The 120,885-nt window shown below is 40.8% G+C and overlaps 3 protein-coding genes across 7 annotated transcripts; 2 read left to right on the top strand and 1 right to left on the bottom strand.

Moving 5' to 3' along the window:
* Positions 1 to 1,659: 1,659 nt before the first annotated feature.
* Positions 1,660 to 39,713, top strand: lhfpl2a (LHFPL tetraspan subfamily member 2a). 3 transcript variants are annotated; one of them, XM_063480570.1, is made up of 4 exons: positions 1,660 to 1,871; positions 14,872 to 14,960; positions 31,818 to 32,654; positions 38,623 to 39,713. In XM_063480570.1, exons 3-4 carry the CDS (start codon positions 32,234 to 32,236, stop codon positions 38,877 to 38,879), a joined length of 678 nt encoding a protein of 225 aa, XP_063336640.1. In that variant the 5' UTR covers positions 1,660 to 1,871; positions 14,872 to 14,960; positions 31,818 to 32,233; the 3' UTR covers positions 38,880 to 39,713. The 3 variants fall into 3 exon arrangements, with proteins under 3 accessions (XP_063336640.1, XP_063336641.1, XP_063336642.1); XM_063480571.1 differs by having other exon boundaries at positions 14,872 to 14,984; XM_063480572.1 differs by lacking the exons at positions 1,660 to 1,871; positions 14,872 to 14,960 and adding an exon at positions 27,055 to 27,108.
* Positions 39,714 to 44,188: 4,475 nt separating this feature from the next.
* LOC134630622 (secretory carrier-associated membrane protein 1-like) lies at positions 44,189 to 56,413 on the bottom strand. The gene is made up of 9 exons (XM_063478059.1): positions 56,200 to 56,413; positions 52,690 to 52,767; positions 50,830 to 50,937; positions 50,047 to 50,158; positions 49,622 to 49,750; positions 48,100 to 48,259; positions 47,896 to 47,997; positions 47,024 to 47,141; positions 44,189 to 46,923 (listed from the first exon to the last, which is right to left on the bottom strand). The coding sequence occupies exons 1-9, from the start codon at positions 56,254 to 56,256 to the stop codon at positions 46,774 to 46,776; spliced, it is 1,014 nt and encodes a 337-aa protein (XP_063334129.1). The 5' UTR covers positions 56,257 to 56,413; the 3' UTR covers positions 44,189 to 46,773.
* A 729-nt stretch (positions 56,414 to 57,142) lies between these two features.
* On the top strand, positions 57,143 to 114,737 carry ap3b1a (adaptor related protein complex 3 subunit beta 1a). 3 transcript variants are annotated; one of them, XM_063478056.1, is made up of 27 exons: positions 57,143 to 57,433; positions 65,538 to 65,613; positions 65,721 to 65,795; positions 67,898 to 67,993; positions 68,146 to 68,306; positions 69,678 to 69,744; positions 75,355 to 75,537; positions 76,466 to 76,615; positions 78,282 to 78,379; positions 78,497 to 78,551; positions 78,634 to 78,705; positions 78,898 to 78,960; positions 79,054 to 79,186; positions 79,296 to 79,405; positions 79,517 to 79,693; positions 80,571 to 80,757; positions 81,442 to 81,572; positions 82,778 to 82,928; positions 83,988 to 84,162; positions 86,482 to 86,632; positions 88,108 to 88,156; positions 89,930 to 90,033; positions 100,366 to 100,594; positions 103,169 to 103,253; positions 103,935 to 104,032; positions 105,427 to 105,565; positions 113,850 to 114,737. In XM_063478056.1, exons 1-27 carry the CDS (start codon positions 57,306 to 57,308, stop codon positions 114,001 to 114,003), a joined length of 3,297 nt encoding a protein of 1,098 aa, XP_063334126.1. In that variant the 5' UTR covers positions 57,143 to 57,305; the 3' UTR covers positions 114,004 to 114,737. The 3 variants fall into 3 exon arrangements, with proteins under 3 accessions (XP_063334126.1, XP_063334125.1, XP_063334128.1); XM_063478055.1 differs by lacking the exon at positions 57,143 to 57,433 and adding an exon at positions 62,721 to 63,337; XM_063478058.1 differs by lacking the exon at positions 57,143 to 57,433 and adding an exon at positions 62,721 to 63,359.
* The last annotated feature ends 6,148 nt before the right edge of the window (positions 114,738 to 120,885 follow it).

Genomic DNA, 120,885 nt, shown 5'->3' with positions numbered 1-120,885 from the left:
CCATTCCAATAGTTTCCGAAATCTCCCTCCAGGAATTTTTTGACATATGTGAGTCTTTATATTGAGGTTATAATTATGAGCTGTTATGACATAACTAAGGCATAGGTTTAACGCAAAGGGGTAAATCTCCTTTCAGACTCCATGAGTCTCCTCCTATTGGTTATTCAATAGAATGCAGCTTTAAGGTATTCCCATATTAGCTACGTTTTTTATATACAGTTGAGGGAAGTAACTAGATATAAAAACCTTTATGGAATAACAGGTCCAAACTAAAAAAAGAAAATATCCCAAAAAGATTATCATCCTTAGAACTGAACAATCATGCACATTAGTGGGGGATTAATTACAGCCCCCCACCACCAGCGCGCGCACGCACACACACACACACACACACACACACACACACACACACACACACACACACACACACACACACACACACACACACACATGTGTGTATTTATATCCTTGTGGGGACATCTCATTGACACAATGCTTTCCCTAGCCCCTTACCCTAACCCTAACCATCAAAAATGAATGCCTAACCCTGACCCTTACCCTAAACCTAACCATAACCTAATTGTAACCCTGACACTAAAACCACATTTTGAGGCTCAAAAATGCCTTCAAACTCGTGGGGACCGGGATTTTGGTCCCCACAAGGGCTGTTTGTCCCCACAAGTATAGTAAACTACCAATTTTTGGTCCCCATGAAGATGTTAATACCCGTCCACACACACACACACACACACACACACACACACACACACATCCAGTTGCCCCTTTGAACAGCAGGTGGGTAGGCCTTATTAGAAATGACCATATTAGAAATATCCCCTCTGTGTGACATCATAAAGGTCCAAATTTAGAAAAGTTTAGAGTTCAGAAGAGTTTGCTGCCTGAGGTTTGGCCTCACAGGGATTACTGGTACATACTCTGACCTCATTATTTCAAACTTCAGCAATGTTTAATTTTAGCACCCACCTCTGAAATAATTTATTTATAACAGAAAATTAAGGAAACACATATCAGGACTGCTTTAAATTACTTTAAATCATAATGGTTAGATAACTTCTTTACTCAAAAACAAGATTGTTCACTCTCAGTAAACATGAAGCAATAATTTTGACTAAAATGCAACTGAAACATATAAAACTCAAAGGTTTATTTATTCAAATACTTTATCTTTTAGGGAAATGTACTCGGTATAAACTAAATGGATACCAATCACGTACATTTCATTTGACCAAATTTCATTCAATGAAACATTTTACATTGTACATATGTAACAACATGGAACATTTACATATAATTAAATTAGCTAAAATCAGCATTTTGGGCAGAAATGTTTTGTGAGTGTGCCTGGTGCTTACAGGCTGATATACTACCCCTGAGTGGAGAAAAAGTCTATTTTTTCTGATATTAATACTTATTAATTAATACAGTGTTTTGTCCAGTTTTTCAATTAGTTGGTGAAAAAAATGAAAATACACCAAATTCAGAAATATACTGGTGACACATTAGACTACATTTAATACAATTAAAAATTATCATCAGTTTTCAAGAGTCCGCTGAGAGTTGCAGAGAGGCAGTAACTGGTGGGTTTGGGGCGGGCTCTAGCGGAGCAGTCACTCCCATCCATCCTAACAGCAGTCCTGTCTGGGTAGAGGGTCGGACGCAGGGAGCCATTCATTCTTCTGCGGTGAAAACGTGGAGGAGGATGAATAGTCTGTGAGGGAGAAAATCAAACTCGAATCGAAATAGATAGTCAAGGCAAAACCTGCACAAACTTCAGAGAAGGCACAAAAAAGAGATCATCCCACTGTGAGGATTTCACAGCTCCAGATCCGCGCAGACTGCAGCTTTTACACGTAAGTACGTGCGCAAAGGGGGAATGTTTTAAAAAGTACTGTTCTTCCCTTAACAATGGAGTGGTTATTCTTTTCTGAAACAAGCCTGAAAGTGGAGAATCTCTGCCAGACGTTAGTGACTTTCACGGGACTTTGGCTGGTTTTTGTATTTCTCTCGGAGCACTGAGGGGGAAACTCGTGGCAGAAAAGCCGAGTAGTCGGTTTCTTTGCCATGTAATGAAGCGCACTGGGACCCCAAAATGATGTCACTGTGACACCCGTCTGTTGGGTTTAGTCCTTTTATTAAAAGTCTCACCCGCTGATGACGCAGGCGATACAATAAAATGCGTAAATTTGAGTTTGTTTTTTTTAAGGTTAGATAAAACGATCATCAGTAGTTGTACCCATTTATGCAAATTCCAGCTTTAAAAATTTTAAATCCCTTCTTTTCTTGGTGTTTTGTTACACCTTGTTTGCCAGTTGTTAAGAACCATGAAACCTTAAAACTCGCATTTGGTCTTTAAAATGTCATGTGGTGGTGGTGGTGGTGGTGGTGATGATGAGAAATGTCACACAGGTCTTGTTTGCTCAATAGTCACAAGTCAGTTTACTGTCAAAGAGGACGATATGCAACAAATCACATTTGAGAAGCTTTGATAACTGATTCATCTTTGTGTGATCTAGCTCTAAAGCAACACAGCATGATTTTTATGAATATTTTTTCAATGAAAACATCCCAACAAAAGGTGCCATTAACCCCAAACACCTGATCCCTGCCCGGATTTCCTGTGTCAGTGGGCATATTGAAAGTTTAAAGTTGCTACGCTATTGAAACTCTAAGAGAAAGTCTGTCAGCGGTCTTGACAAAGTGCTACACAGATTGTTGGCTTGTGTTTCAGCAGTAAACCTGAGAACCGGTTGAAACTTCTGAACCAGAGTCTGAGAGAGACAAAGAGCAGCGACAACTGGCTTTTGAGCTCTCTGCTAACACAATAGATTTCAAAAATGTTGTTTTTTGCTCTAATTCATAGTATTGTTGTCACTTTATAGCCGGGAAGGTCTTGTTTATATTCTGTAACTAGCTTGAGCCGTTTCATTCTAATTTTCTTTAAAAAAAAAAAAAGAAAAAGCATGCAACTGAGCTTCAGATGTTTAATGATGCTTAGTGAATGAATGACTGCAGCATTAAAGACAGTGGTTGCTTGAGGTCCGCTGTCAGGGCTTGCCAGTGGTTTGAGTTTATGTGCCAGCACACGTGGTCCCTCAGGGCTCTGTGTTTGGCCCATTAAAAAAAAGGAAAGAAAAGCACGAGCTTCATTCGTTACAACCCGGCAGAACTCTCCTTTTCCCCCCATTCAGGCCACAAGAAAAGCAAAATTCTACCAATTTTTTTTCTTTCCTTTGGCAGCACAGATACTTTGGAAAAGTTCTTTCATTTTTTTCCCTCTCCTTTCCTAGACTAAATGGTAAACTTTCAAAGCATGGGAAAAAAAAGACAGTGCCTGCCTCCTTTCTCCCACCGATGCAGATGATGCAGTTGGTGATGCTTTTTAATGCACGATACGAAAACATAAAACAAGAGTTTTAACTGCTAAGCCATTTACGCAGACCACATCATCTGCCTTTCGTGCCTCTCTGAGCTTTGATGGTAGTGCCTTTGTCATTAATCCAGGATTCTGGCTGCAGTTTATGGGATTGGTCAGTATATTCCTCCTGGAATGAGGGCTATTTTCAGTAGAGGATTTTGATCTACATCTTCTCTGTGCATTTGGATCCTAAATAAATACTGTGAGAGTAAATGTTGCCGAGTGGTCTGCTGATGGAAATCAGACCTGGGCTCTATCAGTGTTCGCTTGAAACCAAAGCCAGGACCATAGTGTCACCATGACCAGAGTGTGAAATCCACTAATTGAACGGCTGCTCCCGTGTCAAAGGTTAAACCAGATGACTCCAGCAGGCTGGGATTAACATCTGGAATACAGTTTGTTCCAGCAGAGGCCTGCTGTGGATATCCTCCAGTGTAGATGGCCGAGATAACGAGGCCGGTTTATTTGCATGGCACTTCCTCGGACTACTGTAACTGCTGCACGTGTACGTTAGATCATTCGCTCACACATCTGTTTTTCCACAATCTGTGCTCTCTTTTATTCTTTTTTTGTCCCCCCACCTCACCACCACCAATTGTATTCTTTTGTGTCTGCAAGTGTGGCCAGTAAAACTTTCAACAGGAGCATCCAGGAGGAAGTGCTCTATGAAACCAAACATCACAGGTTTTATTTAATATGCCTCTTGTTACCCTAAAGTTTGTTTATTTGCTTATAAAGTTGACGTAATGTGAGGAAGACAGTCTTAAAATCTTGACAAACCCAAAGTGGGTCACATTACGTTATACCGTTTCCATTCCAAGCTTCTAAAAAGAGTATTGAATTGAAAGCAGCCGTGAGTCTGACTTTTGTTGATTTTTTTTCATAGCATGGCCTCGGAGACAGGCTGCTTGATCAGTGCTAGGAGAACTGTCTTTTACAGTCTGACACAAAAGCAACTGAGATCTTTTGTCATGTGATCACATATTTTCCCCCGTTCTCCATCTTAGTGCTTTCACTTTTTAATTGATTAATGAACTTCAGTACCAGCTACTTCCTAAACTACCATCATTAATGGTGTAATCTGGTCTGATACTGACGGCTAAAACAGTGTTTTTGGCTAAAAGATGGCTGTAGCTTAAGTGAAGTCCTGTTTGGAAACCTTGAGATGACCGCTTTTCCCTGCCACCTTCTCGGTGAAACCTGATTTTGTGAGCAAAATTTGCTCATATGGTAGCTTGTAAAGCTAAAGTTGTTAGCTAATGAGTTTATGCCCTGGTGGCCACTGGAAAGAATGCATATTTAAGGCACTTTCTTGTTGGCTTTACTTTTCATGCTTGGAAGCCATCTTTAATGCTGTTTTCATGTGTGCATTGCAGCCCTTAACTTTTAGACAACCCTTATTTAACAACTAATGAACGGTGGTTCCTTGTCCTGTCTTCTGATTTGTAAACACAACTTCAGAAGGGCACTGTGGTAATCTACAAGACTGACCTTTCCTAATGTGTCTTTAATGTTGTCAGAGCTTTTAAACCTAACTATGACTTTCCTAACTGACATTCCCAAACCTGACCAAAGTAAGAAAACAGCGAGGGAAAGTGACATTGACAAACGGTCCTCTTTATGAGTCAAACTCCAGTCTCATGGTTGAAAGTCACCTGTGTTTGTGCCCTCTCCACCCCACCTACCTCCTCAGATTCCTTAAGTGGGGTGTGCAAAAACTAAGGCTGGTGGTTGTTCCTCTTATACTTCTTTGAAGTCCATGAGAAGGCCGCCTAAAAGGAAGCATGCGCAGTTTGTGCATTATAGTTCACTAGCATGGTCATAAGAAACAGTCACTCGCATGGATGTCTGCATCAAGCCTGGTGCTCGCCATCTGATGATCCAAGTTCTGTCACTAAAACCTAAGCACACCCATGAAGATTCACATAAATGTGAATTCTTTTTTCCTCTGACTCTCTCCGCCCTTCATACCCCCACATTGTTCCTGTAGATGAGTCACTCCTGGGGGTACCTATGCTTCCAGCAGCTCTCCTGTTTACTGGGAAATCAGCATGGTGGGGTCACAATAAGAAATCCCTCATCCTACACTGGAAATAAAGACCTGTCCAAAGAAATGACTAGTAGAGGAAGGAGGAGTTGGTGGGGGTTGAGGCGGAGGGGTGTTGGGTAAAATGAGGAGAAAGAATCTGCAGTGGGTTTTGTCCCTTTGTAACGAGCTGGGGGTCAGTCTCAGGGGAATGGACGGCAGACAGGCGGAGGGTTTTGCAGCTGCTCGGCCTGCAGCACTTCATCTAGTCCCTGAGCAACTGCAGGCTCATTAAATTGCACTGTTTCTACTCAACATTAACTTCAGTTTATGTCTCCTGTTTTCATCCATGCCATCCATCGTTGCTCTTTACTGGCAAATGTTGTATGAGACATGCTTAAATATTGATTAGGCTGGAACTGGAGTCACCCTGGGACTTGGTCTGACAGCTGTATGCTAATGATAAAAGGGTATAACCTCCCACAATAGGCAGTCTGTGTGCGATGTGCGATAAGATGGTTTGTGTTCAGCTTGGCTGTGGACATGGAACACGTTTTGTGTGAACAAGATTAGTCTACATTGTGTATTGCGTATGTGTGTGTGTGTGTTTGTATTTCTAATTCACACAGTATAACAGAAGATCAGCAATGACGGCAAAGTCATTGTAACTGAAAAACAAATTATTGTCAGTCTGTTTCAGTTTTGGGAGGAATTTTCATCCACATTACTGTAGTTCTTTCACTTGTTTAATGTTGATAAATATTGGGGAATACTGCTAGTAAATTTCCCCGCTTTTTCTTTCACTACTAGTCTGCTCAAGAATCCTTTCATTTTCACTCACATTCATTGCTAAATCCCAGAACAGCTGAAGGATCCTCCAGCTGGTCTAAGCCAATTTTTCTCAAAACCACACATCTGATTTTCTCTGTTTGAGTCAAGGTTCCAGCAGCACTATGGAAACCTTACTTTGGTTTGGACTGGCAGGCTGTCACTGGTCATTATCGCCACTGTACGCTGGTCCAGAGCAAAGCGAGTCCAATGGCTGTAACACCCTCTGGCTGCATTCTGCCTTGGCACACCCACTTTGAATAGAGATGAGTCATTCTAAAAGTAAGGCAGGTCACTGGTTTGAGCTAATCCTGTTCATGTTACTGACTGTATTAACAGTAAATTGCTGTTTGCCCCCTTTGGAACTGTTGCTATGCAAGTCAAGCTTTATGTCAGTTTACAGCAAGTTACTTGAATTTCTGAGTAATATTTTTTTTAAACAGTGAGTCTTTGATTAAACAAATGCTTTGTACTTGTCCCCAACAAGTAAAAAGCTCAAATGGCAACTGTTACTAATTACAGCTTATGAAGCAGATGAACACTGAACAGTCATTATTTTGCTGTAGTGTTTTTTTTGCTTTTGGGGCGGCTAACAAGTTGGTGTCTCAGGGGAAAAATATTTAAAAGATTGTATATAATATGTATTTTATCTCTTAAGTGTATAATTTAAGCATATACATTTCTTATAAACCCATTGAAACTGGTTACTACACAAACATCTATCTAAAAGAGTTGTTGCTTCCGTGCATACAAAAATGCTAGGGCCCACTTGGTCCAACTGTATGCGTATGAATTTTTGTGATGCAGAAACACTTAACTGCACTACTTGAGCTCTGCATATGTCCTTCAGGCAGAGTAAGTGGACTTTAGAGAAGCATAACTGGAAGGACTATTTGTCCATGGTGTTTGCAGCTGTTTATGTTTGCAACCAAGTATAATCCCTTCTTAATGGTATTGCAAAAACATATTCTCCTTAAATAAAAACAAACAAACATCTATTACTGTTTCTTTTCGTAGGGCTTATCTATTTGAGAAAAATACTGTCAAGGCTATAGCTTAAATAAGGACATAAATAAAGACCAAACCTCCGGCATATATAATGAGCTGACGTGACTAGGCTAAACTGATTTGGAGATAGGACAGATTTCCAAGTTGCAGGCTCATTATTAGATGGATTTTGTTTAATATGATCACATATATAATTAGCAGTGACATACTGTATGTCTAGTTAAATCAAGACCAACACAGTTTTGGCTGAAGTTGGTGTCATCTCTCTCTCTCTATCTTAAGTCATAAGTAAACATTTATGCAGTTGCAGGACTTTGGTAAATTTGACTTTATTTAATTTACCTTTGCTTTTATTCCAACACCTTTATGAAATGTGCATATTTGCTTTGGAGAAAGCAAAAAGAATGCAGAGAATGAGGCATTTCTTTGTTTGCTCTTGTCATTTGGGGCGGTCCCGCACAGCTAAGTGGTATTTGCCAGCTTAAGACGGCAGGGATTGTGTCTTGGCTTTCTGTGTGGAGAGGGTAAACAAAGGCATGACAAAGTGGATAACAGAAGACTTTAATAATAGGAGTTGGAAGCACAGACAAGTCATAAAGGACATATGTTTCAGAGCGCACCATGGCTCAGAGAAAACAAAGATATTAAACAAAAGAGTGCAAAGAGTAAGCATAAAGATAGTAAGAAAAAGAATAAGGCTTTTTTTTGCACAATTAACAGGAATATTCTTGTTATACCCACTGATGAAACCACCAGTTGCCCCACAGATCACTTACTCAGAGGGGTATCACTTTTTGAAAAGCTGCCTCTGACCTCTGACCATTCATCTGTCTATCTACAGCTTGGCTAAAAAAATGCCCATAGAGAGGTGATCATTTACAAACCAAGCTGAATTTAAAAACAGCTTGTATACTTTTGAACATTTAGGGCTTCCCAGGGCTCATGTGGTGTAAGAAAGCATTCAGGTGACAATCTGCGGGAACTGATCAATAGACTGCTTGTGTGTACTGGCAAACCGAGCGTGCAGATTCAACTTCCTGACCTTAGCTCCAGTGGATTTACACAGTGAGGTCCTTTTTCAGAATCCATACACTTCTATAAACACAGTTTTGGCTCAATATAGCACCAGGGCAATGATGGGTTGACTTTACTCAATTCCAACAAGGAGTAACATTGCACTTGTGCAACATTGACACATAGCTGAACTGTCTTCATCGCACTACGTACCACTAGAGGTAAATAACAGTATAAATAACTGTGATCTGACCTTTTTAAAAGCCACCTGAAATGTAAATGAAGGCCCCTTAACAGCAATTTAAGATTGTTGTTGACAGTTTAAGGGCAGACATGCACTTAACCAGATCTTATCCTCTTCTCTGGATCATTAGGCATGTTGAAGAAACCGTTAAGCTTTTCTCACTGCAGAGCCATCAGATTCCTGGTGGTCGATGGCCTGTGGTGCTCAGTGGGAATCTTTATCACCTCAGGCTCAGGGATTCACCAGGGAGACAGAGAAGAGCTTGGTTTTCCAGACATGATAACAGAATCTGGCAAACATTAGCCAGGCTGCAGTGCATATACAGATGAGGGCAGGAGGGGAATGAGTGTGTGTGTGTGTGTGAACTCATGTGAAACTCTTTTGCCCATTATATCTGTCATCATGTCTGGGAGAGACTTGGCTCTCATCCAATCCAGAGAAATTACCCTCCTATCCACATTAGGAGAGCACTTAATACACCTGTCTTCTGTTATTAGGGAGAGGTCGATGACTTCATCGGATCTGAACAAAGGCGACACACACACACACACACACACACACACACACACACACACACACACACACACACACACACACACACACACACACACACACACACGCATAAACTTAAAGCATTTTGAAATCTCTTCTTTCTCTTTGATTCAATTTCTCTTGTTTTTATGAAACTGCTGCAGCTGTAGCCATCTGTTATGTTCCACGTTGCTCTAACACACTAATCACTGTTAGGTGACATCATCTGTGTGTGCTCTGTGCGGTCTGTGGTTTACAAGCAGGACACACATGCATACATGCATCCGCATAGACACACACACACACACACACACACACACACACACATGGACATGAGGAAATTGGATCGAGTATGGATAATCATTGCATTAGTGCAGAGTGTGTAATCAGTGTGTGCCTAAGGGAGTAAAACACACCTTGTGTTTTTACTTTACACACCGAGCCCTCTCATAGCGGTTCAGCTTGTGTTGCAGCGTTGAGGGTTTTTTTGTTGAATGGAAAGGGTGTATGCTTGCATCGAAAGGAAGTGGGGGCTAAAGGAGATACTAGCGTGATGTCACTGAAAAGGATCAATTTCCGTGTCCTTATAATTATTGTGAAGAATTCTGAGAGTAAATGTTCGGATTTTTAATTGTGTTTTTGAACGTTTCAGAAAAACACCATGGACAAAGTTACAGTTAGCATGCCTAACTAATTATCTGATTACCTCAGTGTGAATGCCTGGGTGCACATGACACGGCTCTGTTTTCAACAAGGCAAATGCTAACTTAATTAGTTAGCTATTAATAACTAACTGAATATATGATTAACAGATGTGGTCAAATCAATTGTGGAGTTAGTGCTTTTCTATCTCTGTCATACAATAAGTGATTAATCGGGTACTTAATGACCAGATTAATCAGACAAGGTTATCTCGTAGGCAACGTTCACGGAGGTGTGTAGGGCATACCTAATGGTCTCTGTTTCTGTCTTTCTGTTGCCATCAGTTGATCCCCTCATCCCCAAGCAGTCGCGGCAGATGGCTGCCCCTGCCCCCATTAGCCTGTTTCTCAAAGGGGTTTTTCCTTCCCACTGTCACCAAGTGCTTGATCATAGAGGGGTTGTCGAATTGTTGCAGTTTTCTCTGTATTATTGCAGGGTCTTTACCCTACAATTTAAAGCACATTTTTTTGCACTACATAAAACTGAATTGAAGTGAAACGAGTATGCACTCAATGTGGAAGCTCCACAGGCACCAGCAACTCAGTGTTTTTTTTGTGTTTTTTCTTGTCCCTGTTTGAAGATCTCCTGGTGAGGCTTTCAAAGCCCTTCTGTTTCAGCGCTACAGTAAATGTAACACAGCTGTACAGCTGAGCAGGAACAAGCAACACTCATTATTCTCCGCAACAGTAATGGCTTATTTTGTGTGTTTGTGTGTTACTTTTTTTTGCACATTTCATATATTTTGCATAACCAAATAAAGTCTCACTTTCAGCTGCCACTTGCATTTGATTTTAGCACTAGTGAATAAATCTGGGACTCTCCACCATTTAACCCTAGAACTGAAGAAGCTTCTCGGATGAGAGGTGAAATGTCTTCAAGCAACTTAAAGAAGTCCAGACGCTTTTCTTTCCGAGCTCCTTAGACTACGATGACCTGGATCACGGAGAACCTTCACAGACACTAGTGAATAACATTAGTGCCCTTGTCCCATAAGCACAATACTGAATGCACTGTGCTGCCACTGAGCGGTTTCTGTGGTGCTGATGCAGCAGCAGTTTGATAGTCATATAAAAATGTTCCAGTCTCACACACATACACACTGGCTGCTGGCTGCTATGATGAGGTCATAGTTGGTCAAGTCTGTTTTGTATTGTATGAACAGAGAGCAGCTGTAATGCCCATTCAGCTCTGGTCTTAAGATAGAGGGCTTATATAACCTAGTGTACACTGACAATATCTATTGTGTTTCTGTAAACTCTGCAAACACATGTTCCCGCTGGGTTTACAATAGCAAATATTTCCCACTGTTCATGCCTTTGAAGTTGACCTTTCAGACCACAAAGGTGAGTTGCAGCTTTGAGTTCCAGAGAAATCTGCTCTAGTGCCTGATCTTCAGCACTCTTTAAATATTTACTCACTGACGCGCTTCAGCGATTGCTCATAATCGCTTTGCCGTTTGCAGTGCATTACAGTGATTACTGTTCAGAGAGTGAATTGGGTTCGGGGTGCTGGCTGCTTCCTGACACCTGTGTTGTATGTGTGTGTTAGCCTGAGGGATGGGGCTACCGAGCTGCTTATTTTTAATGAGAATGGTCTCTGCTTAGCCTCACATGCCTCTCATTACTGCCCGCAGACCCAGAGAGTGAAGAAAAGACGAGGATGGGAGAAATAAATATAAAACAGATGGAAAATGGTAATGAAAGATCCTTCTGATTTTGATCCTCACTGCCAAATACAGTATCAGTGCTTGGTGTGTCACAGCCTTGATGGAGAGTAACGTATGATTTACATCAAACAGCATCCAACTTGGCTCCTGCATGTGCAGCTACAGAAACATTTAAAGTAATAATTACACAGGACCAGTAAAAGTGGTTCCATACCTGATGTGAAGCTATAGGTAACCGGATGTTAGCTTAGCATGCAGTGCACAGTTTTCACTGTTTTCAATCGTGATGTTAAGAGAATCTAACAAGCAGTTGGTTCTTTTTTTCTGATTTTGCAAATATGGGTGCACTGATCTTCTCATCAGAGTCTGTGCAAAAAGAAAAAATCATCTAAAAAAATCTATTCCATTGGAAAATGGCAAACCTCTTTTGTCCCTTCCATTCAGCTCCCCTGTTCCCAAAGCTCTTAAATGCTATAAGAAAGACCCTTTTGTGGCGGGCCTGGCTGCAGTGAAATTGCCTGTGGTTCCCACATAATAGTCTGCCATCTAGTCTGGAAGGATTCAACAGCTGAGCTCCAAACACCGACATCTAGCTCACCTCAACTAAGAGGTATTAGGTTAAATGTGTGTTGGGGCATTTGTTGGCAATGCTTTAGAGGGGTAAAAATAGTAGTTGGTCTGTAACACTTGGGGAAAATCCCCTCAGCTGTGCAATTTGGAAAATAATTCACACTGTTGAGTTTCCCCCAAGGACAAAACTGAACTCAGAACATCAATCTGAAGTCTTTTCCTTATCTGTTATTACGTATTTCAGGGCACTTTTCTGTAAAGTTGTTCTTCCTGTTTTCCAGCCACCATATTGATTCTAAATTCATCCAAAATCACAGCCAAAGGATCAGATTAAGTCATAGCAAGTGCGCTTTCAGTTTTGACTCTCTGTGAAAAATTGAACTTAGCTCGGGGGAAATATCATTGACTGAGAAGCCTACTGGCCTGTGGTTTATTAGTGTAAGTCCCAGTGATCCCAGAGAAGCTGCTGTGTGTGTCTTGTATTATTTCAAGCTTACGCCAAGTTTTTGTGGCAGGATACTGCTTGTTTTCCCACTGTTCATAAAGTCGATGCTAGTGTTGATTAGATCTTATTTGATCGTGTTTGTGTTGAAATCTCGAAATCTCTCTTTTAGCCACAGCTGTTGCTTTTAATGGCTAAAGGAGATGAAGGCATATTAGTTTATTAAAGATAATTTTTTGTGTACCTTGTAGCTTATCAAAATGTTGTAGAATTTTTACTAAATATTTCATCAGTGCTTTTTTGTCCCCATTGGTCAGGCTACAGAACATGAGATGGCTTATGGAGAGTTCTGGAAGTAAACTGATTGGATAGTATTGGATTTTACTGGTTTTACTGGAAAATCTGGTGTAACAGAGACGAAAGTTTAAGACATGATGAAGTGTACATAATTAAAGAAACAGCACCAACAGCACAAGCATGACGAGCTTGTCGAGTTCAGTAACTCCAGTTAGTGGAAAGAGGGCCTAGCAGCAACCAATTGGCCCTAGTTGCATATCTCAGCACACCTATCAATCAAAGTGCACACGCCCCTACAAGAACAATTGTATAAGAACAATTCTCTCACTTTATAGTTGTTATGAATTGTTATGAAGGGTGAATCTATCCATGGAGGTTAGAAATGTTTTTTAAAGTGTCCCTAGTGCCCCAGGAACCCTCACCTTTCAGCTTTGGAGTTTGCTGCTTGGTCAGTTTGGAAGCAAAAACATCATGAAAGAGAGATTGTGGATAAGTAATTTGAATTGAATTTGAATTGCTGACAGTGGATCCCAAAGAAACTGCATGTAATCATCTTGGAATTTGTGAAAATGTAGGTGGTCTCTGTCTCCACTGTTTGAATCTGTTATGGATTAAGAGCATTGTCAATCCAATGCTGGCAGAGAAAAGGTGTCCTTTACCGTCACAATCTTCTATCATTCTGCCATCTGCACACAAATAAACAAACAAACAAAAAACTACGGCTTCCTTTTGAGACAGTCTCTGTGTTTGGTGACCTGTTATCATCACCTAATCTGGTCCACTTATCCCGTGTTGGTGTTTCTGTGCAGTCTTGTTATGTCAGAGTACTGACCTGATCATTAACTTAGCTGAGTGCTGCTATCTCTGGACAGTAACCATTAAAAGGCCCCAACATCACTGAATAAAAGGGAAGAGAGACTGCCATTAGTCAATTATCTGCAGCCTGTAGAGTGTGTCTGCCGTCAGTATGAAGAGGGTAGAGAAAGCTGAATGTAATGGTGACAGCTGAAACATGTTTAATCACTGTCAGCGGTGCTATTGAGTTTTATTTTGTTAGCTCCAAAGTGATTACTTTCTTGCTCCTTGTATCGACTGATAACGTAATGATTTAGTATTATTTTTTATTAGTTATTCTTTTACTCATGAGTGTGTTTCTGCTGTGACTTTTAGATTATAGGGTCAGAATTTGACATTAACAACTTAAAACCATGGAGCCATCACGCCTTGTGTCAACAGCTCAGGCTGCTGCTGCTGGGACCACTATATTTTTTGGCACACTTTGGGCCCTGCAGTCCAAACTAAGCATTGTTTAAACACCACAGCATGCCTACCTGATTATTGGTGCTGACCACGTCCATCCCTTTATGATCCCTGTCATAAAGAGCTTATATATATAAAATATAGTCATTTGAACCAATATTGAGGGAACAATAAACACAACATTAGTGCAATGTTAACTTCTATAAGAAAAAAAATCTGACATAACATAATTATTCAAAGATTCAGTGACCAAATGTGACCATTGTAAGGACTCTGGATTGAGCTAGATGACAGAACAGACACACTGCGTGTAGCTAAAGTAAAAATGTTCTAAAAATACAGGTTTTTCAACTTTTGAATATGAATAGAAGTAATATGATAAAGCCGGCACGATCAGGTTGGAAACACGAAGAAAACAAGCAGAGCAGTCAAACACTGGGTTGAAGTTGGTTTAAAGTTTTCCTGAACTGAGGTAGTGATTCAATAGTTGGAGTTTGTACTGCAAACCTAACATTTGGACAGAAGATATTGTAATTTCTTTGATGCACACAGAGCTTAAGAGTTTGCGCTGTGGTTGTAAACATTATGCAACTTTGCTACTGAGACCCAAATGAGGCTGCAGACGTATGCACCTCTTCTCTTTTTTTATGAACATGTGAACCAGTTTAAGAGTTTCTCCAGGTGCAGTTGCTCCTTAGTCTCGGGTTTAAATGGAAAATACCAGTGAGCAATGAGAAAAGGATGCTCATTATTGTTGGGGAGCCAACAATGACTGAACTATAGCCCTCTGGAGATGGTGTGTTTTTGTGATTTGGACTCATCACTGCTTCGTTCTTGCTCTCTACAGGTTGTGACGATCTGAGAGAAGAGGCTTACGTCTGGATTTCATCGAAGAGATTTTGCCTCTTGCATCCACTGCCGGGTCCCACACTGGAGGTCGGTGTTGTCGTTTCTTGTCATGTGCGTTTTTCCTTTCATTTCATTCTTTGGTCAACTGTAAATATAAAGCCTTTCCTCTGGAGCAAAACAAAACAAACAGAAGCACGATTTCCTGCTTTTCTTGTCATTATATTATTGCAGTTCCTGGCACCTTTCTGTTTCTAGTGGAAACACAAACTGTTCCCATGGTCCTATTGTTCCAGGCAAGTGTTAGGTAAATCTTGTCCCAATTTTAATGGACGTTTAAAAGTTTCATTGCAACACCTAAGCTGATCATTTTGCTGGTGTTAAAAGTCAGCAATACACCTACTGGCATCTACTGTAAATTACATTAAAAAAAATATGTATTATCTTTGGTAACATTTCAGTAGCATATTTACATGAAAATGGCTTCAATTTATGGCTACAGTTACAGAGATCAACAGTGGCTGCTCACTTTTTTAAGGCCTTCAAATCTGGTAATGAATTTCCTATTGCACTGAACCGAGCCAACCAGCTACAACGTTAACTGGGACCATAAAAAGATTCGATTTGGATAAAAAAAATAATAAAGGAAACTGGAAAAAAAAAAGCCAAAAGGCAAAACTACATGACTGTATGCATAACTGCTTTTAATAGTGACGGATCCCAGATTCCACAGCCAACAACTTCAAACCTTCTCGAGTTTAATCCTCTTCATTATTGTAGTGTTGTATAATAATAGCCTCAAGCATTAGTATAGTCTACTTATTGATATGGCACGGCAGCGCTTTGTTCCTGACTGCAATCACTGCTTTTATAGTTTCTGAAGTTTCTTGCTCAACAAGCAACCAGATATGTGGGTTTAAGACTTTCCATGGTAACACAGCGACCTCCACCAATCAGAAATGTTGCTGTTCCAATTTGTTTAGATTGTTGGTCGAGGAGGGCTTTTTGTGACACTGCAAATAAAACAAGGTTGATTTGGTTTCTACTGGAGTGCTTACCACCACTTCACAATGTCGTAGCTCACAGTAAGTCTGCTTTGAACAACAATATGAATCACTGTTCATATTGGGCTTTTTACTGGTCCTCATTGAATCTGCTCTGAGGTAGCATAGGTAGTTGGCGCACTTGTATTGTTGTGTCTGTGCTGCAACAGGGCATGCAGATAGGTATCTGCACGGAAACTGCGTGTTCCCACACTGACAACAAAACTCATGGACGTGGAAACTGTTGTGCCGGTACCAGTAGAATCCTCGTCTCTGTGCAGCCAGAGACCCACGCAAATCAACACCAATGCAAGGCTGTTAATCCAACTGCAAATTCAACAAATGTGATTCAGTGTATGACTTTCTTTTTTCTTCTTCTTTGCTTCACCGCGAATTATCTTGTGACCCCAGAGATTTATGAACCATGAATTTTGATTTAACTGAGGGCAGAACAGCATCTTCAGCAGCTACACTCAGTCTTTTCATTGTCTGCCATGCTGACTCTTAAAATCTGTTTGATATATGTTTTTCTGGATGAAGTAAGGAAGTTGGGGGGTGTCAGGATGGAGAAGCGTGTTTTTCCAATATGGAGGAAAACAATGGAGTCGGAGATATTGTGCAGGGGACCACCTGTGAAGGTCATTTCAAAGTGGAAAGCCCCAACTAACACAATAAACAAAAAAAGTGTTTGTCACTTTGCTCTTAAAATAGGGAGACTTGTGTCAAGCACTCACTTCCTGTTATCTCATACTTGTTTTGACTGAACCTCATTTGTCTTCATGCTCTGTTTTAAACACATCCAGTTTAACTGAATCTGAAGTGTTCAGTCATAATTCAATCTGAAAGCTTTTATTTCCACTCATATTTTTTCAGTTAAATTTCATTTTAAAGAAGGATGTCTGAGGTTGTTATTCTTCAAGTATGAAGCATGATGGTTTTTATCCTCACATGTCAGCTCTAATTTAGACCGATTTTTATCTATTGTGTCTGCGGGATACAACAGTGGTACAATCTGACAAGAACAGGGTTTTTACTTGGTCTTCATAAGAAAAGCATGACTTTTCAACACTCATCTCTTTGTCCGCAAGTGAAAGCACCTACACATCTCGCTTTCCTCCCCCGAAACCAGTCTGACAATAGCAACACGCTTCTTCATTTCCCACCTCTTCTTTTTGTTCTCAGCATCTCCTCATTTGTCTCCGTCCCTCATCTACTCACCTCCTACACATGCTGTGTTTTCCCAAGGGCCTGAAAGTGGGGGATGATATCACTTGACACTTTTATTATCCCAAACTCAAGTGAGAGAGAGTCTGGTGCCAGCATTCCTTGGTAGTGCTTACTTTTGATTTTGAGCAGAGTATCAGGTTAAGTGCCCTCAACAGCCATGGCTCTGTCCCCCAGGGGTGTTCGGATAAAGCAGGTAGAGCAGTCTCAGTTTGCAGGGGGAGTTTTTGTTACTCTGTGCTATAGTGGGAAACTCAGCTGGGAGTAGCGGGTCAGCGCCACAGGGAAGTTAGGATTAAACTGCACTCATCCCGAGCACAAAACACAGTGAGAACAATGCTTTTGGCCCTTTCTAGAAGGAGGGACAAATGGCGTCGACCCAGCTTAGCACAGTGACTGATTTCCTGAGTCTGGGGGAGAAAATAGGATTTGAAGTGGAAGGACTTTTTCCCCCACCACGATCCCCTGCGGTTTTGGACCCCAGGGCAGTTTGCAGAGCTAAGGTGGGGCTAGAAATGGTTAAGCACAATGGAGACAGTGTTAGGCCTGAGGGGCCCAAACGCTGCAGCTCTCTTAACAGTGAGGAAACAGGAGTGCTGGTGACTCCTCAGGGCTCTCAAGTCCATCAGCAGCCAGAGGAAATAGGTGTGAAGAATGTGGCCCCTAATTTCTTAAAGTGGTATTTTCTCTTAGTGGAATATTTTCATTTTTTACCGCACCAACACTGAATGGCTAGAGTCTGGCCAGAACTCTTAAGTCAAGATCATGCTTTATTAATTTCAAATAGTACATCTAAGGTGTCTGTTTTTCTTCATTTCCTTCAATTTTCCAAAACATAACATAAAAAGTGTAATTAGTTTGCTTTGATTTCAATATCAACTTGCAAAATCTAAATAGTCACAGTGAAAAATTCAACAGCTTAACAGTTTTAACATTACATATAAGTTTTAAGCAGATACAGCACTATAAAGGTTTGTTTAAGGACCCACTGAAATACAAGACTGAGTTGGTTACCATATAGCTATCAGTAAAGGATAACTTACAATTATGGATATTTCCTCCAGATTTGCTATGTAACAGTTTTGAATCGAATCTAGCTGATTCTCAGCTGTATTACAGTTCATCTCCACAGGTTATAGCAACACTGTTGAAGCCAAAAAAGGACTAATACAAGTACTAAACGTATTAGACATTACTCATTACTTGACAGAGAAATACTTTCTCATTACTCTGTAAAATGAGTTGATTGTATGATTTGTTTTTCTATTTTTCTGTCTATCTGCACAGATAATTAAGCTTTGTCAAGTAACAACATAACTTGAACTGAATTTAGTATAATAACGCATTACATTACTGATTTAGTGAATGTGATTACAGTAGCACTCCTGAGTAATGCTAGTAGCACAACAAAACATATGAGATGGCTAAGCTGGAAACCCTGGAGATGAAAAAGTGCTGCTGTTGTGGAAGTGCCAAAAACCACAGTTCATAGCCATTTGTGGCTGACTCCAAAACTGAGTGAAACACTGTAGAAAACTGTGTTTAAAAAATGCTGGACTATTAATAAGCCAGTTTACAACCTGGTGCAAAAACAGATTTGGTCTCTATGGATAGTTTCCACCTTTTTAAAAAAAATATATCAGTGTGGGTACTGGAGTTAGGGGCATAGCTGCTTGACAGGTGCCTTGGTAGGAGCAGCTGTAGCCAGCTGTTGTTACGTAGGCCTTAACTCCACTAACTGGAGTCACCAAACTGGAGCTTTTGACTCTGAAATTACCTGATAAATCATTTTTCATACTGTGTGCTATAGAGAGTTTTGGTGAGAAACTTGCAGCCATACCACACTTAGGACGCCACATCTTGTCTGATCTCTGAAGCTAAGGAGGGTCGTGCCTGGTTAGTATTTGGATAGGAGACTCCTCAGCCACTTATTCTCAGCTTCTTAACTGCTAAGATATAGCAATCTGGAGTCAGAGCAGAGCCAAGAAGAAAAAAAACTGTCTTCTGTGGCAGGCAGAGAGAATAATCTCTTACCCCTCCTTTTCTGTGGCGATCCGGTTGGCCACCCACTTTGACGCCAAGCTGTGATATGTCAGATGGTCGTTGTTTTCCTTCACCCTCTTAACCCTCATGGCGCGGGCTAACCGTACGCCGCTTGTGATATGGTCAATATGAGAAGATGAGGGATTGTTGACCTCTGGCTTCCTCCACAGAGGCGCAGCTGAAGGATGACTTTGTCCTAAACTGGATGTGGATCACAGTGTAAGTCCTGCAGATGACCTAGGTCTACCAGAATCACTCCTGCTCCACCTCAGCAGTGACACACAATCTGTCAAGATTACATAAACAGATGTTTCTGGGGCGAAATGGTGACCGCATGCACAGAGATCAAACAGAGGTGTGCATGTTTAGATCCAAACGTGAATGTGTGAACCGTTGGTATTTTATGATGTTCTTTGTGTTAAAAACAAATACTGCTGTTCTGTTCTGTGGTGGACGTGTTACAGCGCCACACCTCTCACAGGTGTGCTCCCTGCTGACCACTAGCTGTGGCTTCTGTAAACCGTACCACCATTATTCTTTTTCCCTCCTTGTTTCTTTCCCACACTCCCGTCTTACCTCCTCTCGAGCTCAGTGTTGTGATTTCCTCACCTCCAACACACATGTGTGTTTTTGCTCCGGCGGTACTCCCGAGAAAGTTGATAAAATAGCAAATATGCTGCAGAGATAACACTCCCACGCTAAGATGCGGGGAAGTAAAAGCACCGCTGACGAGAGCGGAATGGATAAAAACGAGTGGTGTGATCTCGCTGGGGAGATTTATCTGTCTCCTGACCTCAGCTGTCGCATTAGATAAATGGATCGCTGTCAAATGTGTGAATAAGACGTTGAGGTTGTGAGTGACGATGTGCTTTAAAAACATGGAGCCAGTGTCAGTGAAAACACACTCCTTTCATTGCTTCCATCATGTTTGGCATTGCTTAACATGAAATGAGATGGCACAGGCTACATTTACCCAAATATTGCGATCAAAGTGTATCTATAGCATAGAATAAAGTAGTACTAAGATCCTAATTTTAGAAAAAAATTGTGATGAACTCAGTCAGTCTGCTGCTTGATATTTGCTGACCTGTTAAGAAAGTTAATGCCTCCTTGTTTTTTTAGCTAAAGAATCAATATTCTTCAGCTGACACCGTACAGCCCTGCCCAGAATGTTATTTCAGTAGATGTGGACCTCGTCCCCTGTGTGTGCGCGTCGAACATCTGTCTCCATGTGCCTGCTGATGGGCCTCAAGCAGCCGTGGCCTTGAAGTGGCAGATGGTCATAGTGGCTCCCTCTGTGGGATTCAAACTCAGCTCAGGCTTCTCCGATTGCGTAGAAGCAAATGTACATCACTGCAGTCTCCCTACATACATTTGTCACCCCTGAGCTGCTTTTAGACTGCACTGATGATCCCGAGGTGCTTTTTTTGGATAACTAAGGAAGGTTATAAAAACAGGAAGGGGATAACATTTTCTTCCATGTGCTACCATCATGTGCAAGATGCTCTGTTTTTGTCTGGGTGTTTGTTTGGTGCTCTAGAGATTTTTGTCTAGCAAACTGCATCTGATTTCAGCACTCAGTAAGCTGCTTTTTTCCCCCCAACTGGAAACTCCATAGGCTCTCATCAGAGCCAAATATTCCATCTGTCCATCCGTTGCCTCCAACTCTTTCCATATTTCTCTCCTAATGCCATCTCTTTCCACCGCAGTTCCTAAAAGCGAACTCGGGGCAGCCTCTTAAGGGTGGCTGGACGCTGGAGTGACATAACATGTGCAGGCAGAGCTCAGATTGAAAACATGTGGAGATAAAACCTCAATGAGATATCTGAGGCATGTCCGGGAAGCATGCATTGACACAAGCCCAAATAAAGCATTTGGTTTCTCTACTATGAAATCAGTTCCTTCCTGACTCAAACTGGGTCTTGGGCACACCTGAGTATTCAGGTCACAAGTGCATGCACAGTCATGTTAATAAGTTGTTTGTTTGTTTTTTATCATTATTAAAGTAAGTGTATAAAATCAGAACATGCTTCAGGTGGATAAACAATAGAGTTCTCCATAAGTACACTAGGCACCTTTACAGTGGCGCCTGCCATAGTTGCTCTTTCAGGGACCACATTATGCCATAACTCGCAAGATAGAAGAAACACCATTCAATCTGTCACAGTCAGCTGGGATATATAAAGCACTCCCAAACTTCCAAAAGCTTGCAGATTTTTACTCATTTATTTTGTTTATTGGGCTACTTGGGGTCAGCAGAAGAAGCACTGACACGTTACAACACTACACAGCTGCTTCATGTTCAGTGTTGTGTTTCTGTCACTGAATGGATGTAAGAAGAGTGTATATTTCTTTTTGCTCTTTGTTCACTTTCCACCAGCTCTAGAAGGAAACGTGTGGCTCTAAACGCTTCATTATCTACTATTATTCACTTTGTGAGTCCAAGCAGACAGAACACATTTAGATTTGAGACTTTTCTCATAGTGAGTGTGAGTTAAAACTGTAAAGTGATGAGATGTCCCAGCCCATCAGATTTTAGTTATTTTCTTGTATACCTTATCTTCCATGTATCAGAGTTAGTTTTTTTGTCTTTTGGCTACTTCGTTACTTTGAAGTTCACTTTTCCCATGTATCCTGTGATTTTCCCTGTTTGCTTGTTTCCTCCTGTGTCACATTTGCTCCCATGTCTAATTGCCAGTCATCTGTGGATGTATTCCTGTCTCATTATTAACTCACTGAACTTTACATTTCTTGGATGAGCCCAACAAAGACTTGACATTTGTTGTTCCATCCTGCATTGATATTCTTCAGTTGGAGAACCAAAACAATAACCTGCAAGCCTGAAAAAGGCTGTCAACCTCATTTTAAAAGGAATAAGGGCTCAGGTGATAGCTTTTTGTGGATTTGTAACTATATACATCATGAATCCATATATGTTTAGACACATACATTTCTAATTTTAATGATTGTGACACTTTAAATATATGTCATTTTTTTTCTGTTGATCAAAACAAATGTATTTAAATACTTTTTACATTTATTGTGGAAGGCTAATGAGAGTATTTTTTGTAATTGGGGGGGAAAAACATTCTTGTTTAGGTTTTCCCAAAAAACAGACACTCAATCTAGCTGCACTGCCAGTTGGATTTCTTTTATCAGTCGCCACCCCACTTTGGATTCTCTTCCTTTAAGTCTTCATGATTCCACAGACCAAAGTCTGTCAAGGAAAGATGAATGACTAGCGGCTCAAAGGAAGACACCTTATGTTCTGTTTGGATCTGTATGAATGATGTTTTAGCCTGGCAGGCGTCTGGTGTGTACATGTAGATGGTTACTCCCTGCTGATCCACTGGTCTTTGATGTGAGCGTCTGTGCTTTGTCTGAGCTCCTGAGGCTGCCAGGAGAAATCTCTCGGAGATGTTGGTAGCTTTCTCTTTGTCTGTGAGAATCAATTGAAGTCTCTGGGTGTTCTGAGTTTGTATCTCTGCATAACAAATATCATATCTGAGAACTAGGCCCACTCACAGTCAGGATAATGAGTAAAAATATTAACTGAAAGTGGAACTGATTGGTGTCTTTTAGGAGGACTTTTCGCCCCAACATCTTGAAACAGCGATTATCTGGATAAAAGCTTAAGCAACAGCCAGTGTGCAGTGACTTTTGTTTTCTCTGTGTGCAGTACATGGAGGTCTGATAACAAAACCAAACCACAGGAGTATAAAAGAAATAAATTGAACAGTGTGTCTTTTCTGATGTAAACCGCCAACCCAAGTGTATCCAGCTACTTCTACTACATTAGTATTCGAAGCAGTAAATGGCAAGAAGCACATAACCGATTAATATTAGTTAAAAGAATTAAAGATTATAAAAATAATATAATAATAAATAGCACATATAATGATTATTATTTCTTGACTTTTTTCCCCTTAAGTAATTTCTGCTTAGGATTCTTGAACCATCTATGTTGTGATTACACTGTCCCTTAAATTTGTTTTTCATTTATGTACCTGTGCATATTTTGTGACATAAAACACCTAAGTATTGAGTAAAATGAGGAATAGCATAGTATTTGACCTTTGACCTGGGGGTGGAGCAATCCTTTCTAGTGGCAAATCTGGATGTGGCACAGTGCTAGCTACTGCTAAGACTACTAACATTTTTTATGTATGTTTGAATTGAAATGAGTACATTTAAGAAAATATGTGCATGTGCAAGAATATCTGAAGAATTACTTTTAGTTGATTAGATATAGACTCTGATTTATGAATCAGAATCTGTTTTATGTTTTTAGGGGTTTCTCCACTCCAAAACACCTGGTTCAAATAATCAGTCAGGCAGTTGCAGCCCAGCAGGACATTTGAAGGAGGTGTGTTGGAGCAGGGATTGAGATCACTTTTTGAGAGCATTGATTGATGGGATGTGTAAGCAATCAAATCATGCACTAAAATGATAATGTACAAAGCTGCAGGAAATGAGCACAAGCAGCTTTCATAGGAGGATAAAATTTGATTGGACAGTTAGGGTCATAAGTACACTCCCTCGGTGAGGACAGCGAACTGGATGAGAGTGACAGCGAGTACAAGAGGGTCCCAGAATCAGGTCTGAGGTACAGTTAGGAGATCAGGAGTCATATTGATTCCTATATAAACAAGGAGCCCCAAACTCCCAAAAGAAAAGGGTGATTTTTTTTTTTCTCTGAAAAACAAAAATGCACGCTGTGTAGTTTTCATTTCTTCATTGTTGTAGTTTTTTGTATTATTTTTATTCATTTATAGATTCTAACAATTACTGCTTACTATAGTAGTAGCTAGTAGTTAGTTAGCTAGTAGTTAGTTAGCTAGTAGTTACAGTGTTACATTTAATTTTAGTCTCGTCTTTACTTTTGTCTTGTAATCCTAAAAATAAAGAAAACTGTAAATTACTTTTTAATATAAAGAGTAATGAAAGCTTATATTAAACAAACAAGGTTAACCTGTTAATTAGCTAGCTACAGCTTTTCACTTCTGCTGGATGCCGCGATCACACTGTTGGACAGATTGTTGGTTTCTAAAATCATTTGACATAAAGCGCCACTGTATCAAGAAATAATAAGAATTTTGAATTGTTTCACTGCTATTACAGAAAACTGTATGTGCACAGTATAAAAAAATAAAAAGCCTGGAGCCTTCGTAGCTGTTTTGTTGAGGGAGACTGGGTTGAATTAAAATGGCTCATTAACCTCTTCCCATACAACTCTACCGTAGGAGGAGGATGAGTCACCAGGGTTTATTAGAAAATAGGTTAAAGCTGAAGTTTTATTAGGTCTAGCATGTATACATCTGCATTCACAGGCTGTGTTTTTGAACTGTTCTGGCCTAACTTTAATTGAAAGTGATAAGAAAGGCCTCTTCCTCATGCTTTGCAGGTTGCATTCAAGTGCCTAACTGACCTATTGGCTTCGCTTCCTGTTTGACTCTGCCCCCCCTATTTTTTTTATTTTTTTTTGTCTTCATATGGAACTCATTTGCGAGTGAACACAAAAGTCAGAGAAACACTGTGGCTGAGTGCACTGTTGGCGAATGCACACAGTGCTGCTGTAAGCAATCCCAGGGCACTTTTCTCCCATCAGCCAGAAAGGTTAATCCATTAGTCAGACATCAAACCATCTGCTCAATCAGTCAGTTAACAAGCATCGAGGCAGCTATCTTTTACAGCAGTCTGATGTAACAGGATCTGTGTGTGTCATCGTTCATGGACCCCTTTTTAACAGAAACAAGCCTGATTGCAAATTTAGAGTTTTACAAACTAAATAGCAAAACCTATTCATATTCAGTGTGCCATTTTATACATTAGTGAACAAATCCTGCACTTCAAAGGTTACGTGTATATATAAGCTATATAAGTAATTGTTTTCTTTAGGTATACTTGCATACATACTTATTCCGTCTCTCTCACCCAGCATATGCTTCAGTCTCCCAGCTGTTCTAGGGGGGATACTGAAACATTCCGAAATCAGCCAATAGACGTAATCTCTTCCTGGGCCTGCTGTGGGATATCTTCTCCGTTGGATGTACCCCAAGCACCTCACCTGTGACTAGGGATGGGTATCGTTTAGGTTTTATCCGATACCGGTGCCAAACCGGTACTTTTGAAACGGTGCCGGTGCTTAAACGGTGCTCAAACCGGTGCTTAAAGAATGGAGAACACAAAATTGGTCCAAAAACCTCTCATGTTTAGCTGTTTTTTTGTAAAAAGATAACAATGTAAGCCTTTTCTTCAGCTATAGGGCATATATGGTATCACTCTTGGCTGGAAGCAGTGCTTAAACAATGGAAAAAAACACAAAATTGGTCCAAAAACCTCTCATGTTTAACTGTTTTCCACTTTTTCTTTGGTCATTTTAGCCTTTTTGGCCAGGGTGAAGGGAGTATCTGCCATCAAACAAGAAGACAGCCGCATGTAACTACGACGGTGTTTGCTAGTTCACCTTACATGCATTAATGTAATAACGTGGTTAGCCTACTCAACGTAAATTACACACGAACAACATTAAACTACTCACGCAGAGAAGAACGGCTGCTGCTGCCATCATCATCCTCATCATTTCTGCTACACTGGCGGGGCTAGGGGCCAGGACTCTCCTCTTCGGGATTTTTGGGGGATGTTGCTAACTCCGGGTCCGATAACAGGCACCACACCCGCAGTAGATGTGCTCGGTGTGAGGTCTCGCAGCAAGCTATCAAACACAGCGCATTTCTCGGCTTTAAAAAAACGCTGTGCGTCGCCTTTTGACCGCTTCGCCTTGGGCATTTTTAATCTGTAGCTCTGCTCTAAAAGAACGTACGTACCTGGGCCCGCCTACTATCCTTGGAAATGTAAAATGATTGGCTAGAATTGGCTCAGGGAAAAAAAAAAGCACCGAAATAAAGCACCGAAATGTGCGCTGCTTTTCGGTCTGGTTACTACCGTTTATGTCAGAACCGGTGCCATCATGGCACCGGACACCGGTACCCATCCCTACCTGTGACAGACACCCAAACCATTCCAGCTGTGTTCCCACCAAATAATCAAGCTCCATATCTGTAAGACTGAGCTCAGCTGTCAGTTCCTTGCTCAATTCATCCTCGACTCATATATAATGAGCTTCTCCACCTGAGGCAGCCACTCGTCCCCACACAGGAGCAGGCAATCCACCCTTTTCCTGCTGAGAACCATCATTTCAGACTTGGAGATGCTTATTTGCATCCCAGCTGCTTTGCACTTTGTGGCAAGTGGTCAATCAGGTCAGCATGACCACCCACATTCAGTCCCAAGCCCAGCGAGCTTGGCACTGCAGCTAACTCCACCTAGAATTTCTATCCATAAATGTTCCCAACACATCCAGTAAAAATGGATGCAACCAAAATATGTAATTTACAAACAAAATTATAGAAATGCCATATTGTAGTTTATTATTAACATGGATAAATAAGTGTTAAACCAGTCTATTTTGAAGTGATGCTCACACAGCTGTATGTTAACCAAATGCTTAAAGTTATATATTTCAGATTTAAGAAAGTGAAAATGCAAATCTTATTGAGGCTGATAGTGAAATGTTGGGCTTGGATGATTGAGAAGGTGCAGTGAGCCATGAAAACAGAGCGAGAAGGTGAGAGAAACTGAAACCAAGAGAGAAAGAGGAGAGAAACCCTGGGCAGCTCCAGATCTTGTTATTTTAACCCAGATTCAGCACTGAAATATGGCCACCATGTGGACCCTTTCAGAAAGTTTGGATCTGCTGTCAGTCTAGCCAATCAGAGCAGATGCATTGGTCCAAGAGGAGGGACGGTGGGAGGGTCCTGGAGTCTCGAGCGTGAGGGAGGTTATTAAAGTGTGTGAGCAGAGGAGAGCAGGGGCACAGAGGCCACATTTACAGGAGAGCTGGACTATCCACAAGCCAATGGAGACAGGTTGGACTATTGTCTCATTTCTCTTAATTTTCCTGATTTCATTTCCTGTTTAAACAACTGGGTTGACTCCTGGGGTAAACTAAATCTAAAGAACTGCCTTGCTGATGCAGTAAAATAGGATACCTTGTATTTGGTCTTAATCACAGACTATTTATAGTGTTTCGGAGCTCCAGGATTCTGAGCAGATGTGCAGAAGTGGTGAGAAACAAACTCCTTTGTTAGTGACAGCAACTGTAATTTTCCTTAAATAAACAAAGGAAAGTCCTGAAACACAAAGAAAGACAGATGCAGTGCTTTCATTGCAACTTATTTACAGAGTTGACGTTGACCCAAATATTATATTTGTAAGACTGCTTGTCATCTTTTCACCATGTGGTTTATCTTGAATGGTTATTAGTTATTTAAGACCAATCAGAGCCTGCATTCCCCTTCCTTAGCTGCGGGGGCTTCTCATTCAAACAGATCCTCACAGATAATAAGCACACGAGAGGTGTGGCTGGGAATGCAGGGAACCCAAAAAATAAACAGGATTTGTGATTTGTCACTATGGTGGTATTACCAGAATGACACCAGAGGGTTAGAAGTGCTTTGTATTAATTTTATCTGATCTTTTTGGCTCTTTTGTAATTAATAAACTCTTCAAATTTCTTTAGGCAGGTTGAAGCAGTGGTGGGATGGGATTTTAGTTGCAACAAGTCCATACAGTAGATATGTAGATTGCTTCCTGTCAGGGGCAGTGTGGAAAGGCGTTTCCTTCTGTTTTGCTGTTGTGATAAGGGAAAAGCTGAATGGATGCTCTCAGCAGGAGCCGTAGTGTTAAGCTTTTCAGGCCTATAAACAGCTTAGTTTTTTGGTTTACAATGAAATGTCTCAACAACTACTGGGTAGATAGAGTTGTTTTCAGAGCCATTCATGACCCCATGACTTAGGTGAACATCTAAATTTTGCTTAAGTCCCATTATGAGTGGAATTATAATCTTGCCATGAAATTGGTGTCCACGAAATCCAGAGGATAAAAGTACTCCACAGAGTCAGCTAAACGTAATTGTAGTGGGAGACTGTTTCAAAGGGTTGGAAAGGAAGCCACACTGCTAAAGCTCAGTCCACCCCTAGTCTTCAGGCTTGTACGTAGAATGACCAGCAGATCCTGAGCTTCTCATAGAAGACTATGAGTAGCAGTGTGTTTGATATGAAGATGGACTAAATAGTTTAGTTCTTTGTAATGTGAACGTATTAATAGTCTGGCCGCAGCTTTCTGTATCGTTTGGATGCATGAAAGAGATCAATTGTTCAAGTTAGTAATCTTAATTGTGATGACAAATGTATGAATATGTTCCTCTAGTTCCACCAAAGATCAATTTAGAAATGTTCCTTAAATGAGAAAAACAGGAACAAGAAAGGTTTTTACATGAGAGTCAAACCCAGAGAGGAATCAGATATTTCTCCAAGTTTTCAAACAAAGGATTTACTGGTTAAACAAAATGAAGTTTTGTTGGTGTCTAAAACGAAGTAATTGATAGAGAGCCAATCATTAATCCTGGGTAAACGCTGGACTAGGGTGGACAATGTATCCAACTGGTGAGGCGTAAAAGACATACACAGCTGAATGTCATTAGCGTAGAAATGATAAGAAAAGACTGAATGATGCGGGCTGAAGGGAAGAAATGTAGAAATAAAATAGTATTGGTATTAATGGTTTCAAGAGGATGATGCTCAGTGACTTAAACAATCCATTAACCTTTTCCTCTAGCTACACCATGAGTTTTTTTGTGTTTTTTAGTGAAGTGTCTCCATAGCTTTGAGATTAAATACTATGGAATTTAGTAGACATAATCGAGTGTAGTTTGGTCTAAATGTCATATGTAAGTATGCTGATGTGATTGTGTGTAGATTTGAAGGGTATTGGCATTGGCATCAGGAGCATTTTAGCATTAGCTTAGGAGTGTACCCTAAGCTAATGCAGCTTAGGCGTGTTCCTCTTTATTTGTTAATTTGTTTCAACAAGCACAATATTTAATGGCAGCAGGACAACTGAGATGCAACTCTGGAGAAGTTCCTTTTCTTTCTAACAGCTGGTTACTTGCTCACACTTTATGGGAGCATGTGTCAGATACAGGGAGTCTTGTAGATGGGGATTAGTGTTAGGTGTCACTATCGTGGCGGGTGCAGTCTGAGGGCCGTTAACTCTTTTGTGTATGTAAACTGATCCTCAAATAATCCTCTATCTCCTGCCTGGTTACTCTGGGAGTATAAAAGACATCATAAATCCACCTCAAGCCTCACATTTATGGACTACCATGCTCCACTCTAGCTTGGGAAACCTGCGTTCTTCATACCTGCTCAAATCTGTCTGTCTGGGAACAGGAAGCAGACGTCTGGGTATATATTGTCACAAATACCAGGTGCATTAATTGAACCAGACTTGTTTAAGTACCCAAATTCAAAGAAACTTCACAGACATAGAAACCTGCTAGTTGCCTTTCTGCAACTGAGAGGCATGTGGTGCAGACACACTATGGCTGAGCAAGGTCAAAGTTTAAGGCTCAAGGTCTTCAAATACTTTCCAGCTGGTTTAGATTTCTTTTTTTTTTGTAGCTCCAGTGTGTTTTCAACAATATTTCTGTCAGAGAAGAAATAGTCTTTGCAACTAGCTAGGAAATGTTTGACTCTAAATACTTTAGAGTCAAACATTAAATCTTAAATCTTTACGTCAGACATTATTCAAAACACCCCTGAGACATCATCAGTTTAAGGCCTGGGAAGAGTTCTTCAAAAAAGTGAATTGTATGAGTGTGCATATGTTCTCGCAATTGTTCACGGTGAAGCAACGAAAATGCTTGTGATTCATAAAACTAACTCTGGTCCAACTCCACTGAAGCAGCTCTCTGTGCCTGTTCTTATGATCTCATCTGCTTTACACAGTCCAAACATATTGTACGTCAGCTCACACACATACACAAGGACCACAGATCTGGCTCATTTTCTCCACTGGAAAAGACAGGGGGGTGGAGGAAGGCGAACCACTGTTGATATCTCAACAGGGTGACAAAGATCAAAGTTTGTGATGTGCTCTTACACACACACACACACACACACACACACACACACTGAGTGTTACACAACGGGATGTAACCACAAGGGGACGAACGTCTGTCCCGACCCTCTCTGTAAGGGCACTCCAAGGGCTGGGCAATGGAAACCCCAGTGCGGGCGGCACACGTGTCAACAGTGGCCCCCGGCTCCCTTTGCTGCTCTGCCAAACATTGGTTGGAGAATGACTAACAGACTCCCCAGAGGCAGCAGGGAAACCATGGCACAAAAAACCCTCAAAGAAAAGAAACAACTCTCAGCTTTAACCTAGAGCTGTATTTATAACATGAGCACAAATACTTAAAAGCTCCTATATAAGCTCCTTTTAATCTTTTCTGGCGTTCCTGCTTACATTTGTTAGACAAAAACTCTCTGTAGGTTATCTACACGTTGACATTTTATCCATCTAGTCTTGAGACAGCCTTGGGTAGGGAAACCATTTTTTGTGTAGTAAAATGAATGATATCTCTCAGCTGAAAAGGGTTTTATTGCAGTGTAATTATGATATGTAAAAGGTTTGCAATATAATAACACTTGGCGATAGCAGGAAGGAAGAACTTCTTTTTAACAGGAAGAAAGTGTACAGCTCATCTAAAAACGCTTTTGGAAATTGATAAATGGGGAATTCAATAGGAAAATTCAACTATTATTGCTAGTGGAAGAACAATCAGATGAATCCACTTAGTAGTAAGACCACATTATAAAGAATGACTATGAGTCTTGAATTCAAAATTATGAAGTGTATATAAGTTTTTTCAAGAGAACTTATGCCATTTATAATAATCTATTAATGTGCATTAAACTTTAGGCTTTTATGTGCCAATTAGTTATAGCTTGTGATAAAGTATAGAGGATTTCAAATGGAAACACCCATGCATGAGGTTTGGAGCTTGAGTAGCAGTGTATATTTCATCCATGTGCTGTGCCAGATGTGCATTTGGGACCACCTGCTGCTTCCTGTTTGTATCATCTTTGACTCTGCAGAATTGCTGCCACTGAGGTTATCAGTGGTCATGTGACAGCCGGACGGCCGTTACGTTATCAGCCGTTGACTGACCCCAGGTCAGCTGTGTGGGCTGCTTGATGAGAGGCCTCGGGCTTGTTTTTCTCTTCGTCTGCATCCGCTCCTCATTCCTCTTTTTTCCAAGTCTATTTTAACCTTTCCCCCTCTTCCCCCACAGCACACACACATATGCACAAACGAGCACAGGCATAGATAGAAATGTTCTGTTTTTCAACACTGAAAAAATTTTTTTTACTGCCTCAATCACAAAGCTTTACAGGGAGTGCAGAGCCTGATCTGTGGCCTGATCACAAATCATTCAACATAAACACAGCGAATGAGGCCCACTTCAAACGAGCATGTCTCTTCACAACTCATTAGACCCCCTCTTAAAGATCTACACCAGGAGCCTCCCTTCCTCTTTTCTCTGTTCCTTCTGCACACTCTTTTCATCCTCCACACTCCTGCTTTTGTAAAATATGATGGGAAAACCGGGAGGCGTAACTCTGACCTGCACTTCCTCAAGCACAGCAGAAATGACTGATCATCTTCGAGCCTTTATATGTGCAATTAAAGCACTAACCCTGTTCTTGTCCCTCCCTGTTTTATCTTTTAGGTGTGTTTGATGTGACGCCAGCGGGCTGGCTCAGGGAACACAACTTCAATACAATGTAGACACCAAAAACCAAGCACAATAAGAGTCTGAAGACCGCACCGACAGGAGGGTGAGCTCAAGGAGGAGGAACCTGCTGTACTGAGACAACACCAGGTTAAGATAAGGAGTGAGAGAAGTGGAGAGAAAAACAGAGAAGGAGCAGGCTGTGAATCATTGACGTGAACCTTTTGTGTACAGCGGTGTCACCTTCTTCTTCCTCTGAAGGGTTTTCACTCGCTCTCACGTCTTCGCTGCAGAAGGATCACAACCTTAGCTCTCTGTCTTTTGAGGACTTTCTATCCACAATCCAGCTTTTCATCTCTCAGCAAGTAAAGGTCTTAAATCGCAACAGAGGGAGCCATCCAGCCACCGTCAGCATGTGCCATGTTATTGTCACCTGTCGCTCCATGCTGTGGACTCTGCTGAGTATTGTTGCCGCGTTCGGAGAGCTCATCGCCTTCATGAGCACCGACTGGCTCGTTGGATTCCCCCGTGCATCCGATGCAGTTTTCGGCCCCCATGGGGCCACCACAGCCGGAGAGGCTTACAGGCCCACTTTAGGCATCTATGGTCGCTGTATAAAACTGCCTCGCCTGCAGCAGGGAATACTGTGCGGACCATACGCAGTCCACTTTGGAGAGATTGCCAGCGGGTTCTGGCAGGCTACTTCTATCTTCCTGGCTGCAGGGATCCTGTTGCTGTGTGCCGTGGCATTCATTTCCGTCTTCACCATGTGCTTTCAAAGCATCATGAAGAAGAGCATCTTTAATGTGTGCGGACTGCTGCAGGGAATTGCAGGTGAGATTCTCACACAATTCATATAAAACAGTTTTGATATTTAACACTGCTTTGAAAGGTTTGGAGCCCATACTGGTTTTTGGTCAGATGCTCGAATTTGTCTGATGGATGGAGAGCTGTAGAAAAGCACACACCTTTATGGGCAGTAGCTTTCCGAAAGCAACAATTTGACATCCACACTTTGGCAATGATTGACCAGGTCTGGAGGTGAGAAAGTAAACAAGGTCTTAAACTGTCTTACTTTTCACATCAGTGATACAAAGAACATATAAGCCGTATTTAACAAATATTTGTCTGCTTTCTGTAATGCCTGGCTTTCAGTTTACCTTCAAAACACTGTGACTGAACGACTTTAATCTTCCCCGTGCTTGTTTTTCTCGTACCTAATGAGGAGTCAGTCATGGAGTTGAGAAATACGTGTTCAAGTTTTGTAATCTGAAAGAAAGTTTGTTCATCTGAACCGTATTGTTTCTGTTCATTCCTGCGGCGTCCACCGTTCATCAAGGTAAATGAAACGCTGTGCTCTCAGTTAAACACATTCATTATGAGCACCACAACTCCCACTGCTGGAATTATGTGTTTTATTCTTCTGGAGCCCTCGGTGAGCCTTAACCCAAGCAGAAGTTTAAAGGGCATGGTAACTCTTTGTCATCAACTGGAGCAACTACCGCCCAAATATTTATTCTTCACGCAGTCAGCTGGAGCTTTCTGACACTCCTCTGGTCTCCAAAGGGGTCGAGTACGCATGCGTATCTCTCTTTATGTGTGACGGCCGTGCATTCTGTGTCTGTGCCTGTGCACATGAGGTCAGATCCCGGGCCACTTTGACTCGCTGTGGTGAATTATGGAAGGGAGGAGGCCATGAGATCATGCTCGCTGAACCTCATCTTTTTTTCACAGAGTGTAGCCTTCAGCTCTCCGGTGATTATGGCTGTCCTCCCCCACAGTTGTTTATTTGTGGGAGGCCCAAACAGAAACGGTGGGTGTGTAGACAAGGATAAGCCAAGCTGTACCCTCAGATGTATGCAGGCCTGCTGACCTGAGAGAGGAAAATCCATTCAGCCAGTGGGTGGCTCCTTTGAATGCATTTCTTTTCATTAAGATTAAGTTGCTCAATGTTTATTTAGGACAAAACATTCATTTACCAATGCCTCTATTCAGTGGCATAACCTTCACCTATGATCAATGAGTTAATGTATAGGAGACAGATGACTCTTTGTCAGCTATCTTAAATTTATTATGCTGCTGATACTGAGGAACTAAACATTGATTTCTCTGGCTATTATAGGCCATATTGAACAAGCAGAAATCCTTTAAACCAGCACTGGGCTTTGTATTGTATTCCTATATTATTACATTTTGTTAAAAGTCCATTCATTCCATCTTCTTCTGCTTATTGCTTATCCAATTCAGGGTCACGGGGGACAGGAGCTTGTCCAAGCTGTCATAGGGTGAGACATTGGGTATTTCCCAAATAATCTCAAAACAGTTACTTTTTATTTGTATTGCCAGTCATTCTTTCTTTAGCTTTCTACATATGAGGAGGTGGCGGTGTGGCAGAACTACTTGATTTTATAATATACATAAAAGTCAGTCCTGTACTATTTTCAGCTTGAAAATAAATGAACATTTCAAAGTCATCTTGAAAGCCTACAGAAATTAAAAAACAAAACAGAACTCCCTACTCCCAAGTACCTATTTGACCCATCACTAAGTCCTACAGCGACTTGATCAGTTTAAATGAGTTTACCAATAAAATTTGTTGCAATTTGAAGTGATTGGGTGACAAGTAAGTTTGCTTCCCATTTTGGTAAAACAGCATTTGCTAGCAGGATTTAGGATTTAGCATTAAAGATTGTTTCCTGAGATCCTTGCATGCTGCTTTCCAGCTGATGTTCAGTTCAAACAGTTTTCAGTAACAGATTGAGGTTAGAGTAAATGCAAAATGAATGTCTGTTTCCATCTGCTGCCATTATGAGAAAGCCACATGTGTTTATAACTAGACTAGTTGTTGCAAGGAAACTCCAACTAAAGAGCCACTTTGGAAGTCTACAAGGAAGTGGTAATTAATAGACTCAAAAGAATTTTGGTGGGGTACACATTTAAGTAAGCAGTTGAACATTTGCTAAGCCGTACAGCCTCTCAGACTTCTTTTTTTGACATGTTCACATACACTTCAGAATAAGTTGGTCATATATCATTCGAAGTTAGTTGCAATTTTTTTGAAAAAGTAGATCTTTCATTTTGCACAGAGGTAAATAAATGTTTCCTAGCTTTTTCTAACAGATGCCTCAATCACACAGGACTAGAGATCAACTAGTTTCGTGCAAATTACTGTCAACTGTGGCAGCCTACTAGCCACCAAAGTAATGGCAAGAAGTTTTTGGGTGCAGCGCTGTAAACCTGTTTGTGGCCAATTTGTTCCCCATAACATACATTACTGACTAGCATGATAAACTACAGTTTACACTGAGAAGTATATTAATGATTGGATTGAATCCATTCATTTTACCTCTGTTTATGTTCCAAAGAGTGATGAAAAACAAACCAACCTCCACACTGAGCCCAGATTGACGGTCATATGTCAGGTGAGCTATAAAAGTGGATTCATGGCCCCACAAAGCACAGCGTTACATAACCGCAAAGTCCTCTATTTACATTTTAAGACCTTGGATTGCGGGAGACATGGTTGAGATAAAGAAAAGGGGAGAAATGCACCCCTGAGTTTCCTCTTTGTTGAGAGGATGAGGATGTGAAAGAGGAAAGGGGGCGAGGAAAGCATCAAACAGTTGAGGAGGCGGGAGAGTTTCTTTTGTGCTTCTGAAGCACTGTTTTCAGCCACAGGATGAGAAAGGAGATGGTCAACTGCCTGGTATCTTAACAGTGTCACTACTTCCTACATTAGTCAGCCATTGTGCTCTACAGCCTTCTACTCCACTTTTCACGAGGCCAGTGAATGATATCACAATCACTTGATATCCATCACCAAGGCTACCACACCAACTTTTCTACTATCATTATTTCCACAATACGTGCCGACCCTCCGGTAATGAGAAAGCTGGAGCCAGACGGCAGATGTTTGGGGAAATGATTGACCTCAGATAGGAAGATTGCGACTCTCTTGCCAGAGACGGTCACGTCATTGCACTGGAGTGACTCCCAAGCCTATTAACCTCGTCTTCACATTCGTTGATGTCACTTGGACTTTGTACTTCAGCCTCTACAGTCTTTTTTATACGACGCCTTTCTGATGGCCGCAGTGTCCCAGATGCAATTTAAACTGACAAATAGTTTAAGCTCAGATGGTTTTGAGATTTCGGGAGAAGTTCAAGTCATTCCTTTCACCTTATGCAATCAGATAGCTAAAACAGACAGACTTCTGTTGAAGGTCAGCCGGGTTAAACTTTGCATCCTGCAGGCACACATTTTAGGGGCCCTGAAGACTTGTTATACCCCAGTTAAACTTGCTGTACATTTACTAAAATGACTTTCTCACTCATCGTCACTCAAGCTGAAAGGGATTACAGATAGAACGGCAAACAGACAGGGCCATAAAACTCTCAAATTCTTGCACGTTCTGTGTCAAATACTTTTATTACCTTCCATAAACTTAAACAGGTTTAATCGGTGACTGTGACTAAGCTCCAGGCTGGAGGAGAAACAAAATAAAACAGCGTCTTGTGGGAATTTAAGCTGTGCTGTTGAGTAATGATGACTCTCACACAAGATATCACGTTACATAAAAGAGGGAAGCAGACTTGTCAGCCCTGAATGATAAGAGATGCGATTCGCATGCACTGATTAGCTTTTCCTGTGGTTACAGCGGACGTGTGTATGTTTCATAATGACGGTAAACAACTTTTAAACCCAAACTAACAACCTCTCTTACTGAAGACAGAACTGACAGTTTGGAAGTGAACAGAGACGCAAGCCAGTGCAGCGAGAATAGGGTGGAGCACACTGGGATATTAGGTTAGAAGGTCCAGCTTGAAGGTGGAATGGGAATGAGTGTGTGTGTGTGGAGTGGGGGTCTTTGGAGGGGTGGGGTTGTGAATTAAAACCATGCCTTCAATCCATCAGCAGAGCCGGTCTGGCCGTTAGGGCAAGGCAGCAACATGTGGAAAGAATTTATGACCTAGTTTTCATTTCCCTGTTTAATACGATATTGGGTGCTTTAGAGAATGGGAGGAGGAAGAAAGAGGAAGCGAGATTAGAAGAGAAAAGGCATGTTCTCCTCCAGACTTGAAGCAGGCTACACGTGAGGTTTTTATGGAGCAAAGCTAACAGGACCTGCTTGTTGAAAGAGAGCTAAATCCTCGTTCCCTGTCTGGCTGTTTTATTGTCAGTAATTGTATTACTGTAAATGCTTCCTCCTGAGCTTTGATTGAAGGCAGACTCCTTGTCCGGCCATCTGACCTCGTCCGCTGTCATGGCAGAGCAGAGCAGAAGAAACGCAAACGTCTTAGTGCTGCATTTAGAACGAAGGTTGCCTTTCCATCTATGAGACAAGCCGTGCGTGCCGAGGGGCTGAAGCCAAGCTGAAGAGGCAGTGGTAGAAGTGGGTCATGGTAACACAGGAAGCGACCCCCCTCCTTCCACTAAGACTCAGGACGCCGGAGGGTCGGCCAGTGACCGGGCCAGGCGGGAAAGTCCATCGGCTACTTTTATCCTGTTGATCTAGTCTCTGCTTTGTGCACAGGATTGAGAGGTCTTTCTGTCATACATCAGACAGGAAATCATTTCTGCCAGTTTAAACTTTTTCTTCTTCTTTGTGTCCTGATAGGATGCTTTAGCTGCCAGCACACTGCTGCGGCCGGAAATGTTTTTTATTTTCAAAAAAATAATCGGCCCGAGTCTCTTGCAACAGTGACACTTTACTTTCACCCTCACCTACTTAGCACCTATGTGGCAAGCACTACTTAATACATGTTTAGAACACAGGAGGTCTTCTCGATGCACTGTTGAATCCGCATTCAGTTTATGGAGTCACTGCTTTATCATGTCCTCTTTGATGGATTTTCTTGATGCCGTCCCCTAGATTTCATTTAAAAAGTCTTGACAAGAATGTGTCCAAACCTGCAGACGTCCCTCCTACCGTTGAAGCAACCCTGGCCGCTGCATAAACAGACGCAGTAAAACAAAGCTGTAATCATATTTAACCATATGTGATTAGAATCACGGACAAATGCTGACAATGTGTTTATATATGTGTACGGATTTATAAACATGCAGACGAGATGACGTGGCGCTCCTAGGTTAATTGTTCACATTGAAAACAACGTTTCACTCAAAAGCCACTCGGTAGATTTTCCATGTGCGTTCAGCTGCTTCTCGTGGATGAAGTTCAGCTGGCACAGAAGTATTTCTGATGCTTTTTTTCCTCTTTATTTATGTGTGTAGACATTTTTAAGATTGCAGCTGTTCTATATTGTAAACGTTATCTGAGCAAGAGGCCTGAATGTTGGCCAAGATAAGGAGCTGTGCTGACGCTGTGTTTTGGGTAATAAAAGCAGCCTTTCTTTGTAAAGAAAACTCATCTTTCTTGACACCACTGTCACAGAGTGTTGTGCAGGCTAACTGCTATTCCTTCTCTGTTGTGTTGCCTGCGTGCTTATTGATAAATAACTGCATCCTTGTGTGTGTTTCCTCAAAGAATCCTTGATACAAGCATGCCGTGAAAGCTAGTCTGCCTCTGAAATGAATCCACTCCTAAGCTGTTGATATGATGTGTTCGCTTACTGACGTACATCATGACGTTACTGCTTAGCTTAGGAAATTTGGGATTTCCATCTGTAGTATGCAGGATTAAAATTAAAAAGCTGGTGAAAGCCTGCTTTGAGTTAAAAGCTCTTCTGCTGTTGAAGCACACCGTATTTCAAGGTGTAATAAGCACAGGGCTGCTACGTATGCTGGATTTCATTACAAACACTTGAGTTATGATGTCTTTTATCTATTTCCCTTCTTGCAGGTCTGTTCCTGATCCTAGGTCTGATGCTGTACCCTGCTGGCTGGGGTTCAGACAAGGTCCAGCTGTACTGCGGACCAGACGCGGCGCCGTACCGCGCTGGTCTCTGCTCCATGGGCTGGGCCTTTTACACCGCCATGGGTGGCACTGTGCTCACCTTTGTCTGCGCTGTCTTCTCTGCTCAGGCTGAGATCGCCACCTCCAGCGATAAGGTTCAGGAGGAGATCGAGGAGGGCAAGAGCCTGATCTGCCTCCTGTGAAGCTCAGATAACACTTATTGTGCAGGTGGGGGGAGAGAAGAAGGATGAGGCAGAGCTGTGCCACTTATGATCTGGCCCTCTTCTGCCTATTCAAAAATAAAAAAGCTGGCCTGTGAAATTGAGGGCCCATTCATTGTTTACCACTAATACTGACTCTTATTTTGTCTCAGTTTTCTGTTTGAAGTGGGAGAAACTTATAAGTGCCAAGTTTGTTTGTTTTTTTCTAGGTGTCTGTCTTTGTCTTTCTGCCACTAGAGGTGCTGTGTCTGTTATTGTATTCATTTTAAGCATGTGGATGCCCTGCGAGGCATTGTCTGTTACCACATGTTCTGTAAATAAGCGTGATTATATATATTTTGTACATAGTTATGATCGCAGAATGATGGTCAGCTGGATCCAGGCTGGGCTGATGATGTCACTCTTGCCTTAAAAAAAAAATGAAAAAAAAAAAAACTTTAAAAAAATAAACCTGGATCTGTTAACTGTCAACAAGGGAACCACTAGTCAGTCAGAATAAACTGCTCATAAAAATAAATGGCCTTTAGCTCAGAGTGGATGTTCTTTAGAGCTTACAGAATGTACTATTTGATTAATTAATGTGTTTGTAGACGCTTGAAATGTATCGGTGGAAACGATTCTTCACATGGACTGCACAAAGACGAGCAAAGGAGGCTCTTCGGTGCATTTTGTTTGTCAAATCCTAACATGAAGTGAGCTTAATCCTAACCAGTTGGCCTGTGAAGTGTCTGGTCCTCCTCAGCAGACATCCTGTAATCTGTGCACATGGACTGAATGATGAGGACACATAAATAAATGAAGTATTGCTGTTGTTAAGTAACGTCTGGTTCAGGGAGTGTGTCGAGTCATACAAAGTGTCCTATCTATTCCCATTTGTTTCTGCCAAACAAATAAAAAGGAGGGGGGGGAAAAAAAAGAAGTTTGGTTTCAGTTCTTATCCAGGGAGAGCCTTGCTGTGGGGAAGGGGGGAGAAGGAGGCCCAGCAAGTGGAGCAGCCAGCTTGAGACCTCGGTTTGGCCCTTGAGGTGGGGGTGGGTGCATTTTCCAGCCAGTGGGTGATCAGTTTTTCCACTGATGCAGAACTCAGCTCTCCATGTGTGTACCTCATTTTCAGTGGTGTAATGTAACTAAGTATATTTAGTAAAGTATAGCTTTGAAATACATGTTCTTTAGAACTCTGAGCTACTAAACTGCAGAAGAAAACAATATATTTTATACAGTTAAATAATAAACCAGTTTGATTAGCGTCTAGCTAGGATTTATTATCATCTACAGATCTATCATCTAAATTAATATTGTTTTGGTAATATATGGTATATTGGGTATTTTGTTAACAACTTGATTTTGTAAAACTATAGATTGTATGTAAAGGATGAATGTTGCCACCTTTGCATTACTTAGCCTTTTGTGAACTCCAGTTTGGAAGCCTTTAAATTAAGCATCTCCAGAAGTGGATATATTAGGTCAAGAGAGCAGATAATGAAGTTAAAAGCTAATATTAGCCACCTTGTTTATCAACAAGATTTCTTGAACAAGTTTTTAGCGCATACTAATGCACAGCAAGCCATGTTATTTGTGAGACGAGTGCATTAAAATGCTCCTAAAGGTAAAACACACAAAAAAATGTTCAAAAGGCCCAATTCAATGACTGGATTTAGCAAAAGTGACTACTAGCATTCAGTTAGCGACCTAGTCTGTACTTACCGTGTGCTTAATGCAAAAACCTTCAACCTTAATACAATTTAACTGTTTTAAAATTTTGAAAAGAACTGTTCAAGAGGCCTGAACTGTTCCTATAATGTGACACTTACATAGGAAACAGTTTAAGTAAAATAATTGTACATTAGCAAAACTAGCTCTACTTTAAGCATCTTCAGTCGCAGAATGCTAAGTATCCAGTCCAACAAGCTAAGAAGTTGTTATACTTGGAGTCAGTAAAGTAAACTACATTTTCATAATTCTTTTATCTATTTTTTTGTTTTTATACTCGTTTAGCACTTCATTTTTTCATTTAACTAAAGGATTTCACTGCCTAAATGGACAACAACACATTTCTCACCTCTAGCATCTGTTTGGCCCTTTTCCTCCCCCAGCACTGAATGCCAATACTTGCACTCAACCTGAGTGTATTTGGAGTTCCTTCCACAGATGTCCCGGCCTCCATGTGGACTACAGAGAAGCTTCTAGTTCAACCCTGTGGCTCCCTTCCTCCACTTCAGACTTAGCTCAAACTAAACACAGTGCTTGATGACTTCCAGATTAGGCACATGACAAATAGTGCAATCTGAAGAGCGCAGCAGAAAGTCAGGCCTGCTTTGCTGCCACAGGCTTTTACTTTTTGCTTCTCATTTTCCTTTCGAGTCAGGAAAAAAAAAAAAAAAAAAAAAACTTAAAGAAAAGAGCCAGAACTTGTGAGCTTTGTTTCCTTACAAACCAGGAAGAGGAAAATTTCAGTCTCACATGTTGATAACTCATGTTAGAGAGGGACTTACACATGATTGTATGAGAATCTGGTTCAAATTTAAAACTGAAAAAGCCTGGACTGATGTCAGATTTTACCTTAACACACACAAAAAACTGTTTTTATATCGATAATTGTTCCTGTCCCTATATGTAATGTTAACAAGGGTGGTTTGTAATGAGAAACCTCCCTCACTGCTGCTTTACTCAGCTCCAAGAAGCTAATTAGTGACGTTCTGCTCATTGTTTTAATTTTTTGGAAGTAATAACACAACTGAAATCATCCAGGAGCAGCTGACAGTCAGAGGAAGCCCATGTGACCCTAACCCGGACAGAGCAGCCAACAGCACATTGGGTTTTCACACACTCCTAGAAAATGTTTCAAATGCATTAAAGAATGGCTGTTATTTCTCCTCTGTGCCCCTTCCTGTTGGCAGTGAGTCTGGTCTGCTAAAAGTTTCCTCCTTTGCGAGAGTGTCGCCCTGCTTTATTTGATCTGTTTCAGACTCAGCAACTTGTCGCTGATGTTGGAGGACATCTTCAACTTCATAAAAGCGTTCAAGGGAATCGATGGAGATGATTTCAGCTAGTTTTTCTTTGAAAATTGTTGTTTAAAAATATTATCTATAAGAATTAAAAGACTTACAGGTGGGTATATTTTTTAATTAAAGTGGTCAGCAACAATATTCAGGTAGGCTGTGGCATACAGCAGGTCATCTTAACCAGGTCTAAATGCCTATATGCACTGAGTTGTTGCCATGTGGTCTAATGAAGTGGCCACTTGAGCAGCTAGCTGTCAGTCAGACCTATGTCAGTGCGAATTAGCATCTCAGTCTTTAGTGAAGCTGAAGCAGAGGCGCAAATGTTACTTACATTTTTACAGTGAGCGAGGGGACTTATTTTGTCAATCACATAACAATGAACTGGTTTCCAGCAACCATTTAAGGACTCACAGATGAGCCATGTACACACAAAACCCAAACAATTATTCTGAATCACTTTCTGTTGGGTCCAATTCTTTTATAAAGGTCAGAATTGTTTCAAATGTCTTTGTTCAGGAGACATATTTCTGCCCGTCTTTCAGTATATGTTGTTCAATCTAGTAAACATTTGACATGATTTGTCTTCCCCATTGTTTCACTTTTGGTATACGAGTTTCCTTTTTATTTTCACAAAACATGTTATTAGATTTTCAGCATTTAAAAAGTTGAAACTCTGATCTCTGTCTGAAATGTTTTATTAATCCTAAATTGTTAAACAAAGTGAAACATTGTTCCTTTAGCCTCTTCATATTTAGTACTACACTGAGTGTTGTTATTTTATTGATAATCTTAAAGTCTTTCTCAGATGTGGCCCCTTTCTTCTGCCTACCTACAGTTTGAACCTCTTAAATGAACTCAGATTAATCTTCTTGTAAAACAAAATCTGATGCTGTTGGCTGGAAGTCACTCTAGCCATATTTACTGTGAGGTGACTCTGATCTTTACATCCTTTGATAAATACTGACCTCATCTGGTTTTCGGCAGATAGTGCAAGCTCATTTTTTCCCTGCTTTTTTCCAGCTTCAAGTCCTATTCTTGGACTCTGCTGAATAGTTTTGCTTGACTGAGGGTTAAAAATATCTAAACTTATACCGGGCTTTTGTGCAACTTTAATGCAGTGTTGTTTTTTTTATCCAAAAAACATTTAAAGCTGTTGTTAGCTGGAGTGGATTTCAGTGGGGATGAATCCATCACTTGTCTCTTTGTGAGACAGATTTTTTGTTTTTTCAAACAGCTGACAAAAACAGGAAAAAATATTGAATTTTTGGAAGGCTTTATTTATAATCCACAATCTGTGTACCTGTGGTTCACCATAAGCAGCAAGGTGGTGAAATGTTAACCTGTAGGATAAACCATTCACTAAAAGTCCCACTCAGGAAAACAAATAACCCACCACCTGGTCACCATACCTCCTCTCCTTTTATGGCATCATTCTCTTCTCTTTGGTTCCCTCTCAGTAACAAAAGCTTTGTTATCACAGCATTTCAAAGTGTCAAGAACTGAAGAGAGAAGTATCATCAAGAATCAAGAAAGAGTCGCACAGCACAGAACAAGTCTCGCAGAAGTAGGAAGCCAAAGATTTGAAAGACTTGGGAAAGAAAACTCATGAGAGATGAGTCTAAAGACCCCAGAACAACTGCTAAGACACGAGCGAATGACTTAGCCAAGTTGGGAATTACAGCCTCAAAAAAGATAGTCACTTAAACCCTGCACAGTAATGAACTGTGAGCTTACAGACCAAGAAACACTCCACTTCTGAAGAAGAAACAATGGAGAGGTGTAGAACCCAAAGATACCATCATCACAGGGGTGAGAGTGTCATGCTGTCAGGAAGGACTCATGAAGAAACAAAGGCATGTGAAGATTCTGAAAGAAAACCGATCTGCATCAAAACTTGATCTGGGCCATTGCTGTGTCTTCCAACACAATAACGACCCAAAACATACGTTGGTCCTTGTGAGGAACTACCTCCAGAAGACCATTAAATCTGGAGAAGCTTGAGAGAATTACCAAAGAATGGACTGGGATTGACAAGACAATATAAGAAGGCAATAAAAAAATCCAAAATAAATTTAGGATGTTTGGAAAGACTGTTTAAAAAAAAAAGAAAAGAATTCCTTGCTCTGTTTAACAGCATGGAAATACTTAAATTTTCATCTATATGCCTGTGTGTGACACAGAAGTATAATGGGTACCTTTTAACGTTTTTCTCTACAATGCAAATATGAGCATAATTTCATACAAAGAGAAGCCATGAAACACATATAGAAGAAGAATTTTATTCAGTGTTAATACAATAAATATACAAAACTCAAACTACTGGTCATGCGATTGTAGGTGAAACCTTAAAATTGCACAAACATTTAGAGCAGATAGTCTACCATTTGTAAACCGTACAAAACATACACACATCCCTTCAGATTTCATCTCAAAAACATCGATATATATTAATATATATAAAATTTAAGAGATGCGGATCAGCATTTTAATTTTCATTGTTTCTCTACCACAATTCATGACTCTAAAGCACAGCTTGAAGCCACAGTCGGTCTACAGTACAACGCACAGTTCACATTGCATTGCAGCTTCATGTTTATATTAAAACTAACAGCAAAAACTGGAAGTGTAAATCAGCCTGATGCTTCTTAACTGTACTGGCCCAAATTAAGCCAGTGTGTAGGGAGAAAAAAAACTTAAAGAAATACAGAAAAGGCAAGAAGGAACCCACAGCCAGACTGTCCTGCACACACATTAAAATTTAAAGGCCCAAATCCCTCCATCTACACACACACACACACACACACACACACACACACACACACACACACACACACACACACACTGCAAAATCAAGGAAAGTGCTTTGCAGTTTGAATAACACATAGAAAGACAGATTCAAAGACATTTTAGCAGGTGGAATTGTATTGTTAAATCTGATCGCAAAAATGAGAGTAAAAGAACAGATGTGGTTGTAGTTTTGCTGGACTTCCATAAAATTAAGAATACGCAAGTGTCACAACACAACATCAACGTACTGGCCCCTTTTGTCAAATTTAAGTCATTTTTATTGTGATTACAACATACTGATACTGATTTACAAGACATACTTAAAACCAGAGGCCTGTCAAATTTTATACAATCTTGTATAATATTTAACCTCGTCATGCAAGTGGAGAGCATCCTGAGTAAAGCTGAGGTAAATCTCCAGCACTGAAGGGAAGCTAGAGACGAGTTACACTTTCCTTGCTGATAAATCGTGCAGCTGTATGTATGGAGTAGTGGCTCTCGTTAGGAAAGGACACAAAATGGTAGGCTTCAGGTGAAAATCAAGCTGACTCAGCTAATGCAATAAAAAAAGCAAGTTAAGCATCTAGACTACTGAGCAGGAAGGCCTGAGGGCACTGTTAGAAGCATCTGTACCGACTGCCAACGTCAGAGAAAGAACCCCAAGTCCAGATTTAAAATGCGACTTGCTGAGATATGCAGATCAATAGAAGCAGAAGATTTCAGTCAAATAAATACTTGACAATTACCTTTAAAGTGATACTCTAATATCAGGCACTGCTTGTGGATTGTAGCTTTTGCAGAATGACAACTGTTGTCTGCTTAGATGGCAAAACAGTGCCATCAATCTGTGAGCACAATCGACTTCTGTCCATCCCTGTACTAACAACGCAGACTATAAACGATGGCGTAGCCACTGTGATGTTGCCCACTGCTTTGTGAACTCTGAGTTTTGAAACTTGATTGTTAGCACTTCCACAGCGCCAAAGCTGGATTTGGAGCCAGAAGTGACCATATTTGGATGAAAGGGTGGAGTGGCTGATGTTAGCAAGCAAGTAAAGTTGTCGAGGCTCAACCCATTTCTTGTTTAAAGCTACAAACACGTTAATCTAATGGCTACACTTGGAGATTTTACATTGGGAATCTATGGGGGCTGACTCGTGTTTGGAGCGTTTTTGGCACTTCGGTGTGTTTCGGCCCCGGAAGTTGCCGTTTGCCTAAAATTGAAGGGTTAATTTTTTTTTTTTTTTATTTCTTGCTTCATTCTAATTGTAATATTTCATTAATGACAGAAATATCTTCCTTCTGTTATTCTACAGTCTCCACCGGTAAGTGTTGATACTTGGGTAGGTAAGATTTCAGATGAGATATCACTTTAAGGAATTTCAGGCTACAAACTTTTTACATACCCAATTCTAAGTCGAGTGAAGAGAGTAGAAAGCAAAGCAGCGGAGTGGAATGCACAGCATTCATCTTCAGCAGTATAAAGTTACTCCATTGGGGGTCAGCAGTGTTAAACCATGCACTCATGAAAGAAGAAAGCACCGAAACAGATCAAATAATGCTGCTTTAACTCAAAGATAACTTCTTTTTGCCGGATAAATAAATAAATTCAGAAAGAGAAAGTGGTGATTAGGTTGATAAACACACAGAAAGCAAGCATCTGTTCATGGTGAGAAATGCCCAGGCAACTTCAGACAGTCGGTTCAGCTACATTAGAATCTGCCTGAAGACAAGCAGGCCTCGAGGACAGCAACAACATTTAAAAAAGGCACACAAACCTTCATTTAATTGGCCATACATCCACACAAACCCAGAAATCCACACAGAGACAATAAAGTTGAGCACTCTGGTTAAAGGACTCCTAGAGTGCACGATGTTGCAGGAGCAGGTAGACTGGGACAAGAGAGCCTGTTTGAAGGTTGAGAGGCTACAGATTGTAGATGAGTGGATGTTCAGCTGTAGCGCCCCCACAAAAACCCCTTCAGTAGTGTCAGAAAGATTGGGAGGGGGGCTGTAACTTGTTCAAACAAGGCAGTTATAAGTGGAAGCTGGATACAGAGGAGGGTCAGATGAGCGAGCTCTCTGCTTCAGACTTGCTCCTTGAAGGCTCCTTGTGCAGCCCTGGAAGCAGCATTAGCAGCGGCTGTTTGTACCGTTTTGTTAGACATGACGCCCGTGGCAAATTCCTGCTGTGCCTTCTCAAAGCTGGCACCGGTGGTACGGTACATCCCATGGACCTGAGGGGAGAAGGAAAGGGGGACAAGAGGGCAAAATTAGGGCCTGAAGAGTCTGTAACAGACATCACTCAGATATCTTATAGGCTGACTGTGCATTTACCTTTTTGAACATGATGAGAGACAGGACAGCCAGAGTGGTAAAGAGAGCAGCAACGAGGATCATTATAATACCCACTGGGATGCTTTTATTCAGGCCAGTCAAAGCTGAGATCCACCCGCTACGGATAAGAAAATCATTAACACACAACAACATCGTGACAACTAACCAGTCTCACTACCATCTCAATCCTCTGAGAGAACTACTTGTTTAAAATGAATGACTGATCCATAAAGTCGCACTGAACAGTGACATGAAATGAACATGACTGCTGTAGTTTACTTGGGTGAAGTCACACACCAGGAGCACTCAAACTACAGGGGGTAAAGCAAAGACCCGGCCTCCACACTACCTAGACCTAAAGGATGTGCACCATAGACACTTACAGTGGCACAACAGGGACCTAGACAGTATTATCCATGTGGCATGCTGTAGCTGTTCACTGTAAATACTCACTAGACTAAATGTGTATTCTAATAAAAAAAAAATTAAAATGGTTCTTAACTAATGCAGTATTTCCTCCTGCTTTCCTCCTAAAAGCAAAACAAAAACTGCACTGCTAGAAAAAAAAAAAAAAAAAGATCTGTTCACTTTATTTTTAAAAAAATGACAAGAAGTCAATATCTAATTAACACAAATATAGAAATATTTCAGACTTGGTCTTAATCATCGCATTAACTGATCAGTTCATGAGATCTACGATATAGAGTACAGATTTTTTTCTCAGTATAATACTAAGACCAAAATCTAGACTAAATGCAAAGCCAACCACCTCACTAAGTAACCCCAGATGTGTCTTTGTAACATCTGTCTTACCTAAAAATTTCATAAAAATACAGTGCTATGGAAATGTATTTTAAGTCGTGTTATCTTACCTGGCTCCCCAGCCAGCGATGCCAATAGACTGGATGACATAGATGCCAATCTGACAGACGTAAATGAAGAAGAAAATAAAGAACCTGAATGAGCTGTCGCTCCTGTAGAAAGATGAAAGTGGAGGATATGAAGAGCACAGTGGGCACAGGAGGGTCATCGTGATTGTTGTACTTGTGAACACAATTTTGGATCATGTTGTTTACCTGAATGCAGCATAAAGCGGTCTGTACCAACAGACAAAAGAACACGGTGTGAAAAGCAGAAGCCAGAGGATCGACAAGCCAAAGTCCACACCTCGGTTTCCATCCACGGCAAACCAGGAGAGGCAGGCGATCAGGTTTGCAAGCAGAGTCCCAGTGTGCACTGAAAGGTCAAGAGAGAGAGGAAAAAAAAAATACAGTAAATATGTGGAGGGAGACTTCGGCTTAAGTGTGACAGTGTGCCAGCCCTGTTGTTTAAGCGTACATGCCAAAACATGGAAAATAGGCTGAAGGAGAAGTGTCCAATCAAGTCAAGTCCTACCAAATCAAGCCTTGGATGGAAGAGGAGGAAACACTGAAACTTAATATTTAAACATGTAACACAGTGCAGGACTGGAAACAACATACGCACACACACAGTTAATAATTCATTACCATTTGCTCTCGAGGGCCTAACAGTGTCTGCAAAGTTAAAGGTATTACACATTCACTGAGTCAGTTTGACTGCAGGGATTTTACAGCACAGTGTGAAACATGACAATAGCCCGCTAGCTGACATACCAGTGGTACCGAGACCCTTCACCTGAGCTTGAAAAAGATACAGCCTGTTGATTTAAAAATCAAAGTCTTTGTACTTATTAGTAAAAACGACTGAATTCTGTAAACCAGCCTTATAGCAAATCATATGACCAAGCTGCTTCATCAGGTCGCAAGAATGCGGCACGTGCATTTGTCATGCGGCTACTGAATTCTACTTGAAGTCTTGATTCCACCCCCCACATACACCAACAGACAGTATTTTTCCACCATCAGGAGCTGTGAGGTTTTGACTCGGGGAGTTGGTGGATTAAACTACTCAGGACTGCTTTAAAGGAGTCATCTGAAACACCAGATTATCAGCTCATTAACAATTTCATTATTTCAGCAGATGTGGTTCTACGTGTTTGCATGTATGAACATAGTTTAGAATGCAATTTACTAAAAAAGCTTGCTAGTATTAGCTGATAATTTAGCACAAATGTTTAATGCAAACATGGCCACTTCATTGGCAAGTGCAGAATCAATGGGTGATCTCACAGTGGCTAAGTCCATCTTTTAGATACAGTCTGTGGGGAACATGCATAAAACTATGTATGCAAGCAGGAATAAAAATGCAGATGCAATCTTTTTGTCAGATTCGTACATTAGCAGGCTGCACTTTTATAAATCTCAGTTACTATGAAATTTTACATACATCTATGAGTCATTTCGACTCCTTTCTTTAGTTGTAAATGGATATACACACCCTCTCTTGTCATTTTGCACAAAAAAACAAAAAGGAACTAAAGAGCACGAGTAATCTGAGCTGCAGTGGCCGTCCCCGTAAGTACAAGTAGGCCACAGGTGATGCACTACTTATAGCCTAGCTCTGAAATCCAGAGGATGAAAAACTCCAGACTTGGTACAAGACAGCAAATTTCTTCTGTCAATTTTAAGCCAGACACCTTAAACTGAAGGGGTCAACATAAAGAAAAAGTTTACTTACACATCCACAGGTAGTACATGATTTTGACTGTCTTCTGAAACTCTACGGGAATGTCTACAGTAATATCGTGGTAGAAACACGGAGCCACAGGAAACCTCTCCGGGAGAGGAGGCCAGTTGTTTTTCCTGCCTACAATAGCAGAAAAAAACATCAAAGTCAAGCTTGTGAGTTACTTCAACATCTTTTAGAAAGTGTTGCTCAGGTTTTACGTGCTGCTCTTCTGTCAGATGACAGTTAGCAGTTACTGTGTGCAAATACTGATTCCCGCTTATTTTTTGTGTGCATGATAAGTAACATTTAAATTAACGTGTAGTCACTGCTTGGCATATAATGAGCCATTCTGTACATTTACAAGCGTCATCATTATCTGTAATGCTTTGCTATGACAGCACTGATCTGTGGCTGTGTTGTGATGACATACTAACCCCCAGATACGTTGACTGACTGCATCTCTCGCTCCCGGCGGTCCAGCTCTGCAGCCTTCTTTTCCAGCTCTTCCTGTCTCCTTAGCAGCTCAGCAGCTGCCTGCGACTGCTCCTGCAAACACACACAAACACGCACACAAAGAAATGTCAACACATTGGAAAAAGTACACAGACTTTTTGGCCAATTACTTTCCCCCTCCCTGCTCACTAGAAATGTTCTGTTTCTACTTTTGGAATAAATCCAATTCTCTGCAGAGACAGCACCAGCAGGAGAACAGACATCATAACAACACATTCCCCAGAGTCTGCTTCACAAACGAGATGCTCAATCTCAAGTTATTTCCTCCACCAACCATGATTTCCCTCTGACTCTGTGTCTACTTCTGCTACAACGGCCAGTCACAGATAGAGGCGGTCTCCCGCAGAGCCACTTTTCTGTCCACAAACTCAGTGTGAAATCAGCCGTGGTGTTAATACATTTTCTCTCAGTCTCTGCTGGTGTTGCTGGACTAAAACAATAGATGCAGCACAGTCTGCTTACGCATGGTGACACGTAACGCTCTCATCTCAGTTCCAATAGTTTTGGTAACTCAATCAGCATTTCTTTGTGTAAAAATAAGAATGCCTTTGTATAATCTGAAAAGAAAGTGTCAGAAACTACAGCAGCAGCTGTAAGCATAGCCAAAAGTTCTACATCTGATCTAGATGTCAGAATACACAGCTATATAATAAATCTACTGAAATAACTGCTGTTATTTGGCTGTATACCATCAACACATATACCTGTGGTTGAGCTTGTGAGTAGGCTGGGGGCTCCTCTGTGGGTTTCATGATGGCTGGCTGAGTGCTGACAGCAGGGCCCGTAGTCTTGGGGGCCGTACTTGCAGGTGTCTACAAAGTACACATGGTTAGAGCAAAACTACATAATCCCTATAACTGCTAATGATGTGACCTCACAGTTAATCAGAGGTTTGTATTGCAATACTCAAAACACAAGCCAAAAAAAATGTCAAATATGGTACAACTAAATCTCATATTTTATTAGAGCATTAATAAAGATGCACAGTAAAAAACAAACAAAAAAATGAAAGCAACAAACGGTGAAGAGCACATGTATGAAAAAAAAAAAGTACAATACAAATTTGTGAAATTGATGAGGTTGTACTGTAGAGAGAGAAGCCTGTGTAAGCTCTTAAGAGAAACAAAAATGTTTGAGCCAAGCTAAGCAGTGATACAATATCCATGCTCAAAGATCTAGTGCCCAACCTTTTGCAGCCCTATAACAACATCTTTTCAAGGCCATTTCTTCTCAAAGCTTCAAAAAGCTAAACTGACCACAATACTTCAGTCTCTTGGCTTCCAAACTTTTTATTGAAACAGTCTTCTTACAGCCCTTTGTCACTGATAAAGTTGCTTTTCAGATGGATTCATTCAAATAACATTTAGATGGCTAAAAATGATGACACTGACACAGTCACATATCTTGCGACTGCTGAAAGGGATCTTGAATTCCAAGGTGGGAACCACTGCTCAATGTTAGGATTTAGTCTTATGTAACTGCATGTGTGTATGCGCTAAGATATGTGCAGTTAGAAAGCACAAAACAACGGTGGCTCCTCCTGTAGGCAGTGAAGCTATCGAAGAATGGCTGAGCCTGTTGGGCTGCACGGGTAAAGGCTTAATAATCAGGGTCTTGCCAATGGACCCTAACCCAAGGTCTGAAGGATTCCTAGTATTCCTCTCCAGGGGAGGATAACAGAGGTCCCAACTTTCTTACCCATCGCCATCTTTTGAATACTTTGCTACTGGAGACACTACCAGGGGCAAGTCAAAACCCTCCACCTCAATAAGGTGGCAATTCTTAGAGTGGAAGCTTTCAGGACACGTCTTGGTGGCTTTAGGAGCTCAGCATGTGAACCATGTGATCACTTTATTTTCTAGCAGTTGCCTATATATACAGAATGTGGGCAGCGACTCATAACAAGATTACAGCTACAGACAAGAGAGAGAAAAAAAACTTCTTACGAAGGATTTCTGGACTCATCTCTAGAGACAGGGTGAGATTAGTCATTTGGAAGAGGCTCAGAGTCAAACCAATGCTGGGATGGATATTTCACAGCATTTAGATAAGGTGTTCTGGCCATGTCTAGCTGAAACAACAGGGCAGTGACATCAGCAACAAAGAGAGGTCCGGTTTGCCTGGTCTGTACCCACGACCAATAACATAGCTAAGTGCATAGAATACATGTCTGAACTATACAAAACTGTAATTGTATATTCCATTATTAGCTTGGCATCCATTAAAATGATGAAATATTTTATTAAAAAAAAAAAAAAAACAACCCCAAAACTAAACCATAAACTGAGACTGAATAATCATCAGCTGCTCTTCTCTGACTGAAGAGTGTGGCATTTTACAGATAAATCACAGCTCTTTGTTGTCACACTTGTCTGCCTTGGCGGACAAATGTGGGATTTATTAGTCTTTTAAATATAATTTTTAAGGAATGTGATTTTCACATGATGTATAACAAAGCTGGGAAAATAAGTAAAACTTTAGACTAAAATACCTACTGAGTAATTCTGGTGGACTTACCTGATCTTTAACCTCACTGCTACTAAATGAAATATCCAAGCACTCACCGATTTGGCATCTGCAAAGGGATTGTACTCCTCTAACCCTGGAGGAGACGTCTGTCTCACTTGTGTCACTGATGGATCCTAAAAAAAAGGAAGAAAAAAGGATTCAAAGGGAATGCTTTAAATGAGATAAATGTAATGGAGTAATACTATAAAGCAATACATTTTGTTTGATCTGTCTTGTCTTTGTGTTTCAACCAGGGATAGCAGTACAAATCCCTACAGAGTAAAACCCTCCATTATTCTGCTGAGATCCAGGCCAAAGCTCTCTGTATTCAAAATGCAACAGGCCTATAATTCAATACTGGCAAAGACAAGATGATTCCAATAATTTTAACGGGGACGTCGTTATAAATAGCCAAGACCACGAGTTTCTTGAGCTGCTTTGGCAGCCAAAGACCGAAATAAAAAGACATACTTTGGTTATGCTTCGTGCTCCTAAACTGCTAAAGCACTCCATGCTTCTTTTAACTACAGTCCTAATTTGCCAGACTGACATATCAAAACTACTTTCAAAATAAAGCAAGCCACTACTTTATATTCTACCTCCATTTGCATGCAAAACTCCTTTTTCCTGTCGGTGTCAGCTAAGCTACACTGTGATACATCTCTATTGATAATAAGCTCACCATCAGCTGCCGTCAGTCACGCACGAATTTCAAATTGTTGCTCAAGATTAACATCTAATCTGTATAGTCCGAAGTGCTGTCCTTATCCCGTCTCAGTGCAGTCCTCTCCGTCTCCCTGACTCTTAAATTTCTACGAAATTTCTACTGCGCCGCGCCACACACACACACACACACACACACACACACCTTGTCACCAGACCAGGAGCATAAATATTTCAGGGCCTGTCGTGTTTAAAATTTAACACTGCACTAGTGCGTGGCTGGACAAACACATACTGCAGATTCACCAAAGTCTTCATTTTGAAACCTCCAGCTCTGGAGATCCTGCTCCAGAACCTTTAAAAAAGCAAAAAAAACCAAAAAAAAAAACAACAACCCTCCCACCCCCACCCAAAAAACACAAGAAGAATCAGCAAACGTGTGTTCACCATGATCTTGATTAAAGTGCAGGATTCAAAAAAGGTGCACTGTTCAACCACCTGACGACGCCATATCTAAGACTTCAACTCTCTGTGGTTTCTACTCATTTCACATTTGATTAAGCTACAAACCTTACGAAGTGAGCTCTTAGCTGCCTTACAAAGTTTTTTTATTCGCTAACATAGAGCCTAATGTCTGAGCCCACATCCAGAGAAATAGGCCAAAACCGCCTCAACAATCTGACGCATGACTGCGAGTGATGAAGCTTAGTAGGAAAGGAGCCAATGAGTACCCTGGAACCACATGTCACCATATGATTTCATGAACTATTGAACATAGCTCAGAGAAGGGAAAAAGCTCCCATTATCCTGAGGCAAGGCAGCCAGAGCCAACGCATGACAGAGAAGTGGGAGGACAGCAGGGCTTCAGCACTCGTGTTAGTATGTTAATGAACCCAATTAATTATTCACTCTCCCTGCGTCTGTGTGGTCAGCCTGTACCAGCTTCCCATCAACGCTGGGTTCTTTTAAGTCTGTGCAATGAATTAAACCAACTAAAATAGATTTTTTTTTAATGTGGTATTCTCTGACAAAAAAACAACGAAAAAAAACAAACAAAAAAAACCCACACATGCTTTCCTTGTACTGTGTAGAACCGAGCAGCCACAGATATATCACAATTAAGAAGTACATTGTCTGAGGTTAAAGAACCACAGGTCTAATTCTGGATTAGTCTGATTCTGACTCAGAAAATTAGATCTGTTATTTATGACAAAAGACTGATCTATTTAGTTCAGCTGTATACCGTTCTGTTTTATACTGCTAAATATCAGCAGCAGTGTACTGGTGGCTACTAAGAGGAAGTTAACAGCAAACTACCAACAAATGAGATGACCCGTATAAAAAGCTTAGATAACTGTGGCTTTGGCTTCTCTTTTTGTTGTTATGTTTGTTGTAACACTTGCAGGGAAGTGTTTACTGCATTTACAGTAGAACAAGGTGTTGTCATCTATCAATTACTGCTATTTTACTTCCTGCTTCTTACCAGCAACATAACACATGTTTGTGTTTGTGTGTGTGGGGATGTGCACAATATTGACTCTTAGACTGAGCTTAAATTAAGCTTACTGTAAATAAATTACAGGATTACTACAAATACGTGGGTTCAATCACTAGTTTAACATCAAACAGAATACACCATAATGTGCATTTTGTAAATTATCCTCATTTAAAGAGCATAATTTATAATGTTCTTTGAACGAGCAATGATATTTGAGGGCTTCTAGTTCCCAAATATGAAGATTTACTCATGTTATTTGTTGTGTATGACAAAAAAAATATTGATTTTAAGCTTTTGATGGACATTACTGCTGATTTCAAGAAACTCTAAATGATGTCCAGATGAACAGAATCAACTTTTGGAGATCTAAATGACAGTCCATTTTTTTCCTCTTTTAAGCATTTCATAGAAAATACTAAAAACAGCATTAAATGTTTAGATTCTCAATCAACTGCTCAAGAAATAAAACCAGTTTGGCTGGTTGATGTCAAACAAACAAACAAACAAACAAACAAACAAACAAACAAACACTTCTTTAGCTTATTCTTGGCATGCTCCAATCAAACAATCAATGCGGTCACAATGAAACTGAGGGAAGCACCTCGTGATTATTTAATTTATTTATTTATTATCCATTAATGTTAGAAATGTCAGAAAATAGCAAAACTTGATTGTTTTGTTGAGTACACCTGATATGAGCGGAGGAGGATAGGCCTGGAAATACCAAGGAGCACATGATCACATGAATGCTTTCATTATGACACAACACTGTGTGAGCGTAAACACAAGACGTCTTCAGTCAGAAGCCTAAATAAAGACAACAGTACAATAAAGGCAAGGGAAAGGATGTTTGTCTCTCTTTTTATTCTCTGTTTTTACGTTTACGTACCTACATAGCATTACATGATCAGGTGATCAGTTTTAACATTATCGTCTCCAGGTTGGTAAATTAAGTCAATCACTCTAACATAATGTCAAACATAAAAGAAAACATACGCAACATCTGAGCATAAGTTGTTTAACCAGGTCGGAAATTTAAAGGGAAATATGTCGAACAGGTGGAAATTTAAAGGGATGGGGGGGATAATTATAACAGAACCCAGCGACCCAACCTGCTTCAGTTTGAATCAGAGCCAACACCTGGAAGCCTAGCCTCATATCTTTTAATGCTATGTCACTTCTGCCAGTCAGAGTGCGGCAACATTAAGTGACAGTTCAACTGAAACCGAGCAGCAGGAGAACGGGAGGGTTTTGGCAGCAGCTAATTTAAAGTCGTCTTATCAGAGCAGGTTTATTCAAACCAACCCCATGCCAGGCTTTCCTAGCCACGCAAAGCCACGCAGTCTTAATGTAAAATGATACAGCAGCTAAAGTTAAAGTGGCTAACGTAGCCTGTTAAGGTTACCTGAAACGGGTTGCTGAAGTCCGGGTCCGCGAAAGGGTTGCTGTCGAAATCTGACATTGTCCAAAGAGGACGACTTATTCCGCTAAATGTGTCTTAAGGCTAATATTTGTAACCAAAGTCGGCGCAGACAGTTAAAAAAGACCAACTGTTTCGAACAAATTGTAATAGAAAAGACAACAGCTGAAGTCAAATGTTGACTGTCCAGGTGGAGGATTGGTCACCAGCAGCGGAACACACGTGACATAACGAGACGTCAGGCGGAAGTAGGGAAACGTCAAAAAAGAAAAAAGAAAATAAATTCAAAAAGTTATTTTTTTAATATAATGTTTTTTTAGAAAGAATTTAACGCTTTACTCGCACTAATTTTTACATTTTGTCATAGAATTGTGACATTTTATCTCCGATTAAATGTCAGGTCGTACATCGACTTATCTAAGTAAAACGAAAGAATTAAAACTATCCCAAAGTTATTTTTAAAAATAATATTATTACTTGGAAAATATCTGATTTATTTTTTTTTATACTCGCACTCATTTAGGCTTGTCATATTTTATTACAAATATGACAACAATCGCACAAACTTCAGGAAAACTCACTTTTCCCGAAAATATCCTGGCCTTGACAAAAATGTTGCATTGACCTTGTGGACTTTATGGTGATGCTTTGGCTATTCAACATTGTGGCTACATCTATTTTTTGGCCGTCTTTTTAACTTACAATTATTGGCTTCCGCAGCATATGGCTTTTGTAATGATTTCTTTTTAAGAATTCGCAATAGTATAGTCCAGTCTACAAGTGACAAACGCGAGAACTACATTTTTAATACCTTTGAAATGGAGAAAAGACTCAATTTGAGGGTCTCTTCTAGTTGCGATAGATCTATGAGCTCTCTGCCTCTGAATCCCTGTCATGTGACGCTCACTTGTCCAACTCACACTTCCGCTACTGCGTGTAAAAAGTTGGGTGATACATTAAAGAAGTTTGCTTTTGCCGAAACTTTAGCGTCAACCTTAAGTTAGCATTATCACCAACTTTATGAACATTTCGTAGCTCGTAAGAAAAGGCGAGTAAGTTTTCTGTGTCGGCCGTTTGTCTTAAAGCTCAGCATGTCGACAGGAGCCTCATACAACGACCAAGGAGGAGCGGAGGCTGCGGTGGAAGCGGGTCAAGAGAGCACCCCGACCTCCTCGAGCACCGGAGCTGCCTTCGGACTGTTCAGCGCCGACTTTAAAAAGTAAGCTAGCTCCGCATGTGTTCCGCTTGTCGTCACGGTGGTTGGTTTATGGCACAGTTGGGTTGTTTTTGTTGAACTCCATATGGCTAACTTCCAGTGTCGTAGTCTTGAAAAGAGGCCAGTAGCATCCACAGGCACTGCAATGGTGGCAAATGACGGTTAGCGGTTTATAACTAATGGTAGTGCCCACTATCAGAGTTATAACTTTTTAGGACTTAATCAGATCCGTTGTAGTTTATTTTAATACAGGCACTTTTCCCAGGGAGGGGAATGGGTTCCTGGGTGCAGACATAGAAGCAGCCCCCTGTCTCTTCTGCAGTAAGCAAAGTTGAGCGATAAAATGGCAAGACGTGGCTTGGACGTGTTTTGTGTTTGGGATCACTGAGTTTTCCTTTTTCTGGTTGGTTTTTCCACTTGCTTTGCATCTCTCTGTGTGCTCAGGGTGTACTTGTATTGCCTGTTTTTTGCTGTTGTTTTTCCCCCCCTCCATCTCGTGGTTGTTTTTCATATTGTAGTGTACACTTTTTGTCACGTTTTGTCATTTTTGCGATCATCTCCACCTGATTACTTTGTATTTTACTGTGATTGTGAATTTTGGTGGCGCTTGTGTATTCATCTCTGTCCGCTTAATGCGTGTGGCTTTGTGATTGTTTGGGTTAGTTAGTTCAGTAAGGCTCCAGTCATTGTAATCACTGCACAGGGAGAGCTTGATAAAATATCAACTGCAGTGGTTTCATCCACAGAATCTTCAGATACCGTTATTCATTGTGAAACAGCAGAAAGTGCTTGCATGTTTTTAAGCGGATGCTACACACTTCACTATTAAAAGGGACGCAATCCTCCCCACTGTCGCCGAGTGGGTGGTTATAGTGGAACACCTGATCGTTGGAGTTCTCTTCCAAATCCAAAGCAAAGGTTTTTACCAGTTTAAAGCACTTCAAGATGACAGCTGCTGTGAATTTGCTGGTTATAAATGAGCAAGCGCTGGGACACACGTGTAGTCCTGTTCCTGCAGGTGGATTGCGCTGACCCTATTACACAGTGGTCAAAAGGCTTAAAGAAAATGTCGAAAACTTCATTTTTAAATTCTCATTAAAGCTGCTTTTATCCAGCTCTAAGCAAGTAAAGGAAACCTTGGAAAGATAAGTTTGCTGTATTTCTTGTCTGTACTTTATTCACCTCTTTCTGTCTCAACCTTTATAAAACTGTAGTGTATGAGAATCTTTCCATGTTTGATCTACAATTCAGTTTACTGCTGCATTAGCTACTCTTTTTTTTTTAAAAAAACCAATGTTTTCCAAATGTCAGTTATACTGGGCCTATTGACTCGTCAACAAATAAGATGGTCTTTTACTTATATCGTTGATCTTTAACTGTTGGATCAGTTTTGTGCTGCATAACGCTTAGTTTATACTTCTGCTGTAAATCTATCTAGAGCCTATGATGTAGCCCACATAAGTGCCCCATACATTTGCAAGCATTTATACCTGTGCTGAGAGTAAATTATCAAATATGGAATGATGATAAAATGAAAAGTTTCAAAATGTATTTTTATCATGAGAATTTCTTTGTTTTCTTGGCAGAAAAAAAGCGCAATAACTAGCAAAACATAATATACCACCAAAAAAAGGAAATAAATACTGGACCCAGAATTTGACAGTCAGTACATTTCTTTGTAAGACCAGCAAATGGAGAAATGAAGTTGCCTTCATAAGGTTGTAATAAAACTGAAAGTGGGTTGTTTGTTGTGTTGCTCATGTATTTTAAGTTCCATGTCTGCATTCTACCACTAGAGGGCAGCCAATAACCAGTTTAACCAGTAAGCAATAACCAGTTTAATCATCTTTTGACCAGATTCTCTGGTCTAGACTTGACAGCAGTACTTAAAATCTGAGGAGCTCAAACTTGATTTAGACTTATGCATTAAGCCTACGTCCCTGCAGCGTAACCGGAAACCCCTCTTAACCATACACTGCATCTACTATGCTTTAGTAAATTTCCTACTAAAGCATAATTCAGGCCTCAGTCTGTTAGTAAGTTTTATACATTCATAAAGGTTTTGGGTCACAGTTCAGCTTCTGATTTGATTTTAAGCTTTTCCTGCTGGAACCATCCTCATGGCTCCTTTTGCTTTTCATGACTGATGTAGATCTTGGTTTCCCAAAATGTTTCTTATTAAGTTGAAATAAACCTTAACACTGTCTCACATGATCATCTACCCAGTTGGGGGAGGTTTGGTCATGTGTTTGGCCACCTCAGGGCCAAGCTGAAGGACCAGAAGAATATGCAAGGGCTTGAATGATCCTTCTGTTTGTATGTCTGTCAGACACAATTCACAATGACCAAGTCTGTGAATCCAAAATGCATTTTGTGCTAGTGCAAATATCTGTGTCTCATATTCGTGCTGCACGCAAGGCTTGTCAACTTCACCATGTCCATGCTTGGAGAATACATTGCATATTTGTTCATTAATGTTTTAATAGCTGAGGATATATTTAGAGTCAGTTCTTTTAAAATTAGATCAAATTTGGAAGTTTAGTTAAAATTGCTGAATGTGTGTTGCACATGATGAGAGATGCAACTTTGCTCTAATATGTTCTAGTGTTTAAAGGGCGCTTCTTTCTGTTTGAGAGCTCTGTGCTAGGGTTCAACAAATCATTGAAACATAGGACTAATTTATTATGTGTGACCAAAAAGATGTCTCACTGTGGCCGAGCGGTTTGGTTGTATAGACTTATTATATTTCTCTGTGTTGAAAGCAGTCACAAAAAAATAAAAGGAATGATTAATTTAAATGGAATTATACTATTTTCACTTCCCTAAGCGTGGGAAGTGCTGGAAGATTGAATTTTGTATTTGAGGCTGGTTGTGCATGTTAAATGGTTATTTGGTATTTCCAGACTATTGGCATTAGTTAGGAGTCATGCAAATTTAGGATTGCTACTCTTTTTTTGTATTGCTGCTGCCAGTTTATCCCTGAATCAGCTGATAATTCCCACTTGCAAAATAATTTTTTTACACTTCTTCTTTTATTACTGCTGTTCCAGTATTGTAGACTAGTCTTGCTTTTCCCAACCTATTGATAATGTGGATCAAAATATTTTAACAACCTTGCATCGATCGTACATTTAACTTCAGGGTGATTCCACGTAAAACAACCAAATGTGAAAAAAGTTCACGTCTGATCTCCTCAGGGTCAGCTGTTTATTCTTCCCAGTAACTTCAGCACACAGTAGAAAACGGTACCGTCATATTATGAATATTTTCCGAGTTACAGGCACTTAAAGGACATAGAGGTGCAATGAAATTTAGTGCTTTTAAATTTTGCCCCTTTGGCCTAAACTATGTTATGTCACATGATATTGATGCTAAAGTTTGGTCATAGCAAAAACAAAACAAAATCATGATTTTGCCTTTAGATTGGGACTGCTGGTGTGGTGGTGTAATTGAATTGGTTACAACTGCTGACGACAGATTAAATGTGCTTTAAAGGTTTGAAAATTTCACCGGAAGAGCTCCTGTTCTTACGAAGTTATGATGGCTCAAAAATGCTGGAAATGCTGCAAAATTTGGCACCCATTTAATAACCATCTTTTTTTAGATCTGGCACTTCAGACTCTTTTCCGTGTTAGTTTAAATTGATGATGATTGAGTGCCAAGAAATGTTTTCACCATGAAAACATTTTTTTTTTCTAATTTTATACAAGTTATTTTACATACACATCATAAGGTCTGTGATCAGATTTCTGCAAAAAGGAGACTACATAATAAAATGTGTTTGCGTTCACATATTACAACACGGCATTAAATGAGATGGATACACATGTGGCCTGTTTGTGATAAATATTCATTAGGAGACTGCCATGGGGGTATTATATTCTAATCAATCTCAGCAGTGATGGGGAAAAAAGATTTGAAAGCTAATAATCAGCCACACGTGATGCAGCTCTTTTTCTTTTTCTTTTTTTAACCTATTTGAGTTGTTTAGGTTTTCAGTGTAAACAGAAAAAAAATTGGATGCTATGTTTTTTGGTTTTTTTTTTTTGGAAAGAAAATTGGATATTGCTGTCGCTACCAAACACAGATTTGTTCTGCTCATGTGCAAATATGTACTATTGTACTTCCTGTTAGTGCTCACTGAAGCCTGGATTAGATCCGGTGACCCGACGGGTAAGTAGTGATTGCTGTTTTATATTTTTCATGTCCACTTGGGTCCCTGTGTTGTGAATTTCGTCCGCAGAGAATTTATATTACAATGCACCAACCAAGCATGTGCCCAGGCGGCGGATTACAAAGAACTATAAAGGGAATAACTTCTTGGCCGTTAGGTCTCCTGCTGTCTGTGTTCTGCAACAGAGTATATTTCAGGTTTTAAATTGTTACTATAGATGGTGTAAAGGATCAATTTAGCTTAAAGTGTCACAAGCGCACACTTTAATTGTGCATTCTTTTTGTGACCATCGTGTGGTCGCGATACCTGTGTTTGCAAAAAGATGTCTGGTCCCATAAAAGTGTAGGAAGGTTGACTTTGTAAACATTTGTCTGATGGGCGCAGTTACTCATTGTAGTTTCTACTAAATTCAGCAGTAAGTTGACTGTGGAAATTATCCACATTATGCTCACTGGCTAACAACCTGTCAATCAGAAGTCCCCAGCCAATGAGAGTGTGATTTCAATCAGCTTCATCCATGGCTTGTTTCAAAACACAGAAGATGGCAACAGTGAAAATGCTCACCTTGAGACTTTAGAACAGGACCTCAACATGGTAGCTATGTCCTTGTCCTTTTTACTTTCTATCATGTTACTCAAGAAAATCTTTTGGAGGAGGGAGCTTTGGATATACCTGCCAAAATAATCCTCTGTCATATCGCGTGTGATGAATGTGATACTGTGTGGAGCAAAAACGTTTCCCAATTTGCGGCAATGTTACTTACAAAACATTTCAAAATCAAGTCATTACTCAGTCAGGCCCTCATGTTAGTCATCTACTCCGGAATAAAGTCCACATTTCTCTCTCTTCAAAACCCTTTTGTACCATTCACATCTTCAGGAGTATTTCCTGACATTCAGCTTGGTGCTGTTATCTTTGATGTCGGCCTGTCCTGTTGGCATTGTCAGTAAAACTTGGCAGACGCATGTGCTCTTAGTGGTGCCAATTTAAAGTAGATTATTGTGCAGTGGTGGTGATGAAAAGTAGCTCAGTGTTTACCCACCAGAGATAAGGCCCTCCCTTTTCCTCTAGAGGGAAGTGACCATAGTCACACAGAGGCAGAGTCACATACACAACCAGGAGCCAGGTGAGACAGCTTTCCATATGAAAGTCAGCATTTTTCAGAATAGAGGAGTAACAGTTTAATATAGTAATGGCTAATTAGCCAAGTAAGCGGTCATTACCCTCAGGCATAAGGATGACTTGCCATTAGTGAGCTGATGGGGCATCTTGTGACTTTTTTTTTTCCCCTTTGCACAACAGAAGAGGAAGGGAGTACTGGTGAATGACAGTGACAAAGCAGTGGAGCCTGTGCTGTTTTTCCACAGTTCCTAGCTTTGACAGTTATGAACTGGACAAGAAGACAGCTGTAAATAAAGCCAAGAGAACTTGGGAGTACACCCTGAAGGAAAGTAATTACCACAGCTCTCTTTGGTCCGTGGAAATTCAGTGAGCCGTGGTTTTGTGGACTCTGTTCTTTAGACAGCTAACACACACACGCACAGACACCACTGAATGGACTGCAGCAGTATGGACGCTGGTTTCTCTTCTTTGCGCTCGGAGGCAGCAGGAGCCATGAGGACAGTGTTGGTGTCTGCTGAGAACTTACAGCTTACTCTGAAGCCTGAGCTCAGTCAGGAAGAACAGTCACTCACACACACCAACAGTAGCCCTAAGGACTCACACAAAGCCGGGTACTGTAATAAGACAACACAGGTTATTGTTTTCTTGTAACATCTGACAGCTAAATATATGCGTTTTCCTTTAAATAACACTGAAATCTTTAGATGTAACTAATAGAGGTAACAAATTTTTAAAATGATGACTATTTGTGGATGGAAACTGAATTTTCAGATTAATATTGCAAATTATTCCTTTAGAATTAAGATTATCATATGAAAAAAGTATGAACAACAGTCAACAACAGTCATTGACTTGAGTGCAGTCTTTTTAACTTGGCAATGTTTAAAGTGGATTTAAATAAAGTATTGAAACCTTTAATGAATTAAAAGTAAAGCTGTTTTCACTCCTGAATGCTAAAAAATGTCACAGGATCAGGTCTAGTTGTGACCAAAGTTGTAGAAGTGTAGATGCTGTTTTCTTTCCCGTCACCTCTGAACTAGGCCGATGGCTTCCCCTCCCTGAGCTTGGTGCTGTCAGAGGTTTCTTTCTGTTAAAAGGGAGTTCTTCCTTCCCAAAGTTGCACATTCTCACCTTTAGACTGCTAGGCATTGGTGAGTTTGATGCCTTGGTGTTACACAGGCGAGTTCAGCATCTCATGGACTTTGTACAAGGGAGTAGTTAAAGACAGTTTAAAGTTTGATCTAAATGTCTGGACAAGTTCACATATCATGGTAGCAGATCTGACATGTCAGTGTTTTTAACGAAATGCTCGTTAACAGCGTAAATTGACAGTTTTTATATCATTTAACAGTGCCACCATTTGTCTATTACAGTAAGATATAAAGTAAAGTCAAGGTTGTTGGGAATTCCATTAGTTACGTTTGCTTCTCAGTGGTGTAAACTGACTGAAGTGATACTGAAGTCATACCAAACAAAATCAGATATTGCATATTCACATGCAATGGAGCTTTTTTCAAATTTAGTTCAATCATTTTGAGGCTCTATATAAAATATTGTAAAAGTTTCAAAGATTTAGTTGCTGTCCTACAAAAACTATTTTTTTTTGTTTACAGATTAAGAAACTAAAGTTTGACCTTTTGAGCTTTAGGATATAAAATATAATTGCTTATTCATTTTATCCTATGAGACATTTGTGTGAAATAATTAGCATGTAAATTCCTGAGTTCTAGATAAAGTCTTGACCCTTGACCTTAGACCACCAAATTGTAATAGGTTTTTGCCTAAATTCAATTTGGAGGTTTGTGTTTTTTAAATTCACTTAAGGTTTTTAAGACATAGCTTCCTCACAATGGGCAGACCCAAAGCTCATAAACACAATGCATCTGTGTCAGTGATAAATAATGTCATGCATCTGGATTGCAGCTCAAGCGCCATGTTGTTGAGTCACTGCTGCTAAATATTGGCAGATTTGATCTTGTCATTAATTTTGACCATTTTGGATAAGCACCAGGTTATTATATACCTAAAATAAAACAGAACATATCTGCACTCCTTATTTTTGTCTGCAGCTTGCTTTCCATCCTGCATAGCATCTCTGTGGAACAAACATCCTGTTGTGTGGGTTGTTTTTGAGCAACATTGCCTGTTTGAATTAGTCAAGGAATTAATGTGGTGGTCATGTGATTGCTGAGTAGCATCACTGTTATGATGCTGTTGTGTTGTTGTTTAGGACACCATTGTTGCTGCATTGTGAGCGTACACCTCATCCATTTACATGACCATGTATGGCTCTTGTATTTGTGCCCATGTTATGTACAAGCATGAGTTACGCTTCAAATCTAAAAACTTATAACCCGAAACCCCCGGGGGTGTTCCTCCTCTAGCTCAGTAGGTAGAGCAGCTCATTATTGGAGGGTTGGTGGTTGAATCCCTGGCTGCTCCAGTCTCATCCACAGTCTGAATGTGTGTGAATGTTGGATAAAAGCATGAAGAATCAAAGTGCTTGTCTGTTGTCTGAATAGTGAATCTGTAAAGCACTTTGAGTGCTCAGGTAGAGTAGAAAAGTGCTATATAAGAACCCGTTCATTTACCATTTACGATCTTAACCCTAGGCTGTAACCTTCCAATCTGACTTATTGCAGTCTGCGTCGATCCAACATGTAGTTACGTTTCTCTAGAGTTGCACAAACTGTTAGGCGGATGGTTACTGCTTAAGTTGCAACCTAGATTTCCCGCTGAAGCATAATTCGGGCATAAGTAAAGCAACTAACCACTGACTACAATAACACCCAGGATGTCTTCTGTCCTCAGGAATGAAGACCTTAAAGAGATGTTGGAGAGCAACAAGGAGTCGCTCAAACTGGAGGCCATGAAGAGAATTGTCGGGGTGAGTGCATCATGGGAATCCACTAAAGCATTTCTTTTAAGTAACTGAGCTGTTTTGTGCTGGTAATAAAACTGTTTTATTATTTCTTTCTTTCTTTTTTTCTCCAGCTCATTGCCAAGGGCAAAAGTGCCTCTGAGTTGTTTCCTGCTGTGGTGAAGAATGTTGCGAGTAAAAATATTGAGGTATGACACAATTGAGAAATAACTCGCACTACTTTATTCATTTTAATGCAGTTCACTGTTATGATTCATTTCATTCTCACGCAACGCAGCACGTGGCTTCCCAAAGCATGACGCCCAAAGGGGGAACTTACAGAACAATAGTTAGATCCACTGAGAATCTTTTTCTTGCTTTAGACGCATGCATGTGCTTGAACATTTAAAGTTAGTGTTTCTACAGAAAGCAAAGCAAGGAAACAGGAAATGGTCGCAGCAGATTGAGATAATATTGTTAAATAGACTCGGTGTAAGAATACAGTCTGTGTTATGGAAATAAATACCTAATACATCTCTTCACTTGTAAGAAAATGCACCTCTTTGTTAGGTGTATTACATTTCTAGCAAGTTCACAAAGTTGCACTGACTTCTGTGTCTTGGACTACAAAGTATGATAAAACAGCAGCATTATTATGCAGAGCTAATTAAAATTAGATTATTTCTCAGCCCTACTTTGAGCCATAAATTGGTACAGCAGCAGCAACACCATAAATATTCTGTGAAGCTGCTGTGAGCCTGCGTCAACATGCCACTGAATCCTGCGAGCCTTGGAAAAACTCAACCACCGCCTATTCCAGTGAATGACCGAACATTAAGCAGCAGCTCAAGAGGCGCTCCCATGCCCAGAGCCTGTGAATATTGATTAGCAGCAGCAGAATAATCAGGTAGCATGAGAGGCAGCATGTAAGCTGGGGCGGTGGGGTGTGGAGGGGGGTCCAGCCAGGCCAGGCGCTGTGTGCGAGGCATGCAGCCGAACCAGCTCATGGCAGGGGTATGGGAGCAGGTGGGTGGATGTAATTGGGGGAAGAGAGCTCCGAGTCACATCTTCTCTCTCCTGCCTCATACACACCAGCTGCTAAGGTAGTGTGAGGTCTTGGTCTGTGCTTTCTCTCTCTTCTCAGTTCTTCTCAGCTACAGTATGTCGTGCTAAAAATGGCCTCTTATTTCGCTCCCGCCGTCATCCCTTCTACTTCGTGTCATCTCGAGCTGCCCATGAGCCCCACCAATTAGAGCGTGAGCGTAACTGCACAAGAACATGCAGTTTATTGATAGCGTTTCGTGATTTAATGTTGGTGCTCTTTGTTTTATTTACTGAATTTTACACTGAAATTCAGGGAAAAAATAAAATAACACCAGATGGAGCAAGTTTCACCTGTACTGCACGTAATTGCCTATTTAGCAGTTCAAAACGAAGTCCGTTGCATGCTCTGTGGTCACACAAACCCGATCCTTGAGGGCAGATGGGTTTTGTCTCCTTTTTTTATAGTGAGTAATGCCATTACTTCCAGCAGTAATGGCCTCAATGATGATTGAGAACTGTGCTGTGATACCACAGGTCAATACTCGTTGCATTAGAAAGCATGGTGCTGATTACTAGCTAAAGCGCTTGGTGATTTGTACCTAAAATGTAACCTTAGTTCTGACCTCCAGCTTAAATCAGGTTATAAATTAAAAATAGTTCCTTAGGTAAATCATTTTTCATAACCCTTTCCTCCCAGTTTCATGGTCTCCAACCCAACAGGCTCATAGGAAGAAAATTAGCTCCGTCTATTCTCCTCTCTCGGAATAGCTAATGTGAATCAGCAGGCAAACCACCTTTGACCTCTAGTTAAACTTGTCAGAATCCAGGACAAATATTATCTCAGGGTTTCCGGTGAGCAAAGAATAGGTGAGGGAGCCAAAGCACAAGACTCGGAAGGGAAATATAGACACATAATACAGCTCCTCTGTCTGAAACCGTTCTCTATTGAGAGTGCAGGTTTTGAAATTAAAACAGGAAAGCTTTCCACCTCCATCGACCCGCCCCCAACCGCCAACCCCCAGTCTCTTAAAATAATAAACTCAAATTTTTCCCTTAGAAAAATCAACGTAAAGGAAGCCGACTTTTGTATTGTTATATTTTGTACTCTTCTTGTCTGTAAAAAAACAAAACAGCGTGTCCTCACACAAATCTGCTTAAATTTTCCAACACAGCTGGTTTGCTCGATTAGTTTCATGTCTGCTGCAGTGGTTTTTCTTTTATAGCTGTTTCGTTTTATTGCTGTTTTTGATGTCATTGTTCTTCGCAGCTCAAGAAGCTTGTGTACGTGTACCTGGTGAGGTATGCAGAGGAGCAGCAGGACTTGGCATTGCTGTCTATTAGCACATTCCAGCGGGCCCTTAAGGTAACATTCAGTCTCTCTGGATGCGGATAGATGAATGTGTTGATGATCAGAGGATGATAAATGTCTCACTTCTCCCTGCTTTTCTCTTGGTGCTGGGAGGCACTGTTTTTGTTGTAGCACACTGTCTCGCTGACAATTTGTTTCTGTGCCAGGACCCAAACCAGTTCATCCGGGCTAGTGCTCTGAGGGTTTTGTCCAGTATCCGTGTCCCCATTATTGTCCCCATTATGATGCTGGCCATCAAGGAGGCTGCAGCTGACCTGTCCCCATATGTGAGGAAGACTTCAGCACATGCGATCCAAAAGCTGTACAGGTAAAGACATCAATGGATAAAGCCGCTGCACTTGTAAGTTTTACTGGCTCGTCTTAATGCCTCAACAGTGAACTAAGCAGTTAATGCAGTGAAGGTTGGGCAATGTTGGCATAAGGGGCTTTGCCCCGCTTTTATCGCTCTCTTATCTTAGTATTAGGTGCATGTTTGATGATCAGTGATGGTTCTTTAGAAAACCTGGCACAGTTTTGCTATTTATCTGCACTGCTTCTATCAGATTCTTGAAATTCCTTCATGCTCTATATACCGTAGACCTCTTATGCTTTTCCTTATGTTCTGTTCTATATTGTAGAGACTTGGCAAAAGGCTTTGTGAGTTTATTCCAGTGTACACATAGAAGACAGAAACCGCCCTTACAAAGTGATAAGTTTGGGGTAATAAGTTTACTGTGAGCTGTAGAAGTCCATACATTTGGAATAAGCTTCAACACATTTTTAAAATGCCTGTCTTCAAACAAAAAACACCTCTAAAATAATCGTTGCTACTTGATTTTGAAGCCTGTATGGGATGGATCTGTCAAAACTTTGCTCTACATGAGGCTTATCCTATCGTTTTCATATGCCACTGTCTAGATGTATTGGATTTTTAAAAATGTTTTTATTTTATGATTCCTACGGCAATCTTTGGATATTTAGTGATTCTTTTTGGTATGATAATGTACATTTGTAATTGTGTATATATATTTGCTGTTTGTTACCTGATCTTATGCAACTTATAAGCTTTGGGGAAGCCTGTTTCACAAAGAACTATCTTATGTTATCAATTTGGAATTTGTATTTTAATTGATTTTTTTTAATAAAATGAATGAAAACTGAATATAGGGTTACATACTACTACTCATATTAAACACGGCATGCAACCTGTTTGTGTGAGCACAGCAACTTGTGAAGAGCTGCCAATCACAGGTAAGCGGTTTTAGGAGGTAGGGTTGCCTTAAAAGGGGAGGAGCTAAAACAGCTTGTTTCAGACAGAGGATAAACTGAGGGGCTGTATCGAGCTCTGGATTAGTAGTAGTTTCGGGCTACTGAATTTAATTGGTTATGAAAATGTTTCGTGCTGATCTAACTGGTCTCTGTTAATCAAGAGCAGCTACTCTCCTGTCTGCTAACATACCAGCAGTGTAACCTAGGGTGTTTTACAGGTTAAAAATATGTGCAATGATGATGTTTTACAGTAGTCTAAAGTGAAGCAGTGACGGATTGATGCAGGGAGTGGCTTTGGTTAAACACGCACAGACATCTTTGTATTCTGAACGCACAGCAGGGACATGATTTAATTTGTTAGTCTGTATGTGAATAATTGCCATTCTGTAGTTGACAATTAGTTTCCAACCTCTTTGTCTTTTGTCCTCAGCCTGGACCCAGATCAGAAGGAGCAGCTGATCGAAGTGATCGAGAAACTATTGAAAGACAAAAGCACGGTAAGCAGACACAGAGTACCGTAGTGGTTCACAGTACACCTCCCATGTTTGAGAACGAAGACCACTGGAGGGCGCCCCAGTCAAGTGATTCTTCTCTTAGCTCTCCATCCCACAGCTCATTCGGCAATGCCACGGTTTGTTAACACCCACTTAAACCCACACATCTTCAGATGCTCCTTGTTAAGTGTCCATTTGGAAGGAATTTTCGCACTGATGCTAGTGTCAGCTTAATTTTCTCAAAGGCCAGCTTCTTCTTTTTTTCAAATTTTCTCCCAAAATGGACCGTAAATGAGTTGGATTCTCAAATTCTGCATTTTGGCCAATCACAGACACAATGCAGAAGGCGCATTAGAAGTCAGCAGGCAGCGCATTAATTTGACGAGGTCACAGTGAATACTAAGGGTGCTGAAATGCCAATTTCAAATATGTAGACACTGGCTGGAGGATGCAGTGCGTTGTGTTTGCATGTGCAAATCATGCACAGTTTGTTATAATTATGTATTCATAGAGTATGCCTACCATTATATAAACAAAGCAAAGCGGCTTAGGCCAAACAGGAATGGGGGGGGGGGGGGGGGGGGAGTGGAAAGCCCAGTACCAGATGCATAGCATATTTAGCCCCAGACGCTAACGAAGACAGATGACTTCTCCCTGTTGGAGCCCACATTGTGAGGCAGGGGACAGAGAGAGAGGGCACTATCATCACACAGACGCACAAGCACATCAGTCGGTGATGAATGGTGAAAAACCTAAATGCAGTGGATACTGAATAGCTTTCAAGTGAGGCGATGCATTCGACGATGCCATGTAGAATTTACAAGTCCCACAATAATGTCCCAGAGCTGAGTCGGTGCCATCAGAGGTTCTTGTTATATTATATGTAATGGAAAGGATTACTCCTGCTACTACATTCAAGTGTTAGTGTACTAGCTGGATAGCTGTTTTGTGCTGCCTTCAGTAACTTTCTAGGATCCTTGTTAAGTGTGAAATAAAAACCCTGATGATGACATCAGTTGTTATATATGATCGTGATTGTGAATATTTATTATGTAGGTTCTATTATGAACTCAGCGGTCGTACTTACTTTGGGGTGGCAAAGTATTTTTTAATCCTTGTCTCATATTAAGAAAATATCTCACATTATGACTGCCTTAAGTTTGCGAAGGTGAATATCTCACAAAATACGTATGGTCCAAGCAAACAAATGTTCCAATCTATGATCTTCATCCCTGCTGAAATCTAAAAATGAAAACAAGACTGCAGTTTAAATAAAAGGTAACAGTTTTAACAGGTATGTTAACAGGTGAACACTATTTTCATATAATTCTTGCCAAAAATTAACTCGATATGTTCAAATTTCAAATTACAGACAGCATTAGCTCTCAGCATTAGAAATCTGGACTATTTTGCTTCTCTACTAGAGACTGAGTTGGTATATCTCAGCTTTTGCTGGTTTGATTTTCTTCATCAAAATCACATCTGTTGATGTTTGCAGACGTGAAATGCTAATTTTCCAGGCTAGCCTCTCGATAATGTTGCTTATAGTATTGGAGAAAATGTGGTGAAGAAGACGAGGCATTTGGAGCAGTTGTAAATGACTGAAAGATTACATATCTAATTCGTAAAAATAACACAGGCCCGATCGCCATCCTTTTTATGTAATTTTTGCATTTTGTATCTCTTTTTTTTTATATAAAAATATCAGCATTTTCTGGAATGTCATTGCTTATGACTAGTCATAACTAATTCTGGCTTGGATATATGAACATTGGTTGAATATCACATGAATTTGTCAAAAATCCACCTTCTCCTGCTATGAAAAAATGTCATAGTTAAGTTAAAAATTGCAGTTTAGAAAAGAGCCCAATTCCCCAAACTGTGTTTGTCACAAGGTGACTGGAAAGGTCACTATTACCTCTTTTAATTTCGCACGTTCCCACGAGATCATGGAAGTTTGCTAAGGAGATGTCCTTGGGTTATTTGTCTTTTTGTCCAGCGTGAAACATAGAGGAGACTGAGCTTTTCCAATAGCTGTTCCTAACCCCTGGTAAACCCCATTCACCAACAAAGACTGTTTTTTAAAGACCAGGTTGAAAACTCATTTTAATTCCTTTGCCTGTAAATCAGATCGAGTTTTGATGGGAGTTATTGTGGATGTTTTTTAACGCTGTATAGCACTTTGATCAATGCCAGTTGTTATTAGATGTGCTTATAAATAATTTGATGAGACTTGACTATAAAGGGTATCCATATGCATTCATGCCTAGACATTTAGGTGTGCTAATGTTTAATGTAGAGGAGTCAGCATGTACAGCAGGGCTACGGATCTGGTTTTACATAACGAAAAACATATTTTGTATTTATAAAGCTATCAAAATTTCAGTTTTTAACAACAACTCTATTGGAACCTTACGTTTTTCTGGCAGCTTTTCAGTCAGATTTCAATTTGGTGCACAGTTTTTCTTTATGTGTCACTACTAAGTTAGCTGTGTGACTTAAAGCTGTTGAACTGGTATCACAATGGTGTTAGTGGGAGATGGAAGCATTTGGTTATCGTTCAGGCTATGGCGTTGTCCAGGCCTGCTGACATTTACCTTTACAGATGTGCCTCTTTGGTTAAATGGCTGTGACACATGTAGTGGTGGGTGGGGGGGCTGCTTATAGGCAGGATGGTTTAAAGAGAAAATGGGAAGGCCTGATGACAGAGACAACACAGGAGTTTGTGCAGCTGTTTTACCGTGATGGATCTATTATCCAGCCATTACAAGATAAATGATCGATCTCTCCCGTCCTCTCCCCCATGCACCTTCTGCAAAATTGAAATGAGAAGAGAAAGGAGGAGCAGTTGGGGGGAGTGGCAGTGGGGGTACTATGATTAGGGGCTAGGTGAGATGCCCATTAATTTAAGAGAAAAAGGAGAGAGGGAGGGAGGGAGAAAGAAGAGAGCAAGCAGAGGGAGGATAGGCCGACCCCACACCGGGCCATCAATCAAAAAGGCGCGCGTTGTCTCTGACGTGATGACCCAGCACTCTGCCTTCCTGGCACCCTAATTAGAATTCATAGCAAAATAGATGCAAGGAAACGGTTTGAGCCCTTCATAATTTTATAGGAAATTTATTGTTATTAGAAGAACCATTTGCTTAGTGTGATTTTTCCATTACCGGCTTGTCATGCAGGGTAGATAATGTGGCCGAGGTAGGGGAGGGGGAGGAGGTGTATGAACTCCATAGATTGGGGTGTCAGTTTTGTTGATGGTGCATGTAGTTTACCTTGGAGCTGTGTCTAATGGGGGAAGTTGGTAGAGAATGCACAAAGCCTTGCTGCAGGATGCACGTGCTAAGGAGTGTTGCTTTTAATAGCCTCAGAGACAGGAGAGGGTCAGAAGAAGACAAAAATACACACAGACATACTTAAAAATCCATGTTTTACTAAATGCTTTGACTAAGTTAGTCTGCTGTAAAATGTTATTGACACTGATGCTTAAATGAAGGTTGCTGGAAAGATTTATGCTACCGGTCAGACTCTATGAATAGTTTTCATTGGAAAGTCTTTCTATATATTACAGTGGTTGTACAAGTGCTTTAAATTCTTTTTAAATTCTGAAATGATTGGATAGAGGTGTGATGATTTAATTTTTGTGGCTTTAACTAATTATTTTTACTTAAAGTTCCATTTAGACTCATCATGATGATGATGATAATGATAGGATATAGTGAAACACGCGTTAGGGTTATACTTTCAAACAGATTTTTTGTGTGAACTACAATTAAAAATGATCGGTGAAACATTAGGTAAAAGCTAAAGTATAATAATTAGTTTTCAGCAGTTGTTGAAGACCAGATCAACTTGCGAAGAGCTGCCAGTCACAGGTAAGCGGTTTTAGGGGTAGGGTTGCCTTAAAAGGGGAGGAGCTAAAACAGCTTGTTTCAGACAGAGGATAAACTGAGGGGCTGTATCGAACTCTGAATTAGTAGTAGTTTCGGGCTACTGGATTTAATTGGTTAATTGGTTATGAAAATGTTTCATGCTGATCTAACTGGTCTCTGTTAATCAAGAGCAGCTACTCTCCTGTCTGCTAACATACCAGCAGTGTAACCTAGGGTATTTCAGTTAACCCAGTGGGCTGATGACGGCAGAAAGTTTAAGCGGTACAACCTCAAAGGTGTGGTTGCCTCTGTATTTAAAACAGAGTGTGGACCTGATGATTGAACAGGCTGACTACTGGAAAGAGTTGTCAGCAGTTTTGCTATATATACAGGAGCTTGGCATTATAGGACTTTGTACAGTGTATCCGCAAAGTATTAGAAGTGCGTCACTTATTCCACATTTGATCATGTTTCAGCCTTTTTTCCAAAATGGATTAAATTCATTTTTCACTTTAAAATTCTACACAGTGCTGCGAATACTTTCCGGATACACTGTATGTAAGTAATAACATTTTAAAATTCTGAATTTCACTGAAGCAAGTGAAGCAGTAATAGGGGTGACAGGAGTATCTGTTGTTTTTTTGTTGGCAGCCTAACTGCTGCATTCTGGGTTATTTGAAGACATGCAAAGAAGGACTGAAAAATGAGATGGAATAATCAAGACAGGAAAAATGAAAGTTAGAATTATGCATGTGTCTGTGTGTGTTACTATTGGCCTTAGTACATTAATCACTGTCCGGAGCGCCATGTCATTCCTTGAATATATGTGAAATTCCTGTGCATGTCATGAAATATAACTATATATACAGCACTGCAGTATAGTAAAACATACTTGTTTGATCATGTAGTAATTCATCCGCCCTTATAAGTGTGTGATTTCTCTGGGAATCTACAGACGGCAGCTATGCACATGCACATCTCTCACACTCACACAATCAATGCAGGCTCATGACAGTGCTGATGGGTAAATGCTCTGGGTTCCCACAGGGCCACCAGGGGCCAGAAGGCTTTAATTGGGAAGACTGAATTCTGCTCCCTTTCTCTTCATCTTCACCTGCCTGCGATAATGCTGTTTGCATATTAATACACTGCCATGTCACTCACTCAGCCTTGCAGTCAGTCAGCGAGGCAGCAGGCAGTTGGGTGATGGTGTGGGTGGGAATGGGGGGTGAGCAACAGTCAAATGGGTTTTTTCCCTTTACCAATAAAGCATAGTTGATTATTGGATCTCTCAGCTGCTGCTTCCTCCTTGGCTTGGTTTCCACATGAACTGAACACTTATGCTTGAGAAAAACACTCTTACTGATGGGCTTCTCTCAAAAACAAAGCAGTAGAAAACTTATGTTTTTAAGTGCAAACAATTTACTTTCAATTATCAACTAACTGCTTACAGGATGAACTGTGTATTTTAATCAAAGCTGTAAATTGCCATTGCTTTTTTGAAAGTGCAATTATAATACTTTGCAACCAGGGTCACGTCTGTTAACCAGTGTTTTATTTCTCAAGAGTTTGTGTATATTGCAGCTTGGCCAATTTGCTTAACAAAACAATTTGCTTAACAAATCTATACAACCCTCATTAACTCACATGTTAACAGTGGAGTGAAATAAATGGGAAAAAAAAACATTTTCCTCATGAGTTTGCTTCTCTCTGTTCTTTGTTTTAATTTTGATCCTTTCTATAGCTGGTGGCTGGGAGTGTGGTCATGGCCTTTGAGGAGGTGTGCCCAGATCGCATCGATCTGATCCACAAGAACTACAGAAAACTGTGTAATCTGCTGGTGGATGTGGAGGAGTGGGGCCAGGTGGTCATCATCTCTATGCTGACCCGCTATGCCAGGACACAGTTCACCAGTCCCTGGACGGAGGTAAGGGTTTCATGGACCTAAAACCAATAGTGTTTCACATTTGTAAAGTATCAGTTACATAGACTGTATGTAAAAGATGTGCAAAGCCAGTGTGATGCCATCTGTTGATTTTTTTTGGACTGCACATTTGTGAAACAGTTGACTGCTGTTATGTTTTTGGAGACAGAAGTTACCATATTAAGACAACAGGGTTGGATTATGCTAAGAAGCTTGGTTAGCACACTGCATCTATAAACTGCATGGGTGCATCACATGGGCACAGGCTATTTAGTGCTATCAAACAGACTAATAACTCTCCTTGTACTTCACACCAAACCACATTACTTGATAGCTATTGCCTTTTAAACATTCTCCAAAGTGAACCATGAGCTTAAATGCACTCGAGATCACCAGTTCAGTGACTTAAATTAGAGGAAGTGAGGCCTAGCAGACAGTTGGCCACAGCTGCCTGTGTCAGCACATCTGTCAAAGTGGTCCGTGCCAAAAATGGCAGTTCCTGGAATAGCCACTTAACACCAGCTCCAAAAGAGAGTCAGTCTCTATAAACATCCAGGTTAAAAAGCATAAATTTAGAGCATTAAAACACACGGTTTAATGGAGTTATCTGACAAATAGTACAGTCCACATGTTTGTGCTTCATTTTTTTTATGACAGTCTACATTTTAATTATATGATACTTATGAATTAATTGGACATATCTGAGGACATGTACAGTTTATAGATGCATCTCACCAACCAAGCCTGACACCCTTAGCTGACAACTTAGCACTCCAACAAGACTTAAAAGGCAGTGTTCCTTCAGCTTGAGGACTGGGCATTTTTAGTTCACAAGAATCCAATAAAAATCATTAATTTTAATTTTGTTAGAGGGTTATTTTTATTAAAATAGTTTTGTGCATTAGTTTGATGTACTATGCTTGTGTTTCAGGGTGCTGAGTTTGATGAGAATAAAGCCTTCTATGACTCTGACTCTGAGGAGAAAAAAGACCAGACGGAAGCAAAGCCTTACGTCATGGATCCAGATCACAGGCTGCTGCTCAGGAACACCAAACCTCTACTGCAGAGCAGGAACACCGCTGTGAGTCACTCAAACGCTGACATGTAGACACAAGTTCAGGTTTAACCCTGGGTTTTCATGGTTACTAAGGTGATTCACATTGCCATGGTAACTCATGCTCCATCAATAAGAATCTGTATCGCTGATTGATTAGCATCAGTGAGAGATGCAGACATACAGACTGGTGCAGTCGGGCGGTATCTGCAGAAAGATAGGAGGCAAATTTACTGTTTTAGTTTTTTTTAAAACAGTGTCACTGGTCTATAGTTATATGCCAAGTCTCTATGAAATGAGTTGCAAAGTTTTATTCATGCAGGCCTGGAGAACAGTCGGTAACAGCTGGTCATTGGGGAAAAGGGTATATTCTGCAACCATTTGACAGGTGGATGCTGAAGGTTGCTGGAAGCATGAAATTGGTGGCAAAGAGGTATACAGTACTGGACCAAAAACCTCTTTGTGATTGCTATAGTTGTTACCATATTGCCACAGCACATATTTTAGTTTTATTTGTACAGCATCAAATTGCAATAACAATCTCCTGAAGGCGTTTTGACCGTAGTTTGCATGGAAAATGCTGATTTGTCTTCAAAAACTTATAGCTAATCGCCACGCAGTGAAACTTTAAAGTGTGATGCAGACAGAAACAGGCAAAGTCAAGTCAAAGTTTGAACCTTTACTTTTACTTTGAAGGAGAACATTCTTCGTTTCAAGTTTCAGTATAGCTTGGAGAGAATATAGCGAGTGTTTGCAGTGTGAAGGAATTATAGGTAACTGCAGCAGCCTTCTAGCAGCCAAAATGATCATGCGGTGTTTTTCATCTGGAGACAGTGGACAACATTCAGCAACAATCATCCCTGATCAGTTGGGAAGTGAGAGACCAGAGTTTGCCTGGGAGGGGTCACAGACAGACCTCTAGACCTGTGTGATTCAGATGTCAGGTTAACAAACTGTAACACCTTCTGTAGAAGCAGTCCCCTCATAAACCAGTTACAGGCTACATTCACACATTATTACGGCACTTTTTTAATGGTATGCAAACATGCATAGACTAATAAGACTGTTTTTAGTTGAATAAACACACACCTAAAGTTGATGGAAATAGTAGGAAACGCAGCGTCTCTTTGTGTCTGTTGCCTACTGAACACATCAGCTAATGCTGTTGTAACCCTGGAAGGACACATTTATGTGCAATAACACATTCACTCAAAGTACTACATACAAAGGACACGCCACACACACAAAGACACGAGAATACCTGTCTTAGTGCGCCACACAAGCCTGAATAAAAGCGATAAAAACCAGAGTGAGTGCGGGTCTCCATCATCTAGGAGCCTCAAGGTCTCTGTCGCTATGTAGCAGCGGGAAGGAAAAATGCTCCCAAATGAAAGTGTTGATTAAAATGTGACATGCTATGTCTTTACTCACGACAACACGGTGACATCCTCAATCTTCATAGAGGCCCGAAGCCTCTCATTGTGCCTGCAACGACGGACACACGTCCTCCTGCTATTTAAAGCGCTGCTGAAAAATGACTTTTAGAGTCTCTTTGAGAGTGCCGGTGTAGAGCCTGAGCAAATGCATGTGAAGGAAGATGATTTTAGTGTGAGCAGACAGAAAGTAACAAGTTTGTTTTAATAAGATGCTGTAAGATAATCTACTTATTATCTTATTGGGTTGATATGTTTAGGTAGTGATGGCTGTTGCTCAGCTTTACTGGCATCTGGCTCCTAAACATGAAGTCAGTATTGTCACCAAGTCACTGGTTCGACTCCTGAGAAGCCACAGGTAAAAAAAAAAAAAAAAATACATATATATGTGTGTATATTTATACAGCATTTGCATATTTGCTGCTAGTGTCTATGTCCATGTCTGAATGTGCTGTCTTCTTGCTGTTGTGTGCAGAGAAGTGCAGTACATTGTGCTTCAGAACATCGCCACGATGTCTATACAGAGAAAGGTGAGTGCTCATGGATAGCAGAGGGATGAGAGTGTGTTGGGTTGATGCAGCCTGTGTAGTAACACGAGTTCTCTTCAAACAGGGGATGTTTGAGCCCTTCATTAAGAGTTTCTATGTGAGATCGACAGATGCCACGCATATCAAAACACTAAAGGTAGCCCCTGTTTTATTTTCTGCATTATGTACATATAAGCTCAAACAAGGATACTGAGCTTAATATTATGTGTAATAGTATAATATTATGTACAAGCTTGACACATTTAAATACTGCCATATTGGCTTTTGAGCCTCCTTGACCTTTTCGTGAACCTAACAGCAGTCACCTTTCTGTTTATGATTTTTCCAGTTGGAGATCCTGACCAATCTAGCTAATGAAGCTAACATCTCCACAATTCTGAGAGAATTCCAGGTTTGTTGTTTTCTTTGTGTGATAAGATGTGTTACCTACTTTCCAATTGGGGTATTACACTGAGTACATCTGATCTTTCTTTTTTTTCCCAAGACCTACGTGAAGAGTCAGGACAAGGCGTTCGCAGCAGCTACCATCCAGGCCATCGGCAGGTGCGCCACCAACATCTCTGAGGTGACGGACACATGCCTCAACGGTCTGGTGCTGCTGCTTTCTAATAGAGACGGTAAAAAGCCCCCATTGAATAGTTACCTGAGTCCATATTTGCACTTTGAGCTCGTCATTAGAGATGTCGGCTCTGTCCAGTTTTGTGAAGACTTGTTTTGGTTCTCCAGAGACCGTGGTGGCCGAGAGCATCGTGGTCATCAAGAAGCTGCTTCAGACTCAACCCACTCAGCACGGTGACATCATCAAACACATGGCCAAGCTCTTCGATAACGTCACTGTACGGTTCATGATTGTGCTGCTCGTGAAAGTTATCACTGGAGCATTGTGTCTGAAATAACACTGTGACAGGTGCTGCTCTTTGTCTCTGATATGTCACCCTCAACTGCAGGTTCCCATGGCCCGAGCCAGCATCCTGTGGCTGATAGGAGAATACTGCGAGAAGGTGCCAAAGATTGCGCCCGATGTACTGCGCAAGATGGCAAAAACATTCACAGCAGAGGAGGACATCGTCAAGCTGCAGACTGTCAATCTAGCTGCAAAGCTCTACCTGACCAACTCTAAGCAGGTGCAAAATAAGACATGCAGAGAAAAATCAAGACTGTGTGTGTGTGTGTGTGTGTGTGTGTGTGTGTGTGTGTGTGTGTGTGTGTGTGTGTGTGTGTGTGTGTGTGTGTGTGTGTAACCGTTTACAGAGCTTTGTGTGCGAATAGTTGCAACTCATTGCTAAATACCCATTTCAAATACAGAGCTGTGAAGCAGTTTTAATGTAATGCATCTTCTAGAGCCACTTGGTGTCTGCACACCCATTGAGTCAGATGAGGTAAAATTGGTGTCTGAGCTGATTTTATGAGCCCAGACGCTGCCTTCTCAAACGAGCACATTATCACACCTCTTGCTCCTTGTAATGACAATTCAGTAAAAGATTGGGGCGATAATGCTGCTGTCACGACAGGGGCAGATTTTGTTTTTATGTCTACCTAAATCTTTTATGTTGGCGCAAGTGCTCTGTCTCCCTGTGCTTGGGCGAGACGGGGGTTTTGAAGTAAGGACCCTAGCCTTGTGGAGAAGGAGATGCCTGTTGATGAGCGACCGTCACATTTGCTCCTGGCTCAGTTCAGCTAGTTGTACACCAGGTTTGCAGGCATCACTGAAAGGCTTCATTGATTTCTAAAGTGTTAGTTGGATGTTATGGAAACGTGTCTGCTTTATGCCTCCATAGCTCTGTCCAAAACAGCACCTCTAATGATATTTTTTAAAAATTATTTTATTTATTTATTTTTAACTGGTTTCATCTTCCTCTTAAATACTTGAATTGTTGACTTTTTCAAATATTCACAACCTAATGGTCTGTCTTGGGTTGGTCTCCCCTCAAGTTTCTAATCTCGGGAGGACCTGCTGGTTAAGTACATAAAGCATTGAAACACCCACACTTTTGTCCCCAGACCAAGCTGCTGACCCAGTACATCCTGAACCTTGGCAAATACGACCAGAACTACGACATCAGAGACCGAACACGATTCATACGGCAGCTGATAGTGCCCAACGAGAAGAGCGGTGCGCTCAGCAAGTACGCTCGACGCATCTTACTGGCCCCCAAACCGGCTCCAGTGCTCGAGTCTGCCTTCAAAGGTACTTTTAAATACCTTTTCCATTTTGAGATTAAATTTCATTCCTCTCCCGCATCACTGAATACATATTAGCTGCTCATCTATTTCAAACCTAGTGGCTCTATTTCCTGCAGTATGCAAAGTTGATTCAGGCTGAGGTTTTATTATTCTGCTGTGTGTGTGTCTCTCTGAAGGGCAGTTAGGTCAGAAACCTTTACCTCACACTAATGAAATGGGTAAATTATTGAGCTCGTGCTAACCTTTTTTCCGGCTTTCTCATTTAGCTGTCTTTTCTTTCTCTCCCCCCCGCTTGACACCAGAGAAAAGCTGCCTTCTACAACATTAAAATTCCAGCTCAGTTTGCACTTACTGGATGTTTATGAATGTGTTAACAGCCTCTGTCATTCTTAATATTCAGAAGTAGTCCTTTTTTGTGGTTGGCAAATCACACCTCCCAGAGCACACGCACTGATTGTCTTCTTGTGCCGCCCTTTGGGAAGGCAGAGCAGGGAGTGTGATCACGTGTTATCATAGACAGAGAGGTGACGGTGCTTGGTGGAGAAGATGCCACTATAAGCTGTTTCCTTCATTTAGAACACAGTGAGGTCATTGCTGCCCCGTCCCATTTCTCCACCACTTATTAAACTTGCTTTTTTTAAAAACTTTTTTATTTTTTTCCCATAATTTTTCTTCTTGATACTTTCAGATCGAGACCGTTACCAGCTGGGCACTCTCTCCCACAGTCTTAACATTAAAGCCACTGGGTACCAGGAGCTCCCAGACTGGCCTGCTGTTGCTCCTGACCAGTCTGTGAGAAACGTGGAGATTGTTGAACCAGTAAGAAATCCACCTTCCTAAAGGTCTTTACACACCAGATGTGTGAAATTCAGGAGACTATTTTACGCATTTAAAAATGTTTTTTTGGACTCACTTATGTTTAATGCGGTCATTTTTTGTTGTTGTGTTTTTCACAGTGGGTTTTTTGAATACAAATTTTCTGCAAAAACACAGCACACTGAGTGTGTGTATATGTTACATGACAAGTTCAGATGTGAAAAACTTGGAGTTTTGTGTTGCTTTTTTGCCTTTTACACACTCCTCATCATATTTGCTGTATTCAAGATGTGTAAAGAAAACCGTGAGCCAAATCAGACATTCAAAACTGACTCAAATGTGAGGAAACTCATGCCCTGGGGAGGAAGGGGATTCACCACATCGCAGTCCTGATTTTAGAAGTTATAAGCTCTCTGTTAACATTATGAAGAATTTGTCAGGAAAAAATGAAAAGATCATTGGTTTTACCTCATCAACTATTACTTGGCTGACTGGAGTGGAACTCCAAACTGACTGTTTTTAAAGGTGACAAGTTTTGCTAATTTCCAGCTGCAAATGTTTATTCTTGTTTTCAAATTACACTTCAAAGTAATTCTCATTTGCTGCATACTGGGCCTTTGTGCAGCACCTTAGTTTATTCTCTGAGGCTTTAGGAAGTGGTGCATTTTTCTCATTTTTCTCACATTTTATCAGTCAACCAATGACTGAGCAATATAGAAAATATAGAAAAGAAAATGTAGAAAAGATTTGCTTATATTTTAAGCATGATCATTTCCAACCTTTATAGAATTAAAGATCCTTGTGTTTAGTTTAGTTTTTTATTTTGTGAGGGACATGATTGCTTTAGCATTTTCTCTCAGGTTTATCACCGTTACTTTGTGGCTGCTAATGTGTCTCCTGATGAAAAAATAAGCAACAATAAAGCAGTGGTGTCAACAAACTTAAGTCTGAGCTTTAGCAGAAACATATTTGGGGATTTGGTCGTGACGGCATACTGCTAAAAACTGCTTTAATTGAAAAAGTCACTGCTGGTTTTGCTTAATTGAGTACATTTAGGAAGCCTGTGTGGAGTGACCAGCAGCAAATTTGAACATGCCTCTGTTACGTGTTAGGAATCAGATTTTTATAGATTCTAACTCATCCTTAAATTACAAGGCTTGGATTTTGTAGTTTAACTGGTCCATCTTCCCTCGGCTGTGTCCATTTAGCTGAGAGAGTGGGCACCAATAGTTGGGAAGACCAAACAGCCTAAATCTGATGACAAGTTCTACTCAGACGATGAAGACGAGAAAGAGGAGGAAGGATCCGACAGCAGCGGCAGTGGAAGTGAAGACAGCAGTAGCAGCAGCAGCAGCGAAGGTTTGTTTCTGTCTGTCCGATTTAAAGTTTCAGGGGCTTTCTCCTTTTATGAGGCTAAGTTAATGTTGTTGGTTATTAGCATAACCAACATTAGCATGGCTGGTTGATTTAGTGACACACGTTATTTGAGGCCATGATCTGACTATCCTGCACGGGGCAAAGCATATCAAAGTTTGGTATCTTGTTTAGAAGCTGGAGGTGTAAAGCACAGCAAGATTTTCACTGAATTAAAACATTTCTTTCTGTGTGTATGGTTCTGGATCCATCCATCCATTTTTAATTTTTTTTTTTACGATTTATCAAATCAAATCTGAGATGCAGGATCAGCAGTGTTGTAGACACAAGCAAAACAGAACACACAACATTTTACTAAGCATAATGACATTAAACTATACAGATTTGTTAATGTATTTTTCATTTTGATGTGTTTTCAAAAGTGTTTGATTTTAGAAATGTGTCTCTAATTTTATCCTTCGGTCTATTTTTCGGATGTTTATCCAGGTCTGGCTATCTGATCATTTTGAGAATTTACAAATTTGAGCTGAACAACATTTGATGTTGTTGTGCTTTTGGTTTGGAATATATTAGTGTTGAGCAACAGTAATTTCAGAGTCATGATGATTGACAAGCTGTTAGCCAGTGAAGTTTTAGATCCATCCCTCATTCATCACATGCAGTTGCAAAACAACCAACTAAAACTTAAAGAGGGGCCTTCAGAAATCTGCAGGCGGTGTCACTGTAGCGGTCTCCATGTTTCATACCATCTTTGATAAGTAGTAGCTGCAGCACAGATCAGAGTCAGCAGCAAACAGTGAGGCTGGTAATTGATAAATAAAATGACAAAAATCATTTGTATTTGATATGCAGGTGGAAATGGTGCCCCCCCCCCCCCCCCCGAGCTATAAATACATACTATAAGGTGTTAATTGAATGTCAGTACATTGAGTGACTGTTGCTGAAGAAATTAAGACCATAAGTAATATGAAAGGAAATCTCAGCAAGGAATAAAGTCTGATTTGTTTTGGGTTTAATATGTACACTGTCCATGTGTCTGTACAGAATCGGGCAGTGAGAGCGAGGAGGAAAGCAGTGAGGATTCAGAGAAGACCTCCAGTGATTCTGGAAGAAGCTCCAGTGGATCTGAAAAGAGCTCCAGTGAGTCTGAATCGGATCAAAAAAAGAAGAAAAAGACCAAGAAAGTGCCGCAGAAGAAAAGCAAGCCTGCTGGTGACAGGTACGCTGAAATCCCTGCTGTCTGTCACAGTCTGAAAGCATAATTTTTCTTCCCTGCAAAGGCGGCGTGTCCAGATGTTACCTGCGTCTTTCTCTTCTTCTCTTTCTGGCTTTGCTAATTAAGCAGGTGTGTGTTTGCCAGAAACACCGAGCGACATAGTCAGCAACAAATGTGCCCACGATTCTGCTGCATCCGAGCAAACTCCATCTGTTGAAAGATTCAGCAGTTTATATTATTCATCACAGCCCACTCACAGTTACAGTTCTTAATGCTCAGTTGTAGCTTTCCTCCACTAAACCCCTCAGACTTGATATGTCAGGAAGATGTAAAACTATAGAGCATTATCCATGTCAGAATGATTTACATTAGCACCTATAGCGTGGATAGAGGATGCAAAATTTGCTCAATCACATTGGGGAAAAAAAGGACATTCAAAACAAAATGTAGCAATTAGAAAATGTTGTAAAATCTCAACTTAAAAAAAGGTATAGCTGTATTCAAACTGGCATGTTTATGGATGCCGGAGTAAAGCCTAGCAGTTGTCCAGCTCGAAGCCATGGTCTTTGTGCCAGAGTCTTTGTCTCATCTACTTCTAAGATATTCAAGGGGCATGAAAACTAAATCCAGTGGATCTCTTAGAAGGAAAAAAAACAAACATTATAATGGTCTGTAGCTACGCAGCCTCATACACAACCAACTGTATTGCACGGTGTTTTTAGACATCTTTCTGTCAAAACCAGCATGAACTTTTTCAGCAGTTTCAGCTGCAGTAGCTCCTCGTCTGTTGGATCAGACAACACGGGCCAGCGACCTTGGCCACCCATGACTGTTTTTTGTGGGGGGGTTTTTTACCACTGTTGCTTGGATCAGTTTTCATAGCTACTGACCACTGCAGACCAGGAACACCTGACGACAGCTGCAGTTTTGGAGAAGCTCTAATCCAGTCGTCCAGCCATCACAATTTGGCTCTTGTCAAACTCTGAAATCTTTATGCTTGCCAATTATTTTCTGCCTCTAACACATCAACTTTGATAACAAAATGTCCACTTTCTCCCTAATGTGTCCCACCCACTAGCAGGTGCTATGATGAAGAGATGATCAGTGTTACTCACGTCACCTGTCAGTGGTCAGAATCCTTTGCCTGATCGTTCATGTTTCTAGTTACAGTCTTCTGGGAGATTCACATGGAGGAAAAAAACATCATACACACCTGTTACACTCTATATGCACCATCTCTCTCTCTCTCTCTCTCTCTCTCTCTCTCTCTCTCTCTCTCTCTCTCTCTCTCTCTCTCTCTCTCTCTCTCTCTCTCTCTCTCTCACACACACATATACACGATGGCAGCACTGCTGGAATATTGTTAGCGCGAGTTCCATTAACAAGCTAATCAATGAGAATTTTCCTCCAGTAGCGTAACCCACATTTACATGGCTAATGGATAATGACTTTTGATTGGTCATTTAACAGCCCGGTGTTACCAGTGAATGAGATTTGAGTCATTACTACTGAGTATGCTCACGTACACTCTCTTACACACTAGCAAATTTAGTTTCTTATGCACTCTACTTCATTTGCTCATGGACACACAAACTCACACCGAATGTACCTGATTTCACTGTGTGACAGGCCGGCGGCTGACCCTGTTCTCTCCATTAGAGAGTATAATTAGAGCAACTCACCCCAGTGCTCAAACACACACAAACACGCGCACACACACATACACACGGTAATTAGAGCAGCTCACCCCAGTGCTTCCACAACAAACACAGCATAATGCCCTCATTATGGCCCAGTCATTTCAGGCAGGGCCTAATCAGGCCCACAGTGATTTATATCACTTTTTCCTGTTCGCAGCAAATGAAATCTGTAGGCCAAATTAATACTGGCTTTTCATCATCGCCCAAGTTAAAAAGCCAGTTACCGTCACAATTCCCCTCATTAATTTAACGGCTGAAAATCCCAGGCAGGCGGAGTAAACACTCATTATCGGGACAAATTGAAGAGGGACAGCAAGAGTGAAAGAGAGAGGAGAAAGATGGAAAAAATCTTTTTGAGTAAATGCAACATTGAATTAACTTCACAAACAAAAACAGATTGATCTTTGTTGTTCTAATCGGGGCTGAAGCTTTCAAGTTGGATGGAAAATAGGAAAACAATAGCACCAAGTTTGTTTTATTTGTTGGTTTCCAGACTGTTTTATATTATGGAATAAATTAATATTTTACTTTTAAGAAGTAATGGAGAGTATTGGGTTGTTGTTTTTTTTTTTAATGTGTGTTCTCTGACTACTAAGCTCATTTTGTTTTTTTTCTTCTTCAGTGACTCTGATGAAAATGGCAATGGACCTGTAGGCCAAGCTAGCAGCTCATCCTCTGAAAGCTCCTCAGACTCAGAGTCGGACTCTGAGTCGGACTCTGAATCAGACTCGCCCGCACCCAAGAAGAAGACTGAAGTAAAGGCCAAGCCCAAGGTGACGATATAATGCATGGATGAAGTGGGCGTATTTGGATTTAACTGCGAGTGAGAGTTTCTAACTTTGAGAACAGAGGCTGCCAACAGCATCAGTTCAGATCCACCAAAAATTAAATGCATTTGCTTTTTCCAAAGATTGTGGCGTCATGGGTTGTTTGCAGATCATTAATCTGTCATTTCAGGCTGGATCATATGACCCTCAACTACTGCTTTGTTGTACAAGGTTGAGGCTGATTCTGCCCACACCGCTTATCTTCCTTTGGACAGTAGCGCATGCCAAAAATTATGTTGCATCCACTGGCACGCACCACTGTTTTGCCTTGGCTTTTTATTATGTGATTATAAGATTACTGGGGATCTCTCTGTATCATTGCAATATCTCTAAATTGAATGCATTTGAATTGAGCTTCAACTTACTGGTCGCTGTAGTTGCACACGTTTGCAATAATGGCCTTGAATCAGTGTCTTTGTAGAACTTCTTAGACTATTAAAAATACACATTATAAATGAAATTTAAGGGGAGAAACATGCATTATGTGGTGCTAAAGATAAGATAATGGTATAAAACAATACAGGAAAACACACCTTTGTCACATTATAATGTATGATATTGTACTATATTTACAATGCATAATGTCTAAATCAGTATAGAGTATGATATTAGGATAATGGCCCTGCTCTGCTTAGCCTTCTAAATATTAATGTGCAGTTCTCTCAGCGAGTTTTTGTTCTGTAGGTGCACAAGAGCTTCTAAATCAGGATTTATACCTTGGGATATGATTTGGCTCCACTATACCACCTTTTGTTTTTTCCCTTCCAGCCTTTCATTTGGCCCCTTTCAGCCCTTACAATCTTTTTCTTACCTGTTTTGCTCATCACATTATTTCTCGCCCTCCGTTTGCTTTTCTGCGCTATGAAATTCTCATTTCATACACTTTGTCATTTGGGCATGGCTTATGAATTATGCATCTCTACCTTTCTTTCTACACCTCTCTCTCTCTGTCTGTCTTGCTCTGTCACAACACCCTTTAGTAACAAGGTTTCCGTCTCTATTACCACCACCGAGCGTCAATCAGAGAAAATCTGATAAGATACGGCCTCTAACTTTATGGTTTGTTTTCACTCACATCACATTGGGGTTTTTTTTCCCCCCTCCCTATCTGCTCAGCTTGGGCTATGCAGAGTGGAATTTTATGGCTCTTTATGCGATGTGAGTGGTGCCAGGTTGGTTAGTAGGGTATGGAGAAGGAGCGATAAAAGCCCTCTTACGTTTAAGCACTGTTTTATTGTCAACACCCTACAAGCCTGACTCAGTTGCAGAGGGTGGTGAGTAGCAGTTGTGACTCAAAATGACGTGTGACCGGTCACTGAAAATTCCAGACATGTTACCCGTGAACGTGGGATGAATGTGTTCAGAGATACTGTTGGTGAAATTGAAATTGAAACCATCACGTTGTTGTGCTTTCTTTTTAGGTGGCAGTGAACTCCAAGAAGGAAGTCTCTTTACTGGATCTAGATGACTGTGAGTTTTCCTACAGTTTCCGCTTGCATAAACTCACATTAACAAGAGCAGCAGGCTTCACAAAAAAAGCTCTGATGTGTATTCTATTTCCCCACCGCCCAAAGTAGCAAGCAGACATAGCTGATCAAGTCCTGGTGAGGAGAACTGAATTGTACCAGTTAGAGGTAGAGAAAATATTGGACTTGCATTAATCGCTTGGCTAAAAATAAAGTCCAGTTCATTGGAGAACTGAAGTGTAGGCATTCCCGACATCACGTTAGAATTTGTAGTAGAGTTTAAATATTTACAACGTGTGGACCAAGAGGCGGAAACCTCAGCTGAAAAAATGAAGCCAGAGTGCCAAAAACTGCAGTTTAGTTCAGTCTCCACACACTCCCAACTTTGCAGCATGGAAAAGCCTTTTTAACTGTATAGATAGTTTCCCACCTCATAACAACTCTGAGTGAGGTGAATTTATGTATAACTCGTCCATCTGGAGGATTATGTCCAGATGTCCTGACACAGGCAGCTGCAGCTGGTCACTATCATCTCACTTACTGAGTCACTGACCTGCAGCCCTCTATGGTGCACCTTTGAAGCATCTTAATGGATTGTCTTGCTAATATTGTGTCTTGCTGTGAGGTAAAGACCGCCCAAGAAGTTTTAGCTTCAGGTCTGTTGAATGAAATTCGAGTGTTTTATTGGTCTATTAGTTTGCACTAATTAGCTGATATGTTTATCTGTCTGATGCATCTGCACAGTTTATGGAGACAGCTTGCTAACCAATTTTCCTGGAGTTATTTGATAAATTGCTTAGCCTCCAAATGAGATCATCTCTGGCTCCAAAAGCTAACAAAGCATTGAGGTTTCAAAATGTGGTCCATCTTTTATACTCTCTATGGTGTGGGACTGTATTTAACCATATAGATGTCTGTTCATGTATCGGCTTACACTTTGTAGGTAATCATCCTGTAGAAAACCTTTGCTGAAACTCATCTCACAAGTCCGTGCACACATTTGCTGCACATTTATCTGTGACTGATGCAAATTATCAAATATAGAAAGCAAAAATGTCATTAACTTCTGTCTTGGACATAACTCCGTGGATACTGATGCAGTATCTGTGGAACTCAAGGGAAGCATAAAAGACGAATGCTTACAGGGATTTGTAGGATGATGATGATCTTGTTCATTTCTTCAGTGGAAAATTTTTTTCAGAGTGTTTACAGTTCCAGCTTCCAAAATCAATGCAAAGTAAAACACCACAGTTTTTATGTGTTATTAAAAAGTGCCGTTCAGCCTGTGTGGAACAGGAGAATCACAGTGTGAGGAGTAGTTTATGTTAAATCCCGTTGAACCCCAACAATGGCCTTTCAAATGCAAAAATGAATGCCTTTAGTTTGAAACCAGCTTGTAACCTGCAGATTGTGTGTCTAACTCTGCATCCAGATTATCTTCATGTTTTGGGGTTTGAATCAGGTTTTCCTAAATTACTTTTTGACACAAGATCCCAATGACCCTGTTGACATTTATATCAATGTGACTGCTCACGTTCAATGCTGAAATATTTTTATATGTCAGTTTGTTCTGACATGTTGTGACGTGACTTAATAATAACACTGCAGTAAAAGTTAAACAGCCTTCAGTTGCTTTCTTTTGTCATAAAGTATTATTATTATTATTATTATTATTATTAATATTGTTATTATATTTTAAAAAGTAACTTTGTGTGCGACATCGCTGTAGTAGCTTTAATAATCTTTACATTGTTGTTGTTTTCTTTGCGTTCTTTAGTTTCTCCTGCACCCACCAACGCACCAAAGCCTTCTGTGCTCTCTCAAAGTCTGCTGTCCGACCTCGAAGGCCTCTCTCTCTCCAACATCTCCTCCACTGTGCAGGTTAGTGTGTGTGTTTGTGCGTGTGCATGCGTGTATTAGATGCACACAGGCTGACATTTCCTCCATCAATGTGCGTTGAGAGTCAGTCGTTCCTTTCTGTCTGACACTGACAGTACAGCAGAGCAGCATATGAGATGGTGAAATGAGCCTCACTCCCTTGTGGAACATTTCTGCTCCAGGCGCCAACTATTGACCTTTTCTGCCTTGTTATATTTATAGCCAGTCAGGATGGTCCAACAGCTCTCGCTGTTTCCTGTATCTCTTATAGTCTGTCTTTCTCACCATCGCTGTCTTTTGCACTTCCACACCCTTGATCTCTATTTCTCTCTCGTCTCTGAGACCATCCCCTCGGTTTCTCTCTCTCTCTCTCTCTCTCTCTCTCTCTCTCTCTCTCTCTCTCTCTCTCTCTCTCTCTCTCTCTCTCTCTCTCTCTCTCTCTACCTTATTTCTCTCTCCTCCTCCTGTGTCACCTTCCATCTCTCTCTGTCAGATGTTGTGTCCCTTGTGTCCTCATGTTGTGTATATCTGATGGTTGACCTTTCCCAGTGTGACGGCTCCTTTCTCTCCTCAGTATGTGAGCGACTCTGCATGTCTGTGTATTTTGTATCTTGTCTCCCTCCTGGGAGGGAAATGTCCAGACTATTCTTTGTGCTGTTGCTGTGTCTTATTTTGTGTCACAGCTGCATGGAAACTCTGTTCTTTGACAATGTCACATCAGAAGGTTAGAATCTAATTGAGTAGTTTTGTTGTTTGTGGGCTGTGAATAATGATTATTGTTCTAATACAAAGCTATTTATTTATTTTAACCTTGTAAGCATGGCATAGCTTGCTTTTCTCAAAGATATTAGTTGGTGAAATAAATAACAGATAATCTATTAATGTTTTTTTATTTTATTTTATTTTTTTCAGTGAATGAATTCCTTAAACCACTTAGTTGTTGTTATATTTTATTACTTCAGTGTCTAGTTCCACTTGTTTTTTGTTTTTTTCTCAAGCAGAAAAAAAAATCTCAGGAACATTAACAGAGGAGATGTGTGCTGACAGCAGGATGTGTATCTGTGGAATGGACTGAATTGGAGCTATAAGTGAGGGTGAAAACTCGTCAGGAGAGAAGAGATAGGAATGCAATCAAGTCAAAAACAGTTTATTTTAGAGTCTTGTTCATGGTAGTCTTTTTTTCCCCCCTGTATAGCTTCTTTGTACATGCAAAGGGTAATTTACTACTTCAAAAAAAAGCTGAAGCTGAATTACCTGAAATTTTAAGTCTAGGTGTTTTCCCCCATTACTTCTTTGCCACTATAATCCATTACTAGAAGCTCTTCTACTAACTAACAATTGCTTTTTGCTCACTTTTGTCACCCTCACCAAAAGTGACATCAAAACTGCTCACTGTGCTTTAGTGTCATTTCAACTTGTCATTCGAAGTTTTTGTCCCAGCTTAAAGACGTGAGCATGATTTTTGTCGCACTTTACTGCGATTTCAATGACAGGAACTGAGATATTCTCACGTTACACAGAAGCAGAACAACAGTAAAAAAAGAGGAGACAGTCTGGTGAAGTCTTTGAAAAACAAAAAAACAAAACAAAAAACAGTTGCTGTGCTTCCTGTTTTGACTTCTTCTCGCATACAGTGCTGATACAGAGGTTTTTATGTGAGTGGTGAAACCTATTGTTCATGAGAAGACTGCAGTGGGCCCTCTGGCACCACAGCACAGCACCACAGTTGGCACGCAACACAATGAATACAGTGACCATAATCGAGGCATAAAATAACTGTATAAATGTAATTTGTTCACTATAAACGTGAACCCCGACTCTTCCTGAACTAATGGCATCCAAGGAACTGAAGACTCAAGTGGATTGCTATAATAAAGAAGGGCTGAACGTGGGTTACTATGTTTTTATGTTGCCTTTTGTTTTTTTGTTTTTTTGCTACGTAAACTCCACTGACTTTTTGTTGTCATCACAGGCGTGTAAATGAGCTTCCTTTGGTCTCTTTAAAAGTGACTTTAGGCTGTCTCTAACTTTTTGTACACCCAGATTTAACTGTGTGTGTCTGTGTGCGCACTCCCAGCTTATGTGAATGGCCTCTGCTGCTGTGCGTAGCCCTGCGGTGAGTTGGTCTGTATTCTAAGTTTGCCCATCAGTCCTGCTCGCCTGTCAGTCAGTATGATTGACAGCTGCTCTCAGGCCAGCATTTATGCAGCACAAGTCTTGTTAGCCAATCTCTCCTCAGGTGAAGGCCAGGGAGTAATAGAGAATAGAAATGCAGATTAGAACAGGGAACTTTTTGCACATCAACATCTGATTTAGAGTCAATTCTATGCATAAATACATGATGGGCAACGGGATTCATAGACAAGGGTAAATAACCTCACCTTTATTCACGCACGCCATGCATGCTCTTCAACAACAGCTCTTTCCCACACCCACCCACCCACACACACACACACACACACACACACGCTGGCCCCAGTGTCATTTCTATTTCTCAGCAATCTGCCCACAGAGGCAGCGAGTCTGTCTCAGCTGAGCGCTCGGGCCTTTTTAGAGAATTACTGCATGGTTATCAAAGGCATTTAGATTAACCCTGGCCACTGTCTTTGACCCACCTCCTCCTCTGTCTCCTCCTCCTCTCCTCAGCTTCTGCATGCTACTGCTCTCTCTAATAACATTTTGACATTAGGATCTCTCACAAATGCCTCTTAAATCCTCCCCACCATCCCACCTCACCCCCAAACCTCTTCCGACCGCTGTCCGTGTGTGCGGCGGGGTGGCTGAGGCTGATAACTTTTCATTCATAATTAGCAGTCAGCGAATGGGGCTGCGCTGGGGGGAAATTGAACTGTCAGCGGCGGGGCGCGGGGCGTTTGACCCCATCACACCCAGAGGGGGCCATCATAATTTGTTCATTTGGTGTCCATCAGGCGGACGCCGGCTCGCCCCCTCCTCCTCCCTCGCCTCCCTCCTCACCCTTCTGACCTCCCCCGTAGTGGGCGCTCTGGGTTCACATCTAATTATGAATCAGCAAAAGGACCTCGAGCGCCACGAATATAGAAGCTCCTGCCCTCCAAACCTCCTGCTGCCACTCAAACTGCGGAGATTGCGGCTTAAATAGGAATAAATGCCCACACGGAAGCAGCCAGTCAGTGTAGCCAGCAGGTAGTTTGGGAAATGTTTGTATTTAAATGGCGACTTCCTTAGCCACTTTTTGCTTAGTAATAAGTTTGTTTCAGGCACAAATCATTTTTATATATATATATATAAGCATTTTATCTTTTTCATATAGGTTTTGTTGTCGGCATTGGTCTTTTTCTGACGTGATTAAGGTTATGACCGTGCTCTCTCAAACCTCTAATGATCATATGTGTGTTTTCATTAACAGTTGACACCTAAACTTGTCTTAGCGAAAACACTTTGCCATTTAATTAATGCGGGCCACTGCTTTAAGCTCTTAATTCTTTATTTTTACATTTATTAACATAATTGCTAGGCTATTTTTCTGCCTTTTACTGTGAGTCTATTTCTCACAATAGATCATGTTTTCTGATCCTCAAGTTAAGGTTACAATAGCATTAAAATGCTTGTGAAGATTTGACCTCCATAAATGATTGGACTTTAATAAACTATGTGATTATAAGTGTATTTTCTGAATTGTACTACAGTACATTTTTCCTATGGTGTTTCTCAAATAAATGTGCCACTGACAGCTACATAGCTAACTGTCAACTGCTTTCCTTTGACCAGATGTTAAAATATTAATTAAAATGACAGTAAAGCATAACATCTAAATCAATTGTAATGGACTTGCAATTGCTTCAGACTATAAGTCACATTTTTCATATACTTAAAGCTGTTTAGCCATGGATGTGAGACAGACAGCTGAATTACCAATTAACCTAGTATGCGTGGCAGTGGGACTGGAGTACCCACAGTGGCAAAGAAAAGCCCCACCTGGGGTTTGAACCAGGAACTTTCTTGCTGTGAGGCAACACAGTTAATCCCTACATCACGGTGCCATGCACAAGTAGTAGTGGGTTACTATTTGTGGGTGACCCACAATACCGTGTGGGACAGTGTGACAAACACAGACAATAAAGCAAATGGGAGCAGGCAAGGCAGCTGTGCTGTAACTTGATATGATGTCAAGTTCTAATGGCTTTTTGTTTTTAACATAACAAACCTAAGAAATATTAATGCAAGAATTTTGTTCCCCCAGTAATGTCCAATAAAGAAAAAAACAGACAATATTTGGGTCAACAGTGCTTTGTAGGAGTTGAGTGCTTGAATGTCTGACAAGTTTGTTTGAAGAAGTGAATGGAGTAACCGTGTTTATTTCCACTACAAAAAATGTTATTAGTACACTCTGTCTTCTCTGCAGCAGTGGCTATGTTAGAGGAGCAGCAACTAAATAAAGAAGAATAGTCCACATTGCCCGTTCTTGCCATAAGTGGTATAAAAGCTTGCATTCTTGTTAATGGTTACCAGGGAACCTACCTGTGGTTTCAACTTAAGACCATAACTGATGGACGTGGTTAACTTTGACCCTTTGGTTTCTTAAGCTACGAGAGAAGCCATGTTAGTTGCAAAAAACAGAAATAATTTGCAGGGGCGGGTTTTACAGTGAAACCACGTGCTTATTGGCTAACAGCTAGTGATTGACATTTGTTAGCCAGTGAGCGTGTAGTTTCACTCAGACCTGTGCTTTTGTCGTCACATCCAGTTTTAAAACATCAAAATGGTGAATGGCAAAAATGCTCAGAAACCAGCTGATGTCACAGTGGCTACATCCATCTATTAAACTATCTGTGGTGGTTGGACGTTTTCTGACACTACCTTCTGCTGACAGTAAGTAGACAAAAGCTTTGTGAAGCACCAACATACAACCACGTTGAGTGCTTAAAAGTAAGTGTTGAACATTTAATAGAAGCTCTTATTATGAAAGCTTTGTGACCAAACCACGAATTCTTCCTGTGAATAACAATGTGTAGTCTGGGGGAAAATATCCAAGTATACGCAAGTTGCTTCCTTATTCTTATGCCAGAGTAAATGTATAGTCTTATCTATTTTCAGTGCTGCATATTGATAGTGAATAGTGAATGATCTGTGATTCATAAACATGTGCATACATCTGTTAGTATTCTTTAATCCTGATCTAAGTGTCTGTGAAAGTTGTCTAGTTAAAATTCATGTTTTTGTATTTGGCTCTGAGTAGAGCTGAAATGATTATCTGATTAGAATCAGTCATCAAAAAAGGTTTCGGCACACAATTTTAATAGTCAAATGGTTCAAATTTGACGGCTGCAGCTATTAAATCTGAACACTTGCTTTCGTAGTCTTCAGTTCTAGTGTTTTGATTCAATTATTGTCCAAGTTATTAAGTGTTAATGCAGAAAATAGTCAGTTGCAGTTGAAGATCTCTTGACTATGATGCTAATTCAAAGAAAGTGTTGACAGGCTGTTAACAGCACTTGCAAAACTCGATGAAGGACACCTCTGTTTCTGAATAACAGTCCTCTATTATTGCTAATAGTCTTTAATGGAAAATTTCAAAATTAATCATTTTAGAATACCTAATTTACAGACAAATTGGCATAAATGAACTAACCTCTGTCTATATGCGCCAGAGAGACTTCTTGTTACATTAAAGTAGTTTTAGGAGGCTGTAGTAACATTTATTTAATTCAATTTGCAGTGAAGGTCCTTGTGACGGCCCTCAATTAATTGTCATCTCCTGACTGAAGGGAACAATTAGGCCCTAAAGTCAAACACATGTCCCTCACCTTAATCCTCACAACTCTTGTAGAGCATAATGGAATCCGGTGTCTGAAAAACAGAAATGGATTTTCAATATATGCCCATACATCTCTGTACGCCTCACCCTGCTTTCTTTGAAATTGGCCTTCTAATACACACAGCACAAGGCTGCCCGGCTCTGGTTAGCCCTTTTGAATATGTCAGCGGGATTTTCAGGTCATTTGCCAGAGAGGATGCTGGGAACGTGTCGTCCGGGTTCTGAAGGTGACTGGTGTCTGTGTCATCCATCACGGGAGCTTCCTTTAAGTTGATGCATAATAGAGCCTCTCAATCAACTTCCTCGCTCATTGTCACCTCCCTCCTTCCTGTCCAAGGTGGAGACTGAGAACCAAGCTCAGAGAGGCGGGGAGGGAAAAAAGGCAGACTGACAGAGAAGTCAAGGTTACATTCCTCTTCCCTTCTTATTTACACTTGAGGTGTTATGGGCTTGCACCGCATAACAGGACAACAATGGATGGAAGGGTGAAGCGGCTTGCGTGGGCACTTGTGTCAGGCTTTAACTGTCCGCTGTGTCAAATTGGTGATAATAAGCAGTTTGAAACCCTGTCCTATCGCTGTCCGTCCCTCCTGCCGCTGCCGCCTGCTTGGGGCGAGGCGACAGATAAGACCTTGAAACAGGATGTGTCTGTCAGGGAGGTAAATCTCTGCCGTGATGGGGTGGCAAACATTACGACGAGCTTTATCGACACCGACTGCTCTGACACATCCAAAAGTGGCCCAATAAATTTGCGGGCTGGCGGTGGCGTGACGGGCGCTTGTGGGGGCAGAGCAGCGTTACAGCGCAGCAACAAATGTTTGTTTGACCTCCTTTAGAGACGGCGGTCTGGGCACAAGAGACGCTGCGAGCATGTCACGAGGCCGAGGGGAGATGATGGTGTTGTTGTTAGAAGAGTTTATTCTGTATGTGTTCGTGGTTATGAATTTGTTGATACTGGTGGCAATAAAATACATAAATGGCCAAAAGTCTATTGTTACTATTGAAGACTTAAATAATTGAAAATAAGCCACAGATGTCATACTTAGCAAAAGTAATACTTGATATAATATTTATTGAATCCTACTATTGGCAGCAGATGAATGTTAAAGCTCTGATGTTTACTTACTTGTATACTTGCAGAGGCACTTACCTATTTAAAGGTGACTGTTTTAGCTTTTATTTGTTTCTGAAATGCCAGAGTTGAATCCAGTTGAATTCATTATTATTGCGCCAAATCACAGCAACAGTCGCCTTAAGGCACTCTGTAAGGTAAAGGCCCTAAAACAATAGAAAGAAAACACGTGACTTTCTATGAGCAAGCTCTTGGCGACAGTCAGAAGGAAAAAACTCCTTTTTAACAGGAAGAAACCTCCAAGAGAACCAGGCTCAGGGAGGGGCAGCTATCTGCCATGACCGGTTAGGGGTGAGGGGAGGGACACGGGGCAAAAGACACACTGTGGAAGAGAGCCAGAGATGAACAATAACTAATGATTCAATGCAGAGTGGTATATAAACACAGAGAGGGTGAAAAGAAGTGAGTGAAGAACAAATACAGTGCATTATGGGAAGCCCCCAGCAGCCTAGGCCTATTGCAGTGTAGCTAATGGAAGGGTCAGGGTTACCTGATCCTTTTTGATAAAGCTTAAAGTTAGGACTGGAAGGTTTTAAGTGTAGGACATAAGTCTGTACATAGACCTAATCTTGAAAGTAGAGAAACTGGGAGCTTGGTCCACTGAAATATGAAGGCTCTGCCTCCTATTTTACTTTAAATATCCTAGGAACCATAACTAAGCCAGCAGTCTCAGCAAAGTTCTATAATGATGTGATTATAAAAGCAAAAGAATGAATTCAGTGTATTACCATTTATCTGACTCAGCCAACAGCGCAGGCTTCAGACTACTCTTTGGTTTCTCCTCTTGTACCAAGGCGACATCAGCTTGGAAGGGATTTACGTGCATCTGAGGCAGAGCTGAGTTTACCTGAGTCCACAAGCACTGGGTTCTCTTTCTGGGCATCCTGGACTTTATTTGAAGTTGCAGAATGTCATGGTCTCGGTGTGGTCTCTGGTTGACATGCTGCTACTAATCTGTGGATGTCCCTTTAAAGCAGGGGTGCACAACTCCAGGCCTCAAGGGCTGGTGTCCTGCAGGTTTTAGATCTCACCCTGGGTAAACACACCTGAATCACATGATTAGTCCTTTACCAAGCCGCTGGTGAACTTCAGGACACGTTGAGGAGGTCATTTAGCCATTTGAATTAGCTGTGTTGGATCAAGGACACATCTAAAACCTGCAGGAAACCAGCCCTAGAGGCCTGGATTTGCCCACCCCTACTTTAAAGAGATGAGCGCTACTAGCTAACCTTTAAGGCCTGGGAAAAGAAACTTATGTCCCATGGGTTAATGTTAATCCAGGGTCAATCCACTGCGTATTTCAGATTTTAGGCTCAATCTGCCGTACTCGTTAGCTGAATAAAGCTGTTAAATTTTGTTTGTATAGTATTTGTTGAAACATATAGAATTTTCTGTCATATATACACTAAACAAGTTTCATATGATGGTCAGTCTATAAGTAATCCCTGTGAGCAAAAACTCTGAAAACTTGATTTCAGACATTTTTTTTGTTTTGTTTTTTTCTTTCAATCTTTGGTTTGTATGATGTCACTAAGATGAGATATCCTTAATGCGGTCATCTCAGGCACACAGCTCTGGATGTTAAAGGGAGAGGTACTGAGAAAGTTAAAGGATTATTCTGAGCCTTCAGTCTCATAAAGCTACTCTAATAGTCCTGAGATGGACAGTATGCAGTAGGAAATAAGCAAAGAAGACTATGATGCTGTCTAATTTACATTTGTGTCTTTGTTTTTCATTAAATTTATCCAAACTGTCAGACTTTTTGCTTTTCAGCACGTTGCTCCAAGAGTACAGCAATAGTGTCTGATTTCGTCTGATCGCTTCCTCGAAAGCGAGCACATTCAGACTCATCTCGGCAGCTCTCGTCGTATGTCAAAGCGATTCTTCATCCTCACGCAGCACATGACAAGGCGAAGGATGCCTTTTACATTTCCCACCCAACTGAGAGTGCTCTGGCAGCGCGTTCAACTTTAATAAAACAATGCATGCTGACACTACTCAACACGCTGAGCTATACCATCAAGCCCGCCCGTTTCCACAGTTTCCTCGCATTATATTCTTAGTCATATTCAATTAACTCGGTTAGTTGAAACACCTCGCTTAATCATTTATTTACAGGATCTGTTTTTCTTCCACCGCTTGTTTTTTTTTTTTGTTTTTTTTTCTTTTGCCATTCATTTTGTTACTCTTGTGACTTATTTGAGGTATTTTTTTTTAATCTCTTTCAGGTGATAAATAGATTATTTTTTGTTGTTGTTGTTAAGTCTCTGTACTCATTATTATTTTCACCAGAATGACATGCATCTGTTTAGGCTCTGTGCTGGTGTGTGAGTGCATTCAGGTGCTAATTGTTTCAGAGGGTGTGAAAAGGCTATATCTGTCTCATGTTTTTAACTAATTAGAGCTGTCATTCCAGACAGAAGAGCCTTTGACTTCTATTGACTGTTAAACTACTGAAAGCTGTCATACTTTAGAGATTTTTTTTTTTCAAACTTAGTTTTTTTTCCTCCTACAGCAGAGGTGTGTCTGGTGTTTGTGCACATGATGATTTTTCCCCCCACTTTGCATTGTGTAGTGTACCACTGCTGGCTGACCTATCTTCTCTTTCGAGAGCATCAGATAAAAATCTCAGCCACACCGGTTGTTAACAATTTTTATTCTAGTGATGAGATGTTTAATTTTTACATTTAAAAAAAAAAACATTCAACCACACTCTTCCCCCTCATTTCATGTCTGTATGTTTTTTAAGTTAATGCTGTTTTCTGCCTCTGAAAAGGTAAAAGCCCCTTTAAAAGGCCAGCGAATGGCAGTTTTGGCCCATGCAGGCACTTGTGTTTCTTTTCATTAGAGGTTGTTTTTATTCAGCCTGGGTTGACTGAGCATCCAGCCCATTTCCATCTAACTGGGCTGATTGGAGGGCATTTCTTAAATGCGCTCCTCTTTATCCTACAGAGTTAATAAAGGGAGCTTTGGGGTAGGAGAGCGGGCAGCCAACACTTCGTCCCACATCGCTAAAAATGCAGCCTTTTGGCCGCTGATTGGATGAAATAAATTGCGTGAATATAGGTGATGGGCAAACCGAGGATTCTTGTATTAATTTGGCTTTTTGTGTTGATGCATTTGCGCTGTAATGTACAAAGCAGTCTCTGGTTTTGTGTTGATTCAGGAAGCTTTACACTGTTGGGTAATGTGCTGCATTTGCGGTTTTGTTCGGTGTTTGTTTTTGTTTTTTAATCATCAGCAGGCTTTGGTTCATTCCTGCCCAAACTGCAGTTTATCACTGTAATGATCAGTTTTTTATGATTTTTTTTTTTTTTTTTGTCAGCATTGTTTGTTTCCTCAAAATGACTCCAAAAAACCCACATTTAGAACCAGTGGTATATCCCTGTTTTATATGTCCTTCCAGGTTACCACTTCATCTTTTGGCCCTTTGAAAACCTATGAGCTGCTTCACCATATGACAGGAAAAGGTCTGTCGGCCAAGTACCATTTCCCCAGGCAGCCATGTTTGTACCAGCCCAGTATGGTTGCAGTACAGGTCATACTGACCAACAGCTCAGACCACGCCCTGGAGGAGATCCATATAGGAGACCGGAGCCCTGCAAGCCTGAACATCCACTGCTTTAACACCATTGGTGAGTTTGATTTCAGTAAATACTCCACAGTGGGTCATCACAAACCCAGTAAATAGTAAGCACACTACTTATTTTTAATCAGGATGGCACATGTTCAGCATTGTCTTATAATTAAAGTAGGTCATGGATTTACATCAGTGCTAACAAAAGAAATATGTGAACTGGATGATGTTCTGTAATTCTTCTACACAGAGGGTTACAGTTTTAAATCTGTGCTAATGATGTATCGTCTCCTGATGTGTTCTTCCTTAGCATGCTTTGTTGTGCTTCCGCAAGCTGTTTTTAGTTGCTTATAAGCAAAACTTTTACTACTTTTAATAATTTAGTTACAATGTATGTGTCGAGGGGTTTCACTGGAAGAAGCTTTTTTTCTCACAAGCAAAACAGATCAGTGACCCAAAGTGTGTGAGTGGCAGTGATAATAAGAGCTGTTAGAATTCTGCAAATACTAACAAAAACACTATCACTGCTTCCTTTATTACTTCCTTTAGCGTGTAATACACTGGGCTAGCTTTTATTACAAGAAAGGAGATAATTCTATCCCTTGTACTTTTAATCTGGCAGATGTCCGCTGGCACCTTGTTAGGAAGTAGTGCAAGTTTACTCAGATTCTCTACTCTTCTCTTTTGCTCAGTCCTGATAAATCTTTCTTCACACCTTGTTTGAGCTCATGATGTTTTCCTTCGAAGTCAGCAGCCACTTCAGTCTGAGTTTCGGCCTCCTAGAGTCTGCCTATAGGACAAGCAATGACCATACTACTAACCTGACTTTAAACCAGAACAACACTCTAAGCTTTAGATGTTTTTGATGTTGTGTAAACTCATTTAAATGTTTGTTTTTTTTCTTGCCGTTTTATGTCATTCTGCATTAGTAAAAATGTTTGAGGGAGTATTACTGTCACTGAGTCCTTGATGTTCTGGCAGCGGTGGTGGTGAGGTCTTTGTTTTTCAGTCAGTGGATTAACCGTTGGTCTACGTGTCTGGATAGTGACTTAAAAGAATTCCTTGATCTGACCAGTGCACTCACAATCAGGTCACTCCTGATTGTGCACAATCATCTTGTGCAGTTGTTTGTTTTTGTTAAATGGATATTAATGAATGTAATAAAAAAACTGTAACCTCTCATCAGCAAATGACACCATCTCATTCCCTGAGCCTGAAAACAGCCAACGTTACTTCAGCTAATCCCTTTTCTAATCATTACAAACAAACATACACTCACACTTATTGCCCTTACACACTCTTGTATGATGACTACACTTGGTATATTCCATTTGTGTAGACGCACACACGCACACACACACACACACACACACAAAGAGAACTGTTGTGCGTCAGAGCATGTTAAAACTGTCAGTTTCGGGGAGATTGATTGGGCATTGAAGGAACTCGAGCAGCCAAACAGTTTCTAATTTGGATCAACTGAGCCCGGCGAGTGGGCGGCTGAACTTTATTTGGATAATTTGCAGAGGACGAATACAGACAAACCTTAATGTGTGGTGAGGAGAAATACATGACACAGTTTGTATTTAATATGAAATCTTGCCGTTTGATTACTTGATTTGTTTACCGACATGTTCCTAAACCAATTAACAGCTTTTCTGTTAACTCATTTGGAACAAGTACTTTACATGTAGCTTATCTCAATATGGCCAAAACAATTATTGTAGATTTAGATTAGTGGATATGTATATTACATGTGTAGGTGTAATGTAGATTATCTTCTTCCCCAGTCCGTGTTAGATTATCTCCAATTTTTACCCTGCGTGTTAGAATAAAAATTTTAAATACTAAAACAAGAATAAACTGTTCCTTTGCTATTTGTTTAGAGGTCCTTACACCCAGCTGAGTGTTCACAACCCAGTCGATATTCTTCTTAAAATAAAATCAGTAGCTAATAGTGCACATTGCTTATTTATTTGTGTACAGACTCAAAGACCCTAAAGACAAAGCAAACCCTTTACTTGATTTAGAGCCCATTACAGAAGGCTGGATTGGAGGGCGTCCATGACGGCTCTGTTTTTCACTGGGTTTCCACTTCCTCCTCCTCTTCTATCTGTGGAAAGAGTTGTACAGTAAACGGGCCTGCTCCACAGAGAGAGAAACGCAGGCCGAGTAGGGAGGCGTGCAGGATGTTTCTGTCTCTCTGTGTTCTTCTCATCGTTAACCTCCCACTCCTCCTCCTCTTCCTCCATCACCTCTAGCATTCAGCTGTCCAGATTCACTCTTCAGCATTTTTGGCTTTGCTTCACTTCTGTCTCTCTCACCCCGTCTCTCTCTGTGCTGATGCTCCCTTTGACAAGCCTGTTGTTTTGGAAATATGCTAGTCCTTCATGTTTTTTGTTTTTTGTAGCTGAGGCTGAGGTGTGTGGAATGAGATTGAAGGATAGATTTCTCACACACGGTGGCCTTGCTTTGTGAAGTAGAAAACACAAGTGGTGTGGATGCCTGTCTGTTCCACTCTGCTGCTGCCCCCACCTCCCTTCTCTCCACCTTCCCCACACTGCACACTGTGCCCTTGTCACTCACTGATTCCTTTTCTCCTCGTCTTCCCTCCCCTCTTTTCCACTCTCAGAGCGGTTGGAGCCAGGGGCCTCGGTGACGGTATCCATGGGTATTGACTTCAGCGACTCGACACAAGCATCCAACTTCCAGTTGTGGTAAGACAGCCTGACATCCACTCATATTCAGTCAGGTGTGGTTTCCCCCCCACCCCAAAGACCTTCAGTTGTACATCTTCCTCACAACCTTTTTTCTGCTCCTGTTCATCATCGCGGCACCCTTACATGTCATTTTCTCTTATGTTCCTTTTTCCTCTCTTCGTGTTCTTTGTTAATTCTCCTTTTCCTACCTTTCTCTGTGCCAGCACTCCCAGGTGAGACATCAGGCACAATTGATCCTGGTTCACTGGAATAACAATTATTCCTCCAGTAATCAGTCCTAGCCCAATCAACCTGCTGAATGCCATTGGCACCGCTGTGCAGCCAATCAATAACCTTATCAGAAAATCAGTTTGAGATTGGGCGGACGGGGGGATCAATGTGGCCCAAAATGCCATTCACCCAGCATGGTTTGCAAGATGATCAGAGAAACATTTCATACACAAACAGAGCATACATACACAAAAGTGCACAGATGTCTTAAATTATGCAGTAAAAAAGCAGTAAAGTGTTTTGTTTGTTTGTTTGTTTGTTTGTTTGTTTGTTTGTTTGTTTGTTTGTTTGTTTTTTTTGGGGGGGGGGGGCATTTTTGCTTATTTCTTTGTAAGAATCTGTTTTTGTTTTTTCCTCTGTAAATAAATCATTTGCTACTGTGGTGTGTGCGTGTTTATCCTTCCTCAGCACCAAGGAGGACCAGTTCAGTGTGTCCATCCAGCCTGCTGTAGGAGAGTTGTTAATGGCCAACACCATGACGGAACAAGACTTCTGCAAGGAGCAAGGTGAATTACTGTGTGACTCAAAGATTATTGTCAAACGAAGTAAAAGTGTGTTTTGTTTTTCCGTTCTGTTAGCCGAAATGAAACAAGGTGTTTAACACACAGAAGCAAACAAATTGAACCAAATTGAATCAAATCACCATATTTTGAGATGGAATGGCAATTCATGATATATACTGAAATTATTATAATCTCACAAGCACTTTAGCAAAACTGGCTGATGAATTTGAGAGAAGCAAATAAATTTAATAGATCATATTTAAGATTCTGCTGCGCTTATCAGCGAATTTCACTTTGTATATTACCTTCAAATGAAACCATTTAAACAGTTTTTCCTCTACTGGGGATAGTTGAGTTTTTCAGATGTTGTACTGTCAGGGTGTTAAAGCATTTGGCAGCAGGCACTGCTCGAAGCAGTCAGGAGCTCTGAACGGCTCAGAAACTGAGCAGACACGGTCAGAACAGCAAAAGAGATTTTAGCCACCTGAAGGAAGCCGTAGGTTTTCGCTGTATTTAGAAGATTTTTGCTGCTGCAGCTCCCGTCAGACCACGCTATGGCAAGATGTTTTTGACAAATCGGTAATGAAGCTTCACAGAAAATGAGAAATATGAATGACTTGATTGGTTAGTTAGTTTGCAATATTGTGACTTTGTTGTTCTGATTGTGATTGATAGATAGATACAAAATACACACACACACACACACGTGTTAAATTTAGTCATTCACTAATCAGCATTTCCTTACCTTTGTCATTAAAACACTGCTTGCTTCTTTGAGGCACTTAACAGTATTTCCAGCACATACAAACACCTGTAGAAGTGCATGCTGTTATCGCTATTGAGACTGGAGAGTGTACTCATATCTGAGCCATCAGTGTGCTCTTAAGTGCCTCCTAAATCCTGCTCCTGCATTAATTAAGTTTCATTCAATGTGTGTTTTTTTTTTTTTTTTTTTTTCGTTTTTCTTTTTTTTCTTTGAGTGCCTCTGAAACGCATCAGACAAAAGAATTTAAAAAGAACAACTTGCTTTTCAGGACCATTTTCTCTCTAGCAGATTTATCATTCTTAAAACCAAATGAGTGGAGTTTAATTCTTATGGTAATAGGTTTTTAATATATTTGTCTCTTTTATTTTTACATAACCAGTGATTTTCTTTTAAACTGCTTGCTCATTGCTGAGTGTTCATGAACCAACCAGGGAGTCTGTTTTTGCTTTATTGATGAAGGCATCATTTCATTGGGAGGTTTTAATCTTGAAACCTGATTCCACAGTACTGCACAGTTAGGGTTGTGGGTTTTTTTTTCTTTACTTGACTGTGGACTTGTAATTTTGCACTTACTGATTTAAAAATGCCGAACTATATTTTTATTGGTGGCTAAACATTTTGATCTTCTCAGGTAAGCTCCAGGGCATGAATGAAACATCTGCAACCATCACCATGGCAACAGCTAATGCATCCAGGCAAGCCATCAACAAGCAGGTCCTGTCTGTAGCCAACGTAGGAGAAGTGCCTTCCAGTCAAAACAACTTCAGCAGGTAAAGGGACGCACTTGTCATTCACCTCTCCATTATTATCAAGCTCTTTTTCTTGCTATAGATTGGACCTGCAAATAGATTTGAGATTTTCTTATATAAGCAGTAAGATTTTTTTTTTTTTTCAGATGTGTGTTTTTTGTGTTGTCTACCACCAACAGTTGGTTAGCTTAGCAAAAAGACGTGAAATAACATATGTGTGCCAAGTCAGTACAGACTCGGATGGCTTTAGCGTTTGGCTTAAGGGTCACTGTTAATTGTCCTTTACCAAAGTTAACTTAAACTGTGGTTATTCCTTCAAATACACAGTGATTTTATTTCATCAACTGAGTCTTGTTGAGGTCTTATTTTCAAGGGAGAATACTAGTTACATAAAAGATTAAAAGAACCACTGTGACGACACCCACTGGATTGTGGAATATCAGTTTGAAGCCTTGAGATTACACATGGCACACAGCAGCAACTCAATTCATTTAGGCATGTAGACGTAGTCAGGATGTTCTGCTGAACTTCAAACTGAGCATTAGAATGAGAAAGAAAGGTGATTTAAGTGACTGTGAATGTGGTATGGTTGTTGGTGTCAGATTTATCCGAGTCAACCAGCTCTAGAGTTTAGAGAAATGCTACATCCAGTGAGCAGCAGTTCTCTGGGCGATAATGCCTTGTTGGTGCTAGAAGTCAGAGGAGATTGAGCTTATAGAAAGGTGACAAACTTGTTAACAAAGTTTTGCAGAGCAGCATCTTTGAATGTGCAACAGATCAAGCCTTGAAGCAAGATGGGCCACAGCATCAGAAGACATTCCTGTCACCTAAAAACAAGAAACTGAAGCTACAGTTTGCATTGGCTCACCAAAACTGGATAGAAGATTGCAAAAACATCGCCTAGTCTGATGAGTCTTGATTTCTGCTGTTATACTTGGATGGCAGGTTCAGAATTGGGTCTAATTGGGTCAGCATGATGGTGTTGGTTTATTCTGTCTGATATCAATGGATCAGGCTGATGATGGTGGTCTTATAATTCTACTTTTTTCGGACACTTTGGGATCCTTAGAAGCAAGTGTTGTTGCTGTCTCCATCCCTTTCTGGACACTTTGTGTACTCAAATAGCTCCAGAGCCACCAGATCTCAATCCAATAGCACCTTTGAGATTTTGGTCCATGTTACCATTCTGTTGTTCCACCACATCTCAGAGGAGTGTTTCCTGCAGCTTGTTGAATCTTTGAAGAATGTCATAAACGTCAAGGCAGATGGTGAAAGGAGATCCAAGTAAAGTGTACCTAATAGTAAAAGAGTTATCAAGTTAAAGTACATTATAATGAACCTTTTCCCCCTAATATTAGTATTACATTTTGACTGGAGTGCTGCATTCTAAAAAAACAAACCAACACTTACGAGCAAATCTTTGCTCACCAAAAAAAAGATGTTTGCGCAGCTAACACCAACGATAAGGACTCATATCAGACATTTAGTAGTCTTACACTACTGTCTGCGAGTTGTTCCCGGGCGCCCGGTGCATTTTAGGCCGAGTTTGGTTAAGCAGCGTGCATGTGGGTGTCACTGAGTGGAAGTGCCTGTTTGTCCCCAGCAGCCTCACATAGACATGCCAGGGGAATGCCCTGAGAAGCCTGGCTGTGTAATTGGTGTACACAGAGTGTGCTAATGAGCTTCCTCCTCTGTCACGCACACCCGAACACCTGATAGATAATTACACCTCCCTCTCTCCCTCTGTTTCCTGCTCTGTCTCTCTTTCAATTCATCTCTGCACCCCCATCTGTCTCTCCCTCCGCGCTGCTGTCTCTCTTTCACTTCCTCTTTGTCTTTCACTCCATCCCTCTGCACCGTGCTCCGACCTCCTCACGGTCTCTGTGTCTGTCTGTTAATACCGGCCCGTGTCTCTGTCTGCTCATCTCTGAGTGATCTTGTGATAATTTCTTTATGGATTAAGGCCACAATAGAGGAGAAATGTTGGAGAAGCTGGCTAAATAAGGGACAAGCGAAGAAGAGGGACACATTTGCACAAGGGTACAGGGAGCTGAAAGAGTGAGTGGAAATCAATGTTAGCCAGCGGGAAAGACGTGCATCCAATAAGCCCATACTTCATTCAGAATAACCGATAGCTCAAATGACTCCACGCTATCAATCTCCCTGTTGCATTTGTGACTGCTGAAGAAGAGGACAGCATCCCAGCATTACCCCGTACCCTTCTAGTGATAAAGACACTCTTCCATATGGTCCGCTGCTGTCCATATGGTGACCACCTCTTCCGCACTTGCTTCCCATGGAGGTCTGTCTGATGGAGAAGGTGGTGTTCCTCCCTGACAGTCTCCTCAAACATAACTGACACCTTTGACAGCGTGATCTGTAAGAGGTGGTTATATGTGGTAACCTAATAAAATGGAAAACATATAATAATTATAAAGTGATTTGGCAAGAGTAATGCTAAATGTGCTTGTCTAGTCTAATCTCACACACACACACACACACACACACACACACACACACACACACACACACACACACACACACACACACACACACACACACACACACACACACACACAGAAATGGACTGGTTCTGTAGTGCTTTTCGACTCTACTTGAGCATTCTAAGGGTTTTATACAACTTGCCTCTTTCCAATGAACGCTCAGGGTTCAGGATACTTTTTCATGCAGACTGGAGCAGCCAGGAATTGAACCACCAACCTTTCAATTAGCAGATGACCTGCTCTACCTGCTGACCCCACTGATGAATGCGTTGGGACAGTTTATGGTTCAGTATCACACAGGATGGAGGAGCTCAGGAAGTGGACTGCTGAACTTCTCTTTACCTCCTGAGCTGCTCCTGAGCTGCAAAAGTGATTTTTTTCAATACAGACTTAACATACAGTAATAAGGTTAATTATGAAAATAGTTTTGAAAAGCACAAAAGTGCTGCTTTTGGCTATTCAGATGTAGATATTTTGTTTGGTCGGCCAGACAATGAGCAGTCTGAAGTTTGCAGATGTGTCTTTCTTTAACGATGTCAGCAGACTGCTTTTAATCATCATTTCCCAGCCCTGTGGTTTCGGAGGTAGAGCGGGTTGTGTGCTAAACAGAAGGTCTGTAGTTTGATCCCCAGCTATTTCTGGGCAAGATACTGTACCCTAAGCTAATTAATCTGTTGAAACAGTTTGTTATAAAGTAGTGAAACTCGCCCATCAGAAGTCCAGCATTTCTTCTGAATCCCCCAAACAGTCAAATATATCTAGGGCTGGGTATCGTCACTGATTTCTAGAATTGATTCGATTACGATTCACAAGGTCCCAAATCGATTCGATTCGATTCAATTTGAATCGGGGAAATTTTGCCTCAGACAGTCAGAAATATTATAATTCAGATCATGCATCAGCACATTTCCATATTTTTGTATCTATAAAAAGAAAGCTGACACTCGCGAGACTTTATCAAAGGTGTAAGGATCACAGCAGATGCCTTTGTGTCAAAGTAGCTGAGGATAAAACACAGAAAAACGTGAAGGTGATTTTTCTGTGACACAGCTAAGCGTTTTGCAATTTTGCATATTGTTTTTTAAAGTTTAAATTTGTTCAGTAGCCTATTGAACAGCAGAAATGAGGCTTTCTTTTCGGAAGTAAGTAAAAGGAAAAAAACAGCGGCCGACAGCGCTGTAAACAACGCTAGACTTGTGCGTAATAAGCAAGCGAATAATGCAGAAAACAGATTTTTAGACGGGAAACTGTTCTTGAAGTACACTGAGAGAGAGAGAGCTGTGCATGAAGTGTGATTTTATCGTGGTGGAAGCAAAACAGCAAAAGTAAGAAAGAATTCATGACGATGTTTATGTGAAGCGTAGTTTGGATCTTCTTTTGCTGCTGGTTCAGTCAATATTGTTTGGAGAGAGATAAAACCTACAGATTCAGAATCTAGCGCAAAAAGGGCGTAAACACAAAGCGCGGATCCGCCGAAACATCAGAATCGGTGAGCTGTCTGCTTTCAGCCCCGACCGTGTCCGTGCCGTCGGGTGAGAAAGGCGACATCTCACTGATTCTGATCCATCGGCGGGTCCGCGCTTTGTGTCTACGTCTTTGTGCAGAATCCGTGTACCTGCTCTCATTTACGGTTTCAGCTGTTTGGTGGTTGTTGAAATTTCGTGAGTTTTAACCTGAGATTCTGGCATCTCGGGCAAAATAAATTTATATTAAAAAATCGATTCAGGATTTTAATGAATCGATATCACGTTATCCAAGCTAGAATTGATTTTAATCGATAAATCGATAATCAAAACCCACCCCTTAATATATCATGGAGCCTGGTAAAGTGAAAAGCATTTGCAGTCTTGTTACAGTCCAGCGTCCTGCTGGGAAACCATGTGGATGTGACTTACCCAACATTAGACGGTGGTTTTAATGTTGTGGCAGATCAGTGCATGAAGCAGTGCAAAGCAATAAATGTTTATATTTCAGAATCTGCAGTGAAAAATTTCTTTGCATAATATTAGCACCGTGTTTGAGCACTGGTGATAATTTTACTTGTGGTATTTGTGTGTTACTGTTTCCCCCCTGAATAACACCCCAACCCACACACACAAAGCCGAGTGATCGATCAGATCGGATACACCCACTGAGAGCTTATTGTAGAGGTCACTCTGCATTAAATGTGGTATGTGAGGTGACCTCCAATCCAGGCCCTGTTTTTCTGCTCTGATCTCCCTGGAGAAAGGCCTCTCTAATCTTGGTAAGATCACACAGGAATCTCCCCTTTGCAGAGTGAGACTTGGGCTTTAATGTAGAAATAATGGATGGGATTTCAATATGAAGCCCAAGAATGATACAGTTCACAACACACACTTCTTGCTCATGAGGCTTTGTGTTATAGATCACAGCGCTCTAGTCAGCACAGGTGCTTTTTAACAAAGTAACAGCCTGCCTCCTCCCAGCCCCCCCCGCCTCCCATCTACGTCCCTGCATTCCCCTTGTTTATCAGCAGGGTGCAGCACTGCTTCTCCCAAACAGGCGTGAAGGCTGAGCGGAGGTGGAGGGGTGGGGATGCCACTGAAACACAAAAATTGATTGCTGGAAAGGAGGATGGCAATAAATCAAGCAGGAAAGCAAATGTAGAAAACGCTGTTCTTGTTTATGTCTAAACAGGCGGAATAGAATAAATGTGCTCTATTTTTCAGTCCGTTTGAAAGCAAATTTGATCGAATTTTGCATGCATTGCCAATCCCTCCTGTTAGAGGCTAATTTTGAGAAGCGAAAAACAAATAAATAAATAAAAAACTCAGGCGCTTGATTTATAAGCTGTTCATTGTCTTTACTTTACAATTTGATATTATTATTTTTTTTGTCTAAACACTGGATTTTCCTCTTTTTCACTGAAGTTGTCTCTGTTTAAAACCGGACTAATTACACAAATGTCCTCTGTGGCAGGTTTATTTTATCTTTTATCTTCTTGTTACGGTCTGTGTTTGTCCTCTGCTGTCTGTCTGTCCCTCTGCCCTTTGAGTGCAGTGCTGCAGTTTGTCTGTATGGCTTAGCTCTGGAGATGCGCGGAGGGTTCCTGGTTCTAACCGGGGCTAATAGCTTTGGCCATCTGCCTGGCCGCGGTTGAGTCTGCTCGCTTGTGTTCGGCTCTGGTCTGGCCTCACTGACCACTCAGTTGAAGGACACTTGTCCACCTGGCCAAGAACCAGCATGGCTCAAGCATCCAGCTGTAGTCTCCACACAGTCAGCTTCAGCCTTTCTGATTTTGGTGAAAACATACATGATGGGTTTTTTTTGTTTTTTCTTTAATCAAACATGGTTGCATGTTTAGTTGAGATGCGGGTGAGGAGTGTGTACTTAATCCATTCTTGCGTGCCGAGCCGTATCCTCTGGGCCTTCGCTGTCTTCTCCGCGTGAGGCTGAATGTAAAGGTGAAGCCGACGTTGTGTTTCCAGTGACGGGGTGGAGGGGAGGCAGATGGCACACACAGGCTCTCTGCACTGAGGAGAATCACAGATAATTGGAGAGTGATGCTTAGCCGCAGCCCTGCCGATCGAAGCCAATCCACCTGCTCTAAGTCCAGGGGTTATGCTTTGCTTTTCTTTCCATACACTGCAATTAATCCAGTGTTTAGCCCGATATGTGAAGAGTGCAGGAGAATACCAATGACCCATTTAAGGCGCGCTTGACCTAAATCTTTCCCCCTTTTAGTCCTTAAAAATGCGCTGAGATTGTCTGATGTTTATGGGGTTTTTTGTTGTTTGTTTTTCGTTTTTTGCACCTGCACACAGCTACAGATGGTAAAGTGAGAGTATTCAAAGCAAATACACTCAGAAATCAAACCCAATCATGTTTCGTTCAGTCGCTCTTATTACCACACGTGAACAAAAGCCTGCGGCAGCGTCTCCTGAGACGAAATAAAAGCAGCCTCGGGGTAGTGTTAACTGTCTGAGTAAATGAAAGATTTATATCCTAAATCTATTAGCAAAGCCACAGGGACCACATAGACACCTTAGGCTGTTTGACAGTGGGGGGAGGGAGGGGTAGGGAACAGGGCAAGGGACAAGCGTTTATGTTTAGATGTGTTCGTGATTCTCCAGTGAAAAAAGAAGAAAACATTTCCTCAGCACAAGTAGGATTTTGTTGTTTTGATTGGAATGCAGTGCAGCTGAAGACACATCCTGCACACAGCTGGAAACCTAGATGAATACACATGCCCGGAATTATTTAAAGAAATAAGAGCGGGGCAAAAGAGGTTGGTACTTTTGCAAGAGAGAAATTCATCCTCTTCGTGAATGGCTGCTGTTTCCTGCTGAAGTGGCTAATATTTTAATTAAGCCTGAGGAGGACTCTCTCTCTCCTCCCTGAGAGCTCCCTGATAAACTCCCTCTTCTCTGTTTATGGTAATTTAGCAGCATCCCCAGAGGCACACCACAGACACACTGGGTTTCATTGTGTACGCATGTGCCCCCCACCCTCCTTCCCATCTTTAACGTGTGCGTGCTAATTGGTGGATGTGCTAGTCGCTCCCACCACGCAGCCTCTGTGACGGCGCCTGTTCACGGGCCATCCTGTGGGGGCTCTTCACAGGCTTTAGTCAGGCCTAAGTGGAGCTCTTTGTGGGCTGTTTGTCAGGCCTAAGCGGGCTGCCACGGGGGGTCTTTGTTGCGCGATGTAGTGCTAAATGGAGGCAGATGGCTGAGAGTTAGCCACGTGAGGCTCAGAGATGCAGAGGGCCAAAGGGGGGCAGGAGAGAGAGCCCGGCACCCTCAAAGAGGGTCACACTGGGTCATAGCCCCTGTCTGCCTCTTGTTAGCACTCTCAATGGGGACCATGTGTGCACAGATATGCCCCCAGTCTACAGGGGATGGTATCCAAGGAAACGGGAGGCTGAGAATTCTCCTCACTGCCCACAGGGAGCTGGTGGGATGGGGCGTCCCCCATACTGATCTCGGGGCTCCCACACACTCATAGACACTCGGAGTCCATAAAAACAGGAGAAATTCAGTTTGACTGACTGCAGGGCGTGTCTCCTCCCTAATGACTCTTTAGTCAGCTGGGATAATGAACTGTCTGTTGCATTGCTCTCTGTATTTCCTGTCACATCGTTTTCCTCTTTTGTCTCATTGCCTAATTTTAGGGTAATTACAAGGTGTGAGATATTAGAGAAGCTTCCATTGCAAAGATTTATGAGTTTGTGGAAACAACGCAATTATCATTTATCACTTATCAGTGTTTATGTGGATCTGAAGGGGTAAAATTTTAGTAAAGTTGTTATTTTTTGTGCGTACAGTAGAGATTAATAGATATATGAGCTGATATCACAATAACATTTTTAAAAAGATACCTGCCGACATCTGTGCTAATGTTTCTGTTTCAGTTTCAGACAAATGTTCAGATGGTGTGATGAATGTTTGAAAAACGTTGTGTTATTTCATACCCAATAACTTTAAACTAATCAAGCAGACAAAAATGTCAGCGCTGGGGTCAGCTATCAGCTGAATCTTCCTTTTTTGAATTGCAGTATTGGCTTAATATCTTTGTTTACTTATAGGGGGCAATGTCATTCTCCAGATTTATCTGTTGTTATCAGCTATCACTGGACAGGTTCAAAGATGGTCAACAAATAAGATCAGTAATCAGAAAAATTATATAAATTTGTATTTATCTGTGGTATAGAATTAAACAGTCGCTCATAGTATGACCCATATGTGCCTTTTAAGGTCCCACTCTCAGCCTTGCACTTCAGTTCCTGGTTTCTTCTTTGGTTGTTTGAAACTGATCCAAGTGTTCCTCCTCTCATGCAGGTTTGCTGGGCGGACAGTCAGCAGCAGAGCTCTGGTCTTGGTGTCTCTAGAACTGAGTGAGTCCTCGGGAGCGCTGCTTACCATCAACACAGAAAAGAGCGTCATGGCCTCCATGCTGCTCCGAGACCTCAAACAAGCCCTCGCCCAGGCGTAGGATCCTCCCCTCTTTTCATCTCGCTGTAATAAAAAATAAACGGGGGCGACACTTAATTGAAGATTTCACCAAAATGCAGAAGAACCATAGCGCGAAGTGTTCACAAAGAATGAAGTGTAAACAACTGAAAAATGCTATTCAGTGTTTATTTCTGTGGCCTATGTGTTTGGAAACAGAATATCTTCAAACACGGGAATAATTGAAATCTTAAATCTTTAGAAGCCTCACGGAAGTTAGAATAAATTAGAATTAAACTGAACTTGCTGTCGTTGTGTTTAAGTATTTCCAGACACAACTCCATGGTAAAAATATCCGACTAACTGGCCATTTTCCTCGGCAGTAATTACTTAAATCTCATGCTGTTTATGGTTTGATGAAGCATGATAATGTACCAACATCTGTACATACATTTGGGGGTAAGAACTGCATCACCGCTCCACTCACAGTGCCAACATGTCTGTGCCTCTGCGATGTTTCATTCAACTTCTTTGCTGCCAATAACAGGAGAGAGGGGGGGGATGCTCTGTGGCATTTTGACCCACAAACACAATGTCAAATCATAAAACTGTATGAATACTGTGACACCAAACACTGATTCAGTTTTACATTCTAGCCTTGAAACGTTACCAAATCACATTTGTTAAAGTGCCTGACATTATCAAGAAAACCAAACATCAGACTCGGATCACCAAGAGTGTTTTTTATCTGTACTGCTACATCTCAACAATAAAAATGTGACTTTATTAAAACTAAGCTGTGTCATGCAGTCTAGTCATTTAACAGAATGTGGCTGAAACAAAAATTGAGCTCTAATTGGCAGGCTGAGGCTGGTAACGTTTGCACAAGCCCCTACTTGTTTGCACTTGTTTTAAACTAAAGAGGTTGATTCCTCTTGAATCACTGCCCTCCTACAAGCTAAGGTCATTCACCTTTAAAAGAGAGTGCATTATATGTGGAAGCAGAGTCAGTATAAACATGAGAAGAACACCAAATTTAGTTGTAGCTTAGTTGCAAACTGAGAAAAGTAAAAGTAAGGTGCAAGATTAGGTGCACCATAGCCATAAAAAATGTTTTATGGTAATTTTTGCAGTACAAGATGCTTGAGGACTTTGTGTATGTACAGCCATGAAAAGGCTTCAACTTGACTGTTGAGCAAAGCTGCTTCTTGCAAACTAAAACCTCTGTGCCGTCTGAAGGCAGTTCTGCCGTGTCGCTCATTGTTGAGTAAAGTTGTGCAGATGTACGTGATGTGTTTGAGCACTGAGGAGGCCGGTGGCGGAGTGTGCTTTTGCGTCTGGCTGTCTTTTCCGGCTCATAAATAGCGTCTCTCTGAGGGCTGTGGTGAACACCTGTTAGCTCATCTGTCACAGGAGCTCCACTCGCATCCATCACCTCTCCCTGTGTACTCATTCCCTCAGCCAGCTGTTCCCATTACACACACACACACACTGTGTCAGGCCTGCCAGACACACACACCTTGCATTTCATCATACAGATCCACACAGAGAAGGTTTCCAAAAATACTTGCATGCTTTACAAGTTTTCACACAAAAAGAAAGACTTTCTTTCACATGAGGCCCACAGGAAGCAGTGGGTTGGGCAACTTGTTGGTGATTATATGATTGTGTCTATGTGACTGGCTCTGACACAATCAGCCCAGATTTCTGCCTAAAAGAAGACTCATTTAAGTTACAATTTCATTGTGTGTGTGTGTCGAAAAATCGGATTCGTCAGAGGCTGAATGAGGATATCTATATCTGAGATAGTGAGTGACTTAGCTGGTAAACTAGAGGTGTTAAATGAGGACAGAATCATCCACTCATTCAGTAAGTCAAGCACCTAACCCTTTAAACGTGTACCTGCCCTTGCTAATGACTAGCCTGCATTGGCAAGATATTCACAACCATATGGACCATTTAAATAAACAATCATCATAACACACAGGTGATGCTCAAATTACAATTTTCTTCTCAAAGTAACAAAGTGAGCAGGTAGCTCCTCCACCATTTCAGAACCAGAAGTAACCATATTTGGATGAGAGAGTGGGGTGCAAACGAACAAGCTAGCACTAGCAAGCTTAGCAAGTCGTTTTACCAGATAGAGATACCTGATGATTAGTGCATATAGGATGAAATATGTGGAATATATGGAACATATGAATGAAATAGACCGTAACCAAACAATTATTAGGTAACTGTTTAAGCTTCAGAAATCACTAACACCACCAACATGACCGAGAGGGTCAGATTAGCTGATGTTGAAGCCTAGAAAGCAGCTAGCGGTGGCTACAGACTAAGCAGCCAAGCCTGTAATAAAGGGTTTAATAGAGTTTAAATGACTGGGATCTTAACATGTTAGATGCTCCACATGTTAGAGCAGAATTTTAGCAGCATGACTGCGTGCATTCGCTATTATCTGACAATGAAGTAACTTTCTTTATTTCTTTATTATCTAATTATATTCTTAAACAACACTGATGGATAGAACATGAGGATACCTGCTGGCTCCCCCAGAACCACAGAAAAATTTCCAGTTGGCCCCCATACGCTCAGTCAGCAGATTACCTTACTCACTGAGATATTTCCAAAAAAAAGATATAAGTGTCGGTTTTCACTAAATATTGAATATTAAAGAATATTATTATAATTTTGTGATTTAGGTTCAGTCTGAAAACACTAGAGTACAAATCCTGAGGTTATTTTAAGTAAATAGCCCATGTCCATGCCACAGTATTGTGACTGTAGTCAGAAGGCACGAATACCTGGTTGGCAACATGATGATGTCATAATGTGTGATAGAAAAGAACCTTCAGCGGCCTAAAATATAAACGGGTGTCAAATCTAGTTGCTGAACTCCTGATCGTGTAGGAGACGTTGGCGTTAATATGTTGGTGTATTATCGTACGATGATGAGCATAAACAGAAGAAGAGAGCAGCAAATGGTGGAAAGGTTTGAATAAACATTAGGCCTTACATCAGCGCTTGCTGACTGATTGTTTAGGGTTAAATAATCCCTTAGAAAGAGACTAATTCATCTTTCGTTTATTAATTTAATTTTTAAAATTATTTCCAGCTACAGAAATAACTCGTTTAACATCCTGGTGATGAATAGATGCCTTTTGTCTGACTTCAGCTTCATAATGTGCATTTAATTAACGGAAGCTTAGCTGGCTCTGGTTTATTGTCTTTTTATAGCTGTGCAAACAGAATCACTTTGGCAACTTCAGCATAACAACAATATAAGACTCACAGATACTAGAGCAGAGCCGAAGGCCCCTATATATTGGCCAGGTGCAGGATAACTGATGTTGTGAAGAAAAATGTCATTATACTGTCAATAGGTTGTATATGGACATATTTTTAAGTAACTGGACTGATCACATGTCAAATCATCAGAGGTTTATGTAAACACAAGGATGATTGATATCGGATAAATAGCTATGAAATCTTGTACAGACACATTAACTGTGGTGATCATCTTACTTTCAATAAGCAACTTTATTTTCCTTAGCATGTGGTCATAAAGCAAATACTAAGGAAAAGAGCACAACTGCACTGGATTTTCTATCAATCAATATGTGACTGAAGTAGAGACTAGTAATCATGTTACGCCTCCCAGTAACCTCAAAATCCAAAGCTCATCTAATGGCCAACTGAGGCTGGCTCCTAAAGCGAGTTGATCCCAACAGATTCAGATGTTCAAATGCTCAACTTCAAGCATCATTAAAGATTTTCTTTAGCATTTTTAATTCATATTTTGGAACGAAAAAACAAAACCAAAAAAGCATATGTATAGTAATTGTGTGGGAACATGACCTGCTGTGAATTGCAGACATTTAAAAAGTTTGTGCTTCAGCTTTAGTGAGTAAAGCGTTAGTATGTCATCACTTCGTTACTTAGCACTAATTATCAGATATCTGTGTGTGCGTGTTCCTTCCCTACAGTTAATGAGTGTGACTTGCTAGCTAAGGTTACTAATGATAGCATTAGCATTTCACCTTCTCACCAAAATAAGGTAACATTTTAGGGTAAATAAAAAACAATACATGACAGAGGCTAAGATGCTGGCACTGAGATTAAAAAATGGGTCTGTGCTACTCTGTGCTAGTAGCTCATCATCTGCTAGATTTCAATCATATAACTTTGAAGAAAGAATGCTAACAAGCTAAACTAAAGCAGCCATGGTAATACAGCAGAATAGAATTACCTTTATTTTCATTGTACATGTACAACCTCACTTGGGCCGACAAAATCAAGTCGTCATAACATAAAACATTACATTTTCAGGGTGAAGACTTGGTTTAAGGTTGGATAAGTTTCTAGAAGATGAATGTAAGTCAGTGCCATGTGCTCTGAAGTAATGGAAACAACACTATGTGTGTGTGTGAGTGTGAGAGTGTGTGTGCATGCGAGATCTGTCTCCCAGTGTTGGCACCTGCTATAATGGGCTCTGTGGAGGGAATGGGAGAACAGGCGGCTACCTCTCTTCCCCTTCACCTCTCCCTCAACACTCCTGCACAGTGACAGCTTGATTCGGTTCCCCTCACTGGGCTGCAGCACAGTGACATGATGGGCCTGTTCACTTGGTCTTATCACAGCCTCTGTTTGAACAGAGCAGAGCGAGATGAAGGGAACGATGGCGCAGAGAGAAAGAAGCGCCCGGCTCGGGAAACGCCTGTCTGACCTTACCACCGAGAGCGACTTCTCATTAGTCTGTGCAGTCTGATCAACCCCTCGTTCATCTGACAAGGAGCCACGGATAGTGCAGACAAAGATACAGCACGCGTAAGTAAAGACGGCAGTGGCAGTCCAAATTATTCCTTCGCTACATTTCGAGTTTTAGTTCTGTCATAACAATAAAATTACATTTACATTTGTTTAATCAACATGTCAGCTTCTCTTACAGACTCAAACAAAGCAAATAGTACTCTTAGCAGCTCTTTCTTTATCATCGTCTCCCACTTATTTGATTTATCAGTATCTAAAAAGCCATTCACAGACAACACATGAGCTCTCTCTTTTTGTAACCCTTTGGAAGTCTTTACTGTTCAGTTATCTTTTAGGGTGTGCTCTCTTCCACTCTTACAAAAACCAATAAAGGTCATGTTGTGAATTATAATTATCCAACACTTTTCATATCCCCTCTCGTCCATGGGTGAAGGCTGAGCTCTAACAGCACGGATGTATTATAAAGTGATGGTAACATATCCATACTGTATACTAGCCGTAACTGGGACTTCTACAGCTATGACCCACTGGTTTTTAATGGGTTTTTAATGACATCATTAGAACCACAATGATCCTCACTACTGCCATCCTGTTCACCATTATTGTCACCACCACAATCATTATCACCAACATCACCTATTACCATAATCTTTGCTATCATCATCAGTGCTGTATTCATTACCATCATAGTCACTATTATCACCATTATCATCATCATCATAAACAACGCCATAACCAGTACTATGAGTGGTTTGGAAGAACTATCCCTTATGCAACATTTTAAGCGCTTGGTCAGGCATTGGAGTTAAATGTGCACACACACATAATGATATATATATATTATCCAAGTCATTAGCTTACTCGCTAATGGCTTGCGATTGATAAGTTAATAGCTAGTAAGTGTGGGTTTCATAATAAGATCTGCCTGTTGCTAATCACTTCCTGTCTCTAGAAACACTCATCTTGAGGCTTTAAAATAGGACTTCACAGCAGCTGCCTCCATCTCTTTAACTGTCTGTGGTTTGCACACATGAGCCCCGGACAGTGTCGGGAGAATCCGATTAGAGACTGTTGGCCTTCTTCATGTGATGCACACGACAGGTGTGCTTCAGCTGTGTTCTTACTACTGAAAATTCTTTGATTGAAGTGGGGGAGTTGTCCGGGCACAGCATGGAGGCTACAAAACACATGGCGACCCCTCGCTTGCTGTGAATTAACCGGACTACTACCTGTGCTCATCTCACATGGGTGATCAGACTTCACACAGACTTTGTACCAAGGTAATGGCAGATTAGAGACTATTTAAGGCCAAGTCCCTCAGACATTTCTGGTGTCACGTTTACCCTTGTTGAGTAATGTATACGGGGAAAAAAAAAATCAGGGTTGCACAACAGCTTCATGTTTCCGAGGGTTCAGTTGTTTTTATAGCAGGTTAACCTTATCAACGCAATGCATTATCAATGGTTAGAAAAAGAATAGGGGAATGCCTACAGTCAGATCTGAGATATTTATTAAGATATTTTTCCCCAATATTTATTTATCTTTTTCCTTTTAAGAAGCTGATTGAGATCACCCATTGGCTGATTCCAGCCCTCAGGCCATGTTTGGCTACAACAAATAATATCACATAAGACTTAAAGTTCTGAAAGTAAAAAATGTTTCATTAAAGTACATTATGTCAAAAATAAAGGTGACACTTCTTGTAAAGAACCTCACATTTTGTTTCGATTTTTCAGTTATTGCCGTTATTATGCTTAAAGGTACAGTGTGCAAAATCTCACCACTAGATGTCAGTAGATTGCAGATGGCAGTCGGCTAAGTTCTGTTTTCTGACCCATCCCAATTTAAGTGCATAATCCTAGCTATGGTGGCTGCTGTAGGACAAACAACTCGTTCATCTATTCAATTTTATTTATACAGGGCCTAATCACAACAACGCCTCAAGGTGCTTTATGCTGTAAGGTAGACCCTATACTGTACTGTAGTGAGTCTGAGCTGAGTCTAAGTCCTCTGTTTACCTCAGCTGGTGTCCACGTCTATTCGCTGTGGAGGAGGCTATAAAACTTTGTGAAAGGAGTTGGATATGAGGCGATGAGTCAGTAAGTGACTCACTGTCATGATCATTGACAATGATCATCATCGACAGTGATACTGA

This window comes from Pelmatolapia mariae, linkage group LG7 (genome assembly GCF_036321145.2).
Source record: "Pelmatolapia mariae isolate MD_Pm_ZW linkage group LG7, Pm_UMD_F_2, whole genome shotgun sequence".
NCBI classification, from domain to species: Eukaryota; Metazoa; Chordata; class Actinopteri; order Cichliformes; family Cichlidae; genus Pelmatolapia; species Pelmatolapia mariae.
Note: the sequence above shows the minus strand (reverse complement) of the source record. Positions and strands in the feature narration are given on the sequence as shown.

What these genes read in the sequence shown, in the direction of transcription:
- lhfpl2a (XM_063480570.1), top strand. Translation starts at nt 32,234, where the DNA reads ATGTGCCATGTTATTGTCACCTGTCGCTCCATGCTGTGGACTCTGCTG. An exon ending in ACTGCTGCAGGGAATTGCAG is followed by an intron (nt 32,655 to 38,622) that starts GTGAGATTCTCA and finishes CCCTTCTTGCAG; the next exon opens with GTCTGTTCCTGATCCTAGGT.
- LOC134630622 (XM_063478059.1), bottom strand. Translation starts at nt 56,256, where the DNA reads ATGTCAGATTTCGACAGCAACCCTTTCGCGGACCCGGACTTCAGCAAC. An exon ending in CCTTTGCAGATGCCAAATCG is followed by an intron (nt 50,938 to 52,689) that starts GTGAGTGCTTGG and finishes TGTACTTTGTAG; the next exon opens with ACACCTGCAAGTACGGCCCC. An exon ending in ATCGCTGGCTGGGGAGCCAG is followed by an intron (nt 47,142 to 47,895) that starts GTAAGATAACAC and finishes TCTTATCCGTAG; the next exon opens with CGGGTGGATCTCAGCTTTGA.
- ap3b1a (XM_063478055.1), top strand. Translation starts at nt 63,159, where the DNA reads ATGGACTGCAGCAGTATGGACGCTGGTTTCTCTTCTTTGCGCTCGGAG. An exon ending in AAGGACTCACACAAAGCCGG is followed by an intron (nt 63,338 to 65,537) that starts GTACTGTAATAA and finishes TTCTGTCCTCAG; the next exon opens with GAATGAAGACCTTAAAGAGA. An exon ending in AGCAAGCCTGCTGGTGACAG is followed by an intron (nt 84,163 to 86,481) that starts GTACGCTGAAAT and finishes TTTCTTCTTCAG; the next exon opens with TGACTCTGATGAAAATGGCA.